At 41.8% G+C, this 144,179-nt stretch overlaps 1 protein-coding gene across 2 annotated transcripts; it reads right to left on the reverse strand.

The window, feature by feature from the left end:
* Positions 1 to 21,306: 21,306 nt before the first annotated feature.
* GABRA2 (gamma-aminobutyric acid type A receptor subunit alpha2) lies at positions 21,307 to 92,185 on the reverse strand. Of its 2 annotated transcripts, XM_053402714.1 has the most exons (10): positions 91,720 to 92,185; positions 90,743 to 90,830; positions 87,129 to 87,244; positions 61,782 to 61,849; positions 44,951 to 45,171; positions 43,743 to 43,825; positions 33,697 to 33,840; positions 31,721 to 31,873; positions 24,932 to 25,134; positions 21,307 to 22,654 (listed from the first exon to the last, which is right to left on the reverse strand). In XM_053402714.1, the coding sequence occupies exons 2-10, from the start codon at positions 90,808 to 90,810 to the stop codon at positions 22,358 to 22,360; spliced, it is 1,353 nt and encodes a 450-aa protein (XP_053258689.1). In that variant the 5' UTR covers positions 90,811 to 90,830; positions 91,720 to 92,185; the 3' UTR covers positions 21,307 to 22,357. The 2 variants fall into 2 exon arrangements, with proteins under 2 accessions (XP_053258689.1, XP_053258690.1); XM_053402715.1 differs by lacking the exons at positions 31,721 to 31,873; positions 91,720 to 92,185 and having other exon boundaries at positions 90,743 to 91,511.
* Positions 92,186 to 144,179: the final 51,994 nt, after the last annotated feature.

Raw genomic sequence — 144,179 nt, forward strand, 5'->3', positions numbered from 1 at the left:
AGCCCTGAGTGCTCACTGGAAGGACAGATCCTGAAGCTGAGGCTCCAATATTTTGGCCACCTCATGAGAAGAGAAGACTCCTTGGAAAAGACCCTGATGTTGGGAAAGATGGAGGACACAAGGAGAAGGGGATGACAGAGGACAAGATGGTTGGATAGTGTTCTCGAAGCTACCAGCATGAGTTTGACCAAAATGCGGGAGGCAGTGGAAGACAGGAGTGCCTGGTGTGCTCTGGTCCATGGGGTCACGAAGAGTCGGATACGACTAAACGACTAAACGACAACACAACAACAAGGCCAGGCATGGCCAAACTTGGCCCTCCAGCTGTTTTGGAATTACAATTCCCATCATCCCTGACCACTGGTCCTGTTAGCTAGGAATGTTGGGAGTTGTAGTCCCAAAACATCTGGAGGGCCAAGTTTGGCCATGCCTGCATTAGGCTTATCTGGCACCCTCAAAGGTTCTGAAGAGCATTTCAATTATCATATAATAGCTTGGTCATTTGGAAATGTTAATGAGGTGGATCTAGAGTTCATCATGATTCTCTTGATGCCTGTTGATTGCAGTGGGTGTATTCTAACCGTGACAAAATCTGGATCCAACCCAGGGTGGTTTTATGAATCCCTACCTGTTTGGGTGTCACATTCCAGCAAACTCTGGTCACATAGCAGAGAGAAATCAGCAGAACTTGAGTTAAACTCATTCACATGTAATTGAGAGCAAGTCTCATGGAATTTGTTGGGACTCAGGCTCCGTGATGTATTCCATTCTTGCAGCGGGACTTAGTTGCAACAGTTAGCTTTTGCTAGACTGCATTGAGCCTTCAAGAAAAAGCCAAGCAAGCAATCTAAATAGATTACTATTTCAGAAATAAATTATATAACATCCATATGTTAAATGAGTCATGGATAATTTACTTCTAGGTTCTTTGCAGCGCAAGCCTATGAGTGCCTACTCAGAAGTAAGTCTTGTTTTAAGGTGAAAACTTTGTCGAAGAGTGGAGTTTCTTTTGGGACTATTTGAGAACTAGTCCAATGAAATCGTAAGCAGGATTTGAATAACAGGCAAGGGAAGGACAGGAAATAAATGATTGTAATATAAGTTATACTACAACGGAAAATAAACAGCAGATATGACAGCAGATAAAGGAATACAACAGGAACATCATGGATGTAAGGATGGGAAGTCAAAATGTAATGAATTATTATATTGAAAGTGAATTGAGTAATGTCACATTTTGTGTAAAACACTCATATACACACATATATATGAAGTAAGTATCAAACTATATAGGACTTACTTTCAGGTAAGTAGGCATAGGGTTGCAGCAAATAGAATGGAAGAAAAGCAGTGGACACTTTATGCTAAAGTGATCAATAGGCACCCACCAATTAATTAGCTAAATGTTTGCCTAGGTGACCCCCCCCCCCAAGCAGAGCATGTATAATGTCAAGGTGAAAATAAGCTTTTTTAAAAAAAATCTGATTTGGCTAGTGCCTTCTGCTATGGATTCCCCACAGCCCAGTAGGATTTAGCTTAACGCCCTGTTTGATCAGCATTTATACCACACACACACACACACACACACACACCCCAAAAGCAGCCCTCTCAAACTCAAGGCTATAGATTTCTTTGATATATTTTTTTCCAATAACAAATTACACTTCTTAATCAGTAGTTCTTAGGTTTATCTGACACCAGTGCTTTTTTTCCCTGGGGGTACGCAGCGGTACACATACCCCAATGAGCTGTAAAATGGTGATTTTCTTGAGTCAAAATGAGAGTACCCCTAAACATTTTTAAGTCATTTTTAAAATGACTGTCTGACATGATAAACTACCAGACTTGAAGGACTGTTTTAGGCATCTCATCTGTTTGTTACTGTCACTGAGAGTTAGGGAGGTATTAAATTGTAGATATTGCACAAAATGTATACGCCTGTATGAGACTTCGTTTAAATAGAGCCCCCAAGCTTCCTTCCCAGCCTCTTCCCTAAGGGCCAAAAGGGTATGTTTCTATGCATTCAGAGTGTTTATTGCCTGCCCTTCACCACAGTCGATTCTATGACAGGGTACAGAATACAAGTTAAATAAATCACATAAAAACAACCATAAATTACAAGACCAGGGGGAACAATAAAAGCTAACTAAAACTATGCACCTAACGTGTTGCTATGGTGGACTGACCTTGGTTCCACCTCTGTGTGGAACCCCCTAGAACAGTCTCAGTCTTGTGAAAGCCTTCTTCAGTTGGAGTTCACAAAATATGGAATCTATGCTACACCTTGGTAGATTGATTTTATTTCTATATTTCTGAGACAGCTAGTGCCTTTTGTTATGGATTCTCTGCAAGTAGGATTTAACCAAACTGCTTATTTCATCAACTACTAGGTCAAGTGTTGGAAAGAAAACCAACAATTTTGTTTTGTTTGTTTCACTGACTGCGTTATCTGTGGCCTTGTGGGTTGTTAATACACCTGACTTGTTTGCTGAATTAAAACTGGTATATTGTGATCTGGGTAGATTTTGAGTAATCTCATCCTATGCCAAGTGAATGCCCTGGCCTTGGCCAAGGTATGAATGGGGTTAAGTGTATGTGAAACCTTTGGATGAGTTGGGTGGATGGAGGTTGGAAGCTGGTGCAGAAATAATTTGGGGTTTCCAAAGATCAGATGTTCTGAGAACCCCATATGTGGGGTATGAAGGCAACTGTCACCAGCTGCTGCTTGCCCCTCCCCTCAAACATACTGACTACTGTTATGTACTGAAGTTCTCACCCTGGGCCAGCAGGGGGATACTGTAGATAGTTATGCAAATAAGGGATCGAAAGTGACATTCAGTGATTGGATAGTTTTAGAAAATTGTTACAGTTACATTGTACTGGAGCTCTATATAAGCAGGCTGACTGAACCCTTCAGTTCAGTTCTGTCCTGGCCTGTGAATAAAACAAGAGCTGTTTGAAGAATTGCTGTGTCATCTGATATGTTCACCCACAACTTAACAACTACCATTCAAAGGAATACTGATTTTGGTTTTACTCTCATGTGACACCAGTGGACTCTAGGCCATCTCGCGCATTTCAAAAAAGAACCCCAGCTTTGCTACTGTGTACATTTGACAGAAAAATCTAGCCAATTCCAGATCTCTGACAAGTGTACTGTACAGTGGTACCTCGGGTTATATACACTTCAGGTTACAGACTCTGCTAACCCAGAAATAGTACCTTGGGTTAAGAACTTTGCTTCAGGATGAGAACAGAAATTGTGCTCCGGCAGCACAGCAGCAGCAGGAGGCCCCATTAGCTAAAGTGGTCTTCAGGTTAAGAACAGTTTCAGGTTAAGAACGGACCTCCGGAACAAATTAAGTACTTAACCCAGGTACCACAGTATAATGGTTCCATTTGCATTTACACATATTTATTTAAGGGTGCTGTTGCACTTGGTATGTGTGTGATACTTGCTGCTGGGCACCCATCCTTTGAAAACGTACACTGCTCCTGTTTAAATTTGGTGTTTGATCACAGGAGGTTGCTTTGAAATTTTCAGGTGCATGTTGCAGTTCAGAAGGATTCTTACATACCTTTGCTTGCAGTCTTCTGGCTGCTTAGACCACCAGCAGCTAACATTGTGCTCTTCAAACATTTTGGATGACAATGCCTCCCGAAATGAGAGATTACTTTGGTAGCTCGGTGCCTTGAGTCTGTCTACTGGGAATTCTTCTTAGAAGGCGTAATCTCTTTAAATATAGCAAATGCTTATCTTTACTTTCCCTCCTCGTCTGAGCTTTGAGCATATAATTATTTATTTGCTCTCTCTTTGCCCTTCAGCAACTTCTGAGGGCGCTGTGCCTGCTCACCTAGGTTGGGAATGAGGTGGAGATGGATAGAAACTATGGCCTCAATGGAGGTAAGAAGCCCAGGTCAAGGAGCTTGTGCTGTCAGATCCTGAAGGTGAGTGACCAGGTCAAAAAGAGAGAATCCTGAACATTTAATGGCTCTGCGGAAGAGAAAATGTTAGCCAGGTATAGCAAGACTTGCTGACATACCCAGTTCTATGCAACTGCTTAAGGGGCAGGAGCCTCCTGCTGACATTTTTTCCCCCACCAGCCCACCCTATCCTGAAGAGATCACCTCTGGATTTGTTGTAGGAGGATCTCTCCCCACATTCCTATGGACTACTTAAGAAAAATCCCACCTGATTCTCCACCTAAGAATCGGGTGGGAAGAAGTTCATTGAATGTTTGGTAAGAGTCTATATACATGGCAGGGGACGCGGGTGGTGCTGTGCTGTGGGTTAAACCACAGAGCCTAGGGCTTGCTGATCAGAAGGTCGGCGGTTCGAATCCCCGTGACGGGGTGAGCTCCCGTTGCTCAGTCCCTGCTCCTGCCAACCTAGCAGTTCGAAAGCACATCAAAGTGCAAGTAGATAAATAGGTACCGCTCCGGCAGGAAGGTAAACGGCTTTTCCGTGCTTTGCTCTGGTTCGCCAGAAGCGTCTGAGTCATGCTGGCCACATGACCCGGAAGTTGTACGCCAGCTCCCTCAGCCAATAAAGCGAGATAAGCGCCGCAACCCCAGAGTCGGTCACGACTGGACCTAATGGCCAGGGGTCCCTTTACCTTTACTTTATATATACGGCAGTTAGTCTGTGTTTGACAGGTTGTACTGATGTGTATTACACCCAAACAAATTTCTCTTTCTTTCTTTCTTTCTTTCTTTCTTTCTTTCTTTCTTTCTTTTTTTCTTTCTTTCTTTCGCTAGGCAGGTGTGTACTTTAGCCCTCCAGCAGTGAGAGACCCAGCTGTGCATCTCTTCTCCTTAATACTTCAGTTTTTGACTTGTGGGTAGCTAGCTTACAAACAGAGAGAAGAATGCTATACATTGGTTGTGGCATTTCAGGGTCTTTGCAGAGTATTTTAATAAAAACGATGGCATTTAAACACAATTGAAGTCTCCTTCCCCTTCCTTCTCTCGGTACACATCGCAGTGCAACCTTCATGCTCCCTTCCCATATATCTCAATGATTTCCTTCTTAGGAAAGCCAGGAATTTTCAACATTATTTTTCTGGAGCATCATTGCTACCTTTTCTGACTCTCCTTTCGGTAGAAAGTTATGGAATCATTACTGAGCCTTGAATACCATGTAAAAAACTGTATTTTTAAAACCCATTGGTTGAAGCTGTAGGCTTTAAAAATATTAGCCATTTTATTAAAAGCAGAGTTTCAATTTCAGAAAAACAAGTGTCATGTTTAAAAAAAAAGGGTTTTCCAGCTAATATAACATAGATAAGACACACTATTTGGAAGTCCAACAGCTTGCATAATGACAGTGCAATCCTATACACGTCTGCTCAGAAATAAGCCCCACTGAGTTCAGTAAGACATAATGTGCTGGAATGTGTGTGCATCAGTTATATACATCGCCATATCTTAAATATTATGATATATCATTAAAAGGGAAAGGTAAAGGACTCCTGACAGTTAGGTCCAGAAGCAGACGACTCTGGGGTTGCGGCGCTCATCTCGCTTTACAGGCCGACAGACAGTTTTTCTGGGTCATGTGTCCAGCATGACTAAGCCACTTCTGGCAAACCAGAGCAGTGCACGGAAACGCCGTTTACCTTCCCACCAGAGCGGTATCTATTTATCTACTTGCACTTGGATGCTTTCGAACTGCTAGGTTGGCAGGAGCAGGGACTGAGCAATGGGAGCTCACCCCGTCATGGAGATTCGAAGCGCCGATCTTCTGATTGGCAAGCCCAAGAGGCTCAGTGGTTTAGACCACAGTGCCACCCGCGTCCCTATGATATATCATTACACACACCCAAATCCTCCAGCCACCATCCATGCAAGCAAGGTAGATGAAACATGGCACAATTATAATTTTTCTAAAAGTAGTAGTGGAAAAAATAACAACTCACAAAACTCTCCTCCTGCAACATTTCGGAATAGTGTTGCTGTCTAAGCGATGCTGGATGGGACTGATTAGATTTGTAGCCCAAAGTATCTGAAGGGCACAAGGTTGGGGGAAGCTGCCCTAGAGAGATAGGATTCAACATTCTCTTTTGAGCAAGGAATATGCCATGGACTAGTTATTTCATGGACTACTTGCATTCTAGGGGTTACTAAGATTCCAAACATTGTACCAAACAAAAAGCACTGTGCTTTAAGATCTCCATACATCCAAAAGGTCCTGATATCTATTGTCCTGACTATTGTCCTATAGTCTTACCCTAGTGAATCATTAGTTTGAATGGAGAGGTGCTGGCATATATTTATTTTGAGAATTCAAGACTGTAGGATTTGTTTATTTGCACAAGTATTAGCACATTACTATTAATTAAAGATTGTTTTGAATCCAGGCTTAAATAGCTTGCTAATTGCCTGCTTGGATGGCAATTAATGGAGCCTGAAGCAAAACATAATATTTTCAATAGGGAAGTTTTTAATGTTGAATGTTTTATTAAGTTTTTGTATATGCTGGAAGCCACTCAGTGGGGCTGGGGCAACCCAGTCAGATGAACGGGTAGAAATAATAAAATTGTTATTGCTGTTGTTATTATTATTACAGTATAAGACTTGGAAAAAAAATCACTTTCATTGTCTGATAGCACAATTGTTAAATAACTGAATGCAGCCTGTTGGTTACCAAGGTTGAGGCCTTAATATTTATCCTCCATTGAGAAGCCCAAGAAATGTACTTATGGGCAGGTCTGCCTTATTAATCAGATACCGCTCTATCTTACCATGAAGCAATTCCTCCCCTTTTTGAGATGGGTACCGAGGCTTGAAAATTTCCCATCCAGAAAACTGAAAGTTGCAATGGTTGAGTATATGAGGAGTTGGAAAAATATTTAAACAAACATTTGTAAAAAAGAAGCATTTCTACTGAGCATAATAGATTCAGACATTGCAAATGAAAATAAGAGAATATTCCTTTATGCAACATCCGCAGCAAGAATACTAATTGCAAAAAACTGGAAAAGTGAAACAGTACCAACAAAAAAAGAGTGGCAAGAGAGAATTTTTGATTACCTTGAGTTGGCAAAAATGACGGATGCAATTAGGGGATAGTCTAAACAAAAATTTCAAAAAGAGTGGGGAAAGTACAGAGATTATTTTTAAAAAAAACAGTGCCCTCAAATTAAAACCTGGTCTTGCTTCGAATAATTTTTGCAAAACAAAACAAATACAACATATGGAGAAGGGTAGAAAAGACGAAATGAGAAAGAAACAGCTTATCAAGTTTAAAATCAGACCCGCGTTGAGGAGGAAGTCTATTAGAATAGAATAAGAACTAACAATTGGGTAACATAAGTCCGTGTGCAGATACTTGCAGATTTATGGATATATGTTTATCATTTAGTTTGTGTTTTCTTTTGTAGTTTGTTTTTTAAGTGCTGTGTGTGTATGTGCTGTAATAATAAGTTAATAAAAAGCATTTAACAAAAAGAAAGAAAGAAAGAAAGAAAGAAAGAAAGAAAGAAAGAAAGAATTGCAGTGGTTGAGAGGTTTTTTCCTGTCTCTTGGTGGGTAGCACAATTGCAAGATGTTCTGCTTATGGCTATCTGCCAAAACTTTGGTGGAAATGGCATTGGGTGGGAGAAACAATATGGGGTGCCTCATGGTGGGGTATTGAGAAGGAGTACCAGCTCCTGGCCCAAGTTTGGATGGGATTGGCCTGGCACCACTCATCTCAGGATACCAGCTGCATCCCAGTCATGTGGCAGACGGAACACACTGGCCCTTCTGTGTTGGTGAACTGCCACTGCATCCTCCAGAAGGCAAGCTGGGATGGTGTATTGAGCTTTAGATCAGAAGTCTTAAAAGGTAAAGGTAAAGGACCCCTGACAGTTAAATCCAGTCGCAGACGACTCTGGGGTTGCAGCGCTCATCTCGCTTTACAGGCCAAAGGAGCCAGCCTTTGTCTGCAGACAGTTTTTCCGGGTCATGTGGCCAGCATGACTAAGCCGCTTCTGGTGCAACAGAACCCCGAAACCAGAGCAGCGCACGGAAACGCTGTTTACCTTCCTGCCGGAGCAGTACCTATTTATCTACTTGCACTGGCATGCTTTCGAACTGCTAGGTTGGCAGGAGCTAGGACCGAGCAACGGGAGTTCACCCCATTGTGGGGATTTGAACCGCCGACCTTCTGATCAACAAGCCCTAGGCTCAGTGGTTTAGACCACAGTGCCACCTGTGGTGTATTGGGCTTTAGATCAGAAGTCTTAGGGGCTGACAAAACCTGACCCAATGCCATGGCAACCCTGCTTTCCAAAGTGCAAAAGTGCTGGCCTGTTTTCACCCACCCCCATGTCCTGGGTATTATTTATCCCCCTCCCACTCAACCCAGGAGGCGGCATCCATAATACCCCTGCCACACAAAATGGTACAACAGAACACAGAGAATTTTTTTTTCTTTTATGTGAACAGCTTTCATTATAGTGCTTCCATTCTTTCCGTTTTACAGAACACACAGAGATGTGGAGAGGTATGCCGTCAGAGCCAAAACAAAACAAATACAGTCTATTTAAATTATTTTAATAAGTACGAAAAAGATAATATTTAGCAATATTCTGTGTGGGGGTTAATAAATATTCTTTTAACAGCAAGCAGAGTGACACATTCAAACATTGGTCAAGTTATTTCTTTTACATTTTCATGAAAGCAATAACTTTCCCCCCAGCTAAACAAGGTCACAAATTACAGAATATTATAATCCCACTTTGTTTTTGTTTTTTGTTTTCTCCTTATCTATAGAACACTTAAAAGTGAACTGCCACCCAGAGATTTTTTTTAAATGACACTGATGTTCAAAATTACATAGACTACATTTATCATGCAGATTTTTTTAAATGTGCAAGTGTTTAATTTGTGTGTGTTTGTGTTTGTGTGTGTGTTCCTTTAGAAAAGCAAACAATTCACCACTGATGCTCCTTTTTCACTCAACAAAAAAATCAAAAAAGTCTCATCAGGGTCACGTTTTAGGAGTGTCCCTGGACCCAACACTGCCCTTGGATGCCCTGGTCATAGTGGCTATGAATGTGAGTACTTTTCCCTAGATTAGGGTGGTGCCTTAGTGGCAACATTTTCTGGAAAAGTCAGGCCTTGTCACTATCACACACAGGACAGTTATCTACTGGATCACACCAATGCACTCTACATGGCTCTGCCTTTTAAGTGTGCTCAGCTCACGGGAGCTACTAGATCACTAACTAGGGTGCATTATATGGAGCCTGTAACTCCTAGATTGCACCATCTTCTCTGATTTCCAATTTATTCTCTAGCCAAATTCAAAGTGCTGGCTTTGACCCCCCAACAGCTTGGGTCCTATGTAACTCAGATGGCATTTGAAAACAAGCTGGCTATAAATGAGGCTTGCTCAACTTTCGATCTCAACAAGGCAAACAGTCCACCAGCTAGGCATGATTTACAGAGTCCTACCAGTGGTTCAGTGAATCTGTTTTTTGCTGTCACCAAGGGACACAGAAAAAGTGGGCTTGTCACACACATCTGGCAGGCCAAAAATCATGGCTAGTGGATTGCAGATGGCTTGGTGGGTCAAAAGTTGCAAACTTTTTAAGGTATAATTGATCATTTCTTTGGCCTAGAGAAGCCACTTTATCCATATCACAAACCTTGGTTTTGATGAAGCCAAATGAATTACTATTCAGTACTGAATAGAAGTCCCATCAAATCTTCCCTTGTTTTCCTTAGCAGTTGGCTATTCCCCCCCCCCCCGAGCGTGTATCTATACATGTATCTTTTGATGAATAAATAAATTCCATGTTGCATTCTGTGCTGAAAGCTACCGTATTTTTCGCTCGATAACACGCACCTGACCATAACACGCACATAGTTTTTAGAGGAGGAAAACAAGAAAAAAAAATTCTGAATGAAACAGTGGATGTATCATTTTTGTGCTTCATGCTGCGGCCACAGACATGTGATTTGACGGTGAGTTTGGGGTAGCCCAATGCAAAGATCCTGAGGATCCATGTGGATCCATGCTTTGTAACCACGTTTTTGCACCATTGCAGCCCCAGGCAACAGTGGGTGCGTGATTTTTTTGGTGCAGGCTGTAGCCATGGACATGCTATGTGATCTGATGGTGAATTTGGGGTGACCCAATGCAAAGATCCTGAGGATCCATGTGGATCCATGCTTTGTAACCACGTTTTTGTACCATTGCAGCCCCAGGCAACAGTGGGTGCGTGATTTTTTTGGTGCAGGCTGTAGCCATGGACATGCTATGTGATCTGATGGTGAATTTGGGGTGACCCAATGCAAAGATCCTGAGGATCCATGTGGATCCGTGCTTTGTAACCATGTTTTTGCACCATTGCAGCCCTGTTTTTGCATCAGATCATTGCTATGTGATCTGATGGTGAATTTGGGGTGACTCAATGCAAAGATCCTGAGGATCCATGTGGATCCGTGATTGGAACCACGTTTTAAGTAGGGAGGGAAGGAAAAACATAGAAGCGACAAGGAGAGGGGTGTGCAGAGAAGCAGCTGGCTAAGAATGCAGGAGAGGGGTTTTACCGGAGGGAGGAAAGGAAGGCAAAAGTCCCCCCCCCCCACAAGCCAGCCAGCTCTCTCTCTCTCTCCCCCCCCCCAACCTGCATGTTGCCTTCGAGTCCCAGACGCACGGAAAGGAATTGCCTGGAGGGGAGGGGTTTTCTCTGCTCTTTGTTCCGTTTGAGCAAACACAGTAAGGAAACAGAAGTGGGTGGGCAGTAAGACCCTGAGGCAGAATGCAGGAAAGCAGCAACTTCCTCCTTTCCTCCCTTCTCCGGAAGATTTGATATTTGCCTGATTTATGCCTTCACTCGCGCTTGTCAGCTCCAGGGACCACACATTCGCTCAATAACACGCACAGACATTTTCCCTTACTTTTTAGGAGAAAAAATCTGCGTGTAATAGAGGGAAAAATACGGTAAATACTGTAAACCCATGACTGCTAGATACAACTAACATGATAATCTGAGATAGAATTGCCAAAAACAAACAATTTCTTCTCTAATTCTGTGTTAATTTAAATGGTTATGAGAAAGAAGTCTAACACACTAGATCAGGCATAGGCAAACTCGGCCCTCCAGATGTTTTGAGACTACAATTCCCATCATCCCTGACCACTGGTCCTATTAGCTAGGGATCATGGGAGTTGTAGTCCCAAAACATCTGGAGGGCCGAGTTTGCCTATGCTTGCGCTAGGGCTCCTCTAGGCCAAATATGTTCAAAATCTAATAATTACAAAAACCTTAATTTAGTGCAATCCTGAGCACCTTGAACACAAGTTGCATGAGTTGCAGGCCAACAGAATGGTGTGACATTATGCAACAATTAACATTTAAGGTGTATGATTAAAAAAAACAAGTTACAGAGCTTATTATAAGTGCACCAGGAACTGCCCTGTGATCTTCGGATGAAGAGCAGTACACAAATTTAATAAATAATAACAAGCCATCTTGCATATTTTCAAAAACACATTTCGTAACACTTTTCGGAAGTACTAAATCAAGCTATGGTGCACATCAATCTCTAGATATCCCTAAATGTTTATTTTTTTAAAAAAAGTCAGTTAGTTGAATTAAACCGAGGAAGGATGAGAGAAACAGATATGAGATGCTTCAAAGTAAATTAGTTTCTTTAACGCCAGAAATTCAAACTGCCAAACGAAAAGGCCTCATCCACATTTCCTTTCGTATAGTGTTTCTAGGCACAGGTCTGAGATTTCTAGGTTTGTGTTGGAGTGGGTTGCTGTTGGGTTTCTTTTCGTCCTGGCACTTTCCCCAGGAAAACCTGTGTTTTACCGCTGAATCAAAGCAAATGGGAATCGTGTTTCCTGCGGATTTGCATTTGCTCTGATTCAGCGGTAAAACAGGGAATTCCCAGGGAAAGTGCTGGGACCTGGGGCGGCGGGGGGACGGACAATGCTCAGCTCTGGAAAGCCCAGACCTGCGCATAGAGAGCACAGGGCAAAGTTAAATGTGCATGAGCTCAAAATCTATGTTGACTGAATTCAAACTGGCATGCCCATTGACTCCCCAACTCCCATCTTAAAGGCTACCATACTATGTTTTGCAGCACAGAAGTAGTGCAATAAATCATAAATGATTAACCACGTGAAGAAAGTTAATACGCTTTCCTGTATCTGAGAAAGAGAATGACAGAAGTGTGCAAAAGAACCAGAAATGAAACCTATATTGACAGCCTGAGTGGGAATGCAACTGGAGCATATTCCAGACAGGCAAGTGCAAGCACCCAACTGAGTCTGGAAATATCAGTTTGCAGAGGCTTCAGATTGGGGTAGCTGTTACGGCAAAAGCCTATAAACATCCAAACGCCAAAACCTATAAACATCCAAACGCCAAATCCCAGACTAAAGAAAGGTGTAATTCTGGGTTGGTTCACAAACACCTGTTCATCTAGAATACATGAATGAGGTGAGGTCACAGGAAACACAGTGCTTTTCAAGTGTTCTTTAAAAGTTACAAGGAGCACTGATTTTCTGGCAAGAGTTCTAATTCCATAAGAAAGATGAAGATATCTGGCCATTTCCATAACCTTGTAGGCCTTTAAACATTACAGTAGCACTGTATGAGGGATCCGTGGAAAAGCACTTCCCACAGTCTGAATGGACTGTTTAAATGACACCTCAGATGCAGAATGATGTGCATGTGTAAATCAGCCCTAAGTTTCACTGAAACCAGTAAGACTTTCACACCAAGTCTGTACGTATTTATTCATAAGTATTCCATTTAGTTAAATGGACCCTTCTTTCTATAAAAAATATGATTTTAGCATGGATTCACCTACACATGGGTAGCTAACCCCATCAGCAACCATTTATAGCACAGTTGGGTTTGTCTACCCACACAGATGTGGCAAATCATTTGAAGAAGTAGTTTTCCTTGTGGATTTTACTCTAGCCAACAGCAACTTTAATTTTCATGTTTCCTAAATCCTGGTTAGCTTCAATAACTCAAAACTGCCTAGACTCGGGTTCTTAAAAATCCGGTTGTAAAATAATTTTCTGCTGATCAGATATCTGGGTTTAGAGTCAACAACGTATGGAAAAATAAGATAAATGAACCAAAAGGATACTTTAAGAAACTGGAACATTATTAATTTCAAATTAATAGTGTTCCAATGGAAGACACATTGGCCAGATCCACAAGCCACTTACAGTGGCAAAACCCCATTTCTTTAAACAGGATTACTCTAAAGTAAATGTGGTCTGGTTTGCAGCTATTATAAGGCTTCTGAGAGAAAATGCTCTACATGTTTCAATAAGTAGGTGCCCTTTTCTGAGGACTCCAATTAACAGTTTCTCTCAAGTACATTCTTCTTTTCTCAAGTAAACATACAATAATCGACGGCCAGCAACTACTCATTTTACTTTTCTGCAAAAGAAAACAAGACCTTACTCATTCATTCGTGACATTCCTCCCATTAAAACATTTCACAATTTCCCACTCAAATTCAGATTAAACACTAACCCTGCTTCACTCTCTTATAAAAGCTATATCCATTAAATCTCTCAGTCCAGAATCATGTCAACTACGCATTTCCATCACAAAGAGCACAGTTTTCGACTGCCTTAGTATAGCAGTGTTGTGTTCTGCAGGGAGTGCTCTGTGTAGCCAGAGGCCCATTTCATACATAACACAGTAATAAACCTGGATCTCTCACCCAGGGAACACTCAGCAGGTACAGCTGCAGCCAGTCTCTGCTCTAACAAGCATACCTATATAGAACACATATTTTCAGATATTTATTTTCCACAATAACACCTTATATTTTGAGGTGTACATTTAGGTGTACTCATTTAACAATGTGAAGATGGTGTGTGTCTGTGTGTATGTGTATGTGTGTGTAGTGCAATTAGGCAATGTTAGATTCTGGACTTGACGGGGGTCACTTCAAAATGTTGTTCACCAGCCCTGCTGCTCTTTGAGGACCTTCTAATTATTCTGCTGAGTTGGACACTGGATGTCAGCCCCAAAGTCCTGAATTGATGACATCGCTGCAGAACTGTGATTCAGAATAGTGGATTCTGCAATCATCACAGCAGCAGCTGTTCCAGACAAGATTTTAAGTGCCATACAGATGTTGAAGACACAGAGACTACTTTGCATCAAGAACTGCTAACTCTAGCCTTTGACCAGCTATTAAAATTTAAATTAAGTTTCATTTGCTATTGATCAATACAGTTGAACCTAATGAAATCCATGTGAAGTTCTCACCAAATGTACCACCACATCCAACAATTTCTCCCTGCAATCTTTTCAACACAAATGCAAAATTCAACAAGTAGAACTGCCACTGTTCTCTTGTTGCAAGGGGTTGCATTTTTTCAACTAGCAGAGGAGTGCCACAAACCCACTAAGCCAATTTTATTTAAGTGTTGAACAGGACATTTGCCCCCCAAATAATAACTAAAATTCTCTCTGCACAAGGCAAAATTTCATGCAACCTGAGAGAAGTTAGGAGCCTGCTGAATTCTAAAATTGCAGCAGGTGCATTAGGATTTTTTATTTAATTTTAGTATAGCTTGTCTTATGAGTTAGACTTCTTTTCCCAGATTTGGACTTAATATTTGTTCTGGTAAAAATGAAATAGACGTTTCAGGGGAGAAAGCTTAACTGCAAACAAGCTAAAGTTGTAGCAGCTGCAGCATTTTCACTTTCTCTTTCTGTTATCAGAAAAAGATTGCACCCAATAAAAATTATAATATGTACCATACATTGCATTAAGGAATTAAATTATGTGCCTAGCTAAAGCATAATGAGACAGGACACAAAATAGGTTCACTTTCTATCCACTCTAAATAAACCTAAGGACCACATTGTATCTAGACTAGCATTTTGGATGCAATCCTAAAAGTGTGCAGTTTGCACAAGAAGAATTGACACTGAGCACCTGTTCAAGGAATCCTCTGAAAACAGAAAATAAAACAGGAGATCAGTGTTAGAGCACCTCTAAGGTTCCAGCCTCAATCCCAGACGACTCCAGGTAAGGTGAAACCCTGGAGAGCTTCTGCCAAGTCTGTGTAGATAATAATGGTTTTGATTACTCAACATAAGGCAGTTCCTTACCTTTATAAGTGGCTAATAATATTTTCAACTGCCTGCTAACACTTACCATAGTCTTTGTGACTTAGTGCTATGCAGTGTAATGCGCCCACTGAAGTCATTCTTAATTCCTTCATTGGAGCCTCTGATCCAATTGCCAATACAGAATAATTTTGTATCCAGTTGTAAAAGTCAGCATCCAGCTGTGCTGATACGATTCCTCAGCAGTGCAGGAAGCTCAGCCTAGCAAACCAGACACAGATTTGGAAACACGGGGCCTAGCAGTTGTTGCAACAACTATCAATGCTACTGTGGCAAAGACAAACCACCATAAGCTCATTGTGTTTGCCTCATAATCAGAGCAATACAAGCACCCATATTGCATTAGTTCTTTGGATTACTAGGCACAAATGCAAGGAGATTAACTAATGATGGACAACAACACAGAGGCGCTGGTCATTACTACTACGACATATTGCCCATCTAAAGTCCCTAACCTTTGGATCTAGGAGTAGGCAGAGGCAAACTCAGCCCTCCAGATGTTTTGAGACTACAATTCCCATCATCCCTGACCACTGGTCTTGTTAGCTAGGGTTGATGGGAGTTGTAGTCCCAAAACATCTGGAGGGCCGAGTTTGCCCATGCCTGATCTAGGAGACTTACTTTTTTCTGTATAGGGTTGAAACTTTAGGCTAAATACTGGGGGAAGATAAAAGGCTGCCAAGGAAAATAAACACTACGTCTATTTAACAGTGTGTTTATTGAAAACTTGAATTTCACACTCAATTAAACAGAGGCCACTTAAAATTGTTACCGCTAATCATTTTAAAATAATAACCAGAAAATAATGACAATGGGTAGAAAATAATTAAAATCATTTTCATTTGAAAAACTAGGAGGCAGACTAGATCCTATGCATTGCTACACATGCAAACAAGCAAACCTAGCAGCAGTCAGAAAAAGCCATTATGATCCCTGTACCAGAACGTTTTTTTGGGGGAGGGGGCCCTGACCCAGCATGGTCATGGTCAGTTGAAACTGATCCGTGTGGCACTGCCAGATATAGAAGAGAGTTTTATCACAGAAAGCTACTAAGGCTGGAAGCAGATGATAGGAGATTCACCACCTCACACCTGAAGGTGAGCTAATATTACTTTCATTGCATACTAAGTGTACATATTCGCCTGCTACCATCTCTGTTCACAGGTTTCTTTCGGTGTTTCGAAAATATGGAAAAACTTGTTTGATCGAGACGATAGCAATCAAAATGAAATGAAGTATACAACAGGCAACAATGGTTCTATCATGCAATCTCCAACTCTCTCTCTCTCTCTCAAAAAAAAACCCCACACACAACCCCCCCCCCAAAAAAAAGCATTATAATCTTTCTCCTGCTTTTTGAGAATGGCTGCAAAGGGAGGGGAGAGAACTAATTAGCTAGGAGCTAGTGATGTAACCACCAAAATTACTACTTAACATACATTTAGGAAGTGCTGGACACAGTGCCATCCATATGAGTGCAACTGTCCTCATCTATATCCTATTAGAATGCAGTCACAGTTCACAAGCATCAGCACCGGACAGACTGACATCATTTGCTCTGTGCAGGACATAGCTGTAGCTCTGTAATTGTAGCCAGCACTGGGCCACCACTACAGCTACCCATAACTTGAGAATCAGGGTATTATTGTTGAATTTGGAGGCATTAATTTTTCCGTGAGGTATGCTTTTGCTAAAAACAACGTAACAATTACCGCCTCATCTATTTAAGTAGGAATGGGATGGGTAGGCAAACTAAGGCCCGGGGGCCCAATCACCTTCTAAATCCAGCCCGTGGATGTTCCAGGATTCAGCGTGTTTTTACATGAGTAGAATGTGTCCTTTTATTTAAAATGCATCTCTGGGTTATTTGTGGGACATAGGAATTCGTTCATTCCCCCCCCCCATAGTCCGGCCCCCCACAAGGTCTGAGGGACAGTGGACCGGCCCCCTGCTGAAAAAGTTTGCTGACCCCTGGGTATAAGCAAAGCTATGGTTTGTGCCTTTGCAGTGAATCTACTAATATTCTACGGTGTTTATTATTATTATTAGTGTGGATGTAAACTACTTCCACTGATGGGGACATACTACTGCACTGGCTGCCCGTGTGTTACCAGGCCAGGTTCCAGGCTCGAATGTACAAGGCCCTTAACAACTTGGGTCCAGGATATCTTAAGGACCAGATGATCCTTTATATCCCTGCCCAATCACAGGGCTCTTGGGGAGAGTATCTGTTGGTGGTCCATCATGGCTCAGAATCACAGCTTGTAACTACTAGAAGCTGTGCATTCATTGTTGTGGGCCCAACCTCCTCCCAACTTAGATTAAAGGGCCCTCTCCTTGCTGAACTTTAGGTGCATGACAAAGACTTCCTTATTCTAGGAAGCTTTTAAATGTGATATTTGAATTTATGTTCTGCTTAATGGTGGATGTTCATGGTTTTATTCTCTGTCTGGTTTGTTTTTAAATACTGTGTCCTGTTTAGAAATGGTAATGAATAGGTAGTGAGTGAATGCCTTCAATAAATAATAAATGTTTGCAATAGACATTCACATTTAGCTCGATTTTTTTATGCATGTTTTCTTGGAAATAAGTTCCATGATGTTCAAATGGGCTTATAGTTCCAGCTAAGTGTGCATAGGATTGTATACTAAGAGTTCAGACATATGACAGACTGTATTAAATAGTTCTGTTTAAGTCAGAATTCCTAGCTTTGGCCTCCAACAGTTCTGACAACTGCAGCAGGGCGAAGATCGGTCCCTTGGTGCAGACTGAATTTACAAAACGAACAGTTATCCATAAATAGGAATTGAATTTTTGCACATATATTAGCACTGATCCAAAGGAAGAACAGGAGGGACCTCCTTGATTCTGTAGGTTCTTTATGGGTCTACTGTCCCTTAAGAACATGTGCCTTACTGAGTAACCAATGCTAAACTCATCCCTCTGCCAATTTCTAGAAGACAAAGTTCTGATTTTATACTGTTTAAGAGAAAAACATCCCAGCTGTCCACCTAGATTACATGATGTAAAATATAGTCATTGGCCTTCTTATTTCAAGGCCCAGTCCTATGCGGTACTGAGAGCTGTCAGCTCCCATGGTAATTAATGAGATTGAAAGCATGTAGCATTTGGCAATAAAAGAGCTTGCACACCGCACACCAGCAACAAAGCTCCAATTTTTACATTCCTGGGTGCTCTCACAACCCACTGACCACAAACTCTGGATCTCCTGTGCTCTTTGTAGTGGGAAGAAAGCAACAAACGAACTGGACTGTTATCATATTACTTGGGTAGATCATGTCTCTAACCACCTGGTCCACCCTTGGAGTGAATCTGAGTTGGGTAGCCAAAAAGAGAGGTGTCACAGCCAACAAAATATGGTAGTTATTTTCTTCCCCCGACAAGCAGCAGTGGGCTTGTATATGCCCGATATTAATACAGATTGAGAATTCTCCCAAGAATGTAATGTTTAAACAGGACAAGAACTGATGAGATGGGCCTTGCTTTAAAGTCATGCTGTCAGAGCCCTTTGCCAAAATCAAAGAGAAAATTGAATAAAATTGTCTATATAACTAGTATTTACAAGTGCTTTACATATGTACATATTTATATATTTATTTGTACCTGGAAAATGTAGCATCAAAGGGTATATTTATATTTTACAAATAAAACATTTTTTAAAAGATATGTATAACTGTACCATGAATAACTTTTTTTTTATTGCTTGCCTTCAAAACTTGCACAACTTTATCACACATTTCTGTACTACACAGATCTACGTTATATATAAATAGGTATGAAAATAAGGATTTTTTTCTATTTTAATGTTTCAAATAAAGTGCTCATTTTCCCCAACTACTGTTACTGAAGAGGATGAATTGATTAGAGGGGATCAAATGTATACATTATGGGGAGGATAATGTTCTATCCTTTCAACCTATTCCCATTGTGTTAAGTATCTTACCTGATTTTGGCTGCAACCCTACACATGGTCACCTTTGGAGTAAGTCTTGCTGAACTCAGTGGGGTTACTTCTGAGTTTACATGTAAAGGATTGAACTATTAATCTCAGAAGATCTGTTTTACCTCAATGTTCTAACCAATAAAATGCATTTGTGACCTTGCCATCAATATTTCTCATGCAGAGTAAAGACCATAACCACATTAAAGGAAAATGAAACAATACAGAAAATAAAACAGCAAATGGAAATATTGTTTGATTTTGTGCATGTGTGTTTCCACCTCTTAAGGTAATTTAAAATTGTTTTAGAAATATTTAAACAGTGTTGTTAAACTTTGCAATATCTAGTTATGCACTATACTCAAGTACTGTACAAAACTGCAATAAATGACACTATACGACTACATATGCTTCTACTATAAAGACACCATCAGAAAGGTGGATCTTTTTTTAAGGTCAACTAATAACTGCTAATATGTACGTGAATCAAAATACCCTTGACTGGCCGAATGTATTATTCAAATCTAAATACAGTACACAATTATTTATGGTAGTATGATTTACAGGGCCTTTGGGGGGGGGCTATAAGGAATATTTGCAAAGGTTTCATGAGAAATAGTTAATGGATCAATATTAAATATTATACAAAATTTGCAAACAGAGGCTCCAGTTTTGTTTCTGTTTGCATTTAAGTACTGATGATGCACTGGATTTTCTTTTCTTAAAAAAAAAGACCTCCTCTTAGCAAAATTATTTCGAATATATAAAGTCATTGTAAATTTATGCCAGCAAAGTGTAAGCTTGCAATTTACAAAAGCAGCAATAATCTTTAATCATGAGGACCCCCTCATGAAAACAAAATCCCAAAGAACGGTTTCCAGTGGCTGCTATGGATACACGAAGTTAACCTTTTAAGGCAGATTTCATGGAAACTGTACTTCAGAAAAGTTGTACACAGAAGTTTTATATTACCAATATGCTTAAACCCTGAAGAGTATCTGAAAGCTTTTTTTCCTGGACATTTGGCTTTTCTCTCTCTCTCTTTAATTTATAAAAGGTTCAATTCACAAGACGGGATTAATACTTAAAATTGTCTCGTGAATGGCTACTATGTGCAATATGTTACTAGGTAAACCTACAGCTAAGAATCTGGAATGTTGCTCTTTGTGAGATTTCAAAGAGCAAATTGAACCATTTGCAAAAACATGTTCCCATCTGTATTGGGTCCCTGGAATTTTTTGCGGGAGCACATCTGGATGAATGACTTGCCTTTGTGAATGCACGGTCACTGCTGATATAAAACACAGCTATAACATTTCTCACTATCGCCTCAAACAAACGGATCGAATCCAAAGACCAAGCAGAATTAAAACAGCCAGGGCTTATCCACACAACTTTTGCACATCCCTTTCCAGGGACAGATCCATGCTTTAAAGTTTCATGCCTGAGAGCTCTTTTCTCCCCACCCCGGAGCATAAACCTGCTCTTTAAAGCTCAGTGCAACAAACAGCAGTGGAGGAAAGGTAAATGTAGATAAGCTCTCAGATGTGTTGACCTCCAAATGTTTGCACAGTTATTTTCCTAGTGCTAGCAACAGGTAGGTTTTATAGCAGCTTTCACGTTTCCGCTACTACAAGAGCTTGCACAAATGGAAGAACGTATTTGGGTTCGGTTTTGCTTTTCTCATACGACGCTCCGGTGCCAAACAGTCCCTCCATGAGCAGAAGACAGCTTCTGCATGTAGGTGGGCAAGCTTTGAATCATTGGATTCCATTTGTACATTCAGCTGCAAGTAGTCAACTGCACAGCAACCAAGTGTAGTAACATGTGAACCAGCCCTAGGACTGCTCATCTGAAAGATCCAGAGTTTACCATTTATTTAGGAGAATAGCTCTCCTTCTGCATATCAACGAATTACAAAACAACAACTCTAATACCTGATCTCACCTTACTGTGCACTATTTACACCCCTGACCCTGAATGTTTATTTGGGAGTAAGTTCTGCTTCTCTGTGCAACTGCAGCAAAAAAGAAATATCCTACTTTGATTGTTCTGTACCACTTGCCAGACAAGCATCCCTTTCCTGTTATATCTACCTGAATATATCAGAGCCAAAACAGCTCATGCCATGTAAGGAAGTGCCTGTAAAGCTCACCATAGAAAACATCTGTGATTAGCCAAGAAAATAATGTATGAAGTCATTGTTATTAATTAACACTGCCCCCCTTTTATCATATGATTTTTTTTTCATATTGAAAAAGAGCCATATGACCCACCCCTCCTGGGCCCAAATAAGGGAACTGTTAACAGCTAGAAGAACTATTAAGGACTGAATGAATATTGGCCAATGTTTTTCACTAGGAGCAAGCAGGTTTGTGTTGTTTACTTTGGTGTATCATCACTTTTTTATTTTTTAAAAAGTATGTTGTCAACTTTTACCACAGTGTGGCATGGAGAGGTTGGCTCAGCATCAATTCCCTTGCCCCCGGTATCCCTCCCCCCACATTGCACAACTGCTTTTATAAAACACTTTAGCACTGGACAGAAAGAAAGAAAAAACACTTTTGCTACAATGATTGATATGAATCCAGCATTGGGGCTAGGCTGGAAACTTTTCTTTTCTTGTGAAACCCGCCCAAGCACCCAATCCTTTTGCTTCAGGAACAGAGTGCTGACCGTACCACAGATCTAACTGTTAATCAGCAACTTCAGCGCTTGACTCAAAAGTAAAGAGGTGCTTAACCCTGACATTCCAATAGCCTTTACATATATCTTGCATTCATAATGGTTGCGAATAAGAGAATACTTGAGCTCACCACACACCTGTAATATTTACATGGGCACTGCTACCGTAAGAAATTAAGGTTACTTCTTATAAAAAAACCCTTCTCTTTTAAATGATAGTTTCTTTGCATTAAAGTAGAATCAGTCATTTTATAGAAAAATATCTTAAACTTTAAATTAAAAAAATAGTGTTACTAAATAGTTATGTAGGACCATATGCGGTTGTATGGATATAATTCAGCATTATTTGAATACCAGTTTAGGAGAACTCACACGGATAGGAGAGCGGGCTATATTTGCCATGGGTGCCATCTGTTTACAGATCCCATGAATAAACTCTGTGCACCTCCTTTGGAGATAAATGGACATGATACCTATATACATTCTGTACATCTCGGTTCACGGGTTAGCAGTTATTAGTCGTACTGTACATAGGAAAACAATCTGATTATAATGATGTTATACGCCCTCAGCATAAAGTTAAGGTTTGCTCCTAAAACCCATGTAAGACAGGTTCCCTATTTAGATATGTTGCCCAGTACACTAGGTTGAAAGTACCAAATAAGACTGGAAAAACTATTCTCGACATCCTGTCGATTTTACTAACACTGTTGAAGGTTTTCTTTGCTTCCTGTGGCTTGGCTTCCGGCTTGGCTTTGTTGGGTTCTGTTGTGGTAGCGCTCTTGGAGATTGTCGGGAGAACAGAGTCCTTTGTGATATTTGGTGCATAATTGGCAACTGCCACTGCATAGGCGTTGTTTTTCTTAATAACCGATGCCTTTTCTTTTTTCTGTGGGGGAACAAAAATGGCATTTGATTACCCAAACATGGTACTTGCATTATGTCACAATGGTGGCTAGTAGTTTTACTTACCCTTGCTTGAGTCCTCCCCCTCCCCCTGGGTGTATGAAATACTGTAAGCTCCTTTTCAGGGGCATGTATACACTGCAGCATTGAACAGGCAATAATAATAATAATAATAATAATAATAATAATAATAATAATAATAATAATTTATTATTTATATCCCACCCATCTGGCTGGGTTTTCCCCAGCCACTCTGGGTGGCTTCCAACAGAATATTAAAATACAATAATCTATTAAACATTAAAAGCTTCCCTAAACAGGGCTGCCTTCAGATGTCTTTTAAAAGTCTGGTAGTTGTATTCCTGGTAGTTGTTTTCCTCTGAAAATCTCGCCCAGTGCATACGTGAAAACAGGCTTTGCAGAAACTGGAATTATTTTGACGAGGCTCTCTCTTTCTTCTGTGCAAATGTATAGCTGAGTGGGGATACATGCAAATTTCACCTGCCTTCTTAGAGTACCTTAGCATACCTTCAGGTCTTGTTGATACATAGCAACTCTAATCTCAGGTGTTTGCTCTAATAATGTGGAGCATGTGTAATTCCCACATCGGCTGCAATGTGTGCCTAGATTCAGCAAGCCTCCTGGTAATCTTTCCAATCTTTCTCTTCTTCCCAACACACAAATAATACACATCTACAGAATCAATTGATAAAATCGGCAAGTTGCCACTGACAAATACAGGACAGAATAGAAAATGATGCCTTGTATAAGTGATGCAAAATCCTAATAGGCTTAGGAGGGAGACAGATGTTGCAAGGAATCTGACTGCACAGTCAATAACATATGTTCTCAAAATGTTCCAGTGTTCCTTTGGAAACTTCAGAATCTCCTCCCGCCCAAAAGATTTTAGTGAGCTAGTGCTTATGCTCAAACATAAGGCTATGTAGGGCTGGGGGGAGGAACCATCCCCAATAAAAAATATCTCTTGTCTCCAACAGTTGAGTTGCTGCTTTAAATGCTAATACATCTTCCAAAATATCCAATGAAGATTTCCAATTTCCATCTTTTGTGATCCATGGGTATTATGGGACACATCCAGAAGACCTTTGTGATGTTCCTAACCTTAGAACTTCTCTGATGTTCAGTACAATCGGATTCCTTAAGCCTGCAAATTTAATCTACACACAAGTTCTACTTTCACATGAGACATGTATGTAGCAAACTAGCAGGTTGAGCAGCAAGTTGGCAAAACAACAAAAACAACAAAAACACACACACCCTTTACCTGGTTGGTGTGGTGATTAGAACATCTTGGGCAAAGTCCTGCCTCAGCTCTGAGAGTTGAAAAAAAGGATGACCATAGGCCCCTATCTCTGCCCCACAGAATATCCACATTACATTGCCCTAGCTTCTTGGGAGGAAGTGTGGTAAACAACTATAATAAATACGTAATTAATTTGCTTCGCACAGGGAAAAATAGCCCCCATGAAGAAGATCCCTATTTTCTGTGGTGAAGTGAAAGGTTCCAAATGGGGAACTGGAACAGGGCTCTTAAGTAGGGTTTAATGCAGCTTTGCAGATTAAAATGGAGTAAAATAAGAGTAAAATTGCTGACTTTCTACCACTAACTGGTTTGAAACTAGCTCCAATGTGAACTAATTATTTTGATATTTTTATGCAGGTTTTCAGGGCAAAAAAACCTCTCTCGGTGCAGTTTTCAGAAATAACATTTATTTTTATTTATTTTTATAAAAAAGAACCAAACACACCAGAGAAGTGTTTAAGCTAAAACAGCAAGTACCAGGTTTCTCACATAACAGCATAAATGTGGGGCTGAAATATGAAGTGTGGGGTTTCATTAATCCTGATTAAGGTTCGTCATAGGAAAGTAGCTTTGGCCTCATTCATTTTTGCGCAACAAACTGACAAAGATAATGAAATGCTGCCTAAGATTATTTTGGATATTTAACAGGCATAAATGGGCTATTGTTTAATTTGTAGGCAGCCTTGGGACAATATTTGTTTCTCCAAGATGAAGCAGATGGAGGAGACTCCATATGTACAATTTAATTTCTGCTGAAGTGTGTGCTCAAACTGTCAGCTTCTTTTCCTTTCCTCTCCTGCGTCAATCTGCTCTGCCTTTATATTGGTTTTAAGACTTCAATTATTTTTCAGTAATAGAAAGCTATCAGCTGTAGATGCTACTAAATTGATTTCTTAGAATTGGAAGGAACTTTAAGCACGTTTCTTTATCACTCACCTTATCGTTGACTACGCTTTTCCCATCCCATGCCCATCCTCTTTTTGTGAAGTAATTTACAGTGGCAAATTCTATCAAGGCAGAGAATACAAATGCATAACAAACAGCAATAAACCAGTCCATAGCTGTGGCATAGGCTACTTTGGGCAGTGAATTTCGAGCACTGATGCTTAAAGTTGTCATTGTTAGCACAGTTGTGACTCCTGGGGAGAAAACGGAGGAAAATAAAGTGTTGGTCAGGGTAATTCAGAATGTATTTTTTGGGGAAAAAATATTTATCATCAGGAGCAAAAACTAGTGATTACAAATGATTAGTGTAAAGCTGCTGATTGCAGCTAATAACAACACTATGGGGGCTTGATCCAGAATTCAGTGGAGAGAGATAAAGCTCTACAGAAGTCACAGTTAAGATGCACATTGTGACTAAGAAAGTATGCAAGATTATATGCACAAAACTTGATACTACAGTGGTACCTCGGGTTAAGTACTTAATTCATTCCGGAGGTCCGTCCTTACCCTGAAACTGTTCTTAACCTGAAGCACCACTTTAGCTAATGGGGCCTTCTGCTGCTGCCGTGCTGCCAGAGCATGATTTCTGTTCTCATTCTGAAGCAAAGTTCTTAACCCAAGGTACTATTTCTGGGTTAGCAGAGTCTGTAATCTGAAGCGTATGTAACCTGAAGCATATGTAACCCGAGGTACCACTGTATCTTTGTGCAGGTACATTGGGTGGTAGCCAACTAAACGGTTCCACTTATACAAGGACTTTTGGCTGTGCAGTGGAACCCCTTTCCTCTTTCTGCACCCTGAGGAAATCTGCCCCAGAGGGTTGGGCAATCGACAAGAAGCGATTTACAGGTTCTGCAGAACAGTGTGGGTAGAAGAGAGGACAAGGAAATTCCACTGCAGTGCTAAGCACCCTTGTTTAGATGGATACCACCTACTGCTTTTTAGGGTAGCAATAATGTGACAAATTAGCACCAACAGATAATATGCAATTCTGCTTCTCTCCTGCAGGAAAATCAATGAGCTTCACATATATCTGGCAAAATGAAAAGGCAGATGAGTAGGTTTCTGCTTGACATGTTTCACAAGAACTACAAACAGGTGGGGGTGGGGGGCGGGGGTGGGGTGAGCACAAGTCAATTATTTATTATTTTTCAGGGGTTGTTTGAGATATCAGGAGTTATCCCTCTGACCATATCCAATACATTATTTGAACTGCTAATACACAGTGGCTTGAATTCAGTGCTCTATGAATTCAGTGCCTTTCCATGCTGAAAAAGGTACGACAGGGCAAAGCACCAAATTCGAACAATATTGAATTAAATGCATAGGTGCAAATAAACAGTCACACATTCCCAATATTTCCTTGGCAGCCATGGGTCTATTCTGGTGCTATTAGGAGCAGATTCTAAGGTTTAGAGTGCATTCCCAAGTATACCTTTGAAACTGCAGCTTTACCAATCCCATGTTTGACACCATATGACAGGCATCCCCAAACTCGGCCCTCCAGCTGTTTTGGAACTACAATTCCCATCATGTCTGACCACTGGTCCTGTTAGCTAGGGATGATGGGAGTTGTAGTCCCAAAACAGCTGGAGGGTGGGGTTTGGGGATGCCTGCCATATGACATCAGGTGATGGGCAGGTGGGCATGGCTTGCACCAAAGGCCTTGCAGGCCAAATGGAGAGGCCTGCCATGCCTTATTAGGCCAGAGCTTCCCCACTAGTGTAATGAAAGCTCAAGAGAAGAACACGCAGATTTATTTGTTAGGTTGCAGGTATCTGCTATTTGTAAATTGAGTTGGCATTTCCCCCCCACATCATATTTATATAAACAATTCTAATTCTTTTTTGTTCTTGGGATCTTTCTGTTGTAAGCTAACCCCATAAAGGTAAAGGTAAAGGGACCCCTGACCATTAGGTCCAGTCACGGATGACTCTGGGGTTGCGGCGCTCATCTCGCTTTATTGGCCGAGGGAGCCGGCGTACAGCTTCTGGGTCACGTGGCCAGCATGACTAAGCTGCTTCTGGCGAACCAGAGCAGCGCACGGAAACACTGTTTACCTTCCCGCCAGAGCAGTACCTATTTATCTACTTGTACTTTGATGTGCTTTCGAACTGCTAGGTTGGCAGGAGCAGGGACTGAGCAACGGAGGCTCACCCCGTCGCGGGGATTGGAACTGCCGACCTTCTTATCAGCAAGTCCTAGGCTCTGGGGTTTAACCCACAGGGCCACCCACGTCCCATAGCTAACCCCATACCTTTTGTCTAAAATTTGTAATTGCTTTATATGTATTTGGGGAGGAAGACTCAAGCTTCAACAAATGAGTCTGCATCTGTTATGCGTAGTTTGTCCATAAACTGAAACTCGTGAGGTAGTTTTCTGGCAGGGTTTAGGAGAGTCATTAAATAAATTACTTGATGCCAAGAGTCTAGTCTCCTCCAAATGACAAAGATAGTAATCTGAAAACAGCAGAAGTCCAATATTTAATACTCTTTCCATTTTTAGCTGTGATTTTTTCATTCAAATATAACATACTTTGATTAAGTTTAATTAGAATAAGAAACTCTCCACATTATCTGTCCTCCCCCAGGACAGAGAACTATGCAAAGATGATTTGCCTGTGGCTTACTGTCTGACCTGCCTTTGTACGAAAATTAGCAATGCTGAGGAAGCAGGCATAATTAGTACAAAAACAAAAAAAACTCTATTGTATCACAGAGATGGCAATCTTTTAGAAAAAGTTCTTACCACAAAAGATATGTATACCACTACAAACACACACACACACACACACACAGATTAATTCAGTGAATTTTGTAACATGTCTCCATATCTATCTGAGTATTATTTCTAAGCAACTTGGGGATCCTGTTAACATTTCTAACAACTCTAGTTTTCAACTGAAGGGCAAAGAAAAAGAAGCAGCAGTAGTAGTCACTATTTGGTCCTCATATTTTTTAATAGATTTCTCAATGCTAACAAAATTGTGCAATCGGGTTATAAATTCCTGTTCATGCACTTGACCTCTAAAATTGAAATATTTGTGATCTAAGTCAAAGCCTAGGGACGCGGGTGGCACTGTGGGTTAAACCCCAGAGCCTAGGACTTGCCGATCAGAAGGTTGGCGGTTCGAATCCCCACAGCGGGGTGAGCTCCTGTTGCTCGATCCCTGCTTCTGCCAACCTAGCAGTTCGAAAGCACGCCAGTGCAAGTAGATAAATAGGTACCACTACGGCGGGAAGGTAAACAGCATTTCCGTGCACTGCTCTGGTTCGCCAGAAGCGGCTTAGTCATGCTGGCCACATGACCTGGAAGCTGTACACCGGCTCCCTCGGCCAATAAAGCGAGATGAGGGCCGCAACCCTAGTTGGCCATGACTGGACCTAATACTCAGGGGTCCCTTTACCTTTAAGTCAAAGCCTGCTCTTTGAAAGAACATTTTGGTCAGGATTGACCAATGGCATGCAAACTGTTCTCTGCACAAAAGGTAAATTTGGACTTGTGCTTCCCAAATACCAGTTTGGAAATGAAACTATTGCTGAACCCAAAACAGATTATGAAAAGGTGCCTCTGGCATGTCATGGGGTAAATTGTACCTGCTCTTTATACAAGTCAATATTCAGCACATGTAGCCCAGGACTTTAGATCCTATACCTGAAAAACTACTTTGTGTACTAACAAAGGTGGTGAAGGTTTTGACTTAGATATCCTTTGTATGCTTTTTTAATATCCAGTGTATTTAATGTGTCCGTATTTTGCAAGTTTTCTTTTTAAAAAAATAGTTGGCATTTAATTAGCAGCACAGAGTCATTGACTTGCATTGCTGAAAAAACACAAATGGCACAGATACCTTAAGAAATAAAAACAGATTGGAATCTTGAACCAAACAATTTTGTGCCAGCTTTATGCCTAGTCCCTGAAGGCACAATCAAATGCTTTTCAAATGCATCTTCTATGAAGAACATAGTCAAGATTTATCCAATTAGCAGCACTGCAACTTTTTACACAGGCTAATTTGAAGCAAGGCAAAGACAACAAATCATTTGGTCGTAATTCACCATGGACACTTTAGGTCAACCACATTAAACAGATGTCATAAATGAAAGAAACTGGAGAGCGTGATTATTAAAACTGCCTCATTATCCCAAGTCCTTAAATGCAACCTACTGCTTATAAGTACATTATGTGAGCAAAGTGAAATAGAGAGGGGGGACAGAGAGTAGATCTCAGACAAGAAATACTCAACATCTCAGTTTTTAAAAATAGTTTCTTTTTAGGCTGCTTCAGGGTGTGTTCCAATATAAAAAGCAAGCTCACTCATGTGCATAATGCAGAAGAAGAAGAAACTTTTCATGGATAAACACAGTTGTAATAGTCCACATTTGGCTCATACCCCACTGTGGCGTTTGCCTCCTAGGTGGGTCATAAGGAAAGGGTTAAATGAGTGTGACATGATTGGCCAGTGGAAACTGATAGGAGTTAGAGTGAGAGTTGGAGTTGTGTGAAAGTCAGTGGAGAGTTGGGAGTTGGAGAAGGAAGAGGGAGGAATAGTCTGTGGGTTGGTTGAGTTGTGTTGTGAGAGAGTGAGAGGAATTGTTAGGTGGAGTCAGATAGTTAGTTGGGATAATCAGTTTGAAGTTGTTAGGAACATTGGGTCAGTAAAGAAACTAAGATTAAGAAACTGCCAAGAAAAATTAACTGAAACCATAAGCTTTTTCATGCTTATAAAAATAAACTTGATTATTTGTTAATGTTAACAACTGTCTGGACTCCATGTGTACCTTTGTGAAATGGGTTGGTGGCAGCGAAGAAAGCAATTACAGTGGTGGCACAGGGTCAATAGACCGTCAAACGTCTGGGGACTCTGTGTGATCGCCACACCTACTATTCTGCAAGCATATCTGCTCTTGGGTTTGAGAATGGTCCCCATGCAACTGCTCTTTTGATAATTGTGCTCGGATGTATTCCTAACCCAGTGCTAGCACAGGGAAGCTACCAGGGTTTTCCCCTGTCTGCCCCAGGCAAACACACAAATGAGGCACAACTTACGTTTCTCCACTGTAACTTTAACTCAAGTGGCACTCAAGGAAGATATTGAGGTTACGTTTCAAGTCAGAACAGCTGAGGAATGTTTAGGCAAGCAAAAAGAATGCAGATTGGACATACAGTGGTACCTCGGGTTAAGTACTTAATTCGTTCCGGAGGTCCGTTCTTAACCTGAAACTGTTCTTAACCTGAAGCACCACTTTAGCTAATGGGGCCTCCTGCTGCCGCCACACCGCCGGAGCACGATTTCTGTTCTTATCCTGAAGCAAAGTTCTTAACCTGAAGCACTATTTCTGGGTTAGCGGAGTGTGTAACCTGAAGCGTATGTAACCCGAGGTACCACTGTACAGCCTCCACTTGCCTCTGCATGGGGTTTTCACTGCGCTGAAACTGTACTCCCCTCCATCCATCCCATGGGAAGGTTGAATTGCTGGTGCTGAGAATCCCTATAAACCCTGAAATCTCAATTTCTCTCTCTCTCTCTCTCTCTCTCTCTCTCTCTCTCTCTCTCTCTCTCTCTGTGTGTGTGTGTGTGTGTGTGATGTTTGCCAAAGTGGGAGTGGTGTAGGCTGAGATACATAGAAAATATTATGTTGAAAGAAAAAAAATGTAATGAAGGGACATGACTGCAATGAAAGGCGCAAAAAACGAGTTCTTAAAACTGGGCTGAGTGGGAAAAAGTGATATGGGTTCAGTTTAGAAGAGGTTGCCATTGGCAGCAGCTTCCTCAACTTTTCCTCTTCATTAGTAGTGATGAAACTCCTTTCGGTGGCAGCTGGTTGGCAGTTGTCATTGCACCCTACTAATGCCCCTGGAGGAAAAAGCAAGTCATGATGTAGTATCGTTCTAATGGGACTTTGGCTGGAGGCAGGGGCACACGGGATGGTAGGTCATCACTTTGTACACATAATAATAGCAAGCCAAAACATCCACCAGACTTTTCTCCTCTTTTACAACAGGAACATGATTGAGAAATGCCCCTTGCTGGTACCCAGACTCTGACATGGAGTCATCCCAATCTCAAAGCTGTATGACAAGCTCCATATTGCATTGAAGCACTGAGCTTCCTTTGGGCATGGGAGCACTCCTGATATGGGCTGTGGTCTCTACTTGCATGGCATAAAAATGGCAGACCAGAATTCAAGAGAGAAAGTTGGGCTTGAAAACATTTACCATCAGAACTTTCCTAAAACCAGGCACATTTTTTCCTCCTGTATTTTAATGCCAGTAGAACATTAGAATCATAGAATTATAGAGTTGGAAGAGACCACAAGGGCCATCGAGTCCAACCCCCTGCCAAGCAGGAAACACCATCAGAGCACTCCTGACATATGGTTGTAAAGCCTCTGCTTAAAGATCTCCAAAGAAGGAGACTCCACCACACTCCTTGGCAGCAAATTCCACTGTCGAACAGCTCTTACTGTCAGGAAGTTCTTCCTAATGTTTAGGTGGAATCTTGACTCTACATATTGACTCTACATGCTTCGCTTTCATATGTTAATCCCCTTCCAACTCCCTGGAGCTCTGTGGCCTGTACCTGAAAGTAGTATTAGTGACAAATAGCCACAGTTTGTCACACTGCATAATGAACTTCAATCACAAAAAGAGAATGCATTCTTAAAAGAAAAGAATGAAAAGATAGATGAACTAAACGTGCTGTAGCTGGCACCTGAAATGCTGAGCTGCCTTCAATGCTAACTAACACAACATCCAGGTGTCTATCACAATACGCACCAAAGACTGTCCTTGCCGGGACAGATTCTCTGTTCAGCCAGAATGACACCTGGGACAGGATGACTGTCATGATGCAGGGGAGGTAGGTCTGAATCACAAAATAACCGATCTTCCTCTTCAAATGAAAATGAGCTGTCATTACTTTGTATTCACCTAGAAATGAATGGATCAAATTAGGAGGAGCGCTAGAAATAATTATGAATTGCCTCCACAATAAACCATTTTTCACGACAAGCCGAAGACATCTGCTTTAACAAGGCAAACATACTCCAGATTTCCACACAGGCCCCTCTCAAAAACGCTATATGTTGGTAAATCCAAACAAAGATTGAGCCCCACACAAGCACACCTAAGAACTAATTTCAGCAAACTTATACTTTTGCTTTCTATGCCTGGCGTTTTATAGTATGATACAGTTACTAGTAATGCTATTGTTATAGTTAGTTACTTTGTTTTGATACTATTTTATATATTTGGACAAAGCTTCATATTGAATATTGGTCATTGACCATAGTAGTAGTAGTAGTTATTTATATCCTGCCCATCTGGCTGGATTGATTGATAGTTTAATTTTGAGCAGCACACCCTCAAAGCATTAAAAGCTGCACCTAAAGCTCACTTTGGTCTAAAAAGGGATTTGCGTGATGGGGAAGAGTACAGAACTAAATGCACAATTCTTTGGATGTCAACATTTTCCTTTACTCTGCAGTCTCTACAAAAGTGAATGTTGAATCTACTATTGTTGAATCATCCGGAACTATGACTCCAGATGCTTCTTAGACGGGGGTTTATTGTGCAACTCATGCATGGAAGTTTCTTGCAGTGTCCACCTGACATTGTCATCATCAAAATGGCAGCCCATTTTTTAAAAAAATTATATTTAATCCAGATTTCTGCTTACAATGGAAACTCTGTTAAATAAAAATAACCCATGTTATTTCTCCTTAGCACACTGTTTTGGGCGTATGGTTTGTCATGTGTGTGGTAACTTTTTAGAACACATTCCAGCCATTCTGATTCTGGTAGTCCAAGTGGTGAAAGCACACATTTTTGTACCACTTCCCACATGCAGAAGGTACATCTGAATTTGAGCAATCCAGTTCCAAGGACCTATTAATTTTTTTAAAAAAAAAACCCAATACAGTGGTACCTTGGGTTTAGTACTTAATTTGTTCCAGAGGTCCGTACTTAAGCTGAAACTGTTCTTAACCTGAAGCACCACTTTAGCTAATGAGGCCTCCTGCTGCTGCTGCGCCGCCGGAGCACTATTTCTGTTCTCATCCTGAAGCAAAGTTCTTAACCTGAAGCACTATTTCTGGGTTAGCGGAGTCTGTAACCTGAAGCATATGTAACCTGAAGCGTATGTAACCCGGGGTACCACTGTAGAAATAGATAACAACACTCCCCCCCCCAAAAAAAATCTTGAAACATGGTAAGTAACCATGAAACATGATAAGTAAAGATTGGCAATGTTTGCTCTTGTGAATGTCTGGTAATTTTTTTTTTAATGTGCACAGGCACATAAATATCTATGTGCATGCCACAAGTAGGAAAAGGTGGTGGAGGGTAGGGAGTAATGATTATGCCAAGGAGCCACAAAACATAGCACAGAAAAATTCAACATATGATGATAGGTCACTCGGAAAGAAAGGCATCTAAAACTAAAAATGGAGTATGTGGACGTTCACATTCCAATTAACACAGAGAGAATTATATCTAAACGAGCCATTTTGCAACCTAGAGCTCCCATATGGAAGCCCTCTATGATATAGCATATTATAGTAACATCACCTAGAGACTTTGGTAATTCAGTGGTATATAAATACTGAATCTTAAATTAAGTTCTAGCATCTATAATTTCCTATGTCCACAAGTCAAACTGGCAGGGCCACAGAGTGTAGTCTGAATGTATGGCCAAAAGTGCACCAGTGGCTGAAGGAAAAAGGACTCAAACGGTTTTTCTTTGTCTTACTAACCTGTACTTGATTTAGCTGTTTCTTCTCCAATTGTTTGCCCTATGAGATCATACTGATTCAACCTCGAACCGTCCGGGGCCACTTCTACTGAATTAGATGCATTGAAGGTCCACTTGTAGGTCACTTCTGAAGATGTATATGCATCTACGGGGGGGGGGGAATAAGAAGACACATTATCAGCTCCAAAGAGAGCAATTATTTGGGAATAGCTGCTCAGAGAATTCAGCACAGCCTCTGATATTCACTGACTTTCTTGATTTCTTAAGTAGTAGGCACTTGGAAGTGCCTTGTCTATATAAGACAGAGGGGAAGAACCTATGCAGGCCTTGGCCCAGTTTCATGAGGGTAGGGGGAAAAGGATGGGAAGGGCAAAACCTGAAATGGATTGAGTGATGGGGCAAGAAGGGGAGAAGTTGTCAACAAGCAAATCCATTGAGAGCCCTGGCCCTCTGCCATCAACTTAGCTAGGAGACAGGGAGGGAGACAGAGAGGGAGGGGGAAAGGGGTGGCCGTAAAAGGGAGAAGGGGCTGGCCCCACCCACTTTGAGCTCTAGACCCACCTATTACTGGCACATGGCTCTGACAGATTGCCACTAAGGGAATGTGACCCTCAACAAAACAAAACTCCCTAATCCCCGATGTAAGAGAACACATAAAGGATGCAAAGCAGTTCTCCATGTGCAGAGGACAGGATGCAGAGATGGTTAGGATCAGTGCTGGCACCAGTGCAGCAACCCACAACCTCCCACTCCATCCATTGGACCTGCAGTGTTCCCCAGGGGCCTGCGCTGCTTGTCTCAGCAGAGATGATAAGCCAGACTGGGGAAAGAGAGCGGGCGTAGGCTGGCTCCCTCCCCTTAACTGTCACCCAAGTGATGGCAGGCCCTATGTACATATGTCCAGCTGATACCTGCTCAGAAGCAGGTGAGAGAACAGCATGGGAAGCAAGGGGCATATGGAGCACATAACTGCATCCAAAATTTCTTGCTTTGTGATTGTGAAAATACTGGATATCTGCTGTCAAAATAGATTAAGGATGTAACATATTTATCTCAAAAGTGATTAAAAAAGACTGTTCAGCGTAAACATCTCCCATGAACATCTTAGGGCAGGTGTCAGGAACCTCTGGCCCTCCAGATGTTGTTGAATTACAATTCAAGTCAGTCCCAGTAAGCATGGCAGATGGCCAGGTATGATGGGGGTTGTAAGATCAGCAACATCTGGGGGGGGGGCAAAGTTTCCCCACATCTATTCATGTTTTCGCCCCCTAGAAGTCTGATATCTGATGGGCCTTCAGGAGATGCCATGGAGCAAATATATTTAAAGAATGGGATACTTCATTTATGTTATCCTACAATGAAAAACATGGATTCAGTTGTATAAAATTCTTAGTTTTTCCTACAGGCAATTGTTAATTTAGATTTAAGGGAATTCATGTTTTTGTATCTGCATTAAACCACATTGGTTTGCAGTTGGGAAAGTAAGTTACCAGATTTGAATTACAGGAACTTTTGACAGCATACTCTACCAGAAACTAAAACTTGCAGTGTATGAAAGCAAAATGTATTTCCATAACACAAACAATCCTGTATATACCAAAAAATGAATAAGACTGCTATTATGTATTAATTTTAAAAAATACTTATATGCTACGTATGTCGTTAAAAAAGCAAAGTGGTTTAACAATAACTATACATTGCTATTACTATAGCTGATCCAGAATCCTTTGACATTGTGAGATGCCAGCTATAGACTCTCACTAACTGCAGCAGAATGGCATATGTCTGATCACTAATAATAAAGGGCTTCATGGACACATCATCCAGAGAAGAAATTCCTGCTTCAATATGAATATCAATGTAAAAATCAGCACACCTTAATGTTGCCCAGAGATACCAACATAGACAACTGCAAACTATAAACCTTTAGCATCAGAGTACTTGGATAACTATACTATCATAATTCTTGTGGATGCAAAAATCATCACAATTTCTTTGTGCCTTGATTTCTTTGTGTCCTTATGTTCTACTCATGAGAAGTCCAAATCAAGGAATTCAACCATAACCTTCTCCTTAACCCCTAACATGATCACATCATCTAGAAAATAGCTACTGAAGACTCAAACCACTTCACAGAATACCACATAAGCAGTATAGAAAAACGCTGCAAGCAGGTTGCAGAAGTTCTTATAGCCATAGCTTGTGCAATTCTCTTCTCCACAGGTATAGCAAACCTCTTCTTTGTACCTGCAATATTAGAGCCATTTCCAGGCCAGATATTAGAAAACTGCCCCCAAAGAACTGGAAATTTGTCCTAAAACATGTATTTCCTCTGGGTAAATTTCAGAAAGCCATAATGTGGTTTTGACAATGATCATACTCTAGGACATCCAGCCTTCTACACCATGAGATCTGTGTAATATGCTTAAACTAAATTGCCCTGATAAGCTAACTGGTTGCCAAATTCTGCACCAGTTGAAGTTTCCAAACCATCTTCAGAGGTAGCCCTACATATAATGCACAGGGGATAAATTTGAACCCTGAGGAACCCCACACTGAAAGCTACACAGAGCCGAAGAATACTGCCCAAGAATTACCCCCTGGAGGACCTTCCAAGGAGGACTGGCATCACTGCAAAGCATTGACACCCACCCCCAGTCTTGAATTCGAAGTTGGAGGCTCAGAGAAGCCAATCTCAAATGAGAGCTGAGCTTTCATTTTTTTAAAAAAAAGATATTTATTGCGATTTTACAAAAACATAAGTTTACAAAATAGAAAAAAGTCATATAGAAAGAAAAAAATACAAAAAAGAGAACACACAAAAATACATAAAAAAGAAGAAAGAAGAATAAAAATACGAAATACAAAAAACAAACAAATAAAAAAGAATTAAAAACAAATCCGTTTTTAGTAACTTTAGAACTCATTAGCTTGTTTCCTTGACCTCCTCACACCTCCTCTTTTTGTATTCCCATTTAAATAATCAAATCAGCAAATCCTTACCCTCTTTCGTTTATCTTAACTCTATATCTTAACATATTATAACTCTATATTTTCATCCATTTATCAATTCATTTTTGCATATTCTTATTAACTTTGTTGCTAATGCCACTTATTTTCAATCCAACATCATTTTAACATTCATTAATTTTACAGTGTTTCTGAAGATAGTCTTTAAATTTCTTCCAGTCTTCTTCCACCAACTCTTCTCCCAGGTCTCGGATTCTGCCAGTCATTTCCGCCAATTCCATATAGTCCATCACCTTCATCTGCCACTCTTCCAGGGTGGGTAAATCTTGTGTCGAGAGCTGAGCTTTCAAAGCCCCTAAATTCATTCCCAGCTTCAATCAAAATGTGAATTCCCAGCGTCCCCATTCTATACCCTTTACTTACTTGTCAAGCAGCGATGGCTGCACATGGGAGAGGAGAAGAGGGAGGTTTTCCACCCCATTGTGGAGGGAGAGAAAGAAGGAAAACACGAAGCAAAAAAACACCCCCAATGCTTCGCCTGTCTCTGTTGTTGGGTTGCCCTCTGCTGTGGTTCTCTTACTGACCCACTTATTGTTTATAGACATTTAAACAATAAGCATTTATCTTAAGCCAATCGGATTAAAGTTGCTCTGCACTTTCTATTCAGTTTCATCCACAAATTGTTTCTACAGTGACTCTTCTCTTGTAAATCGAAACATTTTTGTTTCAGTTGAACAACGTTGACCAAACTATGTTTTCAGTTTGCTTGGAAATAGAGACAGTGGATGTTTCATGACCCACAAATGTGGCAAAAGACAAACAAACAAACAAACCACCGGAGGTGTTCAGTGAAACAGCCCTTTATTTATTTATTGTTCATTTAAATTTACATAAACAATAACATAAAAAACAAAGAATATATATAGCACAAGAGTAATTTTGAAATACCTGACCCTTCCATTTTCAGAAATAAAAATGCCTGGTCATCTTATCTCCAAAATATGGCATCACATAAATATTCATGAGCTCTTTATTGTCTTAACTATACTTTTAAACACAAAGGATCACAGTTAAGATCAATTTAAAGCAGCATTATAATTTATTAAATATTAAAGTAAATAATAGCATGCTGCAATCAATGTTTGGGGCTTTCAGGGAAAATAAAATGTCATTATCCAGGACATGCTGATAAAATCAGCTTTGTTGTCCCTACCTTCCAAACGAGTGGCACAAATGTGATAATGGAAATGGTACCTGTTACGTATTAAGATGTTAGTCATGGTGTTGTTTTTTTAATTTGATTAAATAAACAAACCATATCTCTGTGTCTTATTTGTATCTGCTCATGTAAGAAGCTGAAGCTTTCACCTGCCCTTTGCCATTTGATGATCAGGTCCTTCACAGACATCATTATCTACTTGCCTCCTGTTTCTCAGGTTGACTGCTTAATATGAGTATTTAGTTGGCCACTCTATCTAGCACCAGGAGAAGGTGGGGCTAGTTTGGTTTCTGCATCTTGGGGTGTTTTCTTCTCCAACAAACTCCGCTTCCACAGATCGGGGTGTCGCGAATACTTTTCTATCTGGGACATTCCATTCTGTTTCTTCCACGTTTGGGTTTACTTCGTCTACACCTGTGCATGAAATAAAGGACTGGTCAGTAGGCAACACCCTCTCTATTTTCAGTGGATAAACAGTGTTCAAGGTATATTTGGTTTCGGTTGCAAATATGGTAAGCACAGCAGGTTCTCTATTGTTAATGATGACTCAGGCATGCACTTCAGGGCTGCTTGTTTGAGGGAATGCAGGGGTATTTCCGTGAGTATTTCCATGAGTATAATGGAACCCCTATATTTTGTGAGAGATGTATATGCTGCAACGTATATGTAGGAGTTGTCAGCATCTTTTGAGAAACACTACATTCATGGTGCACCTAGGTGTCATGAAGTTGCTGCAGTTTGAACCAGGTTCTTAAATTTCACATATAGCATTGGCAATAAAGCAAGGAGGAGGAGGGCATTTAAGAGAGGTGTAAAAAAAACAAAAACCACTCACCTTGTAACTCTGTGAAACTTGAAAGCAGAAGAGGCTGACCAGGACTAAACTGTGGTGTGTGCAGGGACTGCTCTCATCAGAAACTATGTAGAATTAACTCTGGAAAGTTAAGAATAAATCTTCAAATGAGAACTGGAGGTTTAGAGAGAGATGACCCACACATCTGGTTCACCGACATTAGGCAGCAGCAACGTTGGATCCATCTTGTCATTCCAAACCATGGGTTGCATCTCTCAGGCATCATTGCACAAGGTGCTTTCCACTGTTGCACTCCAGGATCAACAGGACCTCAAGTGATCCTGCCTAGAGTGATGCAGGCTTTTCCCACAGTTTCACCAGCGAGAATTACTGGTGAGCAGGAGTCTGAACAACATGTTAGACCAACATATAGCTGCCACTGTTGCCCCATGCCCTTTTACTTCCTTCGGGAAATCAGCGTACCTAGTCCCTAATATCAGGTACCTGTCATAATCCCTGAGTCATTCAGTGACCAAGGCACTGAGTTGGAGCCTACAGTGTCACTGGCCAAGGAGCTGGTCTAGGTTCCTGACTATGAGTCTCATGCTGAAGATCAGGGATCGTGAAATCCAAGGCTGGCAGGCAGAAGAGATCCCGTAGTACCAGGGCCTGTAGAATCAGAGACAGGATTCTCAAGGGTGTGTTGAGTGCCCCAGGCACAGGAAATGCATTAGGTTGGAGACTGTGGCACTCAGGGAACATACCTCCATTTAGATGAGCGTTGGCCTTTTAAGAGACTCTAGTTCTTCAAAAGGGAACAGGGCAAAGGAGAGGTAGATGCAGACAGAGGATCGAAAAGTTCACCAATAGTTATTGTTAGAGCAAGCTGATCACTAGGAGCTCCCCTTGCACTGACCGACTGTGTCCTATAGGCTCCTCCAGAATAGTTCCTGGTGTACAACAACCTTCTGCAATGTGTGCTGCTGTGGCTTCATTGCAGGATGTGTTAGCTGTTGTAAACGAATGGTTGCCTCTGTTGGATCAGTGCTGGGAGACATCTCAATGTCATCTGGGCCAAGGGTAATGGGCTAAAGACTCATATTGCTGGTCCTTGGATGTTTCTTCAATCACTGTCTCCTGCTGCACAGGGATCATTTTTCTCCCATCCAAGAGGAATGGTGCTAGCTTCTTGTAGAGCTTCTTACTCATTTTCCCCCCAGTCTCTGCGTGCATGGTGAGCTCCATTTTTGTTGTGTTGAAGACTTTCACTTTTCCCCATCATGGGACAGAGGTTATGGAACATCCCCTCTTGCACACTTTTTAGGACAGTCAATTGAAAACTACCTGATCCCTGAACTGAGAATGAAAGGTCTCCAAGGGCTGGGATGCTCAGCTACAGGTCTCAGAAGCCCATACCCTATACTATATGTGTCTTTCCCACCTCCAGCTCCAGCTCCAGACTGAGGTGTACAGCATTTGACAAACAAGTATTTGTCCATCTGCCTTATTCTAATCAAATTCAGAAATTTTATTTGTTGTATTTTAATGACGGCTGATGTATTTAATGATTGTAAACCACTTTGTGAGGCAATTGTTCTGAAAACACGGTATCTGATACTTTAAGATGAATAAATAAACACCATCTCATCTTATTGCTCAAGCTCAGCTTCAATAATTAGGTGTGAAATGCAATAACAATTACATTTCTATTCTATAAAGCATGTTCCAGGTATCTGTGAGTAGACCACAATGTAGCATGATTGAATTTTACCCCCAATATAACTTGTTCCATAATTTGATCATCTAAAACCCACCTATGCTGGGAAATGCCGTTTTCAAAAGCTAAAATCTTTTCTTTTCCATAATTGAACTTTAAACAATTGTGCTTACAGTAGATTAAAAACTGAGATAACAGGCATTTTAGCCCAAGTATAGAGCAGGAGGGGGAAACTGCATAAAGTAAGATACAAATTTTCCTATTACCTATTACCTGCTGATTCAGGACCCTAAACTGTGTTTTATATAATTTACTTTTTATTTTGTTCTATGTATATCACAATGTTTTTGGTGCTATGGCCAACGGCTGACACAAATAAAGTTTCATTCATTCATTCCTATTACCTAGTTTTGGTAGGAGTCCATCTGGGTCATTTCAGACAGTTCTGGGATCATTTAGGAACAAATTAAACAAAGTAGCAGCAAGTATACATCCTTGCTTAACTCCCTTGCTTGTGGGTTTATCTTTAGTAAACTGTCCCTTATTACCACATCTGATTTGTGAAAGACTATTGCAATACAAAGGCAAAAGAGGAAGAAGTGAGAAGTCTTTTATCAACAAGAATTTCATCCACTTTCTGCCATAACTTGATGCTGGAAATATAACCAAAAGCTACCTTTAAATCCATGAAGGCAGCAAACAGTTTCACTCACAAGGTTCTTGTATATTTTTCAGGAAGGTGACCAAGGATCAGGCAGTGATCAAGGGTTGAACAATCTTCTCTAAATGCTGCTTGAAAATCAGTAAGTATATTCTCAGATTCTAAGAAAGAAATCATTCCATTGCATACAACTCCCCCTTGATTGACGGCAGGCTAATAGGTCTACAGTTTCCCAGATCACAAGCTTGACCCTTTTTTTAAAAAAAAGGTACCACTATTGCTTCTTCCAGCTAGAAAGGATCATGCCAGAACAATTCATTGTAGTAAAAAGGGCATCCAACAATTGTGCCCACCAAAGTTGCCTTACTTTTATAAGTTTCAGAGGGATATTAATCAACCCTTGGATCCTTCCCACTCTTGATCTGAGGAATCACAGGTAAGACTTCTTTTACAGAAACTGGGTTCCATTTTGGTGTGACTCATAGCACAGCATCAAGCAGAGAGCCTAAATAAGATGTAATAATATCATCTGTGTCTGTAAAGTTGGCTCTAAAGTGGTCCTCAGACATGCACTGAGATACAACGGTTTAGAGCTTGTGATCAAGAATGCAAAACTCCTGAGACCACTTGCCAGAAGGTTTTACAGTCTTTATTAAGGGAAGCATTTAGAAGTAAGCATCCATGGATCACAAAAAACTTGGTGCTCTTTGTGTGGTAATAAGGCCTTTAATTTTTTCCCCCCAATTGAAAATAACAAAAGGAAAGATTGCTTAGCCCTGACTTCCTGTAAGAAAAACAGGAGCCTTTTAGAGCCTTTCCCCATCAAACTGCACTCCTCATCAAACCATTGGACACTCTCAGCATTATACATTAGCATTTTCTTCTTTGAAAAAGGCAGCTTTTCACCCAAAGAGATGCTTTGGAAAAAGATTTCTGCTTTACACACTCTCAGCAAAAATTCAAATTAAAGGTTCAAACACATCAGTGTTATCTACTTTTATTTGCTCCCTAGATCTTAACCAGAGCACATATTGTTTTTTCTTTAGGTCGTGTCCAGGAATTAATATCTGAGGCATCCAGAGTCCTTCCAGGGTTGACTAGACCAGGGTTTCCCAAACTTGGGTCTCCAGCTGTTTTTGGACTACAATTGCCATCATCCTTGGCCACTGGTCTTGCTAGCTAGGAATGATGGGAGTTGTAGTCTAAAAACAGCTGAAGACCCAAGTTTGGGAAACCCTGGACAAAACAATGATCCTATTCAGTCACCAATGCCTCCCTTCCCTAAGGCCCTTTGAGGCTCTCCTGTTTGTCTGTGTCCATGTGTGGACTAAGAGTGTCAACAAAGGATTCTTTCATTATGTAATTCTTAGGTGACTCAACCTATTTTACCTTGAAAACTTGCAAGAGCATTCACATCAAAAGAGACATCCTTTCTCCTGGGTGAGATGCAGCTGCTTAAATCTAACTGAGAGGCTGATGCCTAAGTTCAAAGCACAATGTATAAAACGTAATTCACAACCACAATAAAAATGTATATTATTACTAGTTTGGTGAAGGACATTTTATCACAAAGAATTACACAAAGTGTGATCTGCAAACTAGCTTCAAAGCAAAGTTGATTCACAAAATGTCTGCTCAGATGTCACAACAACCCATGTGATTTTACAAGCCATTGTTTTTTGTGTAGTGTCTGAGCCAAGTCTATACTTCTCAAAGGAAGAACAAAATATTAGTGAGATATATTGTCACCTTTCCACCACACAAACAGAATTAAGCATGGACTCATACCAGTTAGCCTATCCTCATATTAGCCTGGTTCACACATCACTTTAAACCATAGTTAAGCTTAAGCGCAGTGTGCTGGTGCACAGGGTGGAATGGTTTGGCTCGTTTCTTTCTACAAAAAAACATGTGCTGTAACCAAGGATTGTTCTTTGCTTGGGTTGAACTTAACACTGAGCCAAACTATAGCAAAGCTCCAAACAGCCCAACAGAAGCAGGAGCTGGGTATAAGCAAAGGGCCACAATGTTAATCCCATGCACAATCTCTCTACACAGTCACCTTTAAATCATAGTTAAACTAAACTTTGATTTAAAGTGATGTGTGAACCAGCTCACTATTTAGTGCAAATGCATTTTCAGTTGCACTTATTTTGTACAATTTACAAAGCGTATTTGTTGCATTAGAAGAGTATTGTAGAAGATTTTACCTGCTACAGCCTTCATACAAGCACAAAAGAACAAAACATTAAGATAAACTTCAGCTTGTGTAGGGACTGCATTGGCGTAATTTCAAAGCACATGTTTTTCAGATATCTTATTTCATTTTCCACGCTGCATCAGGTATGTAATTATTCTTATCCAGGTGCTGTATTAACAATTGTGTCATTCGGCAACTATAACGATTTAAACCTATTGGTCAATAAATGACATTACTTATGATGAATGCTGCAATTAGGCCATAATATCTTCTGGAAAAACAAGAACCCAGGGAATTAGCTAACATGTTCAAAGACAAAAGCACTGGAAATGAATTATTTTAGATATAAAAAACCCAGAACATATAATGCAGCACAATGTTGCTGAAGCATACATAAATTGTGAGCAAGTCCAAGAGCAGAAATGAGATGTTGAACTACGTAAGATATTTACTAGCTAGAGGCTGCGCTTTTAGCCATGTTACTTACAGCTGCCAAATTTCAATGGGCATGAATGGGCATCCATAGGGAAGTCTTCTAAGTGCATTGGACATTCAGCCTGGACAGTAAGCCTAAAAGGGAAAAGACCACTATATACTTAAGTCTGCTGTTAAAGAGTCATGAAAACCAATTCCATAAAAATAAACTGAATTTACAGATTGCAGAGATTAATTACACAAAATCAATTAAAACTTAACCCTCTATTTGTCCTTTATTTGTTTTATTTCATCCTTCAGAGGATACTGCCTCATCACAACAAAACGGATCCCAAAACTATAAGGCCAGCTGAATGAAATGGCAAATTACGGAACTACAGGTTACCCATTAACATTCAATTCAAAAATACGTGCCACATGAACAAAGAAGTCCTATTAAAGGAACGTACCTTAAATAAAACTGATAAATAATTTAATGTTGATTGTTTCAATAAAAGCAGCCCAGAAAATAAATGCATCAAAGCAAAAACTCATCTAGCAAAACTAGAAACATGCAGCAAACTGGTTTGCATGAAACACTAAGTCAAACCATGGCTTAGCATGAACATACAAGCATATGGGTTCCCATGGGCAACACACTAATTCCTTGGACCTCTTGCTTTGGCTTATTGATTCATCTGAACTCAGGCTCATAGGTGTTCTCATTATAGACAAGCCATGTGCTGCAAACAAGGTTTGTGCTTGGTTTACAGCTTGTGGTTGGGCTGAAAGAGACGAGCCTAGGTTCAAATGCTAAGCCCTGGATAGCGCAACAGCAGAAATATCAGTAGAGGAGTGCAGTGGCTGCAGTCTCCTTTTTTAGAATCCACATGTTCATACAAAATGAACCAATATTTGCAAACTGATAAGTTTATGTATTTTTTTGCAAATGTAACAGATCTCTGATCCACCTGTATTGGAGCATCTCAAAAACTATTCATCTGATAGTTTCATAGCATGCAATGGTGGTATGTACGTGTGAATAGGCTACTAGGGAGGTCTTTAGATTAACAGGGCCCTGGGAAGGATGAGGTTCTTTTCTGCATCCAGTACCTCTGAGAAATGGATGGCGTATTTTGCCATGTTAGGAGTCTGCTTACCCAAGTGTTTGCTGCAGGATGCCATGAAATGAGAGTGTTAATAATAGGGAACATGCTGGCTTGATGCTAAAGTGAGGACAGCTTACCAGGACAGTGATCAAAGACAAAATAAAATGTGCACCTCATGGTATATAAGAGAGTCCCGTCATCTTGAATTCGTAGTAGCTTATTTGGCATTGTCATGTTGTGAGCTACTGACTTCTTTCCATTATGAAAGAATGTATCTGGAGTCCAGATTTTGCTGGCCATTAAATTGTTCAGTCGAAGAATGTTCATTGGACCCTTAAACTTTAATCTCTCATCTTTCCATCTTTGGCGGAAGAAAACATCTATTGTGTATTCCTGAAGTGGGGGGATATTAAAAGTGTTTTAAAGTTAGTTACTATCAGTCCATATCAATAAAGTGAAAGTAGCACATTACCAACTTGGAGAAAAAGCAAGGAGAGGCAGAACAATCAATACATATTTAGAAATTGTGTGTGTGTGTGTGTGTGTGTGCGCGCGCGCGCGCGCGCGCATACTTTCAAAGTTTTGCTGCACGTCTGCATGGCTCATGAAGTTTCCTGTGTACAATGTTTCCAAACTGTGTTTACGTTTGGACTTTGGTGAGTCTGTAGTGGATAATATAGCATGAAGGGGAGAAAATAACCAGGAAATGATTCTCTTCATGCCATGACTTCATGAAGTTGCTGGTATCATTAAGAAGATATCCTAAACAGATCTGCAAGATCATAATGGAACTCAATATATGTTTAATATCTTTATTATATTCACTTCGCTGCATTCATGAAAAACAGATGCAGAAAAATTGGCCTATACATTAGATGCCATATTTTCAGACAGCAATAAATTTATTCCATCCTTCAATTTTATTACCTCCTTCAAAACATTTTTCTCGATTTTAAACATTTTTGAATGTTTTGTTTTAAAGGGTTGTTTTAAGTTCTTTAAAAGGATATACCCCAAAATACAAAAATTTTAAATCCTGCAAAACTATGCTAAAGAATTTTGTTGCCTTAGCTATTCCCCTCATTAATAATACACACAATGATAAACATACAGCTTCATTTTACTACCTAATGTGTTCCAACTTAATTTTGCTAGCTAATGTGATTCTATGATGGTTGCTTTGCATATCGACAGTCCCAGATCCTTGCAATTCAGTAGAGTAATTGCAAAAAAAGTGAGGTCTTCTTGTTAATTTGTGCCACAGTAAATATTTTTAATAGGAGTACAGTGCAGCATTTGATACACTTCCATTCTGCTAATTTTCTTCTGGTAATGCAAACTTCAGTTTCAGCAGCCTGGAAAACAGGGAAATATCATCAGAATAGGTAAACCTGGAATACAATCCTCCACACACTTACCTGGGAGTAAGTCCCATTGAGCTCAATGAGGCTTACTCTTTAGTAAGAGTAATGGATAGGATTGCACTGTTGGCATGGATATTGTTTGCCCCTCTAGCCCCTCAAGGACAAGTCATGACAAACGCTTGCTATTTCAATGACTGTCTCACCAGAGTGGTGCATGCTCTAGTTATCTCTCGCTTGGACTACTTCAATGCGCTCTATGTAGGGCTACATTTGAAGATGACCCGGAAACTGCAATTAATCCAGAATGCGGCAGCTAGACTGGTGACTAGGAGTGGTCACCAGGACCACATAACACCGATCCTGAGAGATCTGCATTGGCTCCCAGTATGTTTCTGAGCACAATTCAAAGTGTTGGTGCTGACCTTTAAAGCCCTAAACGGCCTCGGTCCTGTATGCCTGAAGGAGCGTCTCCACCCCCATCGTTCAGCCTGGACACTGAGGTGCAGCGCCGAGGGCCTTCTGGAGGTTCCCTCATTGCGAGAAGTGAGGTTACAGGGAATGTGACAGAGGGCCTTCTCGGTAGTGGCACCCACCCTGTGGAACGCCCTTCCATTAAATGAAAAGGAAATAAGCAGCTATCTTATCTTTAAAAGACATCTGAAGGCAGCCCTGTTTAGGGAAGTTTTTAATATTTAATGCTGTATTGTTTTTAACACTCAAATGGGAGCCGCCCTCCTTTTGATCTGTGGATAATGATGATAATGATAGTGATGACAACAACAATGTTATTGTTTATACCCCACCCATCTAACTGGGTTGTCTCAGTCACTCTGGACAGCTTCCAACGCATACAAAAACATAATAAAATATCAGGACAATAGGCACAGTTAGCAGGATTCCAGAGTAAGGATGCGTTGGGGGAGCCATAGCAGCCAGATGGCAAATTCCTGGCTGGAGTTAGGAAGATTGGGTGGGTGCCTGTGGCAGAGGTGCTGGATGGGCTTGGGGCTTCCCAGGATTGGTCACCTGTCTAAGGAGATCCAGCAGCTATAAATGCTGCTTATGAGCGGCTGAATTTAACCACTAAAGCCCTTGGGGAAAGATAAGCAGCCTCAGCAGTGGGCTGACTGTTTCTACCTGTGTTGAAAATGCAGGGAGATGACTTGAAGGCTTTGCAGGAGTGGACGAAGGCCATTGAGGAGGATGTGGCTCGGGAAAGAGATATGCAAGCTACCATCTGTGAAGTTCTAAGGGATTCAGGCAGAAAGTTAGAGAAGCAGGAAAAGGAGCTGCTCACACTGGCTTCTCAATGTGGACAGAAAAGGGGACACTGTTTGCATAGCCCTTGGGTACAACTATTCTTGGTCGACTTGCTTGGTCACCATCAGGATGGGATGATAAAGCTGAGGACAGCACCTTGAATGAGGAAGGGGAAGTAGTGATGATGAGGCTGGCTGCATGTCCTTTGATGCTGGCTAAAGTGAAATAGTGTAGGGTTAGTGCTGCCCCAGCCCTGCCAATCTAGGTGAATACTGTTCATGATGATAAATCTGGTGAGCTCATGGAGCTGGCTAAGTAATTTCATCAGTAGCCACGTGAAACACTGTTGGCCTGGCTGTTACATTTGTGGGTTGAAGGAGAGGGCAGTTTGAGTCTCTTGATGGGAGAGGCAGTGAGCAATGTGGCTGCACACCCAGCCCCAAGGCAGCAGCTGCATGGGTCTCAGAAGATGCAAGGCAATCACTGTTTGCTTGATTGGATTATAGCCATATATCAAGATGCTTGGGGAGCAATAGCAGAGGTGGAGGTAGAACACCCCCATGGCATACACAGGCAATGGCAAGTCCGCTCCACTTACAACTGGGACTTCAAACTCCTACTGGCACTTATGCAAGAACAGCCCCAAGATCTGGGTGGGCCTTGAAAGCAGTGCAAGTTCTAGCAGACTACCAAGAAGAAGTGAAACTGATCCTCCAGGCTCCACAGAAGTTGCCCTATCAGGCTGGGGAAAGGTTGCTTCAACTCATATTAGAACAGGCTGTAGTGGCTGCAGTGTCAGGGGAAGCAAAGGGTTTGGCTCAACTCAGCCCGCTGGTGGAAGCCCTCTGGCAAATTGCAAGCTGCTGAAATGCTGAGCTCAGCTCAGCGACAGCTACTTGTGTAGTACTGGTACAAGGAGAAGAGGTGCCTAGAATTGTGCCTAAATGATATTGTCTGCTTGTTCAAAGGTTGCACCTGGAGTGGATAGCAGCAGTCACAGCCATCATAATCTGAAGGGTCCCAGGGTTCCTCTACTGACTGTATCCACACTTGTGCCAAAATGTTTCTGTAGTTCCTGTAGACCAGGAGCTTGGCTGTCATCAACTCCCACAGTGGAGGTGGAAATCTCTACCTCAATTGGACCCATCGATCAGCAGAAAATACTGGCTCTTATAACTGCTGGATCTGCACACAGATGCCAGTGCAAGGACATGGTGGTTTCCCCAACATATTTCAAGCCATTGGATAAAAATGATTATTGTGTGGTGCAATGTTATTTGAATGCTATGCTAAGCAAGTGCACCCTGTCCTATCCATCAGTACCCCAGCGTGTATAAGAGTTGCTCTCTAATCTTACCTTCTCAGTCAATGCAATGAGACGAGAAGGGAAAATGTATCCTGAAGGGATTAGGGTCATACTAAGCAGATGTGGAATGGGGTCATATGGTTAACTCCTTTATATGCCATCAGTCAAGCTGGAGGGATTTGTTGGGACCAACAAAATGCAACGTACAGTAGACCTGGTAAAAGGGAACCTATATGGAGCATGGGATCAACACCCTTGGGTTGTTTCCTGGAGCCAGGACCACTACAGACATGTTATGGCCTGGGACTAACTGGACCAGACCCCTGGGATTTACTGGGTGAGAACAAATGGTACCTATTGGGTATGTGGGAACTATGCCTGGCTGTGGTTGCCCCCAGGGTGGCATGGATGATGTTACCTGGGTCTGCCTTGGGTACCGTATCAGATGATGCCAGCCCTGTCTAGTGACAGGGCATTAAATTGGCGAACCTGGAAAGGAAGATGGACTTTGATCAGTTTTTAGCCATGGTGATTATTTGATAGTATTGATTCCACCTGCTGGAATTATATTCACCATGATGAAGATCAATGAGTTTGCTGAGATAAGGCAGGCAGCTTTAAACACACTGCACTGGGGTTGGCTGCCCTCAATGAGGAAGCCTCTGCCGTGAAAGCAGCTGTCATGCAAAACAGGCTAGCTTTATATATGATTGCAGCTGCTCAAGGAGGGTGTTGTGCTTTTATAAAGCAGCGGTGCTGCATATATAGCCAGATAAACTAGCTTCCTAAGTAAAAGGATGCATGCTTTGTATCAAGATAGCACTAAGACAGCCAACTTGGAACAAGAAACATGGAGGATTGTGATATAGGTTCCAAAGGCTTGGAGGATGGTGGCACTGCTTACTAATTATTATTGTAACAATTACAGTGATAGGATTGATTTTTGTTGTTGTTGTTGTGGATTTTGCTTGCAACCGAGTAACAAATGCACCACACAACTCCCCTCCTTTGAGACCCCAAGGGAACTACGGAAGAACACATGGGGCAGATTGTGTAGATCCAAATGGTGCAAATGTCCTGGGAGGCCTGTAAATGTCACCTTGGTAGTCAAGATAACCCCGGCTTTGAAACTTTGAAGCCTTAGTTTTGGTTTAGTTAGTTTGGAGAGGGGAGGCTTCTCGTGCTGACTGCCTTATCTGAGAGATGGGTTGGGAAGGTGCCTCTAAGCAAGGGGTGTGTTAATTGGGCTATTAGTTCCTTTAAATAATCAGAACCAGCGAAGGCGGTGAAGGTCCTGTGTGAGTGCCTGAAGGCGGTTGGAGGATGGATGGTGGCTAACAGATTGAGGTTGAATCCTGACAAGACAGAAGTACTGTTTTGGGGGGACAGGGGGCGGGCAGGTGTGGGGGATTCCCTGGTCCTGAATGGGGTAACTATGCCCTTGAAGGACCAGGTGCGCAGCCTGGGAGTCATTTTGGACTCACAGCTGTCCATGGAGGAGCAGGTTAATTCTGTGTCCAGGGCGGCTGTCTACCAGCTCCACCTGGCACGCAGGCTAAGACCCTACCTGCCCGCCGACTGTCTCTCCAGAGTGGTGCATGCTCTAGTTATCTCCCGCTTGGACTACTGCAATGTGCTCTATGTGGGGCTACCTTTGAAGATGACCCGAAAACTGCAATTAATCCAGAATGCGGCAGCTAGACTGGTGACTGGAATTGGCCGCCGGGACCACATAACACCTGTCCTGAGAGATCTGCATTGGCTCCCAGTACATTTCCGAGCACAATTCAAAGTGTTGGTGCTGAGCTTTAAAGCCCTAAGTGGCCTTGGTCCTGTATACCTGAAGGAGCGTCTCCACCCCCATCATTCATCCCGGAAACTGAGATCCAGCGCCGAGGGCCATCTGGTGGTTCCCTCATTGCGAGAAGTGAGGTTACAGGGAACCAGACAGAGGGCCTTCTCGGTAGTGGCGCCCACCCTGTGGAACACCCTCCCTTCAGATGTGAAGGAAATAAGCAGCTATCCTATCTTTAAAAGACATCTGAAGGCAGCCCTGTTCAGGGAAGTTTTTAATATTTAATGCTGTACTGTTTTTAACATTTGATTGGGAGCCGCCCAGAGTGGCTGGGGAAACTCAGCCAGATGGGCGGGGTATAAATAATAAATTATTATTATTATTATTATTATTATTATTATTATTATTATTATTGCCATCTTACTTAGCTTGTTTAACATATTAGCCCCTCACAGACAAGACATAATGAATGCTGTTTCGGAGTGCAGTAGGGCTCTGGAGACTATCTTGTCAGTTTCACCTTCTTCTAATAAAGCACTAGCACGGATCACTCTGATGTTTTTGACATCTGTTTTTGGAACCCCTGCACCAACCCACTCACACTGGCCCTCCTTTTGGGCTTGTGGATCAGGGCAGTTCTTGTTGAACTGCCACCCTCTTCAGTTATAGCACAGAGTCAGACTTGTTCAAAGTCAGAAGTGGTCTATAAGGTGAAATCTATGAAATTTGGCTGGGCGCACACACCACTGAATTCAAAAATTGGCAACTTAACCTAAAAGCCTCAAGATGAAATCTGGCTGAGCTTTCTCTACTCCTGTATGCAACATTCAATAGAAGAGATATTCAGTTTTATGGAAGGTTTGGATGTGAGTGTGGGATGTGATGTTCCAAATTCGATTCAGTGTAGGCCATGGCAACATTCCCACCTTGAAAACTTCTCCTTTCGTTGCAGATGTTCTGTTATGCATTTGTATTCACTAAACAGCATCTCATAAATCTACTTGGTACAAGTAGATGTGAAATATTGGCATGTGTAAATTTCTGTAAGTGATAAAAGTATATGCCCACCTCCCTTGTGGCTGATAAATCAGAGAGTGAAATCCAGCTGCTCATCAGTTTAGATATCAGTGCTCTTGGATGATTGGATGAATCTGGAGACATGCGAATGACTAGTCCAAAATCACTGTAGCCTCGCCATTTCATGTTAGGGGTGTTTGGATCATACTTTTGGTAAACACAGACATTTTCATACATATTTTGCTTACAAATTATTGCTTCTCAACATATATATATATATATATATATATATATATATATATATATATATATATATATGAACAACACACACACACAATTCCTTGGCATACCATCTTCATAGTCATAAGGCAATTTAGTGATAAGCATTCCTAATTTAATTTTGCCTTGTTTTAGTTTCAGAACTGTTAATACTGTACTGTATCAGAAACACATCTAGGAAGCTTATGAAGCCGTTTTGCGCAAACAGCATTTTCAAAAACAAAGCACACACTTCTGCCAGGTATCTGAGCACAGATGCTTTATGATATATACCTGAGTGAGACACACTCAGTAAAAGTGGTGTGGCTCCCTCAATTCATTTTGTTGCTAAGTAATTCCTTACTGCTCCCTTTTAATGAATTCTAATCTTTGTGCCAAACATCAATAAGGATTCTGAAGAAAGTTCCTTAACAACAGTAATTAATCAAACTGGATTTAAGCTTGTTGGTGTCTTTGGTATCTTATCTCTCTTACATCGTAGATGTTGATTCATATTATGGATGCTTGTTCGGTATTATTTTATTAACACTATTGCTACATGTTTGTCATGGTCTTTTGGCCAGAACAATAAACTTATAAACTTGAACAAAAGTAATTAGAGATAGACAAATCTGTCAATTTCAGTTTCTCACACCCCCCTCTTAAATGCAGTTTGCCACGTTTCTGCATCAGTTTGATTAAATAAAGAAAAGTTCTCACAAAAATTCATCAGCATTCTGATGCATATTTCTTCTAATACACACATTTTGCAAGCAGTTTTCCATATTATGAGCATTTCTGTTATCTGCACTAATATGTGCACTTTTTTTGATACACTTGACCCTAATTTAACATTGAGGGAGGGGTGGGTTTGCAGAACCAAAATCACAAAATTAAAAGAAAAGCAAATTTTGATGACTACTTGCATTTTGGTTGATGCATTGCTTCCAGAAGCATGGATTAGGTAGGTCCGTGTTGAAAAGTGACCCAAACTGAATTTCTCTCCCATCCTTAATAGTAACTGTGTATTCCTCAACCAATTCCCAAATGGCGAGAAGTTTCAGGGATGCAACACATACTGAACTATTGAAAATTCCATACATCTCTCTCATATATTCAGTGCAGGGGTCTTTCCAATGTCCCAGTGCACTCTTCAGAATTGTCATCAGGACCTCATAAGTGCCAAGTAGCAAAAGTATGACTGGGTTTTCACCAGAATAGAAGTTCTAAAAGCCTATTCTAGTACAGCCATACCTTGGGTTACAGGCGCTTTGGGTTGCGCGATTTCGGGTTGCGCACCGTGCCGAACCCAGAAGTACCGGAACAGGTTACTTCCTGGTTTCGGCACTTGCACATGCACAGAAGCACTAAATTGTGCTTTGCGCATGCACAGAAGTGCCAAATTGTGACCTGCGCATGCGCAGATGTGGCGCTGCGGGTTGTGGACGCTGCGGGTTGCGAACATGCTTCCTGCACGGATCACGTTCGCAACCCAAGCATCCACTGTATTACATGAGCAGCCTGGGAACCACTGAGGCACAGTTCACCCCCCCCCAAAAAAAAAAATACCATAAGGGTAGAACAAGAAGTTTATATGGGAAGAATCTTTAATATGCCTCACTATAATACCATCTGCATTGCCAAAACTCTCCAGTGAATTGCCAGACTGGGTCTAAACTTCAGTCTGGGCAACTGCAAATATGACTGACATGGCCAAGACTCCTCTAATACACCGAGGGGTCAGTAAAAACCCTCCCTTCTTGTTGCAGTGATACTGGTGCTTCAGAAAGAGTCCAATACATGATGGATTTAACAGTTTAAATACTTTGGGCAGCACTGAATTCCTACAACATGGCAACGAAGACAATGGGGACAGGGGATACCACACATTTTCTAAATCCATCCTTCTTTTTCCTGATTGTAAGGAAATGTGTTGTACATTTTTCTAAACGAAGTGAATATGCAATTAGCTATTTAAATCAGGACTTAATGCTATAGGTTTCCTTTGTCAATTATGGTGATTAACTGTTCAGAGTTCCTGATTTGTTTTTCTGTTTTGTGTTTTAGGGGAGTAACTTTCTTTTTAATTTTTTTAAGTGAACACAGCTTTTCCTCTCAGGCTAATGTCAGAATAAATTTACATCGCTGGCTTCTTTGCAATTCTTTAGGGCTTTTTCATCACAACACTAAGCTTACACATTTCATAAAAACAGCTACAAGACAGCTGAATCTCCAAAGGTGCAATCTGCTTTATCCTTGCACTTTGCCTTCCTTTTGATGGTCTCTATTATTCTACATAACAAAGCCGAAAATCATCTCTGCATCCTTCACTCAAAGCATTGTTACTAATGCACTGAGCCTAAACTTGTAAAGCAGTGATTGAAAGTAAGGTTAGATTGGGAACAAATAGAGACATCCAGCTTACTTCGAAGGAGTCTGGGGGGCAGAATACCATGCAGTTGCATGTACCTAGTACACCGTGAAGTGAAAAGCAAATGGAGAGAAAAGCACTGCTTAGCTTTTGCCCTTTAGTCTATTCCCCCCCCCGAAACTCCACCATACCACCAAGCAGCTTTTATCTCTGCAAAGTTCTAGATCTAGTGAGATAAAATGGGTCTAGAACTAGAATACTGGTGGGAATACACAGCTGAGAAATACAGAGTTTCACTGCATGCAATTGCAGGATAACATGTAAAGGTAAAGGGACCCCTGACCATTAGGTCCAGTCGTGACCGACTCTGGGGTTGCGGCGCTCATCTCGCTTTATTGGCCAAGGGAGCCGGCGTACAGCTTCTGGGTCATGTGGCCAGCATGGCTAAGCCGCTTCTGGCGAACCAGAGCAGCGCACGGAAACGCTGTTTACCTTCACGCTGAAGAGGTACCTATTTATCTACTTGCACTTTGGCGTGCTTTCGAACTGCTAGGTGGGCAGGAGCAGGGACCGAGCAACGGGAGCTCACCCCGTCGCGGGGATTCGAACCGCTGACTTCTGATCGGCAAGTCCTAGGCTCTGTAGTTTAACCCACAGCGCCACCTGCGTCCCTTTTAGGATATCATGTAGTTTGCACCTAATGAAGTGAATCTCTTTAATGCTCCAGGCTGACACAGATGCATATTCCTGCATTACAGGTGGTTGGACTAGATGATCAGCAGGGTCCCTTCCAAGGCTACAATTCTATGATTACATTACTCTAGGCATGAAGCAAGAGGTGTCTACTAATATGCAGGGCAACCTATATCATTTGACACAGATTTAAGATCATCTTAAGTAAGACCATTTGGTTCTTACCTGTAAAGGGGATACCCCTACATGTAAAAAGATGGCCTCAGTGGGACTTGAGCTCCACCTGGTGGTTGAAGGCAAATCTGTAGCTCCAAATAGAGTCTTCAAAAATCCCTATCTCATCTGAAATTCTCAGTTTTCCATTATGAAAAGCCAGAGAAGGAGAAGCAGAACAGATAAGAGGAACAGCCAATGAAAAACAAACAAAGAAACAAAAAACACTCTCTGCTGGATAAATAACCAATAAAAAGTGGGGGGCGGGGACTCAGACAGACTGGACCATGCGTAGTTCAAAAAACTCAGACAGGAAGAAAAAAACTATATAACAAGGTGAGGCCTGGAGGTCATATTGTTACATGCACAGAAATCCCCCTTTGTGAGGGGGGTAGGAATGTCAATTCCAGATGAAAACCCTGTTCGATGGTCTCCAGGACCCAAAGGTCTGACATGATGGCCTGACATCTGTACAAGGGAGAGAAGACCTCCTATAGGCTGGTTTCAGAACTGATGCTTGTATCTTCTGAACTAGTTGAATGAACGAAATCTAAGGAATGTTTCTTATTGCTGGCTTCCGGTTCCCCTGCGAGCTTTATTCCAGGAGCAATAGGAGGACCAAACTTCTCTTCCACTTCTGTTGGGTCTGAGAAATCAAAGGGCCTGGTAGGATTGTTGGAGGATCTGGTAGGACTGGTAGGATCTGAAAGGAGCACTTGTCATCCTTCTTATGGGCTTGAGGGCATGGCCTTATTTTCATCCTTTGATTCCACAAGCACATCCTGGAGTGCAGCAGCTCTTAAGAGCATGCCCCCCCCCATAGATTTCCATAGCTGAACTGGAGCAGAAGAGAGCAACCACTTCCCAGTGGCACAACCAGAGAACTCTCCTTACCAAGTCACTTGCCACCAATAAGCAACCTGAAAACTGAATCACATCTGAAATAAATGCTGCCAACTTTTAAAGCTTAAGAGAGTATTGAGCTATAGATTAGCCTCATCCAGCAGGTCCTCCAGTCTCAAGAGAGAAGCTTTGGCAAAGATGGGGACAGAAGAAGTTACCCACACCACCGACTCCCGCATGCGCTCACTTGAGACCCAAATCCAGTTCCTGCTCTGTTGTGCATCCAAGTCCTTAGGATGAAGTATGTGATGGGCTGATCCTGTCACCAGTGCATCAACAAGCAGCAATTTATCCTTGCAACTGATCCATGACTTGTTGCTCCAACCTTTAATGATCGTTGCATTAGCCACGGTTGTGTTGAAGAGGTGTATCCAGTTCAGATTCAATAACCTTAGGGACTAAGGCAGGCAACTTCACCATCTTGGACTTGGGTTTAGGATCCAGACATACAGAACTCTGCTCTCACCCCACTGCTGCTGCCTCCACCTCCCAGCTTGTATAAATTCAGCCTGGACAGTGAAGACACCACTAAGAAGCCTTGTCTGGCACTCAAAGATGGAGGGGGGAAAGCTATTTAAAGGCACTCCAAGAACCAGGGCCTTGTGAGGCTTCCACAGTTGCTTTTTGATGCAAGGGAGGCAGGAATTAGTGGAAATTACTATGTCTGTCTTTCTTTCTTTTTCCTGCACAGGGGCTGAAGTTGAAGCTAGCTAGCACCAAGAGAGCTGAGAGGCCCACAAATGCTGTTTGCAGGGAATGGAAGACTTCTTGAGAGCTTTCGCCACGTTGTATGGCAGTAACTGAGAACAAATGGGGTTGGAGAAAATGGAATATGGAAATGAAGTGCCCAGACACAGATAAGGATCTTCAGGCTGAGGTAAAAACAGCTGGTCCTGCCATGGAGACAGAGAAAGAGCGAACGATATTGGGTCACAGAGACAAAATGAGAATGGAATTCAGGGCTAAGGAAAATGGCTGGCAGAAGGGAAGGGAAGGAGAAAAACACTACTCTTCTTTTCTATTCTATTTTTCAGAAACAGAAAGAGGCAGCACAAAAAACACACAAAAACAAACACACAAAAACAGAGAAAGGAAACAAAGAAAATAAAACTACAAGCCTGAACCAGCAAATGAAATCTCAGAGAAGTAACAAAGAACCGCTTTATTGAAGGCAAAATTGAAAACTGAGGATTCCACAGGAGAGAGTAACTTTTGAAGATTCTATTTCTTTTGCCTTCAAGAGCTTGGTAGAGTTCAAATCCCACTTGCGGTCATCTTTACAAGCACAGAAAAATATCTGACTTATGTTACCTCCTTTCTGTCTCTGAAAAACATGTAGCACCCATACTCCCCCTGTTCCTGTGGTAGATGTCAGGAAACACAAGCTGTGCATGTCCTATGCAATCTGCACAGGAGGAAGGAAGTGAAGCAACATGGTGAAGCCAAAGCCTTCGCTCCAATTCCTTGTCTCCATTTTCCTTTCCCGTCCCATATATTGCTTTAGGATTAGCTTAAACACGTAAGCAAACATGTGTCTACCTGCCAGATTCTGGATTTCGTTCATCACTTTGCCCCATTTTACTGTATTCAAGAAATGAGAATCCAGGGGAGGATAAGGAGGAGATGAAGCAGCAAGACTAGAGAGGGTGATGGGCTGGTTTCTCTATGGTTCTCACTGAGTTCAATAGACAAAGGTTGCAAGTTGCGATCCAAGTCAATAATTGCCACATCTAGGTTGGAGGGGTAGGGAGAGAGCTTCCCCTGAACTTCTTCGTTCCCACCACCCATCATAACGATAGGCATTTTCTTCAGGACTCTAAACAGTTGTAGATGTGGGAATGTTCAGGGTGGGAGGAGAGGATATATTGTTTATTAATATCTTTCCTAACTTGCGCTAACAAGTTCCTTTACTTAGCAGAGTGCATTCCCCTTTACACAGCAGAAAACGAGTTGCAAACTCGTGTGAGTTCCTTGAGACAATACACAATTCAATCTGGCTTGTCCAAGTTGAAATGCGTTCTAATATTTTCCTGGTAAGACCCCTTGAATCCCTCCTAAAAGGATAAAGACACCACAGTCTTATTCATAAGCAATGATTAGGCAGAGCACAGCGCGATCCCTGAAGGCAGGCTTAAGGTTTAAAGTTACAAACGTCTAAAACAGGTTTACCCCATAAGGGAGATGGCCTGGGGGCTGCTTGGCTGGAAGTTCATAGGACGAAAAGAAGATGGAAAAGGGGAAAGAGTGGTAGCATGCCTTGGCCTTTTACCAGGTCTGGAAAGGTCAAGCCCACGCACTAGTCACATGCAAGGAAGGATGCTCCAGGCCAGGAAGAACAGGAAGTTTTGACTGGCTGGACCAAACATTCCCTTGCATGTCCACTCTAGGAAAACAAGGAATGTTGTACTTGACTGCTCTCAGTGGATTACATCCCACAATAGAAGTAATTCAAATAGGGGGAAACATGGCCTTGTTTATCATAGTTTTATCGGTAGCTTACCTGTGTTTCCGCTTCTGTTTATGTATTAGGCTCACACTTCATTAAAGTGGTGTACAGCAACAACCTCTGAGGTAGATAGCTCAACTGGTAGAGAATGAGACTCTTTAATCTCAGCATCATGGGTTCAAGTACCATATTGGGTGAAAGATTCCTGCCTTGCAGGGGGTTGGGTAAGATGACCCTAGTGACCCCTTCCCAACTCTACAATTCTTTGATTCCAGTTTGGCTGACAGATAGTGACTTGACTGAAGCCAACATGGAAGCTTTGTGAGTAGGGGTTTCAATCTTGTGTTTCCACTACTAAATGCATATGAGGTGGCTCTGAACAATGGATAGTCAGAAAACCAAGGAAAGACATTGCCAAAATAATAATCTTATGCTATAAACAAAGAGGTTTTGTTTTTGTTTTGTTTTTAAAAAACTTCCTTTAAAAAATAAAAAGAAGCAAAAATTAAAACTGCCTAGGAAACCTAATTGCATCTCCTTTCCAAAGTAATGTTTATTTTCCCAACTATACTGAGAAGCTGAACACAGTATTTCTGTGTCATTGCACACCAAAAGCAATCCTGCTCAGAAGATCTCTCATTAATTTCCCTTTTAAAGTATGGGGTATATTATTTCAGGCTTGTCCCTGCACAGAATTATCTGGAAGCTGGCTATTCAACATTGCCAACATTTTTATTTTTAAAAAGTGGAAAGTAACTTTCACGTTTTTGAGTTAATGTCGGCCCTTGGCATTAGTAAACACTTTAACCACTTTTATATAGCTGACTACTGAGACCAACAGCTAATGACTGTGGCTGTCATTTTGAGGCACAGATTTTCATTTCCATAAGTGCTCTCTGGAGAACAATCATTTCTGTAAATGCTAACTAGGATTCTGTTATCCATTGCTGTGTGTCTTATGTTCTCATTTACACCCAAGCAAAGCAAGTGCGAAATGCTGCCAAGTGAATTCTCCACCCACCTCACTAGATTTTAAAAAAAAAAAAATGTGTTTCACACTTAACATGTGCCGCAATGGCAAATCAGGCCCACAGTGACCAATATCAATAAAATAATGCGTCTGCTAAAGTAAGATGTAACGCTTTGTGTCATATGGATAAAATTTTGCTATTCACTTGACTAACTGCTATCCTTAATCATTATGCATAAACCACATATGCTCTATAGCCAGTTGTCTTCTTGACGTGCCTTATTCAGTATATGTTATTTCAGCAGGGATTTGAGAAGTGTAACAAGAGCCCTTCCACTAATGAGAAATGCCCTGGACAAATTCAAATGGCATATCGTTTAACACTTGTCAAGCGAAACGAAGAGCACTGGTGTAATGAAAAGGAGCTCAACATGATACTAATATCAATAATCTGTGTTCATGTTAGTGAAGAACCCGTTTTGACTGAAATCAAAACATGTGACAAATTCAGCGACAACTGGTGACAAGAGTTGCATTAGATGTAACATTGGCTAAGTTGAGTCGTTTGTATTTTTTGTTTAACAAAGGGAGCACTGTGATTAAGGGAGCCAATGCTCTGATCTCACTACCTTCTATCAAACAGCTGCTTCAGTAAAACTATGAATCTCAACAGCCTATTTATTCTTATTTAATGCTGAGGTTTCTAATAAGGAAATTCATAACAACATGTCATCAGCGTAGTAGTTTTTATGGGCTCTTGCGGTTGCTTACTACTGTATTATATTTGTATTGCACACTTCTCTGTAGCAATTATGCATGGATCTGTGGTGTTTCTAACTTTGGTCTACAGACTAGAATGATTAATTACTTTTCGGTAGATGGTAGAAGTATGTACTTCCTGGTTGAAAAGCAAATGTCATCATGTAATGAAGCTTCCTAGTCAACAAATTAACGAGGCCATTTCTTGTTTTTTATTCTGATCCTGGTAAGCTACTTTGCATATCAATTACCCTTCCTTGGTAAAACTGTCACACTCTTCATCCCACCAAGAGAAGCATTCCGACTTCACATTAAAGCCCTTCAAAATAAGCTGTTAGTTACAACTCCAGATATTTTATTCTTGCCCATAATGGCCTCTTCTTGCGTTGATCAAGTACACTGCCTGCTGCCCATGGTTTTCTCTAGCAGAACATTTGATTATTTCTTTGACACAGCAGGATATTAAGATCAGCTTCCATGTGATCCTTATGAGAAGAGCTCAAAGTCTCATGGACTCCAGGATGGCAACCTTCTCAAACTGCCAGATTGTAGATTACTTAAAAGGCATGTCCTAAGCTGCCTGCAGGGTCTTCGGTCTTCAGCCGTGCCTGACAGAAAATGCTGCTGTAATTGGATTCTGTGAGTCTGACACTGGGTCAGGCTTGAGTTTTGCTCTCCAAGGTTGAAAGAGTAATTACTACTGGAAACAAATGTGTAAGTGCTAGTTTGATATCTTGGACCTTTACCTTGGACTGATATCTCACCCCGATGTGGTAAAAATGGTTGCTTAGTTTTACCTGTACGGAAATGAATCGGTAACACACCATGTGTGTGTCACACATTTGTGTACCATGTGCTTCCTGAAAAGTCAAAATGTCATTACTAATCTTCTTTTGAGTGACTCTTTCAGAAATGGTATTTTTTCCCTCTTCCCCTCCCACAATCAATGAATTCACCTCTTCAAGCACATAAGCCTCATATGCCTGTAAACACCCTTTATAGCTAAGCTATGTTATCTTTGTTATTAGAATCAGACCGTTTGTGTTCTAGCCCCAATATATGCATTTAGAGAATGGTGCCTCCAAATGGTTCATTCTTGGAGGCTGAGAGATCTCACTAAATGTTCCTCAGCAGCTCACCAATATATATTGCCAGTACACAGTACACAGTACACAATATATATTGCCAGTGATTGAAGTTACAGCCAGTCTATTATTGGAATGGGAAGCTGCCATGCTCAGTGGCTGATTCTCATTTTCATAAAACTAGAAGCCTGAAGTCAACAACACTGGCTGATAAATTCCAGCGCACCCGTTCTCTCCAACATCCCCACCAGATAGTCCATCTGCAGACTCATTCACTTTATACCACAGTGGCTACAACTGAAAATGAGGTCGGCCAATCAAAGTTCCTCATCTTCATGGAGCTTTGTTTGATATGGCACGGCAACTGGCCCTGAAGTCTGGAGTGCTTCTCTGATACTCAGATTTCATAGCTGTGCCTTGGAAGTTCCTGGCCATCATCAAGATAATACAGTAATACAATTTAGCATACTGGTTCATTGTGAAATTTCTGTAAAATGGTTGGGGGTATATATTTTTAACAAAATAATTTCATGCCAAAATTTATTTTGCTTTGGGGAACTCACCATGTCTGTATCTGAAACTGGTCCAAAGCTGGTCACATATATGTTTGTGAAGACTTCAGTTGTACTGTCTGGCATAAGAAAATAAGAACAAGTGTGAGGATGTAGGTTTCTCCCTTTTTACAAGTATGCTGAGAAAGATCCTATGGTGTATTTTCTTCAATAAATGCAACAATAAACAAGCATTTTATTATTATTATTATTAATTATTATTATTATTATTATTATTATTATTATTATTAAATACAGACGTGAGTAACTTGGTGGGCACTGTAGAAACACACCCTAAAATTGGACCCAGTTAAAATTCTGGACTTCTTGTTGCAGGAAACTAACAGCCTTAAAATATCATATTTGTATAAATACATTGAAAAGCAAATCACCCCAAAGGCCAATAGATAGGTAGACTGCATTCATGTTGTTCTGTATCTCTTAACTCAGAATGTGAGATATCTAGGGATAGCCTTTTTAAAATGCTGTAGAAATCACAATATTTTATATAATAATAATAATAATAATAATAATAATAATAATAATAATAATAATAAATTTATTATTTATACCCCGCCCATCTGGCTGGGCTTCCCCAGCCACTCTGGGCGGCTTCCCAAAGAATATTAAAATACTGTGATACATCAAACATTAAAAGCTTCCCTAAACAGGGCTGCCTTCAGATGTCTTCTAAAAGTCTGGTGGTAGTTGTTCTCTTTGACATCTGGTGGGAGGGCGTTCCACAGGGAGGGCGCCACTACCGAGAAGGCCCTCTGCCTGGTTCCCTGTAACTTGGCTTCTCGCAGTGAGGGAACCGCCAGAAGGCCCTCGGTGCTGGACCTCAGTGTCCAGGTAGAATGATGGGGGTGGAGACGCTCCTTCAGGTATACTGGACCGAGGCCGTTTAGGGCTTTAAAGGTCAGCACCAACATTTTGAATTGTGCTCGGAAACGTACTGGGAGCCAATGTAGGTCTTTCAAGACCGGTGTTATATGGTCTCAGCGGCCACTCCCAGTCACCAGTCTGACTGCTGCGTTCTGGATTAGTTGTAGTTTCCGAGTCACCTTCAAAGGTAGCCCCACGTAGAGCGCATTGCAGTAGTCCAAGCGGGAGATAACCAGAGCATGCACCACTCTGGCGAGGCAGTCCGCAGGCAGATAGGGTCTCAGCCTGCGTACCAGATGGAGCTGGTACACAGCTGCCCTGGACACGGATTTAACCTGGGCCTCCCAATATAATTATTTTGGGTTCTAGCTTTTGAGATTTAGAATATGTATTTACTATAAGCATATGCCTGGAACAGTAGGAGATGGAGGCTTACTTTTAAAGTAAAATTTAGGAAAATCAACAAGAGACAAAATATGGCAGAAAGGTAAAGTGAGCATGTTTCCTCCCTTTCAGGGTACAGTAGAAAAATTCCAGACTTTTTCTCACTCTCAGATGCTCCAGTTTAGATTAACATATTTCCCATTTTAACCAACACCAAAATAATTTTCAAGTCTAGTTAGGGCACTGTAATATTATTATTATTATTATTATTATTATTATTATTATTATTATTATTATTAACTATTAGTTTAATTCAAGAAAGAAAACTTACAAGCTAATTTTCCTCATTAATGGCTATTTGAGCATCACACACTTTTTTGGATTTTGGACATAACATAAATGCATTAGGTCAAAGGCCTGTCCAGTCCGGTATCCTGTTCTCACAATGGCAAACAAGATGCCTGCGGTTGTCTGCATGCAGGACTGCGTGTAAAAGCAGTTGTGATTCCCAGATGCTGGCATTCAGAGACACATTGACTCCAACAGTGGAGATAGAAGAGATCCATCATGTACACTTTGCATCATACTACAATACAATTACTCTATCTAAACCACAGCTTTTTGCATGTTTACATACTGAGCTTCCCCCCTTCCTCTTCCTCCAGATATCCAAGTACTCCTTTCCACACTTAGCTCCTTCAAAAATGAACTGTTCTATTTCCTTCTATTGAGGGGAAAGCTCTGTTTATGCATCCATAGGCAGCTGGTGAGGCTCTGCCTAAGAAGCAGAATTCATGCCTACACAGATCCACTAATCAAGGTGTGAATGCTGGCTTTTAAAATACCTGTTTATGCTTCCTCAGATATTTGAAACAAGGGTAGAAACAAAATGGGAAGGCTTCATTTTATTAAAATGTAATGTAAGATAAATATTTATGTTAATGAGAAGGTAAGAATTTCAATAATAATAATAATAATAATAATAATAATAATAATTCATTATTTATACCCCGCCCATCTGGCTGGGCCTCCCCAGCCACTCTGGGCGGCTTCCAAAAGAATATTAAAATACTGTAATACATCAAACATTAAAAGCTTCCCTAAACAGGGCTGCCTTCAGATGTCTTCTAAAAGTCTGGTAGTTGTTGTTCTCTTTGACATCTGGTGGGAGGGCATTCCACAGGGAGGGTGCCACTACCGAGAAGGCCCTCTGCCTGGTTCCCTGTAACTTGGCCTCTCGCAGTGAGGGAACCACCAGAAGGCCCTCGGTGCTGGACCTCAGTGTTACAGAAAGAGATGTTGCTATGAGGTAGATACACAGAGAAAAGCAACTCATCATTTTACATGTAGCTTGGTGAGACTGATGATAAGACTTTGCTAACCCTGACAAGTCACATTGACCATTCTAGTTGGGATTCTTAGTTCTATTCATTTTTTGAGCTTTTACTTTTTCTTTATCCTCCCTTTTTTCTGCCTTTGTTGTTTATTTTCATTAAGCATACCCTCCAACATTTCTCCGATGAAAATAGGGATGTTCTATTCACTAATAGCAATAACAATAATACAGCAATAATAATAACAACAACTTTACTATTTATACCCCACCCATCTGACTGTGTGTTGCCCCAGCCACTCTGGGCGGCTTCCAACGTATATGAAAACATAATAAAACATTAAACATTTTAAAAAAATCATTATACAGGGCTGCCTTCAGATGGCTTGGGGGGAAGACAACTCCATCCTCACCCACATTTCTCTGATGAAAACAAGGTGGTCCTACCATACCCTCCAATACTTCTAGGTTGAAAATAGGGATATCTTAAGGAAAAGCGGGACATTCTGGGATCAATTGCCTTTTTCTAAACCTTTTTCAGTTTGGAGTCATTCTTTTGAGTCGAAGCAACCTAAACCGCACACAAGAATGAAGTTTTTTGTAGTGAAAGGAGAAAACCAGCCCCTAAACTTAGGAAGCAGCTAATCTAAATGGTAAGATAAAATGACGTTACACCTAGGCAACAACTATAGAGCAATTCCCTTCTCCTTTACCTACCCATGGAAGGGGAAACAGTTGGAAACAGGCATGCATAGATGCTTATTTAAAGCATGCCACAGTTTTCTTATCTTTGTACACAAATAACTGATTAATTCCTTTCCCAAAGATGCCAATATTTTATTATGAGTATTTGCACTTATCATATGGGAGCCACAAATATATACTGGAAATGAAGAGTATTTGTATCATCTATGATAGTTCATTAGCACAGAGAAAACGTTCTACACCAGCAGCTGTACAAAGTGCTAGGAAATGTATGAAAATGGCAATAAAGGGCAGGAGGGAAGAATGGAGCACAAGAGACTGTGAAATCTGTCTTCTCCTGTAGGCACAGTTCACTATACTGCTTAACAACTGGATAGGGATGTGGGTGGAACTGTGGTCTAAGCCACTGAGCCTCTTGGGCTTGCTGATCAGAAGGTCGGCAGTTCGAATCCCCGCAACAGAGTGAACTCCCGTTGCTCTGTCCCAGCTCCTGCCAACCTAGCAGTTTGAAAGCACGCCAGTGCAAGAAGATAAATAGGTACTGCTTTGGTGGGAAGGTAAACGGCATTTCTGTGTGCTCTGGTTTCCGTCACGTTTACATTGTGCCAGAAGCAGTTTATGACCCACATGACCCAGAAAGCTGTCTGTGGACAAACGCCGGCTCCCTCAGCCTGAAAGCGAGATGAGCACCTCAACCCCATAGTTGCCTTTGACTGGACTTAACCATTCAGGGGTCCTTTACCTTTACCTTTACCTAACGACTGGATGCAAGAGAAAGGAAGTAAAGCAAGCAGATTTAATTTTATCGCCGTCATACTAGAACAGTAATATTAAGCAAAACCATAAAAGAGAATGGAATACTTCAACATTAACTCCACTGTGAAATGAAATCTGAACATGACCCAGTAAAAAAAACTCACAGTAGAAAGTTCTCTCTCTCCATGTGTTTTATGAGCCAGTAAAAACAGATAAAATGCATCCAACCACATCTCCCAAAATAAGACACTAATTTTTCATTACAAATAAGCACTCTAGAACCATGATGAGGAGCCAAATGAGGATCAATTAGTCTTTAGGTCTGATTTGACTTGGAGCAATAAGGTTCCCTGTTCTTCAATTGTAACTGAGCCTCTACCTTCCCCACAGGTTCTAGATACCTTAGATACACAAAAGCTCCACATAAAGAAATCAACAAATTCAAAATAACACAGATATGATGTAAAAAAAAAATACTGCCTATACTTTTAAAGTCCATGGTAGTGGGGGACAAGGCTAGATCACTGAGGGGCAGTCTATCTAGCCCAGGCTTCTTCAACCTTGGACCTCCAGATGTTTTTGGCCTACAACTCCCATGATCCCTAGCTAGCAGGACCAGTGGTCAGGGATTATGGGAACTGTAGTCTCAAAACATCTGGGCTGAGGTTGAGGAAGCCTGGGCTAGATAGACTGTCCCTCAGTGATTACTGAACAGCAATGGATTTATGATTGTCTCTCTTTTTAAAGCAGAGATGGGGAAGCTGTGGCCTTTCAGATGTTGTTGACCACAATTCTCATCATCTCTGGCCATTGGTCATGCTGGCTGGTGTGACTGATGAAAGCTGGAATCCAACAGGGCTCTCATCCCTGACTTTAAAGAATTGGGGGGAATTGGATTCAAAGGACACCCATCCTATGGGTTGTATATACCTAAAGACCAATTCTTTCAAATACAAGGAACATGCTTGTTTGTTTGTTTGTGAAGCCTTACATTTATATACCCAGCATACAATTAAAATGATGATGATGATGATGATGATGATGATGATGATGATGATGATGATTTGACCTCTGGTGCATGGAGCTGTCCAGGTTACCACTGAAGCCTTCCCTTCCCTTGCAGGTCACTCAAAACAGAACATCCCCAAACATTTTCCAGGCAATAATAAAACTGTTCTCAAGAAATCTACATTAACTCCCAATATGTTCCTTTGTACACTTCTCTCTCTTTGTTCATGTGCTTTTTCCTATGTGGCTAACACTGTTCAGAGGGAGGGAGGGAGGGAAATTATGCTGGTCCATAGAAAAATGCCAAAAATCTACAATAGGACAATACCTTTATTAGGACCTTACAAAAAGTCCCAACACAGTCAACTAACTTTTGAGTTTTTCAAAACTGTTCATTTTCCTACATGTTAGTCTAACAAGAAGGATGAATAAAAAGATGGCATGATGTTAAAGCCACAACTCTGCAAACTAAAACAGTCTTAAAATGGATTCCAGCAGTTGTTGTGCAGACCTAATTAGATTAGCCTCTGCTGGGTGATAAACAGATTTACAGGTTGCACGAAGGGCTACTAGAACAAACAAACACAAAAGGCTGATTCTGCCATTTTAAAGATCTGCCTATAGCACTAATCGGAACACAGAGATCCCTTGAGAGGCAGAGAACAAAGGTAAGTAAAGATTAACATAGTATTCATTATGTTAGCAAAGCTAGAGATTAATTTCAGGTGTTCACTAGGTAAAAAGTCAATAGAAACTAAATTGGGTTGCCTAGGAAACAGCATCTCCTTCTTTCTTGCTACCTGATACGGATCGCAAAGCCAGTATAGAAACATCACAACATTGCCATACAGCTAGTCAGATCTGGTGATCGACAGATTTATTTATTCTATTTATTTGGGCTATTTATATATCATTTTCAAGCAAAATTATCTTTTAAGTAGGGAACAATTAAAAATAAAAACAAATGGGGGAAAATACAATACAAGAACATAATAAAACCATAGCCTAGCATTAAAACTTATCATTCAAACTCTGACCATAAATGAAGATATTATGTGCCTGCTTAAAAAGGGCGCACTCCCACACATGCCACACAGTATTGAGAAGATGGGGTTTCAAAGCTTAGAGGCCACCACCAAAAAGGCTGTGGCCACCAACTTATGGCAATTGTCCAGTTAACCTACAATGCTAAGTCAAACTGTGAATGTGTGAGCATGAGAGTACTCACAATAATAATTATGGCACTTTGCTTCTTCCCCAGTTGTTCTGTTACTATGCTACCCAGAGGTAAGCCAAGGTGTGGTTTAGCATTACAGTGGTACCTCGGGTTAAGTACTTAATTCGTTCCGGAGGTCCGTTCTTAACCTGAAACTGTTCTTAACCTGAAGCACCACTTTAGCTAATGGGGCCTCCTTCTGCTGCTGCGCTGCTGGAGCTCGATTTCTGTTCTTATCCTGAAGCAAAGTTCTTAACCTGAAGCACTATTTCTGGGTTAGTGGAGTGTGTAACCTGAAGCGTATGTAACCTGAAGCGTATGTAACCCGAGGTACCACTGTACTTCTGAACTTGGGGTCATAGTTTGTCTCACTCCACACAAACCACGAAGATCATTCTTGGCTAAGCACTCATAGTAACCAAATAACCAATCAGATTTAGTTACATAATGAAGCCAATTCAGAGTAAGAGAACCAATCACAAAACTGGAACGCAGGCAAAAAGGGGGGGGGAGGAAGTAGAGGGAAGGAATTCCAGGTGCTTGAAATGATATTTATACCAGGCCCAAAGCGTTTCAAAGCAAATCTGTCCTTGAGGAATATTTTTAGCAGCAATTCTTACCAAATGCACATGGGCTCCGGAATGAATCTTATTTCAAACATCTATTCTTCCTTGGTTTTGGTTTTGGTTACCAATTCAGAGTAAGGGCAGGAACCATTGCCCATGTTATGAATTGGCATTATATTAGAGGCAGCATTGTGTTGCTGCATTGTGAAGACTTCCGCCTCTGTTCATAGCCTTTTTTCTTTCCTCATGAAAAATCATCAAAAAGTGACAAACGTTTCACACGGAGTGAAAATGTTTGTCAATTTCCTTTCAGCCACTTCAGAGTTCAACCCAGAAGCAAAAATGGAACCCACCCCCCTTTTTTACAATGTCCCTGGAGCTCTTGAAGAAGAACAAATGCACAATTTGCAGCTTGTAGTACAAAGGGAGGAACTGGTGCTAAATTCACAGCTTGGTTTTAATTAGGGTTGAATAGGTGGAGTGAAGGGAAGAACACAGAGGGAAGGGGGAGAGTTGCCAATTTTCTTTTTCATACCGCAGCTTCAAAATAATGCTTGGTGATCAAACTTTCCCCCTTTGCCTCTTGGCTCCCAGGCAAAGCCAAGCATAGCATGAAGAAGCAAGGCCAAGAGATAATTGTTAGGATATACCGTATTTTTTGCACCATAACACTCACTTTTTTCCTCCTAGAAAGTAAGGGGAAATGTCTGTGCGTGTTATGGAGGGAATGCCTATGGGTGGCGGGGGGGGGGGATCTGCTGCAGTCGTGAGCAGAGGATCCATGGTTCCCCTTCCTTCCCTCCTCCGTGCCTCGCTTTGAAACAGCAAAGCGGGAGAAGAGCCGCTGAGTGGAGAGGAGAGAGGGACAGAGAGCCTGCTTCTTTAAAGGAGCAAAGCGGGAGAGGAGAGGAGCCTTCTCCCCTTATACCCCTCTTCTTCATTATTAGCAGCATCCTTCTCCACACACCCCACCTGTGCTCCTTGTCCCTTGAGTGCTTTTCCTTCCCTCCCCATTTAAAACATGGTTACAAAGCACGGATCCACACGGATCCTCAGGATTTTTGCACTGGGTCACCCCAAATTCACCATCAGATCACATAGCATGTCCATGGCTACATCTTGCACCAAAAAAATCACGCACCCACTGTTGCCTGGAGCCACAGTGGTGCAAAAATGTGGTTACAAAGCATGGATCCACATGGATCCTCAGGATTTTTGCATTGGGCTACTCCAAACTCACTGTCAGATCACATGTCTGTGGCTACAGCATGAACCACAAAAATCATACATCCACTTTTTCGTTTAGAATATTTTTTCCCCCTTGTTTTCCTCCTCTAAAAACTACGTGCGTGTTATGGTCGGGTGCGTGTTATAGAGCGAAAAATACGGTAGTTCCGTTCCACCTTAAAAGGGAACAGGTATGACTGTTGTGTGTCACATGCCTGTTTACATTCCAGCAGTCTGCTGGGAACTTCTGTTTGTATATTGCTTTTGCTTTTAGCTGGACACGAAGGGAAGCAGACATATTTTTTCCTTTGTTCCTGAACTATGCTGAATAAATGCTGTAAATATGCTTACACATGACTCTGTCCGCCACTCCCGTTGTGAGAAGATTTATTCACTCTGCTGATAGAGCGTGCACAGCTTCTAAATGTTTCTGAGGCTCGTGTCGCTGATTGATGCTGTTCCAAGGGAGACCGGTGATTGCCCAGCTGCCGGCCGGTGGCTGGAGCCAGCTGGGGGCCTGCCTGATGCCCCCATCTTCCCGGCAGTATCCCAACAATAATGACTGACCCAAGGGCACCCTGTGGGCTTCATGTGGGGAACTGAACCCAGGTCTCCCAGGTCCTGGTCCAACACTCTAACCACTAAGACACACTTCCCATGGCAAGCAGCGCAGCTGGAAACATGAAGTGCTGGTGGGAGCAGTGCCGGATTTACGTATAAGCTAAACAAGCTATTGCTTAGGGCTCCACTCTCTTGGGTGCCCCCCAAAAAATTTAAAGGAAAAAAACCTGGATGTACATACATTTCCAAAATATAAGATAAAAAACAAATAAAATAAAACCTACATACAGCAACAGTGTTTTGTGTTGTGTAGGATCCGACTTGTTATGTGCAAATGGCTTTAGATACCTGTGAGGTCCATAAATTACCATATATTCAACACAAAAAACAGTGACAATTTGTTGTTGACAAAGGACAGCTGGACATATAAAGGGCCCCATTGCCTTCAGTAGCTTAGGGCCTCATCAAACCTAAATCCCACCCCGGGTGGGAGCAAGGAGGGTCTGCAGGGAAAGGCAACAGCAGCATATGTCAGAGGGGGTCAGGGTGGGCATGTGCCCTACTTTATAGAAGACACTCCTCTCTTTAAAGTACTGTCCGGTTTAAAGGTAAAGAACCATCAGAAAGGAGATCAGGGGCTTTGAAATTGCCCATCCAAAGTTAGTGCTTAAACAGCAGGCATACAAGTCTTCTCCCACTATGATGAGTTCGTATTTATTAACCACTTTGAGTTTTTTCACAATCAAGTGGTATATAAATTTTATGAAATAAATTTGTTGTTTTTTATTCAATTTATATACTATCCTTCATCTGAAGTTCACAATACCTGTAGTCATTGTTTCTTTAAAAAAAAAAGCACATGTAATTTTTTATGCCAATCTGCAGCTGCTTTGGGGGTGAAGAAGAAGAGGAGTTTGGATTTGATATCCCGCTATATCACTACCCAAAGGAGTCTCAAAGCGGCTAACATCCTCCTTTCCCTTCCTCCCCCACAACAAACACTCTGTGAGGTGAGTGGGGCTGAGAGACTTCAAAGAAGTGTGACTGGCCGAAGGTCACCCAGCAGCTGCATGTGGAGGAGCGGGGAAGTGAACCCAGTTCCCCAGATTACGAGTCCACCACTCTTAACCACTACGCCACACTGGGTGATGTGGCTCAAATGGCTACCCCAAAGAGAGTTCTTGAAGGAACATAGGAAGCTGCCTCAATAGCTCAGTCAGTAGAACATGCAACTCTTAATTTGAAGGTCATGGGTTCAATGCCCCCAATGGGTAAAATATTCCTACCTTGCAGGGGGTTGAACTAGATGACCCTCGTGGTCCCTTCCCAATTTTACAATTTTATGATTCTAAACGAAGTCAGACCAACTGCCCATCTAGTTGTGTATGTCTTTCCCGCATGGTGCTGGCTCTGCAGGGTTTCAGGCAAGTTTCTCTTTCAGCCCTAACCACAGATGCCAGGAATTGGACCTGAGACCTTCTGCATACAAAGCATGTGGTCTACCTCTGGGCAATGCCTCTTCCCGATGTACTACCCCATTCTGTTTGTTCAGCACACAAGTCAAAGGAGTTTGGCAGCCTTCGTACTGATCTGCAGGTTCATCGGTCAGTGGTGTTGAAGGAGAAAGAGAGCAGCTCAATCGTATTAACACTCATGGTATTAACACTTATTTCCACCTTCTGCCTGCACAGCAGCCTCCAACAGGACAGCGAAGTGATGGTGAGCTAAGAGTGAGCCATCAGGCTTCATGGATTAGAAGCTTAGTATCCTACCAACCTAGCAGTTCCTGCCAACCTAGCAGTTCCTGCCAACCTAGCAGTTCGAAAGCACGTCAAAGTGCAAGTAGATAAATAGGTACCACTCCGGCGGGAAGGTAAATGGCATTTCCGTGCACTGCTCTGGTTCGCCAGAAGCGGCTTAGTCATGCTGGCCACATGACCCGGAAGCTGTACGCCGGCTCCCTCGGCCAGTAATGCGAGATGAGTGCCGCAACCCCAGAGTCAGCCACAACTGGACCTAATGGTCAGAGGTCCCTTTACCTTTATCCATGATTCTGCGACTCACCACCTGCCGTGTAGCACTGTGTGTGCTGTTCATGATTTTAAAAACATAAATTTAAAATGGAACATCTGGAACACTATTTGAGAAGTGATGTAGTCGTAGCAGACTCAAGGAAGACATCATTGCTGGGAGACTATTTTAAAAATAATAAATAATTCAATATCTGCCTCCTGAAACAGCCTGCATCAACCAGCTACCTCAGTGTTACAGGCTGCAAGTTCATGCATTCTTTACATGATGACCTGGCTATCAAATGATGACATGCATGTATCTGTAGAATGGCATTCCTGTCAAGATATGGCAGGTGCCCATTATCCTCACTTTCTGTAAACAGCTGAAGACCTCTTCTTTGTTGTTCCATCAGCCTTTCCTAGCTGGGTAAATGGGACTTTGCCACAAGTGTGAACTTGTTAGGGACTTAATCTTGCTTTGAAGGTATTTGTTGCTTTTGTGTGTTGAACTGTTTTTAATTACCATATTTTTCGCTCTATAACATGCACCAGACCACAAGACGCACCTAGTTTTTTGGAGGAGGAAAATAAGAAAAAAAATATTCTGAATCTCAGAAGGCAGAACAGCAAGAGGGATCGCTGCGCAGTGAAAGCAGCAATCCCTCTTGCTGTTCTGACTTCTGGGATAGCTGCGCAACCTGCATTCGCTCCATAAGACACACACACATTTCCCCTTACTTTTTAGGAGGGAAAAAGTGAGTCTTATAGAGCAAAAAATACAGTATTTTATGTTGTTTAGAAGGTGATTAGTAAATCAAGTCTAAAGTAAAGGTAAAGGAACCCCTGACCACTAGGTCCAGTCGTGGCCGACTCTGGGGTTGCGGCGCTCATCTCGCTTTATTGGCCAAGGGAGCCGGTGTACAGCTTCCATGTCATGTGGCCAGCATGACTCAGCCACTTCTGGCGAACCAGAGAAGCAAACGGAAACACCATTTACCTTCCCGCCGGAGCGGTATCTATTTATCTACTTGCACTTTGACATGCTTTCAAACTGCTAGGTTGGCAGGAGCAGGGACCGAACAACGGGAGCTCACCCCGTCACGGGGATTCGAACTGCCAACCTTCTGATTGGCAAGTCCTAGTCTCTGTGGTTTAACCCACAGTGATGATGATGTATGAAAACTTCCCTCACTGGTGGAGCTTTCGTAACACCACAAAACAGTACTTTCCGACGGAAAGAGTTCAAGGGCATGACGAGATATCAGGTGATGGGCATGCCTTTGTGAATCAGCTTAAAGGCACCACTAATTCTAGCCCTGTCTGCTGGCACCCAACTATGTTCCTACGGAACACAAGCCCCTACCAACCAGACTTAAAGGCCAATGACACAGTTGCACTTGCTCGATTTAATTTCACTCACGGTGAGTGCAAGTGGCAAGGAATTAGAGATGAGAGTAAACTAACATGACACGAAATATGAGGGAACAAGGTTAAAAGATACAGAGAGGAAAGAGGCAAATCAAGAAATAAACAAAAGAGAACAAAGGAGGAAAGTACAAAGGAAAGGAGGAGGCAGCGTGCCAGGTATACATCTCTGCTCCTCAGTACTCCACAATTATTTAAATAAACAGCGTTGTACTGTATGCGTAAAAGCACCATTTAGCAGGGGAAACAGGTATTTCAAATCACGTGTGATTATTTGTCAGGGAGATCTATATTGATCACGCTGGTGTTGCACATTGAATGGCTATTGTAAGAAACAATAAAGCAGACCTATGTATGCATACCCAAAACACAAATATATTTGCTTTAAAATGGAGTGACTCTTGTTGCATCTATTGCTAGAATTATTATAATTCATTTTTAAAAAATAAATAAACGCAACACCTGAGCTTTAAATAATGGTAACATATGACCAGGAATGGTCTTTGATACTTCCTGTGAATCTTGTAGCCTCCTCCATAGAGATTTCTCCTCCCCACTCTCCAGAATTAGAACTGTTGTGCCTGGTACACTGTTTCCTTTACTATGTTAAATATATTCACTGTGAAGGAAAATGGTTGCTTTCTGAATAGTGCCCAAATTGTTTTGCTATGCTACTAGAAAATTAAATGCAATGGATTTACAACTGTGCCCACCCTATGCCTGTGATTACCTAAGTTGTTTAGTACGAGCAAGAACTTAAGTAAATCTTAGGGAGAAGATTCAGTCCCTATTTTAGCAAAGATGGCAAACACTTTTCATGCTGCACTAGGAAATGGAGAGTTCTAATTTCAAAAGGTGATGTAGGAAATAGAGAAACAGACAAGCAAGATTCCACACCCCACGCTTTTTTAACGTACACTTAAACTAAAATAAAATAACACAGAGATTTCCAAGAGTTTTAATTATCACGCAGGCATTGACAACCACTGCAGTTAATGCAGAGCATCACTTTTCACAAGTTATGGTTTGTTTCATATTTCACAGCAACCCCTTCAGCAAGTGTGAGAAAATATGTTTCACTGCTTGCCTGCCTGGATATTAGCCCATGCCACCTTGCAACTAGTATTGGATTTAATCCCATAATGATTGACAACAGTCTGAAACTCCCACCAGCCTGTTCTACCGCTTCCTTCACTATCCCTTATTTAGGTCTGATAAGAAGGCTGATCGCCGAAGAATCGATGCTTTTGAATTATGGTGCTGGAGGAGACTCTTGAGAGTCCCATGGACTGCAAGAAGATCAAACCTATGCATTCTTAAGGAAATCAGCCCTGAGTGCTCACTGGAAGGACAGATCCTGAAGCTGAGAATCCAATACTTTTGCCACCTCATGAGAAGAGAAGACTCCCTGGAAAAGACCCTGATGTTGGGAAAGATGGAGGGCACAAGGAGAAGGGGACAACAGAGGATGAGATGGTTGGACAGTGTTCTCGAAGCTACCAGCATGAGTTTGTCCAAACTGTGGGAGGCAGTGGAAGACAGGAGTGCCTGGCGTGCTCTGATCCATAGGGTCACGAAGAGTCAGACACAACTAAACGACTAAACAACACCAACAACAACAAATTTCATAGAAAACCATATACCGTACATTTCACCCAATGCCGTCTCTCTGGTCTATCTTATAGCTCTAAGAGTTATGAAAGCTATATTAATTTCACCGACCAGTGTTTTGTTTTGTTTTTTAAAAAATGAAAATACTACTAAGCGCAGTAACATGGTGTGCTTATACACTTTTGATACATAGGGACACATGCATTTCTATATAAATTATACTGACAAGCCTTTTCTCCAATCTTGTCAGTTCTACTGACAGTGGAAGACAGTGGAAGTAAATGGCCATACCATAAATGCCAGTGAGCATGGAAAAGGTGGGAAAATTGGGTAAACTCGGGAGCTGTACATTGCAATAGTGGCCAAGAGAAACTTCTCTATAGAGACAAAAATTAACATGGGAAAAAGTTCTTCCTAAATGTGTGAAAGTCTGTTGGAAGGATGGTGGATAGAAGAAGTGCTTTTAGGGATAATGCATCTGTTCACAGGGCAACCAAAATTAAAGATGTTTAAAATGTGATTATAAAGTGTCCTTCCTTCATGCACATCAATTTAAAAACCTGAAACATATACATTTTAAATTACATTTATAACAGAAGGAAGTCTCATAAGTGTTTTAAAGGGCACATGTGAAATCTGTCTGTTTCATAATCATCATGTTTTAAATATCATTTTAAAAGACTGTAAAATTTCAGAAAGAGGAGTCTTTCTGAATGGGAATTACTATATCAAAGCATAGTTTAAAGGTTTTTTACAATTAAGGGTTGGGGGAGTTCTCCCAAATTACACTCTAAATGCAGAACGCCTTACTGCAGTAGTGTTTCATTGCTTTAACAATCTGTTATGCAATCTGGACACAGTTGGATTTGATGTCTTTGAAAAACCTCTTTCCACAGAAGTGCAGTTCTGCCCCACTTTTGCCTCTCAGCTTTTTGTCTCTCCTTAGAAAAAAAATCTGCCTTTCAAGAGTAGCATATATTCTGCTGTATCTGATAAAAATCAGTGGGATATTACTGATGTCTTGAAACATGTGAAACATCTATGTCTTGAGAAACAAAAAATATTTACGATTACTAAAATGTTATGAATGACCTGATTGGAAATACTTCCCTCTGAATAAGATTCGAAGTCTTCCATACTTTAACATAGATACTTTAACATAGTTTAATGCCATATTATACTTATTTTTTGGTTCCCTTCCTAACATTTGGTACACTGGAAAACTGTTATTGAAATCACACATATATTCCACAGAATTCACTGAACAAAGAAAGTGGGTGTTAAAATACATAACCCAAAAAAGCTCTTTTTAAAAAATGAAGAAAAGCAATCAATGACCCTTCTGGAAAGAACATTTTGAGAAATGGATACCCAAATATATTTCAAAGTGATATTATTATTAATAATAATAAAAATAATAATAATTCATTTATTTATACCCCGCCCATCTGGCTGGGTTCCCCCAGCCACTCTGGGCGGCTTCCAACAAAATATTAAAATACAATGGTCTGTTAAACATTAAAAGCTTCCCTAAACTATGAAAATGAAATATCTATGTTAATGAATTATCCTGTTTTTGTTGCAAAACGATGCTAGAAAAATCTAGTTGCTGATGTGCAGATTTGAAAAATTATATTAAAAAATCGAAGTAGGGACTTGTGGTTCAAGTTGTCCTACCCAGAAAATCACTATTTACCCAAAGTTTGGATTAAAATCAGAAACATCATCTGTAATAATGACATTTGAACCTGCTTATCCTTGCATGGTCTTGTTGTTTAACTTCTCAACAAATCATAAAATTTCTACTGATCTCCTGTCATTGGAAGCATGGAAACACTGTACCTTCAAACAATATCAAAAGCTAGCCTTTTAGAAAAAAAGACTTCAGGCTTAGATGAGATATTTCTGCCTCTGCTTGAGTACACAGAGTATTCTGTGCATCTCAAAAGCTTATTTCCAATTAGTTTACACACTATTGCTAGCCCAGCAAATGCTAACATTTGGACTGACTCCTTCTTCTCTTTCAAGTGGAAGATAAATCAGTAATGAAGTAATAAGCCTTTGTTGCCAGATTGTATCCATTTATATTCTTGATGCTCATCCTCACAAATAAAGGCCTGACATTTGTATCTGCATCTCTTGGTTAAAAGGTGGGGCATACACTTCACAGCTTTGGAAGCAAGAACAAATACTATCTTTGTATGGCCAAAGAGTGGGATGCGGGTGGCGCTGTGGGTTAAACCACAGAGCCTAGGGCTTGCCGATCAGAAGGTCGCGGTTTGAATCCCCGCAACGGGGTGAGCTCCCTTTGCTCAGTCCCTGCTCCTGCCAACCTAGCAGTTCGAAAGCACATCAAAGTGCAAGTAGATAAATAGGTACCGCTCCGGCGGGAAGGTAAACGGCGTTTCCGTGAGCTGCTCTGGTTCGCCAGAAGCGGCTTAGTCATGCTGGCCACATGACCCTGAAGCTGTACGTCCACTCCCTCGGCCAATAAAGCGAGAGGAGCGCCGCAACCCAGAGTCGGCCACGACTGGACCTAATGGTCACGGGTCCCTTTACCTTTATGGCTGAAGAGTACCGCGTTTTCTTCTAATAAGGTACGGATAATGGCAAACTAACATCTGGATGAACATCACACAACTACAGCTTCGTGGAAGTCTTACAAAGAATTTTGTCCGACCAAAAATTGCAATGGCTGGTAAAACCCTAACAAAGGATTCTCCAGGCTTTTGCAGACACTTCCACTTCTCATACCATTTTAATTATTTTTCTTTTCAAATCCCCAAGTACTATTTAAGTTCCTTTGACATTGTTCTGACATTGTCATATGATCTCCATGGGCATACTTCACTAATTCTGCCTACAAGTAGTGAAAAATGTCTCTCAAAATATGTTCTCAAAACTGTACAGGTGCAACAGTCCAATCCTTAAAACAGATTCCCCCTCCCAAACTTACTTCTGAATCAGTTCACTATGTGCAATGCCCATCTGGCAAATTTGTGAGTGTAGCTGTGCATGTAGCAATTTGCAAGCACCACAGTAAATAGATCAGATAATTTGAAATGGTGAGGAAAACAAGGATAATGAAAAGCTTCACATGCAAAATATTGTTAAATCAGGGGTTGCCAACCTTTCCGGGTCCATTTGCAAACTGGGGAGACTGGTGTTGGCACCGTAGGGCAAGGCACAAGCTATTCTATTGGCTGCAAGATAATAATTCTTTTAAGCCAAATTTCAGTGTGGCATGGGGCTCTGTGGGAGTCAGGGAAGGGTGCTACACTGCTGGTGACTTCCATGTTCACTTCACATAGAACTAATGTTCAAAAGTTAACAAGGAGAATCATGCAGTTGGCAGAAGCTTGTTGAAAGGTATGACAGTCTTTTTCTAAGACATTTTCCTACAAGGTTTTGAGGACAGCATATTGCTGTGATATACATGTACCACAGATGTACAAAGAAAATGCTTAAACATAGCAGGAAGCAGACACTGGAACTACAATAAATATGTTTGGGATCAGGGTTTAGATCAAAAATAAATATCCTCTTTGGAATGTCAGTGTGCCTATATCATCCACAAGATGGAGAATGTTATAATCCTTCAGAACTTCAATTTTATATCTCCCCAAAAAAAGATGAGAAATAGAAATGTGTTTCTTCTTGGTGTGTTTATGGCTAACTAACTTCCATTATATACTGATTTATCATTCCAAGATTTACGGTGGCTACTTGGCCCCTGTTCAATTTGGCCATGAAATAAAAATATTAGCTCCTTTAATATGAAGTGGGATGGCTGAAAGCATATTTGCCTAATGCTCAGTATGCAATACTGCCATACTGAAGTTTGAGAAATAGCATAGGCACATTAACAGAGTTTAACCAGGATGGAGTAACGTGAATCAAGGAACATCCATTAGGTACTACTTATGATGGAAACAGACCTATTCGTTTGAACTAGAGGGCTTCTCCAATTATGTATAAGGTAGAACACATGTATTTTAACATGAAAGGCCCCAAATTCAAGGAGGTCACATAGCAACTGATGGGAAAGACCTCTGCTTTAGACACTGTAAAGCCATTGCCTCTAAGAGTAGATAATCAAGTGGTATTATATATGGCATTTTGCTCCAAGAGGCCCAGATGACCCCTCCTTTGATGACATACCACTCTACAATTTTGTTGAGATTTTGGCTTGTATGACAGAATGTTGTTTTTTACTTCCTGCTGAGCTTTCATTACAGCTTTCTGTGCCTGTCACTGATGTTTTGAACTCTTTTTCACATACTTATTCTAGACCCTCCAAGTGCCCCTATTTTCAAGGGACAGTCACAGATTCACAGAAGCTATCCTGGTTTCTGAATTGATCCTGGAATGTGCCACTTTTCCTTAGGACATCCCTATTTTCATTAGAGAAATGTTGGAGGATATGTTATTGTCTTATGGAACATTAGCAATGCAATCCTATGCATGTTTTCTCAGAAGTAAATCCCATTATGTTCAATAGGCCATACACTCAGTTAAATATACAAAGAATCACAGCTCTATTGCTTTTATTGAGACTAATTCCATCTTGAAAGTGAACGATAGTGACAAGAATAGAATTTAATTTTTTTCCCCTACTGAAGAAATAGTATTTGCAGGTTAGTAAATATTGCCGGACTGTGATCCTAGTTGTTGTAGAGATGTGTCACGCCTAGCTAACTGTGGTTGTAATAAAAGAAGCCCACACTTGTCTTATCATAGCCATTCACGTGAAGGATCTCCTGTCACTAGAGGTCAGCATGAGCACAACATTAGATCAGTGTATACAGTACTAATCCCATCTTTAGAAAGCTTGCAGATCCTATTCTGGAAAACCTCTCTTAAGGAAAACAACTTCAGTGATCATATGTCCTATGGACAGGCCAGTTTTAATATGTCTATTTAGGAACTGGGTATTGCATTGATCAGTACACCGCAACTCATAAATCAGTGCGTGATCTTATTTCAGTGCTTCAACTAGAGCAAAAGTATTTTGACCATATTTTAGGCAAATAAATAAATAAATGCGGAAGAGTGGAAGATACCATTACCTTTAAAGCTGACTTCTAAAATTAGCAATATTGTAAAAGTAAAAAGTATGACATTTCAGGAAAATAACCTCTAAATTCACCCATCAGCTTCAGCAGCACGGATTTGACTAAAACAGCATGTAGGCGTGCCATGCTAAACTTTACACACATCTTTTTGTTAATTTAAATGTGTGGACCTTTGTACAGCCAACTTCTTTCTCACTATGTCTCCCTTAACTTGGAATGTTAGCTCTGGACTCCTCAGGTGGATCTATACGAACACTGATATCAGCTTGGACACCAAATTCATTTCAAAATGTTTGGCATCGTCAAAGCTGACAGCACCAGCACTAACCATGTGTTGAACAGGGAAGGCCTTGTGTACAGCAGCGTGCTTGCAACAAATTACTTCATACCAGGATTTCTGGAACTAAAATGCCTTTTTCTGACCACACCAAGAGCCTAGAACTGTGACACAAATTGTCCCGAATGCCCATAGGAAGCTCACAAGAGAGCAAGACGGAAATTGCCATTCCATTTTGCATGCCCAAAGCATCAAGTACTCTGAAATACACTGTCTCTGAATGTAGAGTGTTCTTTTAACTGTTAGCAATGGACAGATATGTCCTACACTTGAACACATCTAATCCTTTCTTAGACAATGTTTTTCACTAGATAAATATTGGCGGAATTACGTATCATCAACCAGTTTCACAAAACTGGCTTTGGTGGATTTTGAGTAAGTGTAAAAAACAAGAATAAGTCTTCCCTCTATTAGCTGATTAAAAAATAAAATAAGTCATGCATTAAAGAACATGAGCAAAACACAGAACAAGATGGCAATTCTCAGAATCCTATAATTAGAAATAATTAGACTATTTAGTAATTTAGTTCCAAAATGCCTTGCCTATTGTTATAAACAGGTTATTGCATAGTCAGTGTGTTGTAGAGCAACCCAACAGTTCAGCCATTGTATCTTACACAGCTGCTTGGAGACTGAGGCGCCTTCATAAAAAAATAGTCAATGGCAAAAATGAAAATGTATATTCAGAACTTATCATACAGATTCTCTAAACTTTCCAGTTTGACATTTTCATCTGTTTGCTTCAATATGTGATCACCTCTCATCTGCCAGAGACAAATTTGTCTATGAAGACAAACAGCCGCAAGGAATAAGAGGAATGTATACATATAGTAAGGAAAAGATAATGGTCTGCTCTTTGGGAAAGTTATTGGACTTCTCTTCTGAAGGGTTATGATTAGGGAGAAAATAAATCAGCAAAACACAGCTAATGCCATTTTTAAAACGAATCCTATTGCCTACTCAAAGATAGAATTTACGGCATAGGGCCATAGATGGGGACAATCAATGAGGTCCCTTTCAGATGTTGCCAGGCTCCAATCAGCCCCAGCCACCATGGCCAACAATCTGGAATGATTGGAAATGTAGTCCTGAAACATCCTGAGGTTGCTATGTTGGCTACCCTGGCATACATTATCAAAAGATGCATTTTAACAGTTGGGAGACATTTCATGTTGAAGTTTCCATCTCATAGTGACACCTAGTAATCTGTGTATAATGCAACACAACACAGACAGCGGCAAAGCAAGCCTTCCTAAGCCATAGGCCATGTGGGCAAAGGTTTAAAAAACAACTAAGTTGCTTCCAAAAGAACACTGGTGAAGTGAAGTGAAGATGCCTGGGCACCAGGATGGTGCCTGACACCTCCACCATCTGGAGGTGCATGCCTGGGGATCACTGGATCTTGACTGTTTTCATACACTAATACTTCATCCTGAAGAATTCTACCAGTTATGTTTTATCTGCACAATAAGAATGAATTTCAGGAACTAAAAATGTGGGGTTTTTTCTGTGCAGCCTGAGCAAGAGCAGTGAAAACCGTTATAGTTAATTGTTAAGCAGAAGTTGGGTGGTCATCTATCATGGGTGCTTTAGTTGTGATTTCTGAATTGCAGGAGGTTGGACTAGGCAACCCTTGGGGTCCCTTCCAACTGTATAATTCTATGGTTCACTTACCCTAGTTCACTGCCCTGCTCACAGTTGTGAAGAATATTCTTATGTTATGAATGGTTTGAATTGCCATTAAGAAAAAGAAGTCAGAATAGGCCAATTTATATGTGGACTGTCCCTGGATCTTCTTCAAGTTCTCAAAGCTCTTAACCTAGATCAAGATTGTTTTCTGAACTAGCCATATGTTTAACTGATCAATCAGATAATCAATCAATCAGGCCATCATTTGAAAAATAAGACCTGCGCAAAAATGGCAACTAGACATTCTGTTTTGGTGACTGTAACATTGGTTTGAGGAGCCATTTGGTGCCTAGATTATATATCTGAGTTTCTAACTAAAACCATCCTGTTTAGGATGCTTTTCTGGCCATGAAGGACTTTTAGTTCCTGTACTGATATGTTTTGGTATTTTAAGTTTGTTGTACTGAACTGTTTTTATTGCTCTGGTGATTTCTTAAGACTACAGCTTGATTAACCATGCTGGTGATGTATCTGTGTGTGGTTGGATAGGGGAAGAAACAGCTCTGTCAACCTCCGCTGGCCTCCACCATGCCTCCAATGTAAAGCTCTCCCTTTCACATTCCAAAAACGTGGTAGGTAGATTTACTGCTGCTGAAATCCCCCTTACTGGTAGCCCATGGAAAGCTCCAAAGTTAGGCATTATGAGGCTAGACCCAGCCCAGGATCTACTGCAGGCTTCCTCAAATTTGGCCCTCCAGATGTTTTTGGCCTACAACTCCCATGATCCCTAGCTAGCAGGACCAGTGGTCAGGGATGCTGGGATCTATAGTCTCAAAACATCTGGAGGGCCAAGGTTGAGGAAGCCTGATCTACTGGAACTTGAGCCATCCCTACTGCCACCACTTGACAGCAATGTGCTGGATGTGAGCCTGGCCAGCATGCAAGCTCCAGGCTGGCACAGCACATGGCAGGGTTTTGCCTCCCAACCCAATCTCCATCCTGGTCAGTGTGAGCAATGGGGTCACAGATGCAGTATGGCTACACTGCTCCACCCTGGAATTAAGTTTGCTCTGTAGTTGTTTTTAAAGCTGTCCTGTGTCTTTTTGTATTCAGCTGCTATGGGCACTTCTCGTTTCCACCCTCACATTTATTTTTATTTTTTTACAAGGTAGGTTCTAAATGTGTTTAATAAATAAATGCATTTTCGTGGATATAAAGATGGTGGTTACAACTGGAGCTATCAAGAAGGCCAAAGTGGGGCACTTATTCAGTGCTGAGTGCCATACAGTGGTACCTTGGGTTACATACGCTTCAGGTTACAGACTCCGCTAACCCAGAAATATTACCTTGGGTTAAGAACTTTGCTTCAGGATGAGCGGCGCAGCGGCAGCTGGAGGCCCCATTAGCTAAAGTGGTGCTTCAGGTTAAGAACAGTTTCAGGTTAAGAACAGACCTCCAGAACGAATTAAGTTCTTAACCGAAGGTACCACTGTATTGGTGTCAGACATTTGTCTGGCACCTCCAGATGGTAGTGCTAGGCCTGGGTGTGCCCATATTCACACATCCATCTCAATCGCAATTTAATTTTTTTGCCATGAATAGTTAGGATAGCACAAAATATCTAGCTTTAGAACTTAACAGTAAGGCAAGCTTCTGTTTTTTTGTTTTTGTTTTTTAAAGAAACTGGGTGTCCCCCTCCCTACAGAAAGAGAATAAATCCAAAGAGACGGGGGGGGGAGGAAATTACTGAGCCCTTTGTAGTAACACCATTATCAGTATGAACAAAACGTTAAGGCTGTGAGAACATATTAAACCATCTACTTTCTTAAACAAAGAACCAGGAAGTTGTGACAAAGCCGTACTGCAGCAATACATGGAAGAATACATCGGTTCTCCATGGCAACAGAACTACTTGGTAACTGGAGTGAGCAAAAGCAACCACAGAATACTACAAAAACAGGCATAGTCATCTATATTGCTGCACTGTAACATGCTTTGGCACACTTCTAAGAAAAGGATGAGGAGGCTTCCCCACAAGGAAAACTGGTTTTCTATATTCACCCATCATCAAAGGAGAAATCAATCAGCTATTTCAAATTTGTGCACCAACAAAATATTCTGTTTATTTTATTTTCCCCCACCGTGCTAAATGCTATGCATTTCCAGCACATGCAGAATAGCTTTTGCCTCGCCTCCTTGCATAAAAATAGCACTTGTTGGTTTCAGTTCTATTCTCAGCAAAACTGCTCCAGAGACTGCATCTAAGTGAGGTTGCTTACAATTTTTCTGTTTAGATTTCATTGCAGGATTTCCATCAATAAGCAAAAAAAAAAAAAAAAAAAAATCAAAACCAAGGAAGGTTCATATATAAGGAGTTGGCATTTCATTTCAGGTTTCCACCCCCACCACCCATTTTTTTAAGTACTCCTGGGTTAGAAAATTCACCTAACCATAGCAATTTATCTAAATTTTATTTAAGCCAGCATAGCAAAAGTGATTATATGATCATTATCCCTTTTTGCCCACCTTGCACATTTATGGTATCATCATCTTGACATGCTCATTCATTGCAACTTAAGTACTTCCAAAAAAAACACCAGCTTTCACCCCTGCATTCTATTATAACAGCTGGTGAACCCAGCATCTGGCGGGGGACAGATAGTCCTCTTGTACATTTCTGATTGCGGACTGTGGTAAGCAAGCTTCTCGGAGCGGTTTGGTTTTGGATATATTCGAGATGAACTTGCAACAAACAAGCCACACTGCATTTTTTAAAGTATATTTTATGCTTACTATTCTACACCTCGCAACAACTGTAATGGTTTCATAAGCACCAGTAAGTCATTCTTTTTAAAGTAAAGGGATCTGTGTCTTTGGTACACCGGGGAAGGGAACCTGTGGTAATGTTTCATGCCAACTCCTGTGACCCCCAACTAGCATGGTTAATGGTGAGGAATGAAAGCAGTAACATCTGGAAGGGCACATGAGTGTTCGTGCTCAGGTCAAGTGCAGTGCGGGCCATATATCTTGAGTGTCACCATTGCTTCATGAGAATGAAGAGCGTTCAAGAGAACACAACCAGCACAACTGCAGCTGTGTGTTGCAACAGAGGAATTGATAGTAGTGGTGGCCAACCGTCTTTGAGGGAAGCTTTATTCATCTTCACATTGAGAAACTCCTGATCAACTTCTGAGGAACACTAAGATTCCTTGGAACCATTTGAAAACTACTTAGCTGGGGTAGATTAGCTTGTTTCAGCTAACTGTGCCTCGGCTGCTTTGCTTTTGATCCTTGCACAAGGATGAAGAACAACAGCGGGAGCTCTTTTCTGCTCGAAGACTCTTCTGCTGGCTGCAACTGTATTCTGTGCTTTCCCTCCCCTCCTTTGCTTTGCTTTTGGGGATGACTGCTGTTTCCAGGGCTGCCATCAACAGTCTGCCTTGCATTGATTTGAGAGCTGCTTGGGCCAGAGGCTGGTGTGGAAAGGGCAGGAGTGGAAACACTTTGAACCTGGAAGCTGAGTTTATTTGTCTTGCTCCTGTCACCCTGCAGGTAGGTAGGTAGGTAGGTACTCATATATGTATGTATCTGAGAGCTGCTTGAGGAAGAGGTGAGAGCCGAAGGGCTCTTGTTATGTAGATCTTTACCTATGGAGCCTGTGACAAGAATCTGAGGAACCTGATCCTTTGACACCGAGCTCTGCAGTTCTAGCTCAAAGTAGTTTTGATCTTGAATCTATGGCACAAGCAGCTCTGTGTCCTCAAGATGAAAGAGGTTTGGGTAACCTAAACATCCTGCTTTGGATACACAAGTCCCACAGGATTGGAGGGGGGGAGTGACCTAGCTGATCTTCTTGAACAGTCTGTGCCATTAGCTATTATGTTTATACACTATTAACCATTGTAATTGATGGAGGCGATTGAATAGCAAGAGATGGATTGCCATTAAGAAAGTTTAGCTTTTTAAAAAGAAAAAAGAAAAGTTGTTTGACATCTAGGAGAAAGATGGACATGTAAATAACTTGTAGGAGCCATTTCCAAATTTTACCCTCTTTCTTTCTGAGCTCAGGCAAAGGTAACCCATAACAGAGCTGCCATTTATTGACCTTAACAAATGCTTATAAAGGGAAAAAACCACACTGTTATTTCACCATGATGTTATTGGGAATCCTTCCAATGATTTCAGTGGCAGTTTAATGGTCAGAGGCTTGACCCCTGTGTAATACAAAGTACCCACATCAGACCCTTGGGGTGATTATACTATTTATATAGGATTACTCAGCTGTAATGATCTCCTGTGCAGTCAAAACCAAATAGATGTAACTTTCCCTGCTTATTTGTTTTGTAACATAAAAACCCTTAGTAAAAACTATTTTCTTAAAAAAAAAAACACCAATCAAAATAATGCAGGCTATGAACAAAATGGCAAACATCAAATGCTACAATAATGTCACACTATCAGAAATGTAAACAGAATCAATTTTCCTAAACCTAGTATCAAAACAGTAGACACTATTTGGGTTGAAGAACAGGTCAATATTCTCAGGCAAAATTATCAACATGTTAAGCACCAGAATTCTAATTACCCAATGAGGTCTTTTGTTTTTCAAAATGAAGTGTTATTCATTACCTCCTAAACCAGGTCTCAGACGATTATCATAACCATCCAGAAGCCTATCTAGAATTCTTGTAAAGATGGTGATGTTATTTTTTGCTTCATCTTCATTGGGGTCAACCGATGCTGATCTAAACAGACATTTAAAAAATAAAATCTGTTAAGTATGTTCTGTGTACATATACTACACTGTTAGTATTGATTAGCTTTGAATATTCTGTGTATGCAATTACTACAAATTATTTGAAGATGCCACCTTTTTCTTAGCGAATAATCAGCTTTTCACTTTTAGGACCCAACTTTAGCCACCATGCTTTATCATGTGAGCAATGTTAATATTTACCATTTCCCTTTTCTTATTCATTTGCCATGTCCTTCTCTGTTTTATGTATGCTTGCTTCCTCAGGCAAGCCTATCCAAAACTTTCCTACTAGATATTTAAATCCCCACCCCAGCTGGATATGCTTTTTCTCTTTCTTCCAATTTCTTCTCTGACAATCAAAGAAAATAAAGTGGCTGACCACTGTTGGAGACAGAATACCAGACAACTTGGACCCTTGGTATGATCTAGCAAGGCAACATGTGTGTGTGTGTGTCTGTGTGTGTGTTTAAAAAACTTAAAACAAATGAAAATAGTGGCAAAATCACTGGTGCAACCCATATCACTTTTGTCCACTTCCTTACAATCAAGATTACAAGCCACCACTTGAAATAAGTGCTACAAGCAAGAGATGCATCCAGTTGTATGTACCTGCAATACCAGAAGCACAGAGTAAGGTGAAACCTGTAACAGCAAACTCAAGAGTAGATCTTTGTCCACTAAGCCCAATACACCATGGGGCACAGGAAGTTGCCTTATATGGAGTCAGGTCATTGGTCCATCGAGCTCAATGTGGATTCTGCCATCCCAATCTAGAGATACCTACAGGGATTGAACCTGAGACCTTCTGCATAAAGTAGATGCTCTACTACTAAGCCACAGCTCTTCTAATAAAAGTTCAGGTCCTTCAAAGAATTGGGTCACTGTCAGTCAGGACCTCCTGCTATCCTCTTCCTTTTCCAAGAAACCTTGTAGCAAAGCAGGGAATGAACACTGGCCGGTAGGGACCTTATAGGACTCATAGGCCTTGATGCATTCACTGAGTGACAAGGCCTCAGAAACAACAATTCATATGCATCCCAATGACAAGGGTTGCAAACTGTAAGGTCTTTGCCATTGACACCTGCTATTGGTGCTCCTTCACAAGGAGATGGAGAAATATAAATATATTTGGGAAAGCGGGGCGGACCAGCAGGTAATATTTACATGCTTATTTTTTCTATAAAAAGTTAAAAAAATAAAGCAGAACTGCAATGTAACTGGGGCACATACTATGTTTGTTGATGAGAAAGACATAAAATACTGGAATTTTGGAAAAGACTGGAAAATTCTGGTTTTCTTCATTATGGTTAAATACAATTGTACCATTAAATACAATTAAACAAAATACTGCAGCTATTTCTTTATAATGAACACTTGCATGGGAAGGAATATCAGGATGTGAAAAGCATGGTTTTCATCCTGGACCACCTTTGCCATCTTCTGAGAAGGCATTCTGACTAGGCATTCAGTGACCATGTAGCACACAAAACATGGAGAGAAGCTGTCGTGATAAAACTGGCTTCTGATGTTTGTAAATTGTGGGTAGTTGCAATGAGACAGAAAAGCAGCAAACCACAAGAGAGTCTAAAATATGTATGGATCTTAAAACGAATCCTGTTAAATTATGGTAGCAGTAGTGGTAAAAGTATTAATTCAACGGATTTCCAGGATAATAAACATTGGTGGCAAAGAAGAAGAAAAAGCTTAAAATTCAGTTTTGAAGATGCCATAGAGAAAAAAAGGAATGAAAAGTAATCTGATCCCCCTTCACCCCATTCTGAAAATCAGCAGCAAACACAGTGACTTTCTTCATTTGTTGTCCACTTAAGACTGGTGCTGAAAAGCAAATGTCTCTTAAACTGGGAAAATCCAAACCAAGGCCTTGTAGTATTTCTTTGGACGTCAGTTCTGCTCCCTGTATGGATCTTTCCCATGAACCTTACAGTAACAACCAAATTTTTGCTTGAAATTTATGATGCTTAGATGCCCCTTTCTTACAAGTTCCAAGTATTCAGCTAGCATTAAAAGAATATGATATACATTGTCTTTCCCCAACAATCTACAGTTATTTATGACATTTGGTTTTTTTGAATGCATGATTAATGCTATCCTCCTTCTGAGGCAATTTCTGTAATGTGAACACAGTTTGAACTAAAACAAAATAAATAATCAAGAAAGACAATATTACTTTTATATGGATAAACCATTATTGAGAAATTAAGAAAATAGGAATATTCAACAACATGGACAAAGCATTTAAATGTTTATGGGTTGTTGTTTTTTGCAGTTTGTGGTATTTCAGGACCCTTCGCTTACAAGTAATTATTTGACTTTAGTATTTCACATGTGAGCTGTCAATAAGATTTAAGATACTATTGTTAGTACTTGCATGTTGTATACAAGCAGATATTTTTACCAGTATTAAAGAAATACTAGTTTTGTAAGCAAATTATTAGATAAAAACTAACAGTGATAATCCTATTAGAGTCTAATCCTGAAAATTGTAGAAGAATGTAGTAGTCTTTAGGTACACATGTTGACTCCTTGGCAGCAATGAGACTTACTCACTTGAGTAAAAGGACCAGGCCCACTGTGGCTTAACTAATACTGCAGCATCCTTGCTGGCTAGATAAACCGAAAACATCAAAACCTCAAAGCAGCATTTAATTCTAGCCACTGAAATATATTGCCAATTACTTGGCTAAAATTGGATGCATTGCTTTTCACTATCAGATGAGTTTCTTATGATTTTGAGGAAAATAAAATACAGAAATATGTTATATGTTATATGCTACTGCAGCCCAAGCTGTGATCTATGAGCAAAATGAAGTTAGAAATCATCATTAATTGGATGCATAGAGGTGCCAGGTAAAATCAAACCTAAGCATGCATTTTAGGTTGCCTTTTATAATGCTATCACTTTAGATATATAGTTTATTAAGCAACATCAAAAGTTGATTAATGTATCAGGTTATTGTTTTATTTTATGGGATTGTGGAATTGTATACTATCTCCACCTAGAGGTTTAAAGATTAAATGTCTCCGTGTTCTGTTATGTTGACCAAAAATACTCCCCATTCCAACCCACGTCCACATGCAAAATATCCCATTATCTTCAGTGTTTTGGTTTCTTTCCTGTTCCTTATTCTCCATGAGGACTGGCGTGATATAACTAGAGTGACACAATGACTCCGGAAAATATTGCATGGCTTCAAAGGCTGCACAGAAAGATCGTACAGTGCTCTTCTTTCCAGAGGCAATCACGAAACTGTCATTTGGTTTTCAGAAAGACTTGTTTGACACAAGTTATTAACATTTCAACAACCTCAGGACTTCCTCCTTTACTTCACCTGTGCTGCGTACCAACTGATCTTATATGTAAAGAACAGCTTTCTTGCCCATACCCCAGTGTACATGAGCGGTGCTAACTAGCAGCAAACAAGGCAATCTCTGTTGCTGTTGATCAAGAAGCAGAACCTCCTCTCACCTTGCAGAGAAGCACGCCAACAAAACGAGAACCAACTGCATCATGTAGAACATCAGTTTCCTCTTCATAGCTGCTTCCTTTCCTTTTCCTAGCGATGTAAGAGGAGAAGAGAGAGAGAAAAAAAACACTTGGCTTTGAATCAGTTTCCAACCAAGCGATGCCTTCAATTCAAACCAACAAAAAGATGCCACTTCAATGAAGACTTTGGACCCATGGGTCGCTGAAGCACTCCCCCACTTAAAAAAACAACAACCACCCCACACTAACAAGTTATTACATCTCCGTCCTCCTCCCAGATCATGTGTTGTTCTACATGCAGTGCATAATCAAAACTGACATATGAGCAGATGCAGCAAATGTTCCTTTTCCTCCTCATTCCCATGCAATAGAAAGAAATCCAAGACTTCCCCCTATCTTTTTCTCATATATTAAAAAAAGTCCATCAGTAATTCCTCGGCTGGTTTCGCTACATCTTCAAGCAAAAAATTTTTTAGGAAGATGTGTCAGGTGGGGGTTGGAGAGAGGCATTTGCAAAGGGGTTCACTGACACTGCCGTGAACCGAGGCAGCCCAGCTCTTTCCGAATGCTGAACATGTTTGACAGCTGCTTAAAGATAATAACTGCCACAGCCACGGAGATAGATGTCCAGAGCGAGAATTCATAGAGAGGCGGAATTCGCAAACAACAACAACGAAAACAGTCGCGGCGCAGCGCAAAGTTGCAGAAGCCTCCTCCCCCCCCCACCCCAGCTTCCAAATGTCTCACTCAAATAGGCTGAAGGGGGGAGGAAAGGTTCAAAGCCAAAGCATCCTCTATCACACCCCCCCTCTCCCCAATGCAAACCACCCATAAACACACATCTCCTTTTCATTCTGGTACATACCCCTGGAAACCACTCACTCTCCACTCATTCCAAGGGAGGGGAGGGAGAGGGACAGAGAGAAGAAGAAGGGAGGGAGAGCAAGTAGGGAGCCTACCTTGGGAGCACCAGGAGGCGCTCAAAGGAGCAGCCAAAACATACAGGATAATAATAATAATAATATTAATAAGGACTTGGCGAGCTTGAGGAGGGAGTCCTCCTTAGCGAGGCTCGGGAGAGTGGGGGGGGAAGCTCAAGAAGAAGGAAACTTGGCAGAGGGAGGGGGGAGGCTTCCAGACGACTGCAGCAGCCCCTGCGAAGAGAAGCGGACCCAGAGCGGCGGTGTGTTTGCGTGTGTGTGTGTGCATGTGCGCGCGCGCAAAGCAGGCGAGCAGTAGCGCGAGGCGGGCGTAGAGCAGCAGCAGCAGCAGTCAGTCAGTCAGTCAGTACGGGGTATATGGGTATGTCTCGCTCTCTGCGTGTGTGCAACCGCGTGCGTGTGTGTGTGTGAGGGAGTGAGGGCGAGCGCGCCAAACGCGTGCTCGCGCAGGCAGCGGATGCAGCTGGCACGCGCCCCCGGGGGCTCCAGCGAGGAAAGGCGGGAGGAGGAGGAGGGTGCGTGGCGTGGGGGGGGGACGGGGGACGGGGACAGTGAGGGGGCGGAGCCGCAGAGAGAGGGAGAGACACCGTGAGGGGAAAGAGCCGTTTGTGGTCCACCGGCGGCGCCGCTGCTGCAGCTGGAGCACCGCGGGGCAGGAGGAGCCCCGAGGCACCCAGGAGCGGGGCGTCGGCTCGGCCGGGCCCTAACGCAGGGCGTCGTATCGTGTTCCCCCCCCCACCGCCTTCCTTCTTGCCTAGCAACCGGGTGGCGGTGGAGTCGCCGTCTGGCGGGGCTTTTTTTGGGGGGGGGGGTCTTTTTGGTTGTGAGGTAGACGCCTCCGCGGCGTGCGTGGTTCTAGCTCGCGTGGCAACGGCCCGGCCTGAGGCGAGCGTCGTCTCCCCGTGAGGGAAGGAGGAAGCAGCCGGCGCCGTTCCCACCCACTCATTTAGCCCGTGGCAAAGCGGGCAGAGACAACGGGGTTAACCTCCCAGGGGGAGGGGGGAGAGATGGGGAGGCCTGTGGAGAGAGTTGCGCTCCCCACCGCTGCCCAATTGCAGCTGCTCGCCCCGCACCCCCAGCCCCCTTGGCGCTTGCTCGGCTGCTTCCTCGCGCATCCCTTTTCTGGCTGATCTATCCAGACAGGTTACTGCAACCCCGGCCGGCCGCTCACACACCCAAGAAACGTGCTCTTCCAAGAAGTTTGCATCGGCACGAGATTTGGGGCGGGCGGCGGGAAGCAAGGGGGGAGAAGGTGGCGGAGGGGGGACGTCCCTCTCCGTGCCTGCTTTGCACTAGCAGCAGTTGCTGGAGATGTTGGAGAATAGATGGGCTGGAGGAGGAGGAGGAGGCGGCGGCGGCGGCTGGGGCTGTTGCTTAATTTAGCCTTTCACTTGTCAGATCCATGTGCACCAGAGAAGCTGTTTCAGGCTCTCTGGGTCTCCGCCACCCTGTTCTCCTCCGCTTGCCTCTCTTTGATCTCGCTCCTCTGGAATCTCGGTGTGTTTTTTTGGTTTTTTCCCCCAGGTGATGAAATGCAAACGAGGGGAAAGTGGGTCTTGCTTGCAGCAATGTAGACTGGCATTCATAAGGTGCACTCAGAAGGGGGGGTGAGCAAAGAGCTGCTTCCATTGCCTCTCTCATTCATCCCCCCAACAGCATAACAGGAAGCTGTAAAACATGCTGGTGATGAGAGAACAGAAGACTTGAAAAAAGAAGAAGTATTTCCCCATAAAAAACAGGTCATTATGACCTCCATAAGTGCTGCTGATTCTTCATCAATCTAGTAAACCGTGAACATTGTATAAAATGGAATAATATTGTTGCACTCCACCACAATCTCTGAGTGGTGCAGGATTCCAGGGGTTCCAGATGCACTTTACCCAGGGTTTGTGCTTCCTTTTGGAAATGTGGCACACTGGAGACTGTGGTGTCTTTATGAATCATGGTTTATTTACATATACAGTGGAACCTCGGGTTGCGGACATAATCTGTGACGGAGGAACGTCCGCAACCCGTAGCGCTCGAAAGCTGAAGCGCCGTGGCTGCACAGGCACCAGAACGATTTGGCACTTCTGCGCATGTGCGAAGCATGATCTAGCACTGTTGCGCATGCACAAGCGGCAAAACCCAGAAGTAACCCGTTCCGGTACTTCTGGGTTTCCCACGGTCCGCAACCCGAAAACACGTAACCTGAAGTGGGCGTAACATGAGGTATGATTGTATATACAACTTATGATGGAGGGGTTCACAGCATTAACACCCAAAAAGGGTCTTGCTTATCCAATAGTTGCAGTCTTGAATCCAAACAGAAATCAGCCATTGTACCCTTGACCTTCTATTCCAGCTTACTCCCTTTTACAGCCTGCAGCTTTTTGCTTTCGGCTTCTACCTGACACACCAGCAAAAACTCCAAGGACTCTCAGCTTTTGTCTTTCTAACTAACTAAACAGGTGGAGGGAGATGCCCCTCCTATTTGTCCAGTCACAGAGCCCCTCTCATGTAGCTTTCTTAATGGGCCATTACCTTCCTTTTGTCTTCTTAATGGACCATCTCCCATCCCATTACCTCTTCAAAAAACTGGCCTGGCTTATATTTTAACCTTTGCTGAATCCAGGGGTTCAGTGTTTGGTACCCAGAAACTCATAACGGGGGAGTCTAAAACTCATAACACAGGGGAGTCTAGCAAACACAAATTCATAATAAAATATCCCCTTAGCTTTTAAACTTGGATGCAATCCCCTCAACGCCTTTAAGTCAAGAGCAACAAATTTGGATGCAGCAGGAATTAATTCTTATTAATGCTCCTTAGCTTTTGTGTTAGGTGTTCCTATTCCAGAAGCCTCAAAGCCAAGGATATGGAATTGGGAGCTCTTGGTAGTAAAAGAGAATGCAGAAATATTACAAAGTGTGTCTATCAGAAACTGAGTATACAGCTGTGCCTCGATATGAAATCTATTGAAAGAAGTGTGAAGTGCATATTAAAGGAAGTATAGCTCTGTGTGTCAAAGGGTATGTGGAATCCCATAAAAGGGAACAAATACCATCATGTGATCTTCGTGGGTGGAAATACTAAGCCTAAAAAATAATATAGTACTGGAAACATATTATTGCCCCCTAACCCAATCTCTCAAGGTGGTGTCACTGTGGAGAAACATATTAGGGAGGCAACTAAATAAGAAATGATGGGTGGCTTCAATTACCCACATGTTGGGTAAATGTTCATTCAAAATCCACATTTTTCCTCCTCCAAGGGAGCATTTCTAAAATGCATTAACTTGAGCTCTTGAGTCAATGTATAAACAGAAATCCAGCTGTATAAACAAGTGCTCAAAGCCCTCTCCTTTATCAGTCCGCGACGGCAATGGATGACCTTGCCAGTTCCATGGAGCAGGGATGGCACGTCTGGGTCTTATCTTACATCCTGACCACAAAAAGACGCACAGACCTTGTCAGGTCTGACAAGAGACCCGGGAACGGTGCCAGGAGTGTTCTTAGAGTTGGTGACCTCCTGCCCCAAGATAAGAGTATAGGAACAGGAGCAACCTTTTATGGTCAAGAGTACTGGAACAGGAATATCTGTTTATGGTCATGGATGTCAACTTACGTGTATGAGCTGACGTGGTTGGATTCCAGGGGAAGGGGGGAGAGGGTGCCTGAAGGATATATATACTGCATGAAATTTCTCATTTCTTTGGACTTGCTGTGGACTGACCATGCAAGTGCCTTCTGCTATCTGGAGAGCAGAATAAACTCTTTCTCTGAATCAACCTTGGTGTCATTTGACTTTCTTCCTCCCTCCCAGGAGCAACACAGACCCCACCAGTCGGTAAAGTCTAATAAGGCTACAGTATGAGTGCTCTATAGAACAGTGACTTATGGAACTAATGAAAGGAAGAGATATTCCTTGACATAATCTTAACTACAACCAGGGTCTGGTACTGAAATGTACACATAACCAGTTACTTAGGAATGATGAGCATAGTACTGTCAAGTTCAACATATATGTAAATGGAAAATAATCCAGGAACTCTAGCATTAAACCTTCTTAAAAAAATTAAAAGAGGAAACACCAGCTTCTTTTTGGGCTGAGATGTTAGTGTTTATTAAAGCAAACATTTGATAGGGTTGGCCAACAAGCTTTCAAACTTCACAGAACTGCTCATGGAGAGGCAGGTTGGGGGGAAAGGCTCTGTGCTGCTCAAAGATTTACTACCCGCCACTGATTCCAATAAAACATCATTTGAATTACATTGGATTCCTTTTGTCTTTTGCATTGACTCCTATCTTATTGTTGTATCTGTATGCTGCTGTGATTATGATTATAGTTTAGAATTCTAATTCTCCCCCCCCCCTTCTGTTTAAGAACAGTTTAAGGCTTTCCATATCAAAGAAAAGGTCTTTAATATGAAGGAACAGTTGAAAGGAAGGAGACTGAAAGTGTTAGGATACTTAAATCTCTTCAGAATGGTTGAAGGCTATTTAAACAGTATTAGAAAAGGTTAAACAAAATCAGTAAAGATTAAACATAGGATGTTAGCAAGTCTTGCCCAGATGAAGAAAATCAAAAGGGGCACAATCTCTGGCAAAAACAATGTAAATAAATGTTAAAGGAAGCAAAATAGAATTTGTGGAGCACTTTACCAAAAACATTAACATAAGCAATAAAATGTTTTATATATGAAGCAGAAAATCGGTGGGGTAGGTGCAAAGTAGTACCATTATGTGGAATGTGGTGAGATGAAAAGGGATAGGGAGATTGCAGAGAAGCTGGATCATTATTTTTTTGCCTGAAAAAAGCTTGAAAGATACATACACTTGGAACAGAGATGTCACCAAGTTTCATAATTTTTTGACTGAGAATATGAAACACAATGATTTGTAATGTTTACCTTAAAAACAAGATGGATTATTATGCCCCTAGAGCTCTTTACAGTGATCTGGAGAAGAACTCCCACACATACACTCACCCTCTTAACCTGGCTGGTATTCTCCAGCTCATTCTTCCCCAGTTTAGATCTCTGATCCCTGGAATACTGTTACAACCATGACTCAGTTGCATTGCACCGAGCAGTATTGGATTTTCATCAGTGCCAATATTATGAACCAGAAGAGAATCCTCAGGAGTCAATGAGCTGCTTTTCTGAATACTCACTGGAACAGCTTGTAAATACTGAGCCAGTTCTGAGCAGGGCTGCGGAAAGCTCCTGTCCATAGAGGGAAGTAAACATTGAAGTTGATTAAGGCGCTGTGTTGGGACAGGGGCTATTCAATCTATTCATAATGCAGGAGTAACTTAGCCAAATTTGAAGATGATAGCAAATTACCAGTACTCAAAACTGAAACCCCAAGCAGAACTGGATTGCTTGGGCAACAAAATGGCAAATGATATTGGATTGTAACTAGATGTAAAGAGATTCATGGTGAAATTTTAAAAACATCAGCTTCACATATAAGTGGAAGGGGTCTGAACTAAGGCAAGATGGTTTGAACATATAGCACCAATCCTGGCCCAACTGCAATGGCAGCCAATTAGTGTCCGGGCCCAGTTCAAAGGGCTGGTTTTGACCTATAGAGCTCAGTACTGCAATACACAAAGAATGGCCTCTCCCCATATGAACCTATATGGACCTTGCAATCATCATTTGAGGCCCTTCTTCACATGCCTCCTTTGCAGGAGGTCCCGAGGGGGGCTCCCTGCTTGTGGAAAGCACTCCCCAGTGAGGCTCACCTGATGCCTTCATTGCATATCTTTAGGCACCAGATGAAACTGTTTCTCTATAACCAGGCCTTTTAGAAGTGGGTGGGATATTTTTAATGTATTTATCTTTACTCTTGGTTTTAATGTACCTAGGTGGAGTTTAATGTACCTAGGTAGATTGCCCTGGGCAGGATAAAGCAACTAACAAACTTAATAATAATAAGAAGAACGGCAACTGAATTATCTTTTTTTTTTTTTTGCATTTTTTAAGGAATTCCATATCAACAAAACAAACTAAAACAGTGCTAACAGAAAAGTATCTCTAAAGTAAATAAGAAGTGGCATTGTTAGAATATCAAAGAACCTGCATGCATTCAAAAAAAAAAAATCCTTAACCAACTTCCCATCCCCTCCTTCCATGGTTCCTCTTATCACCTCTTCTTCTCGCGTTGTCTTGGTTCACCCCCTCTATTGCAACTACTTTTGTAAATTTATGTTATTTCTTGCACTGCTGAAAACCTTAGAAATCCTGCTAAGTTGATTGTTTGCTTATAATACTTTTCCATATATTCAATAAACAATATCCAGTCCTCCTTATATCTTTCGTCATTTTGATTTCTTATTCTAGTTGTCATCCCTGCTAGCTCCGCATACTCAAACAGTTTAATGTGCCATTCCTCTTTTGTCGGTAACCTATCTGTTTTCCACTTTTGTGCTAATAACATACAGCCGTTGCTGCGTATTGGAACAGAATTCTCTGTATTTTGGTAACTTCTGTTGTTATTGACCCCAACAACAATGCTTAGGGGTTTTTAGGAAAGGATTCTCGAAACTTTTTGTAGTAGCCCACCAAGAACCCATCTGGTCCCTGGGCTTTTCCAGATTTCCCCTGGCTTATTACCTGATGTACTTCCCTCATGGAGATGGCCATATTTAATAGCTCTGTACTTTCACTCTAAATATTTCCCAACTTCCCACTATATTCTCCATAAGTTTAAAGTCTTATTTCTCTTTTTTATACACATCTGTGTAAAACCTCACACATTCCTGTCTGATTTGTTTTGGATTGTTTATGTGTAAAGGTAAAGGGACCCCTGAACATTAGGTCCAGTCGTGGCCAACTCTGGGGTTGCGGTGCTCATCTCGTTTTATTGGCCGAGGGAGCCGGCGTACAGCTTCTGGGTCACGTGGCCAGCATGACTAAGCCGCTTCTGGTGAACCAGAGCAGCACACGGAAACACCGTTTATCTTCCCGCTGCACCAGTACCTATTTATCTACTTGCACTTTGATGTGCTTTCAAACTGCTAGGTTGGCAGGAGCAGGGACCAAGCAACGGGAGCTCACTCCGTTGCAGGGATTCGAACTGCCAACCTTCTGATTGGCAGGTCCTAGGCTCTGTGGTTTAACCGACAGCGCCACCCGCGTCCCTTTATCAGTTCATTTGTCTACCCTCTTTTTAAAGTTGCCAGGCCAGTAACTTTCCTGGTTTATTTGCAAATTCAGAATTCCTTTGTTTTACAAACTTAATTTTCCTTTCTATTTCATGGTTTACAAGCATTGAATATTGTATCTGTAATAACTTAATCTATTGGAGTTTCTCTTTATTTCCTGGGCCTTTAACCAATTCTTTCTCTTTCTTTATTAATTTGTCAGATATTTCCAGTTTCTTACATTCCCTTACTTTCCTCTGGTATGCACTTTGCTGGATTAAATAATCCCTTAAAACTGCATCCCAAACAGTTTTTAAATCAACATCTTGATTACAATTCAATTCAAAATATTCTTTAATAATTTTCTTGCCTTTCTCTATCGTATCTTTATTAATCAGTATATCTTCCTGTAGCCTCCATCTTTTATATGCTAGTTCTTTTCCCTGGAATGTAACTAGTATTGGGTTATGGTCTGAGAGTGTTCTCGGTTGTATTTCCACTTTCCTTGCTCTAAGGGCCAGATCTTTTCTAACAACAACTGAATTATCACGGATGAAACCTTGTGATCTTGGGGTATGTCTTGGTCATGAAAAAAGCAAATTCCATGTTAGGGATTCTTTTTAAAATTCCGTGTTTGGGATTATAAAACAGCCAGAAGAATAATAACTAAAATATAAATCTGCTACATTTGAAATAAAGAACTGAACTTCCCACCTCAAGGAAGATTATCTGAAAAAGGGGGTACAAAATTAATGAGCCTTGTTCATGTGTTTATCGCATTGTGAGGAGTGTGGGTGTGTGCAGCAGAGAAACCTGTGTGCCTAGCCCTGTACTAGGGATATGCATTGGATATAGAGACATTCTGAAATGAAGTATAATCTGGGATCTGGTACATTGCAGGTAGCAAAAAGGGTCCGAAAAGTGGGGGGGGGAGAGATACATATAAGTGATTGAAAGTCATATCACTTATTAAAAGCTTACTATAATGTCAGAATGGAAATCTAGGGAAAGGGAGAACAAATGCCATTGTAAGGTGGGGCGCAGAGGAAGAGCTGCATTATAACAGACAAGTCAACCTTGTAACCTGAGATAATGACTTTACCCAGAAAACAATCTCTCTGTGTTCTTCCCAATCCAAAATCAACTTTAAAGGTGGCCAGCACTAAAACTGACGGACTATTTGTTTCCTACTGGCCTGTTTCTTGCCCCAGGACACCTGTCTGACGGTTGCAATTTTCAGACCAATTGCCCACAAAGCAGTCAGAGACACTGTGATTTACTAACCATAAAAACTGTAGTGGCTGCCCAGGTGGGAAAACCACAGCAGCTATCTTTCTGAAATTTGGATGTGATTCATGCCTGCAGAATGGACAACCTTGCTTGCAAATTTCATCCAGTTCTGCAAAAAAAACCAACCCCACAGTTATATACATTTCCTTTTAAATAACAAATGTTAAAGGTGTTCAGCACAAAAGCTCCTGGATCTATTTGTCTGTGATTTGACAAACTTCTTTCCACACCGAGGTGGGGTATAGTACTCAGAGTGGTCCCTGATAATAATACTATCCTGAGCACCCTTTCACCTTAAACTGGCCTTTTGTGCAACATGGTCTAGCAAAAAAAAGACGAATGCTCTATAATTAGCTAAACTAAAATGATTCTGAAAGGTTTTGTTCTCATCTTTTATGAAACTTACTGTGCCAATTAGCAAAGATGCATTAAACATAATGGACTTCAATAGAATCAATAACATTAAAAGTATGAGTCCTAGAGAAATTTGCATTTGTATAAAACCCTTATACAAAATTCCAAGAGACTATTGCAATCTCTCTCCCTCCCTCTACACACACACACACACACACACACACACACACACACACACAGCCCCCACCCCTGCTCATGTTGCTTGCCTACCCCCCAACCCACCCCACTGACACCCCTCATTCCTTTACACCTGGCCAGGTCCCCTTCCCATCCCTTTTCATCCCACCCAGCCACCAACTCCACCCCCTCACCGCTCACCCCTCTCCCATGACCTCACTGCTCACCATACCCCACTGGCTGGAGAAAGGGAAAGGTGTTTTTCTTCCCTTCCTCTCCCCAACAATAAATAAGGTGATAAAATAAAATAAATATAATATAATAAATAAATAAATAAAATAAATCAGGGCTCAGAATCTCTTCCAGACATCTCTGTCTCAAGGCAAGGGACAAATTTCAGCAGCTATTAGCAGTCAAGGGACTTATATGATGCGCCAATGTACCAGTCTTCCAAGCACTGACAATTTAAGTCAAATGGTGAACGTTTTGTGCAGTAGAGGGCAGTGCAACACACACACACACAAACACACACACACACAGCCCAACCATAATGAAGGGTGGTGAAAAAGACAACTGGGTAAACCTCCTTGATTCAAATTGATTTCCCCAGATGTCTTTCCTGTAAAGCATGGGAGAGAGTAGGTGGACCTGTAAATTCTCATCTAAATATTTCTCTGTTTACTTTTTACACTTGCATACCAAATAAAGTTCAGGGAATTGTAATTAGGCAGCCCACACACCAAGGCACATTTTGATGTAAAATTACAGCATTAAGATGCCTTTTCATAGTGCAAATGAAGCCCAAATTGGTTTTTTTAAAGCCCACTTCCTAGCATTTTATCTATCATCTATCGATCTATCCATCTATCTATGGAGAAACAGTAAAAATATTTGTAAAAACAACAACATTGTTTTCATTGTTTCCACTAGCCCCTCTTGGATCCAGTTGTATGTTGCGCCTAAAATAATTACCAATCGTCAATTTCAGCTATGTGTCTGAAACTCTTCTCTCTGAAGAACAGTTTTCTGGATGGAAGGACCTTTTTGCTTAGATGAGCATTTACTTCCATGATCCCTCACCTATAGTCTGAAATGGTAGAGTCCAGCTATAGATTTGCCACTTAAGTGCAACAAAAGTAAGTAAAAACAGAAATATAAAACTAAGTTCAGTGTTTAGTCCATCCCTAGGACCATCTTAAAAAGCAGAGACATCACCTTGCCAACAAAGGTCCGTATAGTAAAAGCTATGGTTTTCCCAGTAGTGATGTATGGAAGTGAGAGCTGGACCATAAAGAAAGCTGATCGCCGAAGAATTGATGCTTTTGAATTATAGTGCTGGAGGAGAGTCCCATGGACCGCAAGAAGATCAAACCTCTCCATTCTTAAGGAAATCAGCCCTGAGTGCTCTCTGGAAGGACAGATCGTGAAGCTGAGGCTACAATACTTTGGCCACCTCATGAGAAGAGAAGACTCCCTGGAAAAGACCCTGATGTTGGGAAAGATGGAGGGCACAAGGAGAAGGGGACAGAGGACGAGATGGTTGGGCAGTGTTCTCGAAGCTACCAGCATGAGTTTGGCCAAACTGTGGGAGGCAGTGGAAGACAGGAGTGCCTGGCATGCTCTGGTACATGGGGTCACGAAGAGTCGGACACGACTAAACGACTAAACAACAACAAAGGACCAGGATGCTTATCTTGCAAAACATGAAGAACTTACTATATGCTCTGATTCAATATGGTGCATATATACATGGTGGACAAAAGGATTTGTGACAATCTCTATTTCAAAGATGCAAAAAGGATAATCCTGCACTTAAGCTTCTTATCTGAGATGCACACGACAGATCAGGAAGAATCAGCCTTCATGATTTGCTTCATTTTGCTGGGTAATCCATTTTTTCAAATTGAACACAAAGGATAAGAATATATTTATATATCTACTTCTTTCGTAGAGTCATTGAAGAATTGCTGTTGGCTTAACTTTGTGAATGTTCTTTTTAGGGTGGAGACAATTTGTTTTTTGGACAACACAAAATATATCCCACTGATTCAAAATCCTATGTCTTTACATTGTAACTAAAGTCCCCCAACTGCTACCCACATACAAGCTGTAAGAAAAGAGATAACAGCTGATTATCAATCATTATTTTTAGATTTTAGATTATTTTATGTTTTTCAAAATGTCTTCCTAAGCTAAATGGATAGATGTTAAGGCCAGGCTGAGAAGTCATAAAACAAAACTACATTCCATTATCAACTATGTTGTTACAGAAGGCTATACAGTGGTACCTTGGTTCTCAAACGCCTTGGTTCTCAAACACCGAAAACCTGGAAGTAAGTGTTCCAGTTTTCAAATGTTTTTCAGAAGCTGAATGTCCGATGCAGCTGTTGGCTATTGTTTCTGGGGTGCCTGCACCAATCAGAAGTCACGCCCTGGTTTTCGAACATTTCAGAAGTCAAATGGACTTCTGGAATGGATTAAGTTCGAGAACCAAGGTACCACTGTATTTGGAGCTTTTGGTTTTGCTATTTATTTTGCGTTTGTGTTTTTGAGGCTTTTTCGGTTGATTTGTTTTTGTGACTGTGTGGAACCCAGTTCAGCTGATTGATTTATTGATTGTGTGACTGCGGAAATGGATAAAAGTTCCCCCTCCAAACAATGACTATCATCAGAGCAAGTAAGAAAAAAAAATAAATTTAATTTTCATCATCTACAATACTGTCCTATTTATTTTATAGTACAGTACATTGATTATTGCTTTCATTTTATGGATCAATGGACTCGTTAGAGAGTAAAATCCATGCTGTTTTAGGGGTTGTTTTTAAAAGTCTGGAACGAATTAATTTGTTTGCATTACTTTCTATGGGAAAGCACACCTTGGTTTTGGAATGCTTTGGTTTTGGAACAGACTAACGGATTAAGTTTGAGAACCAAGGTACCACTGTATTCAGATTTTACCATGGCCTATCGGTGAATTAGTGAAACTGCTTTTTGACCAATCATTTGGGCATGTATAATTTCATCTCTGTTTTCTTTGTACGGTGGTACTTCGGTTTAAGAACAGTCCGGTTTAAGAACGATTTGATTTACAAACTCCGCAAAACTGGAAATAGAGTCTTGGTTTGAGAACTTTACCTCGGTCTAAGAATGGAATCCGAACGGTAGAAGGGCACCGGAGGCAGGAGGCCTCATTAGGAAAAGCGCACCTCGGTTTAAGAACGGTTTTGGTTTAAGAACAGACTTCCGGAATGGATTAAGTTCGTAACCCAAGGTACCACTGTACCAACATGTGGGCAGTCAATGCTTTGAACCACTCTGATCTATTCAGACTTGTCTTACACTTTATCTCTCAAAACCTGACACTTCTTCAGCCTCTCTTCCTGAATCTGTTCTTGATTCCAGATTCCCCAGTTCTTACTGAAATGCAGTAGAGTCTGAAATCTCTAGACTCTTCTCCTTTACTGTGAGCCATGGCTCACCAACATGGTGTATGCAAGTGCATCAATTTTATTTATTTATTTATTTATTTATTTATTTATTTATTTATACATACTCTATGCCATAGAGTTCCCCCCTGGAGTCTGCAGGGGCTCCCCTGATGCTGAAGTTGGAGCTGAAAGAAGAATTCTAGAGTAAGCAATATAATAAGTTGCAGCCTATGCTTGGTTGTGGGGTGTATATGGTGCCTATATCACTTTCGACCATTTGCAAATGTGGCCATGGGCTTAAAAATATTGCTTGCCATGCTGGGCGTGTGCAGAAACCTGTCAATTTACTACCTTCAATTCTGTTTTCAGCAGAATAGAAGTACCGTATTTTTCGCTCTATAGGACACACCTGACCATAAGATGCACCTTGTTTTAGAGGGGGAGAACAGGGGGAAAAAAATTCTCTCCCTCTCTGCTCAGCGCCCCTTCAGCGAAGCAGCAGGAGAAACAGAGCCCCTTCCGTTTCTCCTCCCGCTTTGCTGAAGGGGCGCTGCGCAGAGAGGGAAAACTGTGCAGTGCCTCTCCAGCGAAGCGAAGCCAGGAGAGCAAGAGGGATCAGTGCACACCGCCCCCTCCCGCTCTCCAGGCTTCAGGCAGCTATCCGCAAGCCTTCCGAGCGCAGCGAGAACTCCCAATGTGCTCCGAGGGCTTGTGGATAGCTGCCTGAAACCCCTGGAGCGCAGCGGCAGTTTGCGCTGCGCTCCGGGGGCTTCAGGCTTCTCCTTTTTAGCCGCGGGGCTGGGGCGGGGGAAGCCCGAGCTTCCCCCGACCCCAGCCCCCAGAACAGGTCGGGGAGCGGCGTTCCCTTCTCCCTCCTGGGGAAAAGCCCGCAAGAGCCGCACAAAGCTTGTGTGCAGCTCTTGGGGGCTTTTCCTGCCTGCCTCTCCCCTGCATTCGCTCCATAGGATGCATAGACTTTCCCCCTTAGTTTCTAAGAGAGAAAAAGTGCGTCCTATGGAGCAAAAATACGGTAAGTCCTTACACATCGGAAGGCCAAAACTGTGAACCTAAACTCATTGGTGCTACGTACGTCCAAGATGATATTTAAAGTCATAAAAGTTCAAAGGAGCTAGTTCGTTTCCTCTGTTGGACCTCAGCATAGTGCTATATTCCTTTAATGCACAATGAAAAAGCTCTGCATGAAAGTGTGCCCCAGATATAACTGCAGAGTAAGCCTTCATTCTCAAATCTAGTTCATCAGAGTACTTAAAAGAGATCGTAACCTGAACTTTAATTCCCAGTTAGGATTTTCTACAAGCCATTTTAGGATATAAAGCCATTGTCTCCTCGGTCATTTCCAACATCACTGCAAAATCCCCTGTTGATGAACTAGATTAAATTTTTTTGCAGCATATAGGATTTTTATGTCAGGTGTTAATGTTATGTAACTACGACACTAATGGCTTGCAACTGATCAGTCTAAAATCAATCACAGAAGTGACACAGATTAAGAAACTGCAGTGTTCATAATGTTGCAAAGTTCTCTCTGTAGCATTTATTAAACTGTTAATCTGCTGATATCTCTGGCAATCTCTGTATTGGGTGGGGAAGGACTGTAAAATAAAAACATTAACAGATCAATCACAGCTGGGAAATTCCTTTATGGCACTAAAGCATTAAAATACTGCTGCTATATCAGGAGCAGATTTGGGGTGGGGGGAGGTTGTATTTGTTTTTTTCTATTAAAAAAGCAACCATTAATGTGGATTTTTAAAATATAGTTCTCAAGTTACTGCATATCTCTGGAGTTAAGATGGGGAGGTCGTGGGTATCAAGTTGTCATTGGTCTCCAACTCCCATCGCCCCCAGCCAGCATGGCCAATGTTTCCCATCACTGATCAAGATGAACAGGCCAGTGGAAGATAAGGACAGTAACAGCGACACTGAATAAGGAGCCATTTCAGCATAGAGACTCCATCCAAGCAACATGATCAGACATTCCTATGCACTTGTTCTTTTGATAGCCTCTTTGCTCAATACCAGCTTTAAACTCAAGGCGACTTCAACATGGTCAATGCAAGATTATAGCAGACCTTCCAAGTGTCCCTATTTTCCAGGCACAGGTCAATTCTGTGTCCAGGGCAGCTGTTTATCAGCTCCATCTGGTACACAGGCTGAGACTCTATCTGCCCGCGGACTGTCTCGCCAGAGTGGTGCATGCTCTAGTTATCTCTCGCTTGGACTACTGCAATGCGCTCTATGTGGGGCTACCTTTGAAGGTGACCTGGAAACTACAACTAACCCAGAATGCGGCAGCTAGACTGGTGACTGGGAGCGGCTGCCGAGACCACATAACACCGGTCTGGAAAGACCTGCACTGGCTTACAGTACGTTTCCGAGCACAATTCAAAGTGTTGGTGCTGACTTTTAAAGCCCTAAATGGCCTTGGTCCAGTATACCTGAAGGAGCATCTCCACCCCCCCCCATCATGCTGCCCGGACACTGAGGTCCAGCGCCAAGGGCCTTCTGGCGGTTCCCTCGCTGCAAGAAGCCAAGTTACAGGGAACCAGGCAGAGGGCCTTCTTGGTAGTGGCACCTGCCCTGTGGAACACCCTCGCACCAGATGTCAAAGAGAGAAACAACTACCAGACTTTTAGAAGACATCTGAAGGCTGTCTTCAGGGAAGTTTTTAATGTTTAATTGGTTTTTGTATTTTAATATTCAGTTGGAAGCCGCCCAGAGTGGCTGGGGAAATCCAGCCAGATGGGTGGGGTAATAATAATAATAATAATAATAATAATAATAATAATAATAATAAATTCCTTCAGGGATGCCCCTGATTTAGAGAAGCCATCCCAGCTTCTGATCTGATCCTGGAATGTCCCACTTTTCCTTAGGATGTCCTTGTTTTCATTGGAGAAATGTTGGAGGGTATGGAGTTATCCGACTCCTGAACTGTCTGAAGGCAATCCTGTATAGGGAAGGTTGTTGTTTTTTAATGTTTAATGCTTTGTTACGTTCTTATATATGTTGGAAGCTGCCCAGAGTGAGTGGGGCACCCCAGTAAGATGTATGGGATATAAATAGTAAAATTGTCATTATGGAAAATTTTCATTGGAGAAATGTTGGAGCATATGGAATATATATGGCATTATGATTTTAATGTATTTTTAATCTTTTGTTAGGGATGCATGGTCTAAACCACAGAGCCTAGGGCTTGCTGATTGGAAGGTCGGCAGTTCGAATCCCCGCAATGGGGGTGAGCTCCCGTTGTTCGGTCCCAGCTCCTGCCCACCTAGCAGTTCAAAAGCACATCAAGTGCAAGTAGATAAATAGGTACCGCTCCAGTGGGAAGGTAAACGGCATTTCCGTGCGCTGCTCTGGTTCGCCAGAAGCGGCTTAGTCATGCTGGCCACATGACCCGGAAGCTGTCTGCGGCCAAACGGCGGCTCCCTCGGCCTATAGAGTGAGATGAGCACCGCAACCCCAGAGTTGTCCACGACTAGACTTAACGGTTAGGGGTACCTTTACCTTTAATCTTTTGTTGGAAGCCACCCAGAGTGGTTGGGGAAACCCAGCCAGATGGGCGGGGTAGAAATAATAAATGATGATGATGATGATGACGACGACAAGTGTTGACCAGAGTTTGTAGCAATGTTTACAGCCAACTGTTATTGTGACCATTTGCAGCAGTGCCGGACTACCAAATAGGTAGGCTTCCCTATACAGGACTGCCTTCAGAAGGCTCAGGAGTCAAATAACTTGTTTTGTCTTCTGGTGTGGAATTACACAGCATATGGGAATTATATCCTTCACTGGTTCTCTTGTTTGTGTTACCTTTTCTTTTAGATTAATGTGCCGCCTATAGAACTCAACGTTGTCACTGCATGTTGCTGTATGTGGCTATCATTTGAATTAATTATAAGAAAATGGCTTCTTTGGCAGGTTTCACACAAATTAAATTAAACGTAATAGATTGAGACTAGATTTAATCATAATAGTTGGAGTGGGCTCACTGATTTTGATGGGTCTACTGGATCAGTCTACTGGAAGTGAGAGCTGGACCATAAAGAAGGCTGATCGACGAAGAATTGATGCTTTTGAATTATGGTGCTGGAGGAGACTCTTGAGAGTCCCATGGACTGCAAGAAGATCAAACCTCTCCATTCTTAAGGAAATCAGTCCTGAGTGCTTCCTGGAAGGACAGATCCTGAAGCTGAGACTCCAATACTTTGGCCACCTAATGAGAAGAGAAGACTCCCTGGAAAAGACCCTGATGTTGGGAAAGATGGAGGGCACAAGGAGAAGGGGACGACAGAGGACGAGATGGTTGGACAGTGTTCTCGAAGCTACCAGCATTAGTTTGACTAAATTGCGGGAGGCAGTGGAAGACAGGAGTGCCTGGTGTGCTCTGGTCCATGGGGTCACGAAGAGTTGGACACGACTAAACGACTAAACAACAACAACAACTGGATCAGTCTGCATCTGAACCTGTAAGATGATTCCAGTATAAATGTTTTACATTGTTTGTCTAATGTTTGGGGGGAAATACACAAAGCATTTTAGACTGAGGGCTCAAACCACATTTTCATCTGCATTTTGAACCCAGCCCACTTTGTTATGGTGTGTCACACAGCACTGGAATCGCATGCTCGCTTGAGAATATGAAGCATCCTCTGAATTATCAGTGATTATTCACCACGGTTATCTTAAGTTCAAGCTGAATCACTAGAATATCACGACTGATCTGGTGTCCTTAGATACGTGATAAAGCTTCCTTTGAGAAATAATTATAAAACAAATCATAATGTAGGGTATGAATTATGTACATTTTGTTCCATCTCTCCACTTAAGACTTGCACAGAAAGTAATTTACCCAGTTCAACCATTGTGGCTCTGAGGGGATCTGCTATCTTTCCAGTTTGAAGAAAAATTGCCACAATTCCATTTTGTGGGCACCTCTGCTATTAGGATCGAGTAATAAGAACTGTAAAATGTTTCTCAGTTGAGCTATTTAGAAATAACGTTGACCTCTAACTCAACAGGAATCATTTAAAATGAGCCGAGAGTCTGTAATGTAAAAATTACTTAATTTTGTATGAGGAGGGCAACATTCAGGTCACAAGTAAATAGTTTTAACACTAGGACACTTGAATCTCAAAACCGCTGGAGGCAGTAGTTATAAAATATATCTCTTTGGAGCACCCTTAGAACATGATGCAGAAAGGTGACTTGTTATGCATTTCTGGCCCCAGCCTTTGTAAATCGAAGTGCAATCTTATAGGCACTTTCACTTGCATATGCTAGTTTGATTCCATCTTACCTTCTGAATTTCCTCACTATTGGGGTCTCAATCATTATCCCCATGAGGCTGCTCTTGTTGCCATCTCATGAAGAAAGTGATGGTCCTGGAGAGGGCTTTCTCCATGGAACCCAGAAATGTTTAACAATTATCACTCACTGGTGAATATCCTCACTTTGGTCAAGGTGCTTGGAAGGGTGGCTTCAGGAATTCCTGGCGCAAAAAACTATTATCTGGACCTATTTCAATTCAGTTTCAGGCCAGATTGGGGCACCAAAATTGCTACGGTCACCCTGATTGAAAACATTTGTTCAGACAGAGATGTGGATGTCAGGACAGGAGAGCATGTCCTCTTTGATCTTGCAGTGGCTTTTGAGACAATTGCTTATGGTTTGTATATATATATATATATATATATAGAGAGAGAGAGAGAGAGAGAGAGAGAGAGACTGCTAATATGTATATAAAATATCAAAGCAACTGTACATAAAACTGGTAAAATTAAAAGCATATCAAAAAGTTATAATCAGAAATCAAGTAACTATTGTCATCCTTTTAGAGCAGCTCTGGCAGATGGGGTATTGACTTACAGTGTCTCCACTATTACCTTAGATGCTGCTTCCAAAAAGTAGTTAGGGGGCACTATTGCTTTGCCAGGGATGCGGGTGGTGCTGTGGTCTAAACCACTGAGCCTCTTGGGCTTGCCGATCAGAAGGTCAGCAGTTCGAATCCCCGGGACGGGGTGACCTCCCGTTGCTCGGTCCCAGCTCCTGTCAACGTAGCAGTTCAAAAACACGCCCAAAGTGCAAGTAGATAAATAGGTACCACTCCGGTGGGAAGGTAAACAGTGTTTCCGTGCACTGCTCTGGTTTCGGTGTTCCATTGCACCAGAAGTGGCTTAGTCATGCTGGCCACATGACCCAGAAAAACTGTCTGAGGACAAACGCTGGCTCCCTCGGCCTGTAAAGCGAGATGAGCCCCGCACCCCATAGTCATCTGCGACTGGACTCAACTGTCAGATCCTTTTATTGCTTGGCCCCATGGGAGTTGTCTTTCATCATCCCAAAGGGTTCCATCTTGTCCCCAAGCTACCATATTTTTCCACGTATAAGACACCCCCATGTATAAGACGACCCCTTATTTTAAACTTCAAAAATTTAGAAAAAAATATAGTCTTATACCCGGAAAAATATGGTATTTAACATGAATTTGAAGCCACTGGGATCTGCCATTAGGAGATCTGGAGTAAAGTGTCATCAATATGCAAATGACACCCTGATCTATTTCTCTGTTCCATCTGAATCAGGAGAGGTGGTTGGACATGATGATGGGCTGGATGCTGGACAATAAATTAGAGCAGAATCCTGAAAGACAGAGGTGTTATGTGCCCCAGGGTATTATATTAGGAAGGTAGGGAGACAGCCTGCTCAAATGGGGTTGCACTCCCTTGGCAGTAGCAGGGCTGCAGCTTGGGGCTGCTCCTGGATTCAGCACCGTCATTGGCGGTTCAGGTGACCTTGGTGACTAGGAGTCCCTTTGTCCAGATGGTTGTGCTGGTTTACCTTAAAACAGGACCACTCCGTGTATGAACCTCCAGCTGGAATGTAGCCCATTATTCATGTATTGTGGCATCTCAGGTGCTTGAAGGTGCCCCTGCAACATAATTTTGCTCTTTTAGGTAGGCAGTGTGAAATATTCCATGTAGACCCTGGAGAGGCACCATACATGGTTGTTGGCCTACATCTAACAGGGAGGGTCACAAGTTGTGCAGATGTGCTTCAAATACTATTACAGTAATGAAACAACAGCTTGCAGCAGCACTTGCATCTTGCAGAATAACCTGTGCTTTGAAGACCAATTGAAAAGTGATTGGGAAAGAGGGTGCATCAAAAAATGTCCACCCACATAACTGTAAGTTCTCAAAATAATGGTCTTTACTGGATGATTTGTGTTAATCTAGTGACTCAGAGGCATTTACTTTTGCAAGAGCTCAGGATGAATTATTGTCACCATTGACTAGGGTGAATACATTTTATTACCCCTGTTCTTGCACTTAGTCTGATTATTATGCTGCTTCAGACTTCTGCTACCTCTCTCTTGTCTTCTGCTTTGGCTCTAACTACAGCAGCCTCATAAAAGCTTTGCTTTCTACTTTGTCTCTTTTGAAGAGAAGTCAACTCTTTTTCTTCTTCTCTTTCTGGTTTCTCCTCCCCCCCCCCCTTACATCCATGCCCATGTGGATTATAAAGCAGAAGTCTGGGAGCCGTACATTGGTTCCTTTCTTATTTCAGCGTGTCCTCATTTACAAGGGCATTCAACAGTCATGAAGAACAAACAGAAATTTTAAGAGGCAGAGAATCAGCTTTCACTATTTCTGAATCTCTTTCTCTGCATTTACAAATGCAGTATGACTTTCAAAGGTACAAGAGAGAATTGCTGCTCCTGCCACTTGCATGGTGGACGACAACAAGTTACCTGGACAGGAAGATGGCATTCTCACCAGCTCCACCCAGGAGGTAGTGTGGCATTTAGAGTATTGGACAAGGACCAGGGAAACCATGGATCAAATTCCTACTGAACCATAGAGCTCACTGGGACAGTCACAACATCTCTGAATCGCAGCCTCACCTATCTTGCAGGATAAAACGGAGGGAAAACCACGTATGCCACCTTGAGCTCCTTAGAAGAAAGTTGGGATATATGTGTAACAATAACTGCATTAACCATATAACACCAGTCCTGAAAGGCCTACATTGGCTCCCAGCACGTTTCCGAGCACAATTCAAAGTGTTGGTGCTGATTTTTTAAGTCCTAAATGGCCTTGGCCCTGTATACCTGAAGGAGCATATCCACCCCCATCATTCAGCCCAGGCACTGAGATCTAGTTCCAAGGGCCTTCTGGTGGTTCCCTCACTGTGAGAAGTGAGGCTACAGGGAAGTAGGCAAAGGGCCTTCTCGGTAGTGGCACCCACCCTGTGGAACACCCTCCCATCAGATGTCAAGGAAATAAACAACTACCTGACTTTTAGAAAATATCGGAAGGCAGCCCTGTATAGGGAAGTTTTTAATATTTGATGTTTTATTATGTTTCTGTATATGCTGGAAGCCTCCCAGAGTGGATGGGGTAAAATTGTTATTCTTATTATTAACTAAACCTTTAGTGGTACTGAACTAGGAACCTAGGCACTCATAAGGTGAATAGGCTCACCCCATCCACCTTGTCCAACCCCAAAAAATCCTTGATTTCAGTGCCTGGGCTATATGCTTCCTGATTATTTTCTTCCAAAGCAACTACTCTATTGCCAGCTTAAGAATGGAAAGCGAAATACTGGTGGACAACAAAAGAGATTTAAAGATGCTCTCAAGGCAAATCTAAAAATAAATAAAAAATGCAGTATAAGCACCAATAATTGGGAAACACTAGACTGCAAGCTGGGACGGGGGTGGCGCTGTGGTCTAAACCACAGAGCCTAGGGCTTGCCGATCAGAAGGTTGGCGGTTCGAATCCCTGCGACGGAGTGAGCTTCCGTTGCTCGGTCCCAGCTCCTGCCAACATAGCAGTTCGAAAGCATATCAAGTGCAAGTAGATAAATAGGTACCGCTGCGGCGGGAAGGTAAACGGCATTTCCGTGCGCTGCCCTGGTTCACAAAAAGCAGCTTAGTCATGCTGGCCACATAACCTGGAAGCTGTCTGCGGACAAACGCTGGCTCCCTCGGCCTATAGAGCAAGATGAGCGCACAACCCCAGAGTCGTCCGTGACTGGACCTAATGGTCAGGGGTACCTTTACCTTTAGACTGCAAGCACTCCAATTGGAGAATAGTCTCGACTAAAGGCATCATGGATTTTGAAGACACACGAATTCAGGATGTATGGGAGAAATGAATTAAGAGGAAGGCATGTTTGGCAAATCCTCATCGTGATTGCCCAGAAACCTATGTCCCCACTGTGGAAGGATGTGCGGATCCAGAATTGTCCTCCACAGTCATTTACGGTCACACTGCTAAGACGGCGTTCATGGAAGACAATCTTACTCGGCCACGAGTGATCACCAGGAGAGAGACAACACACACACACACACACACACACACACACACACGATGCCCTCCAAGCAGAGGGAATGTGTATTCAAATGTAGCCATAAAGCTGCTGAGTAGTATTTGGGGTACTAACTATCCCTTCTTTCCCTTCGCAGTTGGCTTTGCCCTACATTGCCCCCTATTTCCATCTCTTTGGGCTGTTGCCTCCGGCCATTGCTTTATCATAATCTTTATTGAAGGCCCCGTGCTTCTTCTGCTTGACACTTCCAGGCACTTAAATAGCTCCCTCCTGGCCACTGTGGAAGAAAGTGTAATCCTTTGGAGTGACAGACACTTCTGGACATTTAAACGTGGCAATTCCCTCTCTCTCTCCCCTTCCATAGGCCTGCACTCTTCTAGCCTTAAGCAACTTCTGCATTCTAGAGCCTATTGCCCATATGTGCATTACAGATTCCGATGTATATTTTGTGACCATCCAGCCTAACTACTGATAATCAAGCTCTATGCCAAGGGGATTCATAGTTAAGGAATATATTTTATTTGGTTCTTTAAAAAAAATAATTCCCTGCCCTTTTTTTAAGTTTGAAGAAATTTGTCCTGTGGTTTCCAAAACACAAACTTAGGCTCAGTTGGTATAGCGTGAGACCTTTTAATCTCAGGGGTGCGGCTTCGAGTCCCACATTGGGCAAAATATATTCCCGCAATGCAGGGGGTTGGACTAGATGACCCTCGTGTTCCCTTCCAACTCTGCTAGTCTATGATTTGAGGATTCAGTACAGTGGTACCTCGGGTTACATACGCTTCAGGTTACAGACTCCGCTAACCCAGAAATATTACCTCGGGTTAAGAACTTTGCTTCAGGATGAGAACAGAAATCGTGCTCCGGCGGCGCGGCAGCAGCAGGAGGCCCCATTAGTGGTGCTTCAGGTTAAGAACTGTTTCAGGTTAAGAACGGACCTCCAGAACGAATTAAGTACTTAACCCGAGGTACTACTGTATATTTTTTAATTATGGTGCTGGAGGAGACTCTTGAGAGTCCCATGGACTGTAAGAAGATCAAACCTATCCATTCTGAAGGAAATCAGCCCTGAGTGCTCACTGGAAGGACAGATCGTGAAGCTGAGGCTCCAATACTTTGGAGGCCCATCTAGTGTATTATCCCATTCTCACAGTGGCCAACCAGATCATAGCTGTCAACGTTTCCCTTTTCTTAAGGGAAATTCCCTTACTCCGGATAGGTTTCCTCGCAAGAAAAAGGAAAAGTTGACAGCTATGAACCAAATGCCTCTCTGAAGCCTACAAGTAGAACCTGAGTGCAATGGCCCTCACCCAACTTGTGATTCCCAGCAATTGGTATTCATGGGCAATCCACATAAAGTGATCTTTATGGAGCAAGGACAAAACCCCTAGGAACTAAAGCATGCTAAGACTGCAACTTCATTGATCAAGTGCCTAAAGTGAAAATAAAGAAACCAAAGCTGTAACGTACAAAATATATAATCAGACTTGTGTGCAATGGACCCAATCCACCATAGACTTAGGCCTGCTTATGTCCAAACCCAGTTTGACATGCTGTCTGCAAATATTAGTCATCATCAGCTGCCAGCTACCAAAGGAGGCTGCCCTCATTTTCTTAATTTGCACTAACTTGCAGGGTGATCCTAGCCATGTCTACTTAGAAATAGGTAAAGGTAAAGGGAACCCTGACCGTTAGGTCCAGTCGCAGGCGACTTTGGGGTTGTGGTACTCATCTCACTTTACTGGCCTAGGGAGCCGGCATTTGTCCACAGACAGTTTTTCCGGGTCATGTGGCCAGCATGACTAAGCCGCTTCTGGTGAAACCAGAGCAGCGCACAGAAATGCCATTTACCTTCCCGCTGGAGCGGTACCTATTTATCTACTTGCACTTGACATGCTTTCGAACTGCTAGGTTGGCAGGAGCAGGGACCGAGCAACGGGAGCTCACCCCGTCGTGGGGATTTGAACCGCCAACCTTCTGATCAGCAAGCCCTAGGCTCTGTGGTTTAGACCACAGTGCCACCTGTGTCCTCTACTTAGAAATAAGTCTCATTAAATTAAATAGGACCGGACCTACTCCCAGGGGTTAAGATTGCTGCCTTGGTAATTATTTTATACAGTTTGATTTCGTTAGCCACCTTGAACAGTTGAACAGAAACAGGGAAACATTTTTTTTAATAAAGGAAGAAAATGTGGTGCTCTCTCTATTTGGGTGGGCGTCCCAAGCCTAGCTCACACACCTTGAGCCTGTTAGGAGCAGCTGCTAGGGGATGTGTGCTAGGCTTGTTTGTGGAACAGAAGAGTAGCAGTTCTGAAACTGATTTCCCAGTGAGCTAGGTTGGGAAGGAGAGAGGGGGTATACTGGGCTGGCCTTCTTCTCCATCCTTCTCCCCTCCTTCCCCCTGCCACTTAGCAACCATTGATTTCTGTAGTCATCCAGTGATGAATATGCATACGTGAATCAGCTCTAACACAGCTTTAAAAGAAAGAAAGAAAAGTAGAAATAAATTCAATAACAGAAGCTGTAAATACATAATAGCAGAACTGCATGTTCTGAAACTTGGGTGTTTACACGCTTGTGTGAAGTTAATGCTAATCACCCTGGGGGCTTGCTTTCATCATCTTTGCCTTCAGCAAGAATAAGAAGCAAATTGTTTCGCCTTGCAGCATGTTGTTTTCTGAGTCCATCTAGCGTGCAAGTCCATTGGTCTTTATTAATCATTGATTCAGTCTGGCTGGCTACAGGGGGCAAAAAAAGATTTCCCTTTGTCAATATTTGTTTCAAAGAGCTGTCTCTCATGTACTGATGTATTATTTGCCGTTTCCAGTAATTGGTTGCTTTGCATTCCATTTGTCAACCCACCAATTTTCAGGGAAAAGGTGTGGTATCAAAGTTACATTGGGCCACCAAAGCTCGGTTATTCATTTCCTGCAAGATTCTCCAAGTCTTTAAATCAAACCTTGTCAAGTGTTAATCCCGTCTTCCTTCATGGTGAGGAACTGCAGAGAACTCCACTTCAGCAGCAGAGATTGGCATGCCCAACTATATGCCATACATATTTGTCTTTCTACACCCAGGTGGCGCTGTGGGTTAAACCACAGAGCCTAGGACTTGCTGATCAGAAGGTCGGCGGTTCAAATCCCCACAACGGGGTGAGCTCCCGTTGCTCAGTCCCTGCTCCTGCCAACCTAGCAGTTTAAAAGCATGTCAAAGTGCAAGTAGATAAATAGGTACCACTCAGGTGGGAAGGTAAACGGTGTTTCCGTGCGCTGCTCTGGTTCACCAGAAGCGGCTTAGTCATGCTGGCCACATGACCCGGAAGCTGTACGCCGGCTCCCTTGGCCAATAAAGCGAGATGAGCGCCGCAACCCCAGAGTCGGTCATGACTGGACCTAATGGTCAAGGGTCCCTTTACCTTTACCTTTACACCTATCTGAAACAATTTGCTACTTTACCAAGTCAAATGAAGGCCACCAGTCATGTGCTCTGGCCTGCCAGCTGATACCCCCCTTTCAGGGGGTATAGAATTGAAGCCTTGCAGCAAGAATGCCTGGCTTGCGTACCTTTCCACACTTGTTGTTATCTCTGAGAAACGTAGAAAATAACAGGATATATTTATATGAATTCTTCAAACTTACACGACCCTTTAAAAATTAGGTAAGGAACCAAATGTTATATAATACTGTCTTACAATTTATGACTGTTTTACAATCTATGATACTTTAGAATTTAAATGTATTTGCATGTAATATTTGATACTTCCAGCTGATGAAGGTGAAAACATCGAAACAGGGCCCTGTCCTGGTTTCTGATCCATAATTGACTTCTAACTTCTGCTCAATGATTGAAACTAAGACCTTCACATTGAATCTGACTATAGACTAACATGAATTTACTTGTTTCTGATCCATAATTGGATATACATATCCTTATGAGTTTGAGTTTGTAATCTCTGTTTGAGTTTGTAATCTCTATTTGAGTTTGTAATCCTTGTCAGAATACATACTTTTGAATGGATTAGTTTTTGTTACAATTGACTATTGATTTGCGAGTAGGGACCACTCCCACTATTGAAACTTATATTGGCCTGAGTTCTTGGTGTGCTCTTTTCTCTTGGTATAATGGAACAGGTGAGCAGGGTGGTTGAGAGAGTGGTGGCAGGTCAACCAGACACACCAGGAGGATATACAATATCTAGACCCATTTTAGCCTGGCTTCAGACTTTGGTTTGGTTCGCCTTCCTCTCCTAGATAGATGACTTTTTTTCAGGAGGCAGAAATGAGGAGCACCCTCCTGCTGATTGTTGTGGATTCCTCAGTGATGCGCCACACTGTGATATCTTCCTAGAACAGCTCAATGGGCCAGGAGTTGGTGGCACTGTATCAAAGTGGCTTTGCTCCTACCTGCAATGTCACAACCAGAGAGTGAGAATGGATGAACCCATCAATTTCAATTTCTCTTAGTTTTTCCGTTTTTCAAATCTTAAATTCAGTTCTTCACATTTCTGCATAAGTTTGGGATTTTTTTAAAAAAGACCTAATGGAAATCCAGCAGCATATTGGTGCAAATTGGTTCTTATATACACATTTTGGATGCAATAGACACACCTTTGCAAGCTCTTTCCCCTAATGTAATGAATTTTAGGCTACTTTCACTAATATGTGAATTTTGATGCATACTTTCTCCTAATATACACATTTTATTTGGCTGTAAACCTGCATCACAAAATTGGGAGGAATGCAGTTTGAAGGATAGGTATGCCTTGGTTTGCACATTGTTGGGGCAAGTGCCAGTTAGGTGGGTTCTCATTAAAATGCAAATTGAATACATGTTCTCCACCTCCTCAACCAGAACCATAGCACTGGAGGGCTTCTGTCAGGCTCTTGTGCTGTCGCCCCACAGGGATCATCTTGAACTCTGTGCTTGTTAACCCCTATATGAGACCGTTGTAAGATGTCACCCAGGAATCTAGGGTGTAGTGTCATCAATAGGCAATATGCTATTTTTCTAGAAAAAGAAGTGCCAGATCTCACCATGAACATGTCACTTGTTCTCTTATCATGGCGATGGCATCCACCTGAGAGGGGCCAGAACTGAGTTCCGGTAGGTTCTGGATGAAAAAAAGCCCCATCAATATGTACTGTATATGATGCTCTTCTCAATTTCTCCTTTCCCTTTGAATCAATATAGACTGGACCAATGCCTGGAACCAGTAAATGGCTGGATAAACTGAAGCTGAATCCCAACAAGATGGAAGCGTCATGGGTAGGAAGTTCTCAAGTCTCAGAATTAGGAAGGCAGGGGTTGTACTTCCCCTGAAGGATGAAGTACATAGATTGGAGGCTCTCTTTGAGGCTGGCACTCATTGGCAAGCAGTTCCTGTGCCCAACATTCCCAAGTTTGCCAGCCACAGCTGTTCTTTGATTGAAGTAATTATCATTAATCCATACTCTAAATGACCTCATTGTTATTTATTGGCTGGAGGTGTAGAAAATAAATGGGGAGACTCATCTCACACGGGCAGCCTTTGAGCAGGGTTGGCCCATCTATGAGGCAGACTGAGCCAGCTGCCTCGGGTGGCAGAATCCAAGGGGCACCTCTCGTCAGGAGCTCAGCCTACACTTGAGTAGGACCCTGGCAGAGACACATGCCCAACCAGCATGTTCCCTCCCTCCTGGTCGATCTTTCGGGAGCTTCAAAAGCTTTCTTCTGCCGAGCATCACAACGACTGATGCCAACTGATCAGGGATCCACAGAGTTTGCACACCTTGCGTGACAGACCTCAGCAACTCAGCATTTTGGCTAATCTCCTTTATTTACATATAAACGCACACAGAGCACTGCAACATGGCTCCCTCTCTCTCTAGCTTCAGACAGCAAAGAGAAAGAACAAAGGACAATAGCCCCACTTCATAGAACACAGTAACACAAACTTCCTGTCTCTGTCACTTCCCACTCTGTGGAGTCAAAACATATACCGTCATGTGAAAGACAACAATCCCATGACTGCAATCATAGATCAGGAATTCTAACATCGCTAGGGGTGTGTCCTCCCCCATCACTGGAGAAATGAGAAGCAGCCGCAGTGGCTTCCAGGTTCTGGCATGATCTCACAAGAGCGCCATGAAACTGGATGTGAGATCTCACTGGAACCCAGAAGCTGCAGCTGTGTGATCCCTGTTAAGTGGATGAAGCTTTGGCAGGGGCAGCAAGGAGCACATGGTGCATGGCACACATGTAGGATAGCATCTTCCTGTTTTGCCTCAGGCGGTGAAAAGGGATGGGCTGCCCCTGTCTTTGGGAGACTGTGAAAAAAATTAATCAGGCAGTTTAAGAAGAGACTTTGAAGAGGTAAACCTGGAAAGAGTCTGCAACTGGAAGCAGTGAGGGGCTAGGAGCTGAGGAATCCTTGTGGCAGCAGGCAAGGGGAAGGAGCCAAGTCTTCAAGCTGAAATCACTGAAAACAAAAGCTAATGTTTGCAAGAGGAGAAAAAAAAGACTCCATCAGCAGTCCTTTGGGAAGAACTAAAGCCAGTGTCTCACCAGCTGACAGTTAATCTGAAGAAACAATAAGTCCCTGACCAGAGGGAAGACTTCTGGTAAATATTGCAGTGACTTCTGAGCATTTGCTCTATTCCAACGCAATACTATAAAAATAACCATCATGCCATGTAGACATAGCTTCCTGTTTCATCCTGCCCTTAATCTGTGTTGTTTGCCCACAGTGACATTCTTCCATAGCCATGAATGACTTTGCAGGGTTGTGACGTCATCATGATAACTGCATGGTCCCCTCATTGGCTGGGATCATGTGACCCAAAAAAACAAAAGTTTGCTATTCCAAAATAGCAGACAGGGGAAACAGCCATGAACAGTAGTGAAAAAAGACATAGGATTAAGGGTTATTTTTGAGGAAACCGTTGAAGATATTTTGAAGATCTAGATTTCCCTGTTGGAAACTGTTGCAAAGTGTGATGAATCAATGAACTGCAGCCTTCTCAGGGAAGAATTCTTCCAGTTCTGAACTGACTCCGCTCACCCAGATTAGCCATTGGATCCTCCTGGGCAATAATTCAATGAGGTTTACATACTTCTGAGATGCATAGGCTTGTGATATACCATAACTAATACATAAGAGTCAAAGCAAGATCTCTTAACACAAACTGTAATCTGAAAGTAGCTTAACATGTATTTGCTCAAGTCTTCCTCATTTGCACATTGTTTTTTCTCCCTCCCTTTGGCACCCAAGCAAGATGAGGTTAGACAATAATACAATCCCATGCTTGTCTCATAATGTTAACATGGCTGTTGGATCAACAGACATCTTCTGGTCTCAACAATGGTAGTCATAATTTATAATAGGAGTCACATTTAATGTCCTCCTGAGGGAATTCTCTTTCTACTCAGAAACCTCATCTGTGAACTGAATGTGGCATTCATTAATCATTCTACTTAATCACACTTTCATATAATTGAACCTTGAACTAAATGGGTGCCAATAGCTTAAATTCTTTTCTTCTTCTTTTTTCCCAACTGGCTAATAACAACAAAATTATTTACCAGTTGCATTTTTAAAGAGGTGCTATCATTTCCAGTGCTTAAAAAAAACCCCCAGCTATGCTAGAACTTTTACTACTGCTTACTATTATTGCTGCTAGTGTATGGCCACTGCGGGGGGCAGGGTGGATTCTATGTTAGAGATCATTAGGAAGGGTATTGAAAATAAAATGGCTAATATCACCATGCCGTTATGGTGAGATCTTACTTGGAACTCTGTGTCCAGTTCTTGGCTCAAAAAGGATATTGCAGAGGTAGAAAAGGTTCAATGGGCAACAAAAATGATCAAGGAGTTGAAGAAACGCCCCCCTACAAGTTCAATATTTGGGGCTTTTTAGTTCAGCAAAAATGTGAGTAAAGGGGGACATAATAAAGGTGTATAAAATTATGTGTGGTGTGGGAAACAGGATAGGGAGCCATTTTCAGCACTCCTTCATAATGCTAGATAGAACTCAGGGTCATCCAATTGTTAGGATTCTTTCTCCGTGTTTGCAGTCATGAGATTGTTGTCTATCACATGACGGTGTATGTTTTCATTCCACAGTGTGGGAAGTGACGGAGACAGGATGTTTTGTGTTACTGTGTTCCGTGAAGTGGGACTATTGTCCTTTGTTTTTCCTCTTTTTGCTGTCTGATGAGAAAGAGGAAGGAGCTAAGTCAGAATGCTCCGAGTATATTATATGTAAATAAAGTAGATTAGCCAAAATGCTGAGCTATTGAGTCTGTTACGCAAACCGCCAATACTCTGCAGGATCCTAAAGCGTGCTAATGCCTCTTGGCATCAGTCGCTGTGATGTTTGGGCTGAAGAAAGCTTTTGAAGCTCCCAAACGATTGACTAGGAGGGAGAGAACATGCCAGTTGGGTCCTACACGCGAGTAGGACAATCCTAACACCAATGAGGCTGAACATTGGAAGATTCAAGACAGACAAAAGAAAGCACTTATTCACACAGCACATTGTTAAATTATGGACTTCACTCCCACCAGAGGTAATGATGGCCACCAACTTGGGTGGCTTTAAAAGAGGATTAGACAGAGCTATGGAGGAGAAGGGTATCAGTGGCTGCTAGCCATGATGACTATGTTTTACCTTCACTGTCAGAGACAGTACAGTATGTTTCCAAACGCCAGGTCCTAGGAATCACAAGATGTATTTCCTGCTTGTGGCCTTCCTATTGACATCTATTTGGACGCTGAGAGAACAGGGTGCTGGACTAGATGGGCATTTGAGCAGGACTCTTCCAATGTTATTGTGTTCTACTACTGTACTCTTAACATCTAACATTTATTTACCAGGCTGAGGCTGCAGTCCTATACACGTTTACCTTGTACACTAATAAGTCTCATTTGACTCAACTTGGCATACTTCTGAGTAAATATGAATAGGATTGCACTGTGAGATAGTTATTGTCCCAAAAATATAGGTGTGATATAGTCCCCTGGAGGACTTGCTGGCTATCAACATGCCACCAGTTTAAATAGTCAGTGTTTTCAGCTCTGATAGCAGTAACCATTAATTGGAGAAGGAGGATTAAGTCAACACTGCTGAATTAATCAAGAGAGTGACATTGGAATGAAATTTTCAGGCATGGCCACACCTTCTGAGGACACCTTCTGAATCTGGCCTTCAGAAGGATAGCTGCAGTAGTTTCCTAGCAAGGGCAACCACTACATTTGTAGATAAAAAGGGGAGTCAATTTCCCCTAGGGTTTCCTGGGCAATTGGTCTGAAATGTTTATTATTTAACTTGACAAGGGATGACTAGAGAGTCAGTATGGTGTAATTGAGAGTGATGGACTTAGATGTCGGATATGTGGGTTGAAACTGCAGATGACTCTTGAGCCTAACCCAGGATTCCTTGAAGTTCCTTGAAAGAAAGTTTGGAGATGTGAGAAATAAAATACTCAGAGTTAATAAAAGTAACAAAGAATTTTGAATAACAGGGATATTGAAAATGGAGTTTCTGCTGTGAATCAAATGTGAGAAATATGGATGAGTATTCAAGTTTGCACAGCATGGACATGTAAATGCTCAAATCCTGAGAAGATTAATTTCAGCTATATGTCAAATATTTTCCACACTATATTTCTCCTGGCTTTCTAATATCTCCTTATTAGACCTTCCTTGACTTCTAACTATAAACTACAGAGAAAATGTGATCTTGGTGACAGTTATGCGCTGGCATATTGGCCTGTGGGCTAAGCTCATCCCTTGTGTAAGAGCAATTGCAATGAATCTATACTGAAAACTTGAGTTAAATTCACAGCTGGTGCAAGTCATGAAGTACTACTATACGGTGCACACTGATTTATTTGTCAGTGAGCATGCAAAATGAATAAATTACACCCAAGATCGCTGAAGCAACACTTCACAAAACTTATTTCACTTTAGAAAGTGCAACTCAGGCTGAGGTTTCAACCATGCTGTCTCTATAGTTTTTTCCCCTTGGGGTCAAATACTCAAATTCTGCAGCCCCCCCCCCACCTCATGGGGTAGTCTTTATCTGCAAAAATTGTTTCTTTTAAGTAGAGGAACCACCACTTAATGGTAGAGTATGTGCTCTGCATGGCAAATTTTCCAAGTTCAGTCCTGGTGTTTCAGGTTAAAAGACTATCTGGTGGTTCCCTCACTGTGAGAAGTGAAGTTATGGGGAACCAGGCAGAGGGCCTTCACGGCAATGGCGCCCTCCCTGTGGAACACCCTCCCACCAGATGTCAGGGAGATAAAGAGCTGCACAACTTTCAGAAGACACCTGAAGGCAGCCATGTATCAGGAAGTTTTTTATGTTTCATGTTTTATTATGTTTTTATATGTGCTGCAAGCTGACCAGAATGGCTGGGAAAACCCAACCAGATGGGTGGGGTATAAATAATAAAAGTGTTGTTGTTGTTGTTAATGGATCACCTGCTTGGTGTGTGTGGAAGGCTACCTTACCAGCGGCCACACCTGAAGCAGCACTATCAATAGCAGGGCTGAAGGAAAAAGTTTCATCCTCCAGCTTCACATGCAGTTTCACAGATTGGGGTTACAGTAAATATGCTGAGTATTCTGAACATATATCCAAAATTAGAATACTGCATGAAAGTGCTTTTTCCTTGCAGGGGAGGAAACAAGTAAGGTTGGCTTTCCTTTAAAATATGTGTCATTACCAAGGACAAATTGGAGACTGGATAAGGCACTTTATTATAAATTTATTGCACTTGGTAGAGCATGCTAAGTCAATTTCACCTTGAAAATTATAAATCCCGGTAAGCATGATATTAATTTATGTCTCAGCAGCAGTGTAAAACACTTTTTCTAGTGTTGAAATATTGATGTGAAAGGACTTTCACTGGAACAAAGTTTCAGTGAAAGTTTCTTCTAGCCTATCTAGAAGGCTCTAAACAGTGTGCGCCTATGCAACAGGTGACCCACCAAGCTGAATGCAGTCCACTGGGCATTTATTGTGGCCTGCCACTGGCTCAGTGTTTGTTTAGTGGGGGTTTTTTTAGAAGTCTTATATCCCACTTTAGGGGATGCGGGTGGCACTGTGGGCTAAACCACAGAGCCTAGGGCTTGCCGATTGGAAGGTCACGATTCGAATCCCCATGACTGGGTGAGCGCCCGTTGTTTGGTCCCAGCTCCTGCCCACCTAGCAGTTCGAAAGCACATTAAGTTCAAGTAGATAAATAGGTACCGCTCCAGCGGGAAGGTAAATGACATTTCCGTGCACTGCTCTGGTTTGTCTGTGGACAAACACCTGCTCCCTTGGCCTATAGAGCGAGATGAGCGTGCAACCCCAGAGTCGCCTGCGACTGGACCTAACGGTCGGGGTACCTTTACCTTTTATATCCCACTTTATGTCATGCCCACCTCAAAGTGGTTTCCTTATACAAAATACTTCAACTACAACCAAGTCAAGAACATAACATACAAGACAAACATAATAATTCATAGCAATTTCATTCCATTTAACAACAGTACAAAAAAAGGGGGAAGAAGAGAGACAGAGAAGCTGGAGAAAAACAAAGTCGGCCTGCAGATGTAGAGAATCCCTACTTGCAAAAGAGAACAGCACCTCTTGGCAGAGAGTTTTCCATTCTTGGCAGCCATCTTGGTTGTCAGGCTGGACAGTAAACCATGGACTGCAGATCAGAAGAAAGTGAATAGATTCTACAAGGTGCAGAGGGGCTGATGTAATCACTGTGTGATGGCCTGGGACTAGGGCTCGGACTCTGAACCAGAGGAGTCTCAGTCTGCACAGGTTCCCCTGCAACAAGCACCAGCAGAGCCGAGTCAGGGGCCTGAGCCTGCCCTGGCTCCAGATGTGGGGATTACCTCGTTGCCCTCTGCTGGGCCATCACATGCAGCTGCTCCACTACCGGTTGGGTCAGGCGAGGCTGAGGCGGCCTCTGGGTCTAGTAACCCACCGACATCTCCCGAGCTACAGAGACTCAGGTCTGAGAGAAGGAGAGCAGGAGGAGTGCTCGCCTTTGGGCGAAACAGGGAGGTGAGTCATCAGGACCAGCCGTTACCCCGTCAGATATAAAAGGCTGCCAGACCCTGTCCCAGGTTGTGGGAGCAACATTGCTGCTTGCTGGAACCTGCCTGTTACCCTGTGCCTGACCTAGCCTGGTTTCCTGCCTTGGCCCTGTTGGACTGACTCCTCGTGGAATCCTTGGATTTGGGACTGGACCTGGACTGCATTGCTCGGGTTAACCCCCAGGCCCAGCACACGCTGTAGGTTACCAAGCATGACCTTCACCCCATGTGGGTTGCAAGAATATCACCACAAGCATGACCAGCTTGCTAGATCTCCATTGCTTGCTGGGTTGGAATAATTCTGTACCCCATTGTTTTTCTGGGATGGCACAAGCAGTTAAGGACTCAAGTAAGCCAAATCACTTTTCTCCACTAATCCCCCATTTTCCACCTTTCCTTTCCCATTCACACTCAAACTTCTGTGGCTTTTGGGGGCTAATGAGAAAGCTCATGTGTGTCTTGCATATTGATTTCTGTTTTTGGAGCATTCCTATTTATTTATTTGGAGTGGGCAGTTTTGTACTTCTGCATAACTTGAGATTCACCTGGATAGAGTGATATTTCCCACTTCTTTGTTGGTGGCCCCAGTTTGGCATGGGGGTGGGCACTGAGTCCAGTATTATAGGGAGTGATAGCACCACCCATGTACACATAGCTTCCAAGCACACAAGAGGACAGTAACCAGATCTCACTTTCTGGTCTAATGCCAGATCCAGTGGGGAAAGTGGCAAGGGAAAGCCCGGCCAGATGTTTCTGAACCATGGACAGCTCCAAGTCAGCCACTCACTCTAACCAATGAGACCTGATTTTTGCAGCTGAAGGCAGGCAGCAGAAACCTGGACTGAGCCCCTGACAGGCTATCATAAATAGTTAGGGAGGCTGTGCTCAGCCCCTTGGAACACGCATTGTGTGGGACTGACATAGTGAATAATAAAATGTGAGTGATTTTGAGGACATTTTCTGCAAGTGTTTTCCCTTGTAAAATGTGGACGTTGTGTTTGTCTTCTGACTCCACCAGCAATTTAATGAATATTACACATTATCCTGGATATCTGATTACTTTTCTTACTTTGTCCCCAATGTCTGTGTAGTGATCACACAGGGTCCCCAAACCTTTAACGGTGTATTGATCCCTGTGCCACCACTGTGCTCGCTTCCCTGCTGCCACCAACCAGTTACTCTCTGGTAAAACCAGTTACTCTCTGGTAAAACACTGAGTCCAGACAGTTGTTAAAAGTGAACCAAAAAAAACTAAGTTTATTTTACAGACATTAACAAGTTTATGGTTTCTCCGATAATATTCCTGGCAGTATCTTAACTTTATTTTCTTTACTGGCCTATACCTTCCTAATACCTTCTGACTGTTTATCTCAGCTGTTTGACTGACTCCTCTTAACAAATTCTCTCACTCTCTCACACCAGACTAGCCCAATCCACAGACTTATATTATCTGTCTCTTTTAACTCCAGATTGTCTTCTCCACCCTAACTCTAACTCTCCCCCAAAAAACCTCTGTGCTTAAACCTGATACACAGTTAACTCCACCCCCCTGGGTTCCCATTGGTTAGTCATTTTACAATTAGTTAACCCTTTCCCTATGAACCCAGTATGATGTCACACACCTAGGAGGGCAAACGCCACAGCCTGCAACTTAAAAGTTATGGTAAAAAATAATTTCAACCACATGTGGTCCGCAAAGTGCCTTCTCCCATTCCTTCTGCCCCAGACTCTGCAGTCAGCAGGGGAATGGAGGGCCTGCTACATAGAGCTGCATGGTGTTCCTGCCCAACAGTAGAAATCTATTGGAATTCTGCCAACAAGTAAAAGCAATCTTGTTCTCCTAGGCATTTGGAATCAAGGAGCAAAACCACTCACTGGATGGTTGCATAATTACATAGGTGGATGGAAGGTTGGGTTGGTAACCAGGTAGGTAGAAGACTTCTGCAATTAGGACTATCACTGTGAGCTCCCTTATGGCAATACTTGACCAGAGTTTTGAACTTGATAAAGGAATGTTAATAGCCTGTGATATTCAGGTGATGTGTCTCCATCAGAGCGAACTCTTAGATAATTGCTTCTTCATGCAGGACCACTCTGGAATGCTCAGAATAGGAAAAATGATAAAAAGGGCGGGGGAAGGGCATACTTTTCCTCCCACATCAAAAGTTGATGTAAACCATGGGCAGGCAAACTAAGGCCTGGGGGTCGGATCTGGCCCAATCGCCTTCTAAATCCGGCCCGTGGATGGTCCAGGAATCAGCATGTTTTTACATGAGTAGAATGTGTCCTTTTATTTAAAATGCATCTCTGGGTTATTTGTGGGGCCTGCCTAGTGTTTTTACATGAGTAGAACATGTCCTTTTATTTAAAATGCATCTCTGGGTTATTTGTGGGGCCTGCCTAGTGTTTTTACATGAGTAGAACATGTCCTTTTATTTAAAATGCATCTCTGGGTTATTTGTGGGGCATAGGAATTCATTCATTATTATTTTTTCAAAATATACTCTGGCCCTCCACGAGGTCTGAGGGACAGTGGACCGGCCCCCTGCTGAAAAAGTTTGCTGACCCCTGGTGTAAACTAAGGGTGTGTATCTTTCATGTGAGAAACAGAGCTCAGCTTTGGAATCTACAAACTCAGAGGATGAGCCTTCGTGGGAAGCTCTCGCTCTCTCTCTGTGGAGATCACCACTTGGAAGATCTCACCATTTGGAGAAGTGGGGTAAGCATAATTCCATGTATATCAACATATTTTGTTATGCTCACCCCACTTCTCAGAATACACACACAACTCAAAATCTACTACTACACACTGATATCAACATTTTAAAAAGATAATTGGAATAATTCGCATTAAAATCATAATCACTGCAGTGGAACTGATTGAGGTGTTACAAGGAAAATATCTATTAATTCTTCTCTAAGTGACAACAGTTAATTTGATGTTCACGGTAATATTATCAATCACTATTAAAAATGGCAACTTTGCAATGTGCTCCTTCTACCAGTTAATGTCCCACAGTTTCAATCTTTTAACAAACTGAATGAAATAAGATGTTAAAAATGGAGCTAATGGTGGGATTTTCTGTAATAATAATTTTGTGATAATAATGGCTTCATTTCCCATTACAGTAGGTGAAATACTTGTTCCTGAGATATCTTGGTTTATAAATCTCACCTCTTAGGATCAGAATTGAATTGCCTCACTGTACCTTCCTCCATTTCTATCGAACACATACACATGCAAACTTATATATTCACACTTTATTTACAGCCCAACAAAATTAACTTTTTTATTGTTGGAACAACATTGGAAACTGAAAGGAATTGGAAAGGTTGAAGTTCTGGTCTAGTCTGTAATAATGCAATAATAGTACAATCCTATACACGTCAAGTTAATATGAATTCAAAGAAAGTGTGTATATTACAGACTTGACCCCATAATAATGGTTAGTTTACTGCTGTATCCTTCACCTGATTTCTTAAGTCCAGCAACCAAAACTCAATCTAGTCTACCAAAGACCATTTTCAACATCTATTAGATAGCCCTTGACAAACTCAAAACCAGTCTTTGTAAGGCTGCTGAAGGTCAACAATCAGGAAATGAGGGCACAAGTCACCTGTTCATTTCTATCCCTCAACCCCATAACCCCAACTCCCTGTAACCCAACATACCCTCTTCTTATCCAGACAGTGACAGACAGATCTTGCATTCCAACTCCAGGTCAGTGGCAACAAGTTTGATCTTGGAACAAAGTGGATAGCTAAATGAAAACATTAACTTTGTGTGCTGCAGCTGTAAAAAAGGAAAAGGCAAAATTCATTTTAGGAGCTGTTGGGAAAAGAACTGATAATAAAACTGTCAATTTTGCAATGCCTTTATAGAAATTTACGGTGCAACCACCTTTGAAATACTGTCTGCAGTTCTGGTTGCCACCTCTCAAAAGGGATATTTTAGAGAGGTATAAAGTGTAGGTGAAGGGCAATCAAAGTGATTAGTGACACAGCGTAAGTCCCCTAAGAGGAAAGGTGACAACATTGGCAGCTATTTAATTTAGAAACAAAGGCCAGCAAAGGGGACATGTCAGAGGAATAGAAAAATATGCATGGGCAGAGATGTGGGTCTCCTTCCATCTTGTAATCTTAGAATCTGGGGTTATCCAGAGAAGCTGAATGGTGGAAGATTCAGGACAGACAAAATGAAATAATATTCCAATTGCACATAATAAGGAATTTGGTACCATAAGCAATGGTGATGACCATGAACTTGGATGGCTTTGAAAGAGAATTATACAGATTCATGGAAGATAATGCTATCAATGGCTTCTTTACTGTCAGAAGGAGCATAACTCTGAATACCAGTTGATAGGAACAGCAGGAAAAGGCTATTGTGTTCATGTCCCACCTATTTTGTGGAATGCTTGTATATGGGCTTCTCAAGACCTGACAACCAGGTGATAACTGGGTCATACTAAGCTCCTTTTAGAGAGCTAACGTGTACAGTGCTTTGCAAAGCACTCTGCAAGTCCCATGCAATAATAATAATAATAATAATAATAATAATAATAATAGAATGCTCACCTGACATTATTGTGTCAGCAGGTGATTAACAGGTGGGCAGCTCTGTCAAACTTGGCCAGACCCCTGCTTTACAGAGACCAAGAAGCTTACCATCTAAAATTAAACACAGAGGGAACAAAAGTGGAGAGATGGGAAAATAGAGAAATAATATCCCGTTGTTTCAGTTGCACGGACTTAGGCTTAATTACAGTGGGAACTAGGGGGTCCATGAAAAGGGGTTTTTAGAAGGATGATTTGAATGAAGTAGAGGGGGGCACCAGACAGTTCTGAGAAACAGCTCCAAGAATACGAGGCAGCAAGGGAGCAAGAACAAGAGCCCATTGAGGGAACACTGCTTGCCAAATATCCTCCAGGTGCTTTCCTCGTTCATAATGTGTAGATTTTGCTGGTAAATGTGCTTTCAGCATAGTATTAATGATGCTGGGAGACAAAAGCGCTGGCAAGTTTCAGTACACCACGGTCTTCTAAAAACACATTAAATCCAATGGAGAAGCATAATGGAATTTGGATCAATCATCGGTAATGGACTTATGTATAATTCAGTTTCTCTGAATTACCTGAGCCTTGCTATGCCATTTAGCAGGGGTGATATTCCACTGACATTTATCAGCAATCATATTGAAAAAGCAGGACATTCTGAATGGGAACACTTTTTTTTTCCTTGGGAGAGTGGGTAGTAGATTTTATGCCAGTACAAAGTCTAGATTTGGGGGCTTGATTCTAAAATATTTCATCGAAAAGAATAAAACTGGCAAATTTGAGGTTAACACCTGGCAAGTCATGCGAGCTTTGAGGAGATATTTACAACAAAGGTGTGTTGCAAGGAACCAAATTTATGTTGCATTAAAAAAAACAACTCCACACCATTGCAGCAATACTGGAAGGCAATGCTTAAGATGGAGCAATAATTTGAAACATAAAGGAAAAAGGCAGAATATAGAAACAAGTGAGTTAACAATAAGTTTGAATCATGCAGAATTTATGGCAGGGGTCAGCAAACCTTTTCAGCAGGGGGCCAGTCCACTCTTCCTCAGACCTTGTGGGGGCGCGGACTATATTTTGGAAAAAAAGAAAAGAACGAATTCCTGTGCCCCACAAATAACCCAGGGATGCATTTTAAATAAAAGCACACATTCTACTCATGTAAAAACACCATTTTGCCGGATTTAGAAGGCAATTGGGCCCCCAGGCCTTCGTTTGCCTACCCATGATCTATGGCATTAGCAGAGTACTTTATAATAATAATAATAATTTATTATTTATACCCCGCCCATCTGACTGAGTTTCCCCATCCACTCTGGGCGGCTTCCAATCAAGTGTTAAAAACAATACAGCATTAAATATTAAAAACTTCCCTACATTTTATTACATTTTTATCCCACCTTTCCTCCACGGAACTCAAGATGGCTTACAGGGTTCTGTTCCTCCCCACTTTATATTTTATATTCACAATAACTCTGTGTGGTAGGTTAGGCTGAGGGACTGTAAATGGTATTAAAGGCATTAAAATGTGTCTTTTAGGATAAAATACTTTGAAAAGTATGTACACTGGGATAAGACTACTATGAGGGTTTTTTAAATATATATATATTAATGGATGAAGAAATGGAGTTCCAAATATGTGAAATTGACACAGACCAGAAATAGTCTGTTCCATCCATTCCTACAGGCTATATGGTAGTCTGTTTGGGAAGATGCAAGAAAGGTAAGCACAATGTTCTTATTTCTTCCACTGTAACATACATCCATCTTAAACCCTGAGTCAAAATGAAGTGAAGTGGAAGGCACTATCAGGTGGCAGTGGTGGCAGGAGGAGCAATAACGGCAGTAGTGGTAGTAGCAGGGGCAGTTAGTGCAGCCATGACAATGGAAAGGCAGTGGTGTCATGGACTGGTTGGATGCAGAGAAATGGTGGAAGGAACCAGCTGGGTAACCACCAGGGGAAGAAGGCTCAGAGCCTGGGGAGTAGTGGTGTGACAATGATGAGTGGTCAGAGGGAGAAGAGGGAGATGACTGGGGGGAGGAGGTGTTGGAAGCTGAGGAGGTATCAGGGCTTAGTGAGCAGGGGGAGTCAGATAGAGAGAAGTTCAGAATCAGAGGCAGAAGCTGAAGCAGGAGGGTGGGAGGAGAGAGGCCAAGAGGCAGAAATGTGTCAGGCTGGTGAAGAAGAAGAAGAGGAGGAGGAGGAGTTTGGATTTGATATCCTGCTTTATCACTACCCGAAGGAGTCTCAAAGCAGCTAACATTCTCCTTTCCCTTCCTGCCCCACAGCAAACACTCTGTGAGGTGAGTGGGGCTGAGAGACTTCAAAGAAGTGTGACTAGCCCAAGGTCACCCAGCAACTGCATGTGGAGGAGCGGGGAATCGAACCCAGTTCACCAGATTACGAGTCCTCCGCTCTTAACCACTACACCACACTGTGTCACCCCCTCCTGCTGCGACAAGCTCCCTTCCCCACTCCTTGTCTCCCAGCACCAGAAGAGGGTGGAGGAGAGATTGGTGACGCATAGACCCAGTCTCTGATTGCTTGGGGGAAGACTTAGGCAGCTGTGGAAGGATGAGGACCTTCATGCAACCATGGCTGCACGGATGTTACTGGCCCAGAGATGGAAAAAAGATAAAAGTTCCTACTAGAGAAGAATGGCAGATGAAGTCAATTGACTATGCTGAAATGGCTAAAATGACCAGAATAGTCAGAAATCAGGAAGACCAAAATTTTAACAAGGAATGGGGGAAATTTATAACTTATCTTAAAGACCATTGTAAACAGTTAACATCATTAGTAGGATTGGAATATCACTTGTAGTTTAAGACTGAATTCTGAACAAAAAGGAAGAGGAAAAGGGTTTGGATTATCATAAAAGATACAGGAGGAATTGATTAATAATAGGGCCCACAAACGGGAGGATGGAAGTCCAGGAGATTCCTTGGAATCTTGTTGTTATGACTTACGTTTGATATATTTCTGTAAAATTTTAAGTTGAAAAACCAAATAAATATTTTTTAAAGAAAGCAAGTTGAGGACCTTCAGTCTCAGCAACTGCTTCATAGCAGCAAGAGCTACCAGAGATGTGTTGCTGTGCTCATTAGGCCTGACACACCTGTGCAGAATGTGTTTTTGCTGATAAAGAGTTAACTCCTGCTTGCACAGTGTGGTTTACTGCTGGCTTGCTCTGGACAAGTGGCTACCTACAGCAGTGGTACTCTCCAAGGTGCTGAACTGAAATAAGCATCAAAGGCACATCCCTATTATGAGAAGTTTGCAATCTTAACTTCAGCCAGGGAGTGGAAGATATGGGAAGGGAGAGGCAAGGATAACAAACAACAGGCAGTGGAGAACAATGAGAGAGAGTTCAGATAACATAGTTCAAATGGAAGAAGTTGCTGGTCTTTAAGTTTTGTTTCAGTTGAGGAAGAAGAGTAAGGGCCAAGATGGGGAACTTTTTGTGATGGCCTGGGATTCGGACACGGATGCTGAACCTGAGGAATCCCACCCTGCACAGGCTTCTCTGCCTCCAGAACCAGCTGAGCTGGGGCTGGGGCTTGAGCCTGAAGGGTCCTCACCTGTGCTGGATCCTCAGGTGCAGGCTCCAGCTGAGTCTGCTCTGGCTCCTGAGGTGATGGAGGACCCATTGCCTGCAGGTGCTCCACTCTCAGCCCTGTCAGAGGAAGCTGAGGTTGCCTCTGGGTCTGGTAACCCTCTCCTGAGCTGCAGAGGCTCAGGGCAGAGAGGCGGAGGGAACTAAGTTCCCGCAGGAGGAGTGCTCGCCTCCAGGCCAGAAGAGGCGAGTCACCAGAGGATCGGGGCCGCCCTATGTATGCCTTGGGGCAGATAAAAGCCGGCCACCCCCAGTCCCAAGTTGCAGGAGCAACATTGTTGGTTGCTAGTTCCTGCCTGCACCCTGTCCTGCTTTTCTGTCTGAGCTCCTGAGCTGCCCTGGCTCCCTGCTTGCATGCCTGTTCCTGACTTCACCCGGCTCCCTGCCCTGCACCCAGCTTCAGCTATTACGGACTGCCTCCATGTTGCACCTTTGACCACAGACCAGACTTGGACCTCATCTCTTGAGTAACCCATAGGACCAGCACACTTTTTCAGTCTGCGGGCCACATGCCAGTGGTGGTCAAAGCCAGAGGAAAAAGTGGGTGGAGCAATGAATGCAAATTTTACGTTTGTACAGTAGGCTAATTTCTACACACACTCACACATCCCATTCCATCCTCCTTCCAGGCAAGCAGGAGCATTATGAGAGTTCAAGGACATATTCCAGCCAACCAAAAGCAATCAAGGAGGGTGCAAAGCAGGGCTGTTGAGGGATGTGGCTTAGGGAGTAAAGTTGGGGAGGGGGTGCAGCCTGGGGAGAGTCCTGAGGGAAAGATAAAAAGGCTTGGAGGTTCTCCATCACTGTGTTAAGGATTATGCCCAAAAAACTGAACATCAAAAGGAGGGAAGGAAGAGAAAGAGGTGATGCTGCTATTCATTCTGGAACGAAGTCTCATTAGGAGAAGCAAGAGAACTGTGGCAAAGTCTAATAGAGCAGAAGAGCTTTGGGCATGTCTGTGATCCAAATAGGCAAATCATCCACATGAGAGAGAGAGAGAGAGAGAGAGAGAGAGAGAGAGAGGGAGAGAGAGAGAGAGAGACCACTGATCTGCTTTGTGAGTAGGGTAGAAGAGACATGAGAGAAAATTGGCTCTCTGATTCCCTTTATAAACACAAGCCAAGCAGGTACTTTTCATAATCTCATCCACTATATTCTTGCTTTTAGAGGAAAGAAAAATGAAATGTGCTCTTCCCTTCTGCTCCTTTCATTTTTTAAAAGCAGCCTGTGCTCTTCCCATTGCATTGCTTTTAAAAGCTCCCTTGCTTTTAAGTTCTCATGTGACTAGAGGTCCCTCTTTCTCTTTCTTCTTCATCTGTTCACTGGGTTTTATTTTATTTTTATTTTTCCTCCAGCAAATGAAGATGCAGTTTGTGGACCTACGCTTAAATAAAAATTAGCAGAGCTCAGTAAATTGGATATCAGCTTTCTGTTTTATGTTTTTCACCTGCTGCTGAAATGACCAGACTTAGGGAAATATCAGCAGTTGCTGGCCTCTCTTCCCATCCCCACCACCCCACAATAGAGACACTGTGATGTAAAAACATGGAAACCCACCACAATCTGATTCATGTAAGAGCAATGCACAAGATCACCTACTTTTCACCACTTAGCCTAACCTAAGTCTGCATTAAAGAACAACACATTCAGTAGCATGGACATGATCCTATCAAAGTTCAGCACTTACTGCACATTGATTTCAAGTAGGAAATGTTTAAGATTGGCTAGCTGTCCCAATACCACAGCCACTTGGAGCATAATAGATGGTCTTTAGTTCTATATTTCACATTGCTGTCTGACATACGGGTTCCTCCTATTTCAGACAATTGAAAAAGTATGAACACTTAAAATGGACAATCTAATACTTTATGCTTTGAAAATGACCCAGACTTCTATTTCTCACTGTAATCCTTGCTGTTGTGAAGCTTGGGGTGTGAATGGATTGGATATGGGCGTGGGAGAGGGGGCTCCATTGTTCATTCTGACAACAGAAATCCCAGATGTAGTTCTTGGGTCAATAAGCTGAAGAGGATGTGTATAATTTCACAGTATGAAAAAGTGTTCTAGTTGATATCTTGTCAGATGAGTTACTTTCCTCTTTGCAACTCTACCTATCTGAACTCGTTTCAGAAAAAGCACCCCACATATGCTGGAAGTGTGAGAAATCTCATTCCTTTTTCACAGCAGGAGCACAATTCTGCCAAGGTTATCAACACTTTGAAGATCCATGGATTTCAACGGAAGGGCTAGAACATATTATTGCGCAGTGAGAAGATGTTTCATTGGTGGTGTTTAGGGGTTTGGTTCCCCTAAGGGAAGAGGAATCACTGGGAACGTGAACATTTGAAATATATATATATATATTCTATCATCTATCCTATGACAGACTATGCTGAAATGGCAAAGATGACCTGGAAGATCCGTGACCAAGATGAAGAAAAGTTCGTACAAGACTGGGGAAAAATTATAGAATACCTTAAAGTTCATTGTAAAGAGTTAAAAACATTAGCAGGATTGATATAGCATCTATGAAGTACATGTATTAAGGTTATTAATGGATTTGAGATTGAATGGAAAAGATAAGATGTGTAAGGGAACAAAGGGGAGATATTGGAAACCGGGGGGTGGGGGAGGGGGAGTCCAGAAGGCATAAATAATTGATTAGTTTTAATTTGTGTTATGTTGAAAATGTCAAATAAAAACTATTTTAAAAAGAGAGAAAAATATATACGTATATTAAAATACAAAATCAAAAACATCACAGAACAAAAATATCACGGAAAATATGTATGAAACATTGAAGCAGAAACAAAGAGAGGACCAGAGAAAACTGTAGTAAATTCCAGACTTTTTATATAAAGAAAATAATAGAAATTATACCAAGTCTATAAAAATCCATTTCCATGGATATCCTTTGTTTTCCAGGGGGATGAGTTGCATGCATTGCCAGCAAAGCTTTGTTTCTGAAGATCTGCACATATTGCTACTTTATTGTATTATCCACAGTCATCTATAGGTTGAGGTGCGGTGGGGAGATTGGTTATGTTTTGCATTATTAACATAAACAATAAAATCATACCAAAAAGAAAGGAATTTGTACTTACAGTACTTATTTTATCTCTAGAGGGTCTCAGGTTATGTGAATTTTTCTAGCAGTGCTCCTTCCCATACCCATGTCACATGTACCAGTCAGAAATATCTGCTCCAACTAGATCCCTCCAAAATTAGGCCATTATGGAGTTAGTGTACAGATAATCAACATATTACACTGTAATCATTTATCATTCACTTCAAAGATGTTTAGAAGAGCCAGTAGTGGGGTGAATGTTATGTTACAGTTTGTAACTGCATTAATTAATTACAGTGGTACCTCGGGTTACATACGCTTCAGGTTACAGACTCCGCTAACCCAGAAATAGTGCTTCAGGTTAAGAACTTTGCTTCAGGATAAGAACAGAAATCGGGCTCCGGCGGCACGGCGGCAGCAGGAAGCCCCATTAGCTAAAGTGGTCCTTCAGGTTAAGAACAGTTTCAGGTTAAGAACGGACCTCCAAAACGAATTAAGTACTTAACCCGAGGTACCACTGTATTCTTTTGGAACCAAATCTGTGGCCAGCTTTTGAACTTCGGTCATTTCAGCTTATTCCTTTATTTCCATCCCCGGGAAGGCAGAGTGAAAAATTATACAGCATATAAATTGTTGTGACAACTCAAACTGCAGCATCTATTCTGAAAGCAGTGCTTTGCCTTTTGGAGTCCCCTTCCCCACAACCACCCCAAAATAAAATATGTCCCAGGGTGCTTTTCAGCTATCCAGCATCCTTTGCAGTTTGCTTTTTTCTTGATACTGGTGTTGAAAGGTCTTAGGACAGGGAAGAGGCTATTCTCGCTGCCTGCCCACCTTGTTCCTAAGTGATATTACTGATTCCAGAGGAGGAGAACATGCTTTAAAAGTGACACTGCCTTACTCAAGATGCCCATAGGTTTCCCTTGACCTAGATGAAAATGTTCCCAGGTTAGATTTGTCTTTTCTCTGGGAAAATACTGCTCCCATCATCCCTGACCATTGGCCACGCAGGCTGGGCTGATGGGAATTGTAGTCCAAAACATGTAGAGCGCCATATTGGGGGAGTGTGCTGACGCTGCTTTTCTGATACTCACTGGATATGAAATGTGCCCAAGTTGAATGTATTAAAAATGTTTTTTTTTTCCTATCCTGCTCCTAGACCATCTTCTATAGCCACTTTCTGGATTTTCTTTCTTTCTTTTTTTAAATAATTTTTTAAATTGGTTTTAACATACTTTCCAGACTAAACAACCATCCCTTCTCATCTTATACATTTATGGCTATAGTTAGCCCATGACTTCCATCAATCCCGTCTAATGATTTTCAAAATTCATCTCCTATTCCTGCATTTTCTCTCATAACTGTTGCTTGGTCATCAAAATCCTCTAATCCATTTTCTTACACACTTGCTGGGTTTTCATTCAGGCCCAGTGACTTACGCCTGATACCCTGGACATATTTTTATTTTTATTTTTTTTGTGGACCCCTAACAACAAAGTAAATTTGAGGGTTTCCACTGGAAGAAGCACTGTGCCTAAGACATAATCCCTGCTAAGTCTACTAAGCAGAGGACTATGCCTTCATAATGAGATTCCTATCAAGACGATTGATGTTACACATGGAGCAGCTGCTTCAACTAATATATCTTTGCTCTGCATTTCCAACATAATTTTTAGGGCAAACTATTCCTAATGCACTTTCCCCCTGACTGAAGTTCTGAAACTGGAATAGCATATGGATGCAATATTAATGAATCACCGAAGCTAAGATTCCTTTTTCTTTTTGTTAATGTCACCGTGTCTCACGAGACAGCATATCACACGTTTCTGTTTCCCCTGCGCTCACTCGCTACCCCCACCCGAAAAAGAAATCTAGTTAGCTTCAGAACAGCAGAGTTCAAAGCCTGCGAAAACAAGAAGCTCCAGCTTAATAAACAACTCTTTGAACCTTCTAGCTGAAATGGAACACACTTCCAAAACAGCTGTAAAGCACCGTCGTCCCAGCTATTTCTTACATAGGACTTGAGCAAAATGTTCCATTTTGAAAATCAGTAATGAGCTTGAGCAAATTGGAACAGTTGAGTGCATTCCAAAAGGATTGTCTTAGAAAACTCTGTGAGTGCTAAGAATTTCATAATGGGCTTCTTGGACTATGTGGCCTGTATCACATTACAGCCCCACTAAATTGGTTGTCAGCTCCTGGCTCCTCATCCTCACGCCCGCTTTTAATTATATATGAAAAAGTAGTGCAAAAGTGCAGAACAAGATGCTCAGGAGATATCAAAGTATCTAAAACAACAACATCCATAATTCAAATCAGTTTAAGAAAATGCAAATCTGATTTTAGGTCAAATAATCCAGCTCTTAAAATTATGCTAAAAAAACTAGCAATACCAAATGCATTCATTAGGAAAATATTATTAAAATAGTATTAAAAGCATTAGATTCCTAGCAGATCTTGGTGATGTTACCAGCTGAGGTTTTAATATGTGGACTCTTGGCAAAGCAAAATTTCTCCATTATTATTATCATTATGCCTTTTCCATTCTATCTGCTTGGCCTATTTGCCTGTCATGACCTTCTCTTCTCTGCTGTGATGCTGCCATGGGGTTCTGCAAGCAGAAGTCATAGTGTTGTTGTTGGCACCCCAAGCGGCCTTTGACCCAGCTATTCGGATGCCACAGAAGGGTAAGCAGCATGGTACGAGGCAGATGAGTACTCAGTAAGTGAAGTTTTTAATGTGTGACATTTTAATGTATTTTTAATCTTTGTTGGAAGCCACCCAGAGCGGCTGGGGAAACCCAGCCAGATGGGCAGGGTACAAATAAATTGTTGTTGTTGTTGTTCGAATAAAAGGTAAAGGGACCCCTGACCATTAGGTCCAGTCATGACCGACTCTGGGGTTGCGGTGCTCATCTCGCTTTATTGGCTGAGGGAGCCGGTGTACAGCTTCTGGGTCATGCGTAAAGCATGACTAAGCCGCTTATGGCGAACCAGAGCAGCTGCTTTCGAACTGCTAGGTTGGCAGGAGCATGGACCAAGCAACGGGAGCTCACCCTGTCGGGGGATTCGAACCGCCGACCTAGGCTCTGTGGTTTAACCCACAGTGCCACCCGTGTCCCTATTATTGGAAATAAACACACCTATAATAGCTGCACAAGCCTTTTGCAAAGAGTTAAAATTTCAAAAGAAACTAGTGCAGGATAAAACCACCACGTGACACACAAATTCTCTTTTAAAAACATCAGTTTACATTCTTTCAGAAATTTGTTTGCTCTTGGAACCTGAATATTAGTTGCAAGCAAATGAATGGGTAGCCATTTTGCTTTTATATTAGGGCTGAGCTGAAAAATAGCTATTTCCTCAAAAATTCCTTCCTCGCTTGGCTTTTCCTTTTTCAGAAAATGTGAATGTGGGAGAGAATTAAAAGAGGAAAAGAATCATTGCCCTCCCTTGAGTGCATAATGTCTTCATTTAACAAATAAAATGTGGCTACATGTTATCATGAAGCTAATTCAAAGACGACAATCTATCTCATCCATGAAATGATTGGTTTGGAGCACATGAGCTAAGAAAAAATGGTGCTGAAGCAGATGATTGGGGAAAGAAGCAGTCATGAAGAAAGAGAAAGGGGAAGGAAATCAAGAAACATCTTGCCCATGAAAGCCCTCCCTCGAATATTTAGCCAAATACTAGTTTATATCAATGGTAGTTAAATCTAAAACTCTAGTTTGAAGGATCTGGGAAGATTGTGAAAGACAGCTAAGGTGATGTTTGTCATTGCCCTGTCTTTTTGACCTCCATGCTCAGAACTTTTGTTGGCAGCAATTCACAAGAAATCCACTTAAGTGCTGACAAGAAACCAGATTTCTTTCACTTTTGTCTTGAAATTACCATTGATTCAATGCACATCAAAAAAGAAGACAAACTCATGCTTTCTTCTGTTGTTAACACACTATTTTGCCTAAAGCTAAAATTTCAGACACATTTAGAAGGTCTTGCTTAGGACACAGAGTGTTCTTTTTCATTTTGCTTGTTTGCTTGAAAAACAAACACTCTCTGATTTCTTTCTTGCAAAACAGAACACTTACCATTCTGGAGAATGCCCAATGCCCCCACAAAGGTAGAATCAAGCTAATCTCTAAAGGAGGAATAGCCAGCTTCTTAAGGCCAGGTGCAAAAACAGCTTTAGCACTCAGCTAACAGGAGGACAGTGGGTTCATTCAAACATCATGCTAAGTGGAGTATTTGGGGAACACTCTGAAATAGCCTTTTAATATCCTAGGCTCACAGAAGATATGTGGAACCTAGTAGCTACCGAGACTTGAGGCAAAGGTTGTTGCTACTGGGGAGCAAACAGAGGCTCTTGAAGACTCATGAGAGGGCCCTGGGATGAGGAGGATTTGATTCAGTTCACATTTAAAGTTGAACCTCCGTAATTCAGTTTCTGGAACAATATGAGAACCAAAGCACATTGCTTGAAATTCATGCTTCCCCACATTTTGAACTACATTTCTCTGGCCAAATAGTGCATACAAAATTGCATATACTGTGGTAAGATGTGCATAAAAATGCATGTATTAGTAAAAAATAACATTAAAAATGCATTATATTTGGGGTAGTTGTTTTGCAAAAATGTGTACAGTGGTACCTCGGGTTAAGTACTTAATTCGTTCCAGAGGTCCGTACTTAACCTGAAACTGTTCTTAACCTGAAGCACCACTTTAGCTGCCGCCATGCTGCTGCAACACAATTTCTGTTCTCATCCTGAAGCAAAGTTCTTAACCCCAGGTGCTATTTCTGGGTGTACGGAGTCTGTAACCTGAAGCGTATGTAACCTGAAGCATATGTAACCCGAGGTACCACTGTATATTAGCCACATTTGCATATAAACGTGAATATTAGGAGACATTTGCGCTAAAATGCTGATAACTTTTTATGAAGACTTTCAAAATAATGATGATGATCATTGCAAACAGATGTGGAAAATATGGAGAACTGAGCATAAGATTGGAAAACTGAGAAAAACTCAAATTAACAGATCCAGCCATCTTTATGACAGGCAGATTTGGTCCACAACTGGCCATCCTTGGTTGAAATTTGCTGAAGCCATTCATATTTTTGAAGAAACCCTATCTAAGCTGGGAGGAATGCTTAGTTAAATGTCTCAGGGGATAAGGAATATAGATTGTAGGGTTTGGAATACTGAAATACATAGCACCTAGGAAGTTTTGTTGTTGTTTAGTTGTTTAGTCGCGTCTGACTCTTTGTGACCCCATGGACCAGAGCACGCCAGGCACTCCTGTCTTCCACTGCCTCCCGCAGTTTGGTCAAACTCATGCTGGTAGCTTCGAGAACACTATCCAACCATCTCGTCCTCTGTCGTCCCCTTCTCCTTATGCCCTCCATCTTTCCCAACATCAGGGTCTTTTCCAGGGAGTCTTCTCTTCTCATGAGGTGGCCAAAGTATTGGAGCCTCAGCTTCACGACCTGTCCTTCCAGTGAGCACTCAGGGCTGATTTCCTTCAGAATTGATAGGTTTGATCTCCTTGCAGTCCATGGGACTCTCAAGAGTCTCCTCCAGCACCATAATTCAAAAGCATCCATTCTTCAGCGATCAGCCTTCTTTATGGTCCAGCTTTCACTTCCATACATCACTACTGGGAAAACCATAGCTTTTACTATACGGACCTTTAGGAAGTTTTAGTCCCTCTTTTATATTGGTGCCCCTGAAATGTCCTTGAAAAATACTGTAGGTCTTGGATCAGGTTTGCGCCCCACAGCCTGTAGGAGGTTAATAGATCTGCTAACATTTGAATCAGAATCCAAGTAACAACAGTCAGTAGGCAGAGTGATTTAAAACAGCCTTCACTTGACAGCTATCACATGTAAACTTCCCTAAGCTGTCCATTTAAATTTCTACTGATGTTGTTGGAGGGGGGTGAGAAATCATCTGATATGAAAGTAACTGGTCCAGTGAATGGTCTGAGCAAATAATGCCATTTTACTGCTGGAGCTATGTGAGAGTGGTCCTGAATGCATAGGAGACTGCCTGAGACCCATCTGCAAATGGTTGAAGCTCTAGAATAAACAGTTACACATGTTATTGTTGATTAGTCATTTAGTCATGTCCGACTCTTCGTGACCCCATGGACCAGAGCACGCCAGGCACTCCTGTCTTCCACTGCCTCCCACAGTTTGGTCCAACCATCTCTTTTTTTTTCTTTTTCTTTTTTAAAATATTTTTTATTAAACAGTTTTTATAACCACACAAACATAACATAAAAACAACAAATACATACACAAACAAAAACAGAAACAAAACAAAAAACAAGTACCATTTCATATCTTAATTTCTTATACCTTTCTTCCCCGACTTCCCCATGCCTCCCTTTTCTGTATTCCAGATTCTAATCGATTACTCAGCAAATCTTCCCTTATTTTACTTTAAATTTAAGCTAATCTTCCTTATTCTCCTTGTCTTAACCATTGCTAATAGTAACCATTTACTTTCCAGTCCAACATCATTCTAACTTTCATTAATTTTGCAATATTTCTTTAGATAGTCCTTGAACTTTTTCCATTCTTCTTCCGCTGCTTCTCTTCCCTGGTTTCGGATTCTGCTCGTCATTTCTGCCAAGCCCATGTAGTCAATCACCTTCATCTGCCATTCTTCCAGTGTGGGTAGATCCTGTGTCTTCCAGTACTTTGCAATGAGTATTCTAGCTGCTGTTGTAGCATACATAAAGAAAGTTATATCCGTCTTTAACACCCCTTGGCCGACAATACCCAAGAGAAAGGCCTCTGGTTTCTTAGGGAAGGTATATTTAAATACCTTTTTAAGTTCATTATAGATCATTTCCCAGAATGCCTTAATCTTCGGGCACGTCCACCAAAGGTGAAAAAATGTGCCTTCCTTTTCTTTACATTTCCAACATTTATTATCAGGCAAATGGTAAATCTTTGCAAGCTTGACTGGGGTTATGTACCACCTATAGATCATTTTCATAATATTTTCTCTTAAGGCATTACATGCCGTGAATTCCATCCCGGTGGTCCACAACTTTTCCCAATCAGCAAACAAAATATTATGACCAATGTCCTGAGCCCATTTAATCATAGTTGATTTAACCGTTTCATCTTGTGTATTCCATTTCAGCAGCAAATTGTACATTTTTGACAAATTCTTAGTACTGGATTCTAACAATTCAGTCTCCAATTTTGATTTTTCCACCTGGAAGCCAATTTTACTGTCCAATTTAAACACTTCATTTATTTGGTGATAGTGCAACCAATCTCTCACCTTCCCTTTTAATTTCTCAAAACTCTGCAATCTCAGTTTGTCCCCTTCCTTTTCCAGAATTTCCCAATATCTTGGCCACTTCGACTCCATATTTAACTTTTTAACTGCCTTAGCTT

The sequence above is a fragment of the Podarcis raffonei genome, chromosome 9 (assembly GCF_027172205.1).
Source record: "Podarcis raffonei isolate rPodRaf1 chromosome 9, rPodRaf1.pri, whole genome shotgun sequence".
NCBI lineage: Eukaryota > Metazoa > Chordata > Lepidosauria > Squamata > Lacertidae > Podarcis > Podarcis raffonei.

Excerpts from the sequence above, each read along its gene's own strand:
- GABRA2 (XM_053402714.1), bottom strand. The coding sequence starts at position 90,810 with ATGAAGAGGAAACTGATGTTCTACATGATGCAGTTGGTTCTCGTTTTG. Across the intron at positions 61,850-87,128 it reads TCTGAGACCTGGTTTAGGAG|ACAGTACAACTGAAGTCTTC; the intron begins GTAATGAATAAC and ends TTCTTATGCCAG. Across the intron at positions 33,841-43,742 it reads CCCATTGAAATTTGGCAGCT|ATGCATATACATCTTCAGAA; the intron begins GTAAGTAACATG and ends CCCCCCCCGTAG.